Raw genomic sequence first — 121896 nt, 5'->3', positions numbered from 1 at the left:
GAGTTGGACATGTTAAAACAGTTTAGCATGTATGCATTATTACTCTTGTAGGGCAGAGGTGAGGGATTAATTAGGAAGTGACATGAGAAAACTTTCTGAGGGTAAGTGTTCTGTATCTTCATGAAGGTTTGGGTTACATGGGTGTATACATTTCTCAAAATACATTAAATGGTATGCTTAGGGTTTGTCTATTTCATCATATTTAAATTTTACCTTAAATATGTAAACAAATATTAAACTTCAGTTAATGATAAGCATGCTGAAGAGTTTAAGGGCTGACAGATACTGATGTTTGTAACTTAGATTGCATCAGAAATGATGGATGGATAAATACTTGATAGATATGAATAATTATATAGAACTATTTTTCTTATCATGATGTTTTCTAAACCAATATAGTATAATGTTGAGTCTCAGTATATGGGTGTGCACTGTACAATTATTTCAACTTTTCATATATTTGAAAATGTCACAATAAAATGTTGGGTGAAATTAAAAGAACTTTGAACACATATTAAACCTTTGAATGGCTATGATTTACCAATATGGGAGGTAGTAAAACAGTGTTAAAAGGCTGGGGTCCTGAATCAGAACTTTGAGTTTGAATCCTATTAGTTGAAGCTTTTATTAGTTTTGAGAACTTGGGCAAATTGTAATGAGCTTTCCTCTATTCTAAAATGTGAATAATATCTTCATCATAGAGTTTTATGAAGATTAAGTGGGTTGAATTATATAAAATACTTATCAAGATGCTTGGCATATAATAAACTTTTAATAAGTTACTTTAAAGTGTCAAAGGAACTTACAAAAACATTGCAATTAAAACCATAATTTTATTGTCCTATAAGAGTCAATTCTGATAAATAAAATACCTTCTAGCAAATATTGGATATATTTTTCAATACCTTCAAAGATAGAAACTATGAAAGTTAAATATTTTAAAATATTTAAGCATTTTCTTTTACTTCCATAAAAGATAGGGCCCTAGAAAGAAAAAGATTTTTTTTTTCCTTGTAGATTTCTTAATTTCAGTGTCATTCAGCACATTTGTTGCATGCTATTGCTGAGATCCTGAGCTAGGAGATAAGGAAGCAAAATTGAGACAGGGTTCCTACCCACAAGGAGTTTATAGTCTACTATTTAATGCTTCACTGTTCTTTAGAGACTAAATGCCAGACCAACAGGATGAAATGTGCCTTTAGATGCTTACTTTACATTAATTTTAAATAGTATAATTTAAAATTTTAATAATTATTAAATCTAGAATCTATATATGGGATAAATAAATGTCTAGGACAGCACTGTCCAATAGAACTTTCTGTGATGATGAAACTGTTCTGTATATGTGTTGTTCAATATAGTAACCACAGGTCATGTATGAGTGTTGAGCACTTGAAATGTTCCTAGTGCAATTGAGAAGACACATTTTTAATTTAGCTTCATTTAGCTGCCTGTGTCTGGTAGGTACCAGATTGGACAGTGCATCTCCAGAGTCTATATTTCTCAAACTGTCTGAGGAGAAGGACTAGTTATTTCAAATTTCAAATCTCTTATGAACCAATATTTTTGTAAAAATGCAATAAAAATTACTGCAAGGATGAAATGAGAAAAAAATTACAGTCATGCAAAACGCCATCTCATTTTTGAAGTAGTAGATACAGCAGACATAAAATTAATCTGTCAAAATTGCTGTAAAAGTTTCTAAACACTCTGTATTGTTATCATGTGCCAGTGACAAATAGTTTTTAGACCGGCTGTGGTCATGGATCACATTTTGAGCTAGATAGAGTCTTTTTTTGCCTGATGTGCCTAACACATAATTTCCTGAAACCAACTCTTTGTTAATATTACTGGTAGAGATAAATTTTTTACATAAGTATAATTCAGTAATGTGTTTACTGATATCACAGTTAACACTCCTTACAGCAGGCCTTGTCCAGGACAGCAGAATATTGACATTGTAATGTGGTCAACTTCAAGGTAGACCGGGAGGGCTTATTTGATCCAGTGAAGCCATTTTTGCAGTTGGAGATATAAGCTGAGAAATCCTTCTTCCTATAAAGTTCAGCTCGATATTTATAGCAGCCAAATTTGCTCAGCAACAGAAAGAAATCCCTTCGGAATGCCTTCGTGAAAATTGCATACAGAAACGGATTGGCGCATGAATTGACAGGATAAAAGAGAACCAGTAGAACCTTTGAGTTGGTTACTGTAATGAGGGGCACTTTGAAGGCAGCTGAGATGGCAAAGAAAGAGATTGGTGCCATGCAGGTGAAATCGGTGAAGATGAGGACCGCCATCTTCTTAGCAATCTTTGTATCTCTGTTGGTAGCCATCAGCTCTGGATTTTGGACTGCGAAATAAATTTTAATGTAGCAAGCACAAATGATGATGAAGGCCAGCACATTGAGAATCAGGATGGTTAAGATGTAGACCTGTGAGAGAGTGGTTTCCACATCCATGGGGAGGCAAATGCTGACCTTCATGTAATTGCTGACACCCACAAGAGGCAGCATGGCAATGAGAGAAGAAAAGAGCCATCCTCCGAGCATGACTGGAATGGCATGTTTCAGTCGCAGCTTTTGGTCCAGTTGAATAGCATAGGTGATGGTGTGCCATCTTTCTATTGTGATGACTGTGAGGGTGTAGACAGAGAGTTCACTTGCAAACACAGTGAAAAAGCCAGCCGCGCTGCACCCACTCCCTGTCTGCCAGTCTATGGCGTGGTTATGGTACTGGCCTTTGGTTTGGGCATCGACTGAGGCAATGAGGAGCAGGTAGAGCCCCATGCACAAGTCTGCAAAGGAGAGGTTGCACATGAGGAAGCGGGGCACTGTGAGTTTATAGCGACTAGTCAGGAGGACAAAGAGGACCGTCACATTCCCCACGATGGCCAGGATATTAATCAGCCAAATCAGGACTCTAAGGAAGTCATAGCCCATAATGTCTTCACAGGGATTGAAAGCATCTGGTTCAGGAGCACACTGGAGTGTCTTGGGTAAGCAGAAACCATAGTCATAATCCCAGCCACTCAGTTCACTCTCAGCAAAGACGGTGGAATAACTGTAAGAAGAATATTGTGACTCAGTGTAAACTTAAGAGGTTTTCTATGATTCTGGGTATTGAAAAAAATTTAGAAATTGACCCTGGTGGTTTTTTGTTTTCTTTTTTTAAGGAGAGCACACTAAAGGAAACAAAGTCAAAACAGCCTTAATCTTATATTTGTTTGTTATCTGAGAACTCTGAATTGGTGTAGGAGTTCCTTAAGAAGGGAATGAACAGTCATTTAGATTTTTTTTTAATATGCAGATTTTACACTGTGATGGAAGGATTTAATGAAGCTGTTTACAGAGCATTCTTTTCTTTGGAAAACAAATTTAGAGACATAATCTGTGCTTGCTCAATCTAAAAAAACTTTCTTGACATTTTCTTAGCTATTTATCTCCTTTAGTTGCTAACCAAACTGCTATCAAGCTGTTTGTCTGCAGTAGAACACAAATGGGATTGAAAGGCTCACACTGTTGAAGATTATCAGCTTTAGGAGGACATGCTGAAGTCCTTAGCTAATCAAGTAGCCCAGTTGAGAAATGGAACCAACGTTAGGTTACTTAGTAGAAATTTAGGAACAAAGGAAGAATAGAGTCATGAACAATAGAAAGAGATAGTTGAAAATAGATAATTCTTAGGATATGAGTCAAATTCAGAGTGGACTGACTGGAGAGGGACTGTGTCCCTAGTGAAGGAATAGTCCCACTCTGACACTCCCTTTCTCCCAACCCCACTGCTACTGCTTGAGTTCAGATTTTCATTTTTCTAATGGGACAGTGACCTTAGTTTCCTTCTTGGCATCCTTTCCCCAATTTTAGCCCTCTCCTAGTCCATCTGTATATTCCTACTGGAATGGCCTGTCTTACGCACAATATATTAATTCAAACATTACTTAGTTTCTCATTGGCTATGGGATAAACTCCAGATTCCTTGTGAGGACCTCTAAGTCTCTCCTTGATCTGCATTCTGTCTCCTTTTCTAACCTCATCTCTAGGAAGCTGTGTGTGCACATGCACATGCATACCCTGTCGTGTCTGACACTTTGCCACCCCATAGACTGCAGCCCACCAGGCTCCTCTGTCCATGGGATTTTCCAGGCAAGAATACTGGAGTGGGTTGCCATTTCCTCTTCCAGGGGATTTTCTTAAACCAGGGGTCAAACCTGCATCTCTTCTGCCTTCTGCATTGGCAGACCTGTTCTTTACCTGTAGCTTACCTGGGAAGCCCTGAAGAAGCAGTAGAGTTCAGAACACAGGCTCTGGAGCAAGACTGCCCAGGTTCCAGCCTTTACACAGCTTTTACCAGCTGTGTAAGCTGGTTCCAGCTTTTACCAGCTGGGAGAGTTATTTAACATCTGTGTTCTTCAGTTCTTCATTTGCCAAATAAGGACAGTAATCACACCCCCCTCACTGGATTGTGCTAAAGGATTAAATGCGTTAAAACATGTAAAAATTTTAGGATAATGCCTGATACCTAGTAAGTACTCAGTGACTGTTAAAGATCCTTATAATTATCTCTTGCAAATCCTTTGTGCAACCCTTTGGTCACATGAAATGACTTGTGGCTCTCAGAACAGGTTTTACTGTTTTTTCCCTTTGTCTTTGAATGTGTTGTTTTTTCTTCCCCCTTCTCCCTCATTTCTCTGGAGAATTCCTCCTCATCTTTAAAGATAATTATCTCTATGAAGCCTTTCTTGATTCTACACCTCTAAGGAGTTTATCACCCCTCCTCTCAGCTGCATTTACCATTGTCATTCTCAAAGTAACATGGCCATTATGTGATGATACATGTCTTATTTGATAGTATATGAAGCTATTCTTTAATAACCATGAAGGCAGGGGACTACATCTTGTTTATGTCACACAGTTTTGTCCCAGAGTATTCATTCAATACATGTGGTGGAATGAATAAACCAGGGTGACGCTGGCTTGGGAAGGAATTGTGAGGCTGCAGGGACAGTGGATGATACAGTATGATGCATGTGTGTTCTGTGCTCAGTCACATCTGACTCTCTGTGGCCCCATGGACTGTAGCCCAGCAGGCTCCTCTGTCCATGGGATTTTCCAGGCAAGGATACTAGAGTGGGTTTCCATTTCCTTCTCCAGGGGAGCTTCCCAACCCAGGGACTGAACCCTCCTGCCTTAGCAGGCAGATTCTTTACCACCTGGGAAGCCCCATGATGCATGTAGGTTTAACAAATTTTCTCTTTGCCCACAGTCAGCTAGTATAATCTTGAAAGGTGGAGAAATGGGCATGATTTTTCTGTCGGGGCCATTACAAATATATATTTCACCCCAGAGTTTCTCACACGTTAAAAGAGCATTTTTCTCAACTCTCAAAACTTAACTTCTCATTTTCTGTAGAAGGGAGTGTGTACCTAATACAGTTACTGGATAAAATGATATATTTGAGCAACACAATTACCTAAGGGAAAGAACATAGATTTCCAAAAAAGGGAAAAGAAATCTATGACCTGGGACACCAAAAAAGGTGCTAGAATGTCACAGAAACCAAACTGAAACTGGAAAAGTACTACTGCCACTCACAGGAGACTGCATAGGAAACTCACTTGTTTTATTATTAAATATACCTAGCATATTTGTCTGTCCTCATCCCATGCCATCAGTATAATTACCTAATTTTTAAATCTTTAAAGAGGCAATGGTGGTTATCAGAACGATGAAGGACCTGGGGAAAACCCTTCATTTTATTGGTAAGGAGACCGAGATTAAAGGAGGTGAGTGCCATGCCCCAGGTCCCTCAGCACTGGGCACCAGTGGTGATGCGAGGTCTTCATATGCATAGTCCAGGGGATTTTCTCCTATTTCACTATCTCTCAGGGTTTTCAAGGTGTGGACCTTGGACCACTTCCATCAGAATCACTGGTGTGTTCATTACAATTCAGATTCTTGGCTTCACTTCTGACCCTGAATCAAACTCTCCAGGGACAGAGCCCAGGAATCTGCATTTTAAGCAAGTTCTCCGGATGATTCCTACAAAATAACAACCTTTATTACATCACATGAGAATTTTCCAACTATTGTTGCCTTAGTTTTCTTTCTACATTCCCCTTATCAAAATAGCTCCAGCTGCTACTAGTAGCACTAATTTAAAGACATTAAAAATTCTGCCATGGTTTCTAAATAAACTTACATCACTAAAAGATCAAATAGGTTTCCTTTCCCACTCCCCTGGTCCTTCGCTCTTTCTTGTTTTGCCCTCCTGGGCATACGTCTAGGTTTTTCTCCCTGGTGATTTGTCTTTGGACTGAATACCTATCCGTTTACTACTTAGGTTTGTGCCCCGGGATGGCTCCTGAGGGCGTCAACATGCTTATTGACAAAACCCTGCATGGAGCTGTCTTTAGTACTGAGGGCTGTGCAGAGAGTGTGAATGGAGTTGGATGGGCTTAGCAATATTGAGTCAGAGGAAGGAGAAACAGTAGCACCACTGCTCCAGCAACAATCAACAGACAGGAAAAAAGACATGGATTTTAGGACAGTGGGGCCAACCATAGCAGTAAGGACACCATAATATCTTAGGGAGAGCAGATAAGGCTAGGCTCTAGCAGATAAGGCTAGGCTCTAGCAGATAAGGCTGACTCTAGAATTTCTGACCTCCAGGGGCTCAGGGATAGCAATCTGGTGGGAAGGGAAGGAAGGGGACTTATCACAAGAAATGTTTTCACAGGGAGCACACTGTTTTTACTTAGATTATGTGTTAATTTTAGGTAGTTCTGGGGGACTTGTATTAAAGTCTGAAGATTAGAGGACTTGTATTAAAACAGTGTTAAAATAGCAGACTCAAGATTGGATGCTTACTTTGGAAGGCGTGGAGTGGTAGGGGCTGATGGTTATTGAGACTGAGCTAAAGTCTCCCCTCCCCCCAAAACACCCCTTGATGGTACCACTGACTATACCCAAAAGTGGTTTCCTACTGATGAAAAAAAACCATATGATTGCAAAAGTGTCATGTGGAAGGTGATAATGGAGAGAATGTTGAGAGAGAAGAGTGGGAAGGGTGAGGAAAGGGAATGCTGGAGGATAGATGGTGTCAGACCTAAATGAAAGGAGAAAGTAAAGAAGAATACAGACTATAATATAAGGTACCCTAGATACTGTTACAGTCTTTAAAAACTCCCTTTACTCTCATGCTTCTGAAAGTCAAATGATGTTTCTATTGTCCCCTACAGTTGAGGAAAAAAGTCTCAGAAAAGATAAGTATTGTCAAGGGAAAACTAATGTTACAGGAACATTAGTGCCAAGAATTCATATCCAAGTCTGAGGAGCTCCAGAGCCCAGGGTCCTTCCATCATACCACCCTGTGCCTCCATATATCTTGCAGATTGATAGGGAAAAAAGAGAAAAGAAAAAAGATATAGAAGAGAGAATGGAGAGTGGCAGGGTGCCTTAGAAGAGCATCTGGACGATTGGCTTGTCAAGGTTTCCTGATTAGCGAAGCTTGCGTCAGTGTTCTGGTGTGCGGATCTTGATTTCTTCTCTTTGGATAGCAATGGAGTGCCCAGTAATGAGTTTTGAGATGGGTCTATGTGTTAGGTGTGACCTTGGGCAGTCTGTATGTTGACGTTCAGGGCAATGTTCCTGCGTTGCTGGAGAATTTGCGTGGTATGTCGTGCTCTAGAACTTATTGGCTCTTGGGTGGTGGTTGGTTTCGTTGCAGGTATGGAGGCTTTTGTAGGGTCACTTATTACTTAAAGATTCATGTAGTCAGGAGTTTTCTGGTGTTCTCAGGTTTTGGGCTTAAGTCTCCTGCTTCTGGATTTCAGTTTTATTCTTCCAACATATGGAGGCTAAATAACACGCTTCTGAATAACCAACAAATCATAGAAGAAATCAAAAAAGAAATCAAAGTATGTATAGAAATAAATGAAAATGAAAACACAACAACCCAAAACCTATGGGACACTGTAAAAGCAGTGCTAAGGGGAAGGTTCATAGCATTACAGGCACACATCAAGAAACAAGAAAAAAGCCAAATAAATAACCTAACTCTACACCTAAAACAATTAGAGAAGGAAGAAATGAAGAACCCCAGGGTTAGCAGAAGGAAAGAAATCTTAAAAATTAGGGCAGAAATAAATGCAAAAGAAACTAAAGAGACCATAGCAAAAATCAACAAAGCTAAAAGCTGGTTTTTTGAAAAAATAAACAAAATTGACAAACCATTAGCAAGACTCATTAAGAAACAAAGAGAGAAGAACCAAATTAACAAAATAAGAAATGAAAAGGGTGAGATCACAACAGACAACACTGAAATACAAAGGATCATAAGAGACTACTACCAGCAGCTCTATGCCAATAAAATGGACAACTTGGATGAAATGGACAAATTCTTAGAAAAGTATAACTTTCCAAAACTGAACCAGGAAGAAATAGAAGATCTTAACAGAGCCATCACAAGCAAGGAAATCGAAACTGTAATCAGAAATCTTCCAGCAAACAAAAGCCCAGGACCAGATGGCTTCACAGCTGAATTCTACCAAAAATTTAGAGAAGAGCTAACACCTATCTTACTCAAACTCTTCCAGAAAATTGCAGAAGAAGGTAAACTTCCAAACTCATTCTATGAGGCCACCATCACCCTAATTCCAAAACCAGACAAAGATGCCACAAAAAAAGAAAACTACAGGCCAATATCACTGATGAACATAGATGCAAAAATCCTTAACAAAATTCTAGCAAACAGAATCCAACAACATATTAAAAAAATCATACACCATGACCAAGTGGGCTTTATCCCAGGAATGCAAGGATTCTTTAATATCCGCAAATCGATCAACGTAATACACCACATTAACAAATTGAAAGATAAAAAACATATGATTATCTCAATAGATGCAGAGAAAGCCTTTGACAAAATTCAACACTCATTTATGATTAAAACTCTCCAGAAAGCAGGAATAGAAGGAACATACCTCAACATAATAAAAGCTATATATGACAAACCCACAGCAAGCATCACCCTCAATGGTGAAAAATTGAAAGCATTTCCTCTGAAATCAGGAACAAGACAAGGATGCCCACTCTCACCACTACTATTCAACATAGTGTTGGAAGTTTTGGCCACAGCAATCAGAGCAGAAAAAGACATAAAAGGAATCCAGATAGGAAAAGAAGAAGTGAAACTCTCGCTGTTTGCAGATGACATGATCCTCTACATAGAAAACCCTAAAGACTCTACCAGAAAATTACTAGAGCTAATTAATGAATATAGTAAAGTTGCAGGATATAAAATTAACACACAGAAATCCCTGGCATTCCTATACACTAACAATGAAAAAACAGAAAGAGAAATTAAGGAAACAATACCATTCACCATTGCAACAAAAAGAATAAAATACTTAGGAGTATATCTACCTAAAGAAACAAAAGACCTATACATAGAAAACTATAAAACACTGATGAAAGAAATCAAAGAGGACACAAACAGTTGGAGAAACATACCGTGTTCATGGATTGGAAGAATCAATATTGTCAAAATGGCTATTCTACCCAAAGCAATCTATAGATTCAATGCAATCCCTATCAAGCTACCAACGGTATTTTTCACAGAATTAGAACAAATAATTTCACAATTTGTATGGAAATACAAAAAACCTCGAATAGCCAAAGTAATCTTGAGAAAGAAGAATGGAACTGGAGGAATCAACCTGCCTGACTTCAGACTCTACTACAAAGCCACAGTCATCAAGACAGTATGGTACTGGCACAAAGACAGAAATATAGATCAATGGAACAGAATAGAAAGCCCAGAGATAAATCCACGAACCTATGGACAGCTTATCTTTGACAAAGGAGGCAAGGATATACAATGGAAAAAAGACAATCTCTTTAACAAGTGGTGCTGGGAAAACTGGTTAACCACTTGTAAAAGAATGAAACTAGAACACTTCCTAACACCATACACAAAAATAAACTCAAAATGGATTAAAGATCTAAATGTAAGACCAGAAACTATAAAACTCCTAGAGGAGAACATAGGCAAAACACTCTCCGACATAAATCACAGCAAGATCTTCTATGACCCACCTCCCAGAATATTGGAAATAAAAGCAAAAATAAACAAATGGGACTTAATGAAAATTAAAAGCTTTTGCACAACAAAGGAAACTATAAGTAAGGTGAAAAGACAGCCCTCAGATTGGGAGAAAATAATAACAAATGAGGAAACAGACAAAGGATTAATCTCAAAAATATACAAGCAACTCCTGAAGCTCAATTCCAGAAAAATAAACGACCCAATCAAAAAATGGGCCAAAGAACTAAACAGACATTTCTCCAAAGAAGACATACAGATGGCTAACAAACACATGAAAAGATGCTCAACATCACTCATCATCAGAGAAATGCAAATCAAAACCACAATGAGGTACCATTACACGCCAGTCAGGATGGCTGCTATCCAAAAGTCTACAAGCAATAAATGCTGGAGAGGGTGTGGAGAAAAGGGAACCCTCTTACACTGTTGGTGGGAATGCAAACTAGTACAGCCACTATGGAAAACAGTGTGGAGATTTCTTAAAAAACTGGAAATAGAACTGCCATATGACCCAGCAATACCACTTCTGGGCATACACACTGAGGAATCCAGATCTGAAAGAGACACGTGCACCCCAATGTTCATCGCAGCACTGTTTATAATAGCCAGGACATGGAAGCAACCTAGATGCCCATCAGCAGATGAATGGATAAGGAAGCTGTGGTACATATACACCATGGAATATTACTCAGCCGTTAAAAAGAATTCATTTGAATCAGTTCTAATGAGATGGATGAAACTGGAGCCCATTATACAGAGTGAAGTAAGTCAGAAAGATAAAGAACATTACAGTATACTAACACATATATACGGAATTTAGATAGATGGTGGCGATAACCCTATATGCAAAACAGAAAAAGAGACACAGAAATACAGAACAGACTTTTGAACTCTGGGGGAGAACGTGAGGGTGGGATGTTTTGAAAGAACAGCATGTATATTATCTATGGTGAAACGGACCACCAGCCCAGGTGGGATACATGAGTCAGGTGCTCGGGCCTGGTGCACTGGGAGGACCCTGAGGAGTCGGGTGGGGAGGGAGGTGGGAGGGGGGATCGGGATGGGGAATACATGTAACTATATGGCTGATTCATGTCAATGTATGACAAAACCCACTGAAATGTTGTAAAGTGATTGGCCTCCAACTAATAAAATAATATTAAAAAAAAAAAAAAAAAAAAAAAAAAAAAAAAAAAAGACGACGTGGAGACAAACAGGGAGGAGGTACCCATCTACAAAGCCAAAGAGAAAGGATTGAGACAAATCATTTCCTGTTAGCTCTCATAAGGAACCAACCCTGTCAACACCTTGATTTCAGACCTCTAGCCTGTATAATTGTAAGAAAATAAATTTCTGTTGCTTAAGAAAAAAAAAAAAAAAAAAAAAAAAAAAAGAAGAGCATCTGGTTTGGTTTTGTAGCCTGAGGAACATGGAGGAGGGGATGGGAGTGGAAGGGAAGTAATAACACTTGTAAATCACAGTAAATGTGGCATCAGAACACTTTTGAGGCATGCAGCTTTACAGTTGAGCCAAAGTGTCATGCCTTTGGGTTAAATTTCCCCCCAAAGAACCAGCATATTAAGTTATAATTTACGGCCTTTTCTATTTTAATGTGCCTTGACTTACTCAGCCTCATTCTAGTATCAGTGGGCTTCCCTGGTGGCTCAGATGGTAAAGCGTCTGCCTGCAATGCCGGAGACCTGGGTTCAATCCCTGGGTTGGGAAGATGCCCTGGAGAAGGTAAGGGCAACCCACTCCGGTACTCTTGCCTGGAAAATTCCACGGATGGAGGAGCCTGGTAGGCTACAGTCCATGAGGTTGCAAAGAGTCAGACATGACTGAACAACTTCACTGGTTCCTTTACAATTGAAGGTATATGAAATGCCAAGGGAGTAGAAAAATGTTTTGTTTTTTTAAATCAGGGGCTTCCCTGATTGCTCAGTGGTTAAGACTCTGCCTGCCAATGCAGGGGACACAGGTGTGATCGCTTTCTGGGAAGGTCCCACATGCTACGGAGGAACTAAGCCCCTGTGCCACAACTATTGGGCCTGTGTTCCAGAGCCTGGGGGCCGCGACTGCTGAGCCCGTGTGCCATACCTGCTGAAGCTGGTGCCTCTGCGAGCCCGTGCCCTGCAACGAGAGAGGCCACCACAACGGGAAACCTGCCCACCACGAGAAGGGCAGGCCCCGGCATCACAGCTAGAGAAAGCCCGAGTAGCAACGAAGACCCAGGACAGCCCCAAATGAATAAATCTTTAAAAATATCAGTCAGTAGAATAGAAACGGAGCGCCCATTCAATATGTGTCAGTGATGGTGTGAACTTTAAATAATTTTAAGCTCTAGAGCATAATGATCAAGGTGGCCTAAATCTCTCTGAAGGGAAGTGGCTGCTTCTAGAAGCTGTCTACAATCAGTTAATCTTTGTGGAATGCTGACCACATGGCTAGTGAAAAATCCTTACAAATGAGGCTATCATTAAACAAGCCCTTAGTGACATCAGAATATCTGCAAATAAAATTTTAATTTTGGAAGAGAATTTAATATGACTGTAAAATGAATATGTAGGTATGTTTTTACAAGTATTTTTTTTAACCAGTTGAAAGAGATAAGTGATCACCTGGAGTGCCTTGTAAAAAAAAAAAAAAACCACACACACCCCATTTTAAAGCTATTAAAACATGCTTTGCAAACATGGCCCCAACCAAGACTTTTACCAAAAGAAAATTGTTGGCACTGATAACCATAAGGTGCCCACAGAATAAGACATGGCTTCCCGAGTTTCCTTACATGCAAATACTTACAGTGTTTCATTATTTGGTCTCCTTGCTGTGCTTTCACATTGTTTGGAAAAGTTTTTAAAAATGGAAAATGAAAAATTCTGCCTGAAAGAGGTGAAAAAAAAAAAAAAAACTGTTGAGCTTTTGGTCTTTAAACCTGATCATGTCTATTTACGCTTTGTTCATCCAAATTCTTTCCCTATTACACCAGCATCGTGTTCTGCACCATTGTCCTAACTGAAACACTTCCAGGGGAGAGAGTGAAGGCTTCTGAGTTGTCATTAGAGTGCTTCCAGCTTAGATAAAATGCTTCTGAATGCTAAGTGTTTTGTGTGGGCTCTAGAGATGAAAAAACTTAAATTTGTCACATTGAATCATGGATTTTTCAGTGCTCATTAAAAGATAACTTTGTGGTATATTAAGGTTTGCTACTCACCACTCTCCTCCCCACATCGGCCTTGATGAACAAATAACCATTCAGAGTTCATGGCTTTGAATTATAACTGGGAATCTCTCTTGTAAAGATTTGAAGATTTTTGGACCTGACTTTAAAATGATGTGAATTTTCAGCCTTTTTGGCTTTATGTGCAGAAATGTGGTCGCTCCCTATTCCTCCATCTTTCCCTCTGAGAAATTTAGCCTGTGGAAAGGGGTAAATGTCAAGAAATTAAAAGAAGGCTATACTTATACTCCTAAGATGAAACCACGGGGAGGCACAAGGGAAAACTGGATCAAGAAACAGAGAAAAGAAGAGCAGGCTGTGAGAACTCCAGGCTTTCCTGAGGAGAAAAGAGAAATGAGGTAATTCAAGATGGGCATTTCTATTTATTATTCTTCTCCAACATTAACAGGGCTTCTCAGATGGCGCTTGGGAAGACCCCCTAGAGGAGAGCACGCGAACCCACTCCAGTACTCCTGCCTGGAAAATCCCATGGACAGAGGAGCCTACAATTGTAGCCTACAGGTGGGCTACAATCCACAGATGGACAGGACTGAAATGACTTAGCACGTTAGCAACATTAACAAGACAATCCCCTGTAGGAATGACTTTGTGTAAAAGCAGGATGGTGGAGAATATGTAAGGACTATTGGACCTACTGGACTCACTTTCAGAAATTACTCAGCTTATTATTTCGCTTGTGAGAGAAAGGGGGAGTGAGAAAGAGAGATTGTGTGTGTGTTTGATGCTGACTCTGCATCTGTTACTTAGAGATACTCCACATGAACCAATCTACAATTAACAGGAAATGTGGTTGTTCTTGGCCTTCAGTTCTGTCTACTCTCTCTCTTTTGGAATTTTAATCAGAGACACCAAGGAGAGTTTGGGGGCCATCTGCCTAGGCAGCTGTGTGGGTTATCCAGGCTCCGCAGCTGCAGGGCAGAGGGCTGACCCAGAGTTTGCACAAACATCCACTGGCCCAGCTTCACGCTCTCCATCCTCACTAGCATCCAAGGTTTCTGACTTTAGAGATAGAGAAAGAGTCAGCTGAAACTTGTCATCCTAATCAAGACAACTGCTGTTGACTGCATTACCCTTTCACTTAGTTCTGGCCCACAGTTGTGTAATGCCCACCCCACCCTACCCCCCCTTATTTTTCTTTAACCCAGAGGTAGTAGTCTCTCCTTTCATCTGCTGGAATAAAACACCCCTGAACTAAAGCTTTAACATGTCAGTAACTTCAGAAGGGATGCAGCCTCCTTTCGCACAACAGTGGAAGTGTCCAGAATCAGCTTTATCCTAAACCAGCATCTGTATTGTGTGTTGTCCTAGTTCTCTCACCAGCTTTGCTCACTCACAGCCCATCCTCCACCTTGCTGCCAGAGTGCTACTTTACAGAAGCAAATCCGAGTGATTCTGTTTTGAATTCTCCAGTGGCCCCGCATCCTCTAAGCGACATCCTTACACTCAGAGCCCGTCATAGCTCACCTCTCCCTGGTCTCTGCTCACGCATCCTCCTCTCTGTGACCAGAAGTTGTCTTGTTCTGGTTTTTCTGAATGACTTTCATTCCATGGTCTCTTGCCTTTGTGCCTTCACAAAAGCTATTCCATCTTCTTGGCATGCTTTCCCTCACACCTATCTAGCTAATTGCTACCTGTTCTTCAGAGCTCAGCAGAAGTCACTTCCTGGGGAAGTCTTCCATAAGCCCTGTTGCCATTTGGAAATTCTCCCTATGTTCTCCCAGAGCACTGTGTTCTGTTCTCAGCTCTATCATAACATTTGCTGTACTGCTCCTAAGTATTAGCTGTCTTGTGTGTTGTCCCCAAGTAGCTGCTCATGACTCTGATGGTTGGGACGAGCTCTTACTCATCTTTGTAGCTTCAGACTTTTGCACAGTGTTTTTCTGGAACACAGTGAATACTCAGTGTGAATACTCAGTTAATGTTCAGTGTGAATACTCAGTGTGAATGTTCAGTGTGAATACTCAGTTAATGTTCTTTGAAGCTCAGTTAGTGGCACACAGCTTTCTGAGCACAGTGAATGGCCTGTCTTCTTGGTTACCCCAAAAACTTCAGGTAGATCCATACCTCCCTACCTATGTGAGGTGTGAAAGGGGTGTACAATGATAACATGTGCTAGTTGATTAACCGTAAATAGGTTGATTCCAAAAACAGTTGCATCCTGGTGTCACTCTCTTAATCCCTCATCTAATTAATTGTATGGGAATCTTCTTAGGCTGTGTAATATTCTTTTAGGGCGATGTTTTTCCAGCTGTGAGTTGTGACCCATTATTGGGTCATGAAAGCAATAAGGTGAATCAAGACTAGCATTGAAAGCAAACAAACATGAAATAAAATAGACAAGAGAATATCAGTGTATGCTGGATAACCAACATAACCAACAAGGACCTACTGTATAGCACATGGAACTCTGCTCAATGTTATGTAGCCTCCTGGATGGGAGGGGTTTTGGGGGAGAATGGATACAGGTATATGTATGGCTGAGTCCCTTCACCTGAAACTATCACAACACTGTGTCAATCAGCTATACCCCAATATAGAACAAAACGTTAAAAAAATAAAATTATGCAAAAGAAAGAAAAAAAGAGAATATCAGTGTTTCACATGTAAAACAGTTAAGTAGTGCTCTGTTTTATTTCAGTTACATGCGTTGTGTTTACTGGGTTGCAATGTGAAAAAAGCACTTCTTTGTATGCATTACAGTGGGGGAAAAATCTGGAAGAGAGTGCTTTAAGGAAAGAATAAAATCCTTCACACCCTGCCATTCCATTCTGGACTGAAGTGAAGTGAATTAATTGAATCAGTAAGACCACCCCCTCACCTCAACCCTGCACTGGTCACAAACCCACAAACCAGCCAGGAGTTTCTGCCTTTTCCATTCCCATACTAAGCTAATCCTTAGGGAGCTAGGATTCTGTTCTATATTAGAAGACAGTCTTCTGCCGGGAGAGAAATAGCTTTTTAAAAAAAGCAGTGAAAACCTTCTGTAGTGTTCTGTGTCTTTTTTTTTTTTTAAACTAAAGATTAAGACATTAGGTAAAATTGACCTTATTGGGCCTACTTCCCCTACTTCTTTAGAAATGATGCTCTTTGATAAGGATTAGAGCTAGTTGATCTTTGAGATACCAGTTTTGTACTTCATTTTGCAACTGCAATTATAGCCTGATTTAAGGCTCTAATTGAATTAGCTCAGAATAAGTGATAAGGGTCTTTTAGCTGCAGGGTGAATCGACTCTTTGGAGTCAGTTTTCAGGAGGACACGGGACAGTTCATTTTCTTCTTGTCTATCTGAGAGTGACCCCATGACTATGGTGCTGGTTTAGAAGGCAGGCAGTTGCTGACCAATTGACTATTTTCAAATCTGAGTTTCTGCCACAGCTTGGCAGGCTCTACCTTTTGTTTTTTCACTTACTCTTTTGTTGGCAAATTCCTAAAAGCACAGCAGTGGCTGGGGTAAGTCAATGTGGCGTCCAGGAGGTTGGTAAATTTTTCTCTTGATGGCAGTTTTTTCAGAGAATAGGATGATGTGGCAATTAGCGTCTGAATGGACTCTAGCCCATAGCTAGGCAGGGCCTGCAGTTTAGTGGAAGAAATATCCCTGAAAAGTCAAAAAAGAGAAAGGCTTACTTATTTATTTAATATATTTGATTCATAGAATGAAACTTTGTCTCAACAATAGCATCATTCTAGGTTCTGAGGCATTTTTTATCTATCTTGCTTTCTCCCTGATTCTCCGTTTCAGTTACTCTCATTAAGATATGAATTAAAAAAAGCTACGTTGTGTTTTTCCTTATATTCACCCCATTATCCATTCATTAGAATTCCCTCTCTCTCCTGCCTTCTTTCTCCCTCCCTCTCCCTCCCTCCACTTAGCCGAAGTAAAATAACCACTTGCTTTATGATAGAGCAGGCACAGGCAGTGGCACCAGCTTTTGTGCTCTACCCCAGGGGGAAGTACTTAGGCCTTCAGATGCCTCTCTCTTTGCTGATCAAGCTCCACAGAGTAGGTTTTCATGAAGCACAGGCTGCTTATGCTATTAAGAGCCACTATGTGGCATTAGCCATCATCGACCTTCTCTAAAGGCAAACTGGATTCATCAGTCCAAAGCAAGTGAATACTCAGTCATGCAAGCAGAATTGTGTAGAAATCTCAGGATTTTTCAAACAAGGTCCTGAACCCCTTAGTTTTTCTAAACTTGAGGCAATGTGCAAGAAAACTCGAAACAAATTAAATGTGAGAAGGAAGAATCAGTGGGCATTTAAAAATTCTTCCCGTCTTCCTGTGAAGATTTCCAGGCAGCACAACCCCGGGCTTCAGCACCCTGACCCAATACTCAGTGCCCAGCACATGGGACAGGATCAGTGGGTGACTGATGGGCAGACGAACTTGACACCATGGCGTGATGAGGCTTGGTCCTTGGTGGAGCAATCAAGGCGGCAGGATTTGCCTCGGGGATGGCAGACTCTTACTGCTTTTCTGCCCTTATTGGTTTAGGTAACCAGTGTTCTCATTCTGTTTTACAGAGTTATTCTCTTAGATGTATTAGGGATTGAGTACCTGATTCTTTACAGGACTGGTGAATTTTTTTGTTTTTATTATTTTGGAGTGGAAGTAATATGTTTTAAGTTAGGATTCTATAAATGGCAAGGTCTTATTACAAAGGAGTAAATCTCTGATGATAGATTTTTAGTTTCACTGAGTGACTCGTGGGGGAAATATTTTGGGGGTATGGATGGGAGGAACGCTTATAGATATCACTTAAACCCTGAGGGTATAATGCAGATAGTGATTTGGGTAGTAAGAGACCTAGGCCTGGTCCCACTGTTCTGAAAAAGTCAATGTAAATGCCTGCAGGGCTCACATTCACTTCTAAGCAGGCAGGCTGAGCAGTTTTTCAAGGGAAAACTGTCACGCTGAGTGTCTTACAACCATATTCATTCATTCTTGTACCTGACCAAAGGCAACTTTCCTTAGCCATTCATTGCCCAAGTAGGTGGCTGGTTTGCTGTAAGAACTCTGCCTGTATGGTGTGCTAGACCGGAGTACTTTGAATACAAGACATGTAGACAGGGACCCCTATGGTAGGATGGCAGAAGCTGAAAGACAGCAGAGAAAGCAATGAGCAGGAGCCATGAGGAAGCAGAAATCATGAGGTTGAGTGGAGAATAGAGAAGAAGTAGGACTGATGATGCCAGAAGTTAGGGAGTGGAGAAAGTCAGGAATTTTGGTGGCGGGAGTTAGGATGTCAAGAGACTCAGGTTAATAGGAAATAAGTAGAGTCAGATTGGTGATAGGAGTTGATAGTGGTGGGAGCTAGGAGCCAAAGGAAGTCAGGAGTTGATAGGAGAGGAGAGTTGGGGAGGAGTCGGGAGTTGAGAGTGGCAGGGGCTAAGAAGTAGAGTTTGGGGCTTATAATGGGGGAATATAGAAAAGTAGACAAGATCATGAGTAGATACTGGCAGGAGCTGGGGTATAAAGAGTAACTGGGTCAGTTCATTCCTTCCTCTCATCAAAGCCTTAGAGCCTCCTCACCTCACTCAAAGCGTAGCCATAGGGTCCCTGACCTGGCTCTCGCCACCTCTCTGTCCTGCTCTGGGCCCTTCCCCTTGGCTCACTCAGCCACACTATTCCCTTCTTTGTCCTTCCAACATGTGCACATCCTGCTCAGTTCCCTCCGACTGGAATGCTCTTCCTGCTGATACCCACACAGCTTTGCTCCCTCCTTTCTTTCAGGTATTTGCTTAAATACCACTTTTTCAGGACAGTCTTCCCTGACCATTCTCCTGAAAATACTGACTGCCCCTCCTGAGAACTCTGTTCGCCCAGCCAGCTAAGTTTCTCCACTCCACAACCATCTGGTGTAGTACATATTTTCGTTACTCATTTAATCCTTGTCCGTCGTCCCCACTCTATGAAGGCAGAGACATTTGTCTTTTCTTACTCACTTGCCATTTCCCTGATGCCTAATTCAGTGCCTGGCATATGGAGTTCCAGTTATTGGAAAAATCAATGAATGAATGAATAACCAGATGAACTGTGCTATACTGCTCACTGTCTTTCTGGTACTTTTCTCATTTTTAATAATTATATTTACTTTAAGTTGATTGATGATTGCTTTATAACATTGGCTTGATTTCTGTCATACATCAGGGGAAGGCAATGGCACCCCACCCCAGTACTCTCGCCTGGACAATTCCATGGACGGAGGAGCCTGGTGGGCTGCAGTCCATGGGGTCGCTACGAGTCGAACATGACTGAGCGACTTCACTTTTCCTTTTCCTTTCATGCATTGGAGAAGGAAATGGCAACCCACTCCAGTATTCTTTCCTGGAGAATCCCAGCGACGGGGGAGCCTGGTGGGCTGCCGTCTATGGGGTGGCACAGAGTCGGACACGACTGAAGCGACTTAGCAGCAGCAGCATACATCAACATGAATTAACCATAGGTATACCTATGTCCCTTCCCTCTTGAAGCTCCCACCCCCCTTCCGCCCTTTCCTACTCCTCTAGTTTAATACAGAACCCAGTTTGAGTTCCCTGAGGCATACAGCAAATTTCCATTGGCTCTCTATTTTACCTGTGTTATGTATATGCTTCCATGCTACTCTCTCCATTCATCATAATACTTTTCTCACTTTAAAGTCATGTGCCTGTTTATCACTTTGCCTGTTTATCATTCCCCTCCATAGTGTAATTTCTTTATAGGGTGGCGACCAGAGCCCACCACTGTCTGCAGCGTGGTGCCTGGTAAACAGGATGTGTTCAAGCCGTGCTCGAAGGCCTTGGTGATGGGGTGCCAGAGTAGGAAGTAGTGGGCTGGTACCTCTGCGGAGAGGTGAGGCAGCCTCCTCTGTTAGAGCTGCAACGTGTCAGGAGGCCCGTTGCATTTCTCCCTGAAGCCTGGCTGCAGCTGCAGTTGTTTTCTATAGGATGTTTCTGGCTTCCCAAGGCATTGTCAGGAGACTACTGGTTCAATCTCCTGTTCCTCTAATGTTCCTGTGTGTCCTTATGCTCAATGCCCATTAAATGAGGGAACTTGGCTCTGCTCCTTGCATCCTCAGACAGCCTGACACAACGGCAGCTCACTCAACACTAATTCTCATGGGGGGATACCAGGGAACACCGATCCCCTCTGCCGGCACATGAAGAGGCCCGCCACATTTGATGCTGTTTGAACTGTGTCTCACCCAAATTCATAGGTTGAAGTCCTAACGTGCAGTACCTCAGAATGTGACCTTAATTGAAACGGTATTTCCAGAGGTAATCAGATTACAGTGAGATCAGGAGGATGGGGCCTAATCCAATATGACTGGTATCTTTGTACAAAGGGGGAAATTTGGAGACAGAGAGACACATAGAACACCCTGTGGAGACTGGAGTTCTGCTGCCACAACCAGAAGGAGCTGCCAGGAGCAGGAGGGGACAGGCACAAGTCCTTCCCTCGAAGCCCGCAGAGGGAGCAGGCCTGCTGACAGCCTCGTTTCAGACTCTAGGCTCCAGAACTGCAGGGCGGTGCAGTGCTCTTGTTTCAGTCCCTAGTGGGTGGTGCTTTGTTATGGTAGTCCTTCCCCATGCAGAGACTCCCCCACAAACCCAGCTGGAGATGATGCGACTGGACACCCTGAGCCGGCCTGTTGGGGTGCACCGGGCAGGGAGGGGAGGCAGCACCACTGTACTCACAAGATGCTAGGCCCCGTGGCCCCCCGGAAGGCGTCGTTGTGCATCTTCTCCAGGTGTGCATTTTCCTTTAGCTCCCTGTGGGGAAGGACAGGACCCTTAGTGGAGTTTCCAGCTCATATATAACCAGTCAAATCTGTGCACACGCACGTTTGGAGCAGCCTGTGTATGTGGTGCTCAGGGGTTGAGGCCACAAGGAGGGGCTGTAGATAAAATGCAAAAACGGCATTCTTGTCTTTGGCATAACTGTGAAATCTTGGGTGTTTGGCTCTGCCCTTTCCCTGCGGTTTCCCCCTCTCTCAGCGGAACCCTCTGTCCTACCACTGCAAGCACTCGCTCCTGCCCTGGAGCTGTGCACATTTCCTCCAGGCAGCTGGGCAGGGCAGAGATGCTGCTCCAGTGTTCAAGGCTGAAGGGTGCAGGTGCGGCGTGCTCTGTACCAGGCTCTCAGCCATCATGACCTTGGAGAGCTCAGTGTTAGTTTATACTGAAGTTTGCAAATCTTAAAAGAAAAGCAGCATCCATTCAAAGCTACCCGCTTTCATCATGTTAATTGGACTTTTTCTTTCAGCTGTGCATTTTTACTTGGGCTTCCCAGGTGGTGCTAGTGGTAAAGAACCTGGTTGCCAATGCAGGAGCCAGAAGCCACTGGGGTTCAATCCCTGGGTCGGGAAGATCCCCTGGATGAGGGCATGGCAACCCACTGCAGTATTCTTGCCTGGAGAATCCCATGGACAGAGGAGCCTGGAGGGCTGCAGTCCATGGGGTCACACAGAGTCAGACATGACTGAAGTGACTGAGCATGCATGCATGTGCATTTTTCGGTGGGTGACTGAGCATGCATGCATGTGCATTTTTCGGTGGGTGACAAAGGGGAAGAAGAATAGCCTGTATAGAAAATTGCCTCCTACACTAGTCTGGGCTACCTGTCTGATCATCAGTAGGTATGTGTGTTGTAGGCAAAGAAGGGTCAAAGGCCACTGCTCTTAAGGAGCCCAAAAGCTGCAATGGGAGTAGCCACCTGAGGGCTTCTGTTCCTTTTAGGGCTCCCTGGTAGCTCAGATGGTAAAGAATCTGCCTGTAATGCAGGAGAACCGAGTTCGATCCCTGGGTCAAGGAAGATCCCCTGGAGAATAGCTACCCACTCCAGTATTCTTGCCTGCAGAATTCCACAGCTTAGAGTAAACTTTGCAGGACTAGCTTGGCCTGGTCCCACTGAGCATCCCATCTGGGCCCTGACAGTGGTGTCTCCAAGCACAGGCCCCTCTGGATGGACAAGGGAGCTGGGAAAGGAGTCCCTGGGCTCAGACTTGCCGGCTTACTTTTGGTCACTTTCTTCCTATAAGAGAAGGGTTTCAAAGAACTTTCTGGAAAACCCTGGACAATGGGCAGAGTGTACATTCATTTTTGGCATGATGATTGTGAACACGGGACATGATTCTTCTAGTAGCACTGTTTCAGTGGTGAAAGAAATATACCAACACCCACTGCCCCTCCCTTGCAGGATCCTTTGTAATCAGGCAGCTCATCTCATAGCTTTACATCTTCTTTATCATCTTTCTGCAAGACTCCACATCACCCTTGCCATTTAAAAACTGCAAAAGCCCCTGCATTTCACCCATTGGTGGCTGTTTTCCATATGCTTCTACTAAGCATTTTCCTTGGGAAGCCTCAGCCCTTTCATCACAATGCACCCGTCTATCTCACATCGTCCCATCCCCTGGGTATATTTCCACTTTCAAAGCGATGAGGTTGTCAGAGTCAATTGCTATTTAAAATCTAAATCAAAAGAAAATTTCCTTCCCAAACCTCCCTGGCTCTTCTTCCTGATGTGGTTTGTTTTAATTATGTTCGGTTGTGGCCATAAATCATTGAAACCAGGCTCTGTGAGCAGATAATCCTCATGTCAGCCAGGTCAAATTAATTGTTCAAATTTTATGACAGCTTTTCGCATGTTTTATTAAAACTCGGATCTTTCTGTATAATGATAACTCTGCATTATGTAACTCAGCCAAAAAGAAATCAAATTTATCTACCACGTTTTCCTGGAGGTCCTTTTGGGAAATCTCCTGAGTGGCATGGCCATCTAGGTATGAGAGACACAGGCAGGCAGGATGACCTTTGGAGGTACAGTGGGAGAACCCCCAAATTCCAGCCAAGGCTTCCCTAATGGGGGTGCTCAGGGAACAGTAGGGAGGGACCCCGGGACCCCTGGAGGTATCTGAGGGTAACCTTCTGAGGTTGCTCCCCTGCACCATATCTGCCTTAGTAAGCAGCATATTTGAGGACTTTGTAGCGCTCTGGTGTCATCGTTCTGGACAGCTTTGGACAGGCCTGTACACGAGGAAGGTGTCAGAAATGGGGCTGGATTGTATAGTTGAAAAATTTTGCCCAGTTCTTTTGAAAACTACTCCCTCTGCCCTGCTCAAACCCTTCAGTGAGTCTCCTTCCCCTCAGAAGAGAATTCGGACTCCTTCCCATGGCCCCTCAGTCCTGATGCCTTGCTCCTGATACATCTGCATGATTATCTCATCCAGTGTCTCTCTTGCTGATGGCCCTCCAGTCACAGCAGCCTCCTCCCAATCCTTGGAGCTTATCAACTTCTTTTCTTGCTCAACTCAGGCCCTTTGCACATGCTGCTCCCTCTTTCTGTAATGTGCTTCCTCTCATGATTGCCAGGGCTGACCCCTTGTCATCCTTAAGACTCAGCCTCAATATTATATCCTTGGTGAGGACTGTCCCTGAGCACCTAACCTAGAGTCAGTCTCCTCGCTGTGATTTCTCGAATCTCAGTAATGAGTTATTTCCTTCACGGTATTTATCACTGCCTGCAATGAGTTCATTTATTTTTTACCTTTTGGTCCATCTCTTCTGCTAGAAACTTCATTGAGGGCAGGGACTCTTTCCACTGTACTGCTGCAGACCCAGCCCTTAACACCGTGCCTCATATATTGGCGATGCTCAATAGATGTGATGTGTTGAATGAATAAATGAATGAAAAATGTTTGTGTTCTTGGCAAACTGATTTGTGATCTTGGTTTCCTCTTTCTTGAAACTATGAGGTATGGAGCATTCATACTAATGAAACTTTGGGACTTTTTAAGTCCACACCCATTTCAGTGCCTCTCAAGGGGTTGGCCAGGACCTCCCTCCTTATGCCCTGCTTTCCCTCACCTCCCAAAGCTGTACCCTGCTGGTTACCTTCTCACCTCTGACTTTGCTCTGGCTTCTTTTCCTCATCTGTTGTTTTCCCTTAATTTTATATTCAGTCCTCTTATTTTTCCTCCTTGTACAGGTGACCTGGGTCACAAAGGACTTCATGTATCCTCAGGTACTTCTGACTTCTGTGTCTGCCCTGGACTGCCCCTTCCAACCCTCTGCCCTTCCTGCTAACCCATCCACCAACCTTCCCTGAGCAGCCCTCTCATACTTTCTACCCCAGGACTTTCAAAGGCTTGTTTTCTACAGCAGAGAGTCCAAATTCTTTATCCCAGCATCGAAGGTCCTTCCTGCTTTGTCCTTGATCCACATCTAGGACTTTTAAAATCCTACTATTTTCTGGGCTATGAGCACATCCTAAGCACCTTCCTCTGGGCTGTTCTTGTCCTCTGAACATAGTGCATTTTCCCTCCATCTCTGCTTGTCCAAGTTAAGCCCAGCTCAAGGTCTGTGTCTCTCATGAGACTGTCTCTAATTCCCTTCTCTTCTGCCCCTGAAAGCTCAGAGGACTTTACCTCTCTCCGGCCAGGTGCCACACTTTGCCTTCTGTTTTAGTAACTCCTTTGTGTACAGTTTACATACCATTTAGGAGTGTTTCTTCCTAGGCTGTAAACTCCTGCAGGGCAAACACCAGGCCTTAGTCATCTTCATTTCATCTCAAAATATAGCAGGTTCCTTCAAACACAGCTGATGCCTGGCAGACACTTGTCAATACCAGTATGAGGCATCTGGGAGTGCTGTGCCCAGAGAGGATAGGCCTCTGATTTTAATTCAGCAGAAACAGATTCAACTGGCCAGAGTGAAACCTGCATTGAATTCAAGTCCACAAGAAAATGAGGAAAAATCTACTCCATGATAGGAAGGACAACTTTTTAAAAAGCTGCCATTTCTTGAGCACTTAGAATGTGCCAGACCTGTGTTAAGTGCATGAAAACAATCATATTTAGTATCATTCATTCATAATTAATTAACTATGTAATGTGACAAATAATAAGAGAGCACCTACTGTATGCTAGGCACTGTGCTAAGTACTGAGGATACAACACAGAGTTTTTCATTTTGGTGGCGTATCCTCCATATCAACCTATTAGCAGCTCTATTTTATGGATGAAAACACTATGGTTTAGAGTGGTTAAGTAACTTGCTCAAGATCGAGGTGATAAATGATGGAATTGGAGTTTCAGTCCCAGTTAGTGACTTTTAGATCTGTTTTCTTAGCCACCAAGCTACATAACATGGTATCAATATAATAGGGTCTTTAGTTAATATTTATCATTAAAGTATATAATGTACTATATATAAACTTTTGCTACTCAACTTCAGACTGGCAGCATTAGCAGCTCCAGGGAGCTTGTTAAAATTTCAGATTTTCAGGCCCCACCCTAGACCTACTGAATTAAAATGTCTGGGAGTGGGGCCTGGGATCTGTGTGTTAACAATCTCCATGCTATTCTTATGTTTGTTAAAGTTGGAGAAGCACTGGTGAAGACCATAGTTTATACACGAAAAGTGAAAGTGTTAGTCATTGAGTCGGGTCTGACTCTCTGTGACCCCCTGGACTGTAGCCCGCCAGGCTGCTCTGTCCATGGGATTCTCCAGGCAAGAACACTGGAGTGGATGCCATTCCCTTCTGCAGGGGATCTTCCCGACCCAGGGATTGAACCTGGGTCTCCCATATTGCAGGCAGATTCTTTACCGTCTCAGCCACCAGGGGAACCCAAACTTATACATGACTTATTAATGATAAAAGCCTTTTCATCTATTTGCTTTCCTCAACTTTGGCTTTAGTTGTGCCTTTCACGTGTTGTTAGGTTTTATTCTCGACAACTGTAGGGTGATGGTCATCTTCCTTGGTACCTGTTATGGTTCAAGCAGCGCATCCCTGCCCCCGCCGCCCTGCAAGCTTTGTGAATGAGCCACTTTTTAAAGGAAAGGGGTCACAGAAAGAAAGAGAGGCTGAGGATAATGAAGGAAGCAACGGGGATGCTCCTCTAGAGTTGAAGGCTGTTCACACTGGGGACCAGGGTAGGGTGTGGGGAAAATGCAGGGCTCCCTCACCTTGTGGGAAATGAGCTCCTTACCCACCCCCGCCCTAGCCCCCGCAGTAGGGAGATGGGATTCTGTGTGGGCCTGTTGAGGCTGATTAGGCTGGTAAATGGCCTTATCCAACATCTTTGCAGTGGGGCCAGGAGGAAGAATTTCTTCACTGAAATCGTGCTGCCTCTAACACATCATCAACCCAAGTGAGGGGACTAGAGAGGGGGGCTGTGAGACGGAGGAGCCTAAAGCAGGGTGTTGAATATTTCAGCAAACTGTCAACTTCAATGTATCCAGGCTGCATCTGTTTTTGATATCAGGGTGCTCTGGGGTTTCCAGTCAGCCAGTTGCCTAGTAACATGCATGCTACACTGAGGACCAGGCACTTGAAAGTTTATTTTTGTCCTGAGTTAGTTGCTGAAGATTGAATGTGATCTGGTAGCCAGAGTAATATTTCATTTTTATTCATAAGCTGGGGAAACACGCACATACTTACAGGGAAATCAGTGTTGTCCCATTGAATGCATGACTTTGTATTTCTTCAAATCCATTTCCATATAGTTTTCTGAAGAGGGAGGAGAGAGATTTTAGAAACGAAAGAAACACAGTTTGGAATCACACATTCTTCTTTCTGTGACATTTATTACTAAGATAATTACTGGCATTTACAATATCTAGCTCAGTTTTTCTAACATTTTAGATCCTCAGGGCCTACTGAGATAAGACTATTTCCTTGCTCTAGTTTACTTCCACCTCCACCACCAGGACCACTACTAATTTGTTAAATGTTTGTTAAGTGCCAGATATTGATCATTATGCTGATCAATATCTGGCACTTAATAAACACTTAATAAAATATATGCAAAAAATTCTGCATATATTTTATGATTTAATCCTCATTGTTATTCCCATTATTCTGATCAGAAACCTAAGCCTTCATGTTGCTGTGTAACTTGCTTAAGGTCAGAGAAAACAGTGGCAGAACTGAAACTGGAGCCTTGAGCCATCTAACACTTAAGTCTTATCTCTGGTTGTCCAGGCCAGTGTGGGTTTTCCGGATCACTAAAAGCTGAGGGCAGAATGCTCCAGTACTGAGTTACTGCTTCTTTTCCTTAGATGAGTCTGTGGTGTTAGTGTTAGCCATATTTTGTTCCACAACCAAGATTTCAGTGTCTGTGAATAGTTATTTAAGACCCCTTGGATAGTGAAATCAATTTAGTTGGGTGCAATCAGCATTTAACAAAATGAAATAGAACAAACCGGAAAATGTTAGAGTATGTTGCATGTAATCAGGGTAGTACTGTTTATGACGTTTTGTGCCACCATTGTTTATATAATGTACATGAAAGTACACGTATACATACATATATATTAGTCTGCCCAGAGCAAGACTTAAGACTCCTTGGAACACAGATGCTGGGAAATGTTAGAGCCAGAAAAGAACTTGGAGAGGAGCAAGGCGCATCCTTTCACTTTACAAAGAAGGAACAGGGCTCAGAGAAGAACGTGGCTTGTCTAAAGTCCACAGTTGGTGGAAATGAGACCAGAACACACTTTGACTGGGGCTACTTCTGGCACATCAGTTTTGCTGGTTGATGTGCCTTTTCTTCCCTGAAATATCCACATGGCCCCTCTTCCTCCTCCTGTAGAACTATGTTCAATGTTATGTTCTTGGTGTGGCCCTTCCTGACTGCCCTATTTACCACCCTTCCCTTCCCCAGCATTCCAGCATTCTCCCTCTCCCTTCTCTGATTTACTTTATCAGCATCTGACCCATGATTATATTGTTGTCTACCTCTCTCAGCAGAATGTAACCTTTATGAGAACAAGAATTCAGATTATTCTGTTCATTGCAGGATTACCTGTATGTAGAACAGTGCCTGGCATCTGGGAGGTTTACAGTGAATATATGTTCCATGAATTGAATGGACAAATGGTAATATATTAGATGAATTTCTTAGTGTAAACCATAGCCAAGCAAGTTTGAAAGCCACAGTCTCAAATGGAAATGTTTGTCTATGTTCTCCATAAACAGTGACTTAAGACTCAAGTAAGAAAGGGCTGTGGTGTGACATAAAATTAAACTTCTGCATCTGGCAAGATGCTCACTTTGCTTTTCAGTGTTGCTGGCAGCTGCATGGGCTGTGTCAGGGACAGGCTGGAAGGAGTGGCATGGCAAACAGTCTCCACCTACTCCTCAGGTGGCTGCTGTCTGCAAGGTTTCTCTAGCCTTTGTTAAATAAAACTAGCACAGGATTCATTTCATTGTATCTGTCTGTGTGTGATATGTATGTATATAGTGTGTGTGGGGGGGGGGGGTGGTGAGGAGGGTCCCTTCCTTTCCATCAACACAGCTGAGACCAACCAGCCTACAGGTAAATATAGGTGGGACTCAGTGTTGAAGCGTGGTGTTTAAAGACTGCAATTCAGAAAATATAGAGGTTACAAAATAATGAATTCAGAGATTGCAGGGGATCGTATTTAATTCATTTTGTAACCCCCCCCGCCCCGATCTCTCATAATGCTATTATCTAGCAGGAGCTCAGTCAACAGGCTGGCGGCAGAAGTAGCCTTGCCCTTCCACGGGAGAAAGAGCCTTGTCTGGCTCCCCCTGCTCGCATAGGCGTTCTCCTGTGTTTACAGTTTCACACACGAGCTCTTAACTGTATCCGGTAATGGATTACTGGATGCCATTTTTCAATAGTCTTCCTTCACCATTTATGTTGTAGAATCTGAGGGGATTGATATTTGGATTATGTCTATTGTCTTCTGCAATTACACACAACCTTCTTACCTCCTCCACACAATCCCACTAGAACTCTCTTTTTATTTTACACTTAGAATATTGTTCTTCGTCAGCTGCTTGTCATCTTAGGGACTGAATGCTTTTATAATAATCTCTTTTAGATGAAGAAATCGTACCTGTCTCTTCTCGGAACTTTTGAAATTGGATCTTTTAGAGTCTAGTCTACTGTTTGTCAAATCAGTCTCCGCCATCCACTGAATTGGCATCATCTGGAGTTGCTGGCCAGAAATGCAGACTCAGACCTACTGACGAGGTGCCCAGCAGACCTAGAGTCAGAACCTGGCTGTGGTAGCCAGTAACATGCACATTTTTTGGAAATGCATATTATTTTGTCATGAGTTACTTTCCTTTTTAACAAGTAATTATTTTTTGGTTGCACTGGGTCTTCATTGCTGCGCACAGGCTTCCTCTAGTTGTAGCAAGTGGGAGCTACTCTCTAGCTGTGGTGCCTGGGCTTCTCATCGCAGTGGCTTCTCTTGTGGAGCACATGCGTGTGGGCTTCAGTAGTTTTGGCTCCTGGGCTCTAGAGCACAGGTTCAATAGTTGTGGTGCACAGAATTAGTTGCTTCGCGGCATGTGGGATCTTCCCAGGTCAGGGATCAAACCCGTGTCTCCAGCATTGGCAGGCGAATTCTTAACCACTGTGCCACCAGAGAAGTCTGCAAAGGCACTTTCATAGCAAGCTCTCCCAGTGAGCTTTGGGCATGCCACTTTGTGACCTCTTGCCCTAGGGTATATGTAATAGGATGCCACAGCTCTCATTGTTTTCATGGTGCAAATCAGATGGTCTGTTGGACAGCACTGAGTCCAGAGTCTGGTCCCCTTAGTGCATTCTCTGCCTTCTTGGTGGTGGAGCTCCATGTGTAGGAAAGGTAGTCCCTACTCTGCTTCTTGCAAAGCAAAGCTGCCAGTGCTTGTCTGAATGCCCAGTCCTCACCACTGTTATGTGATACCCTGATCCTACTTTTGATACATCTTAGGATCTCCCAGTTGACTTGTTTTTTTTTTTTTTTTTTTTTTTTTTGTGGGGCCTACAGTGCCATTGCTGTGAGCTCAGCCTTGTAGGTAAGTCTGCAAGCTCTGAACCCAAGCCTTACCTGGGCTCGAATCCTAGCTCTACTACTTATGAACTGAGTTGCTTTAGGCAAGTTACTTAACCTCTCTGCGTCTCAATTTCCTGATCTGAAAACAGGGATGATAATAATAGTCTTGACCTCAAAAGACTGTTGTGTAGATTAAAACAGTATACATACGTTAAGTGCTTGAACTAGGTTCCGGAACAAAGTAAATGCTTAGTGTGTTGCGCCTATGATTATTATTATTATCGTATTTAACAGTGGCTTCCAGATCTCTGGCAGAACAGAGGGAAAGATGTCCTTTCCCATGTTCTGAACAGCCTGTCCTGAAATGCAGTGACCTGTTAAATTGAACTGTCATTCTCCTCTGCTGAGGTGGGGGCTTTCTTCTCCTGGATAGAGCAGGTCAGCCCAGTGGCGTGGACTGCTACAAATGTACTCACTCCCTGGGGGCCCTCTGGTCTATGTTGTCATCATTGCATTTTTGTATTTGAACATTTTTCCTGTCTTAAAAAAAATTTTTTTTTTTTAATATTCTGGGTTCTGCTTCTTCCAACCTTCCAAAGAATCTGGCTCACTATTTCCTTTTCAGCTGCTGCTCTTCGCCTCTGTTCTTAACATTTGCAGACAATAGAATGTGCTGCCTTGTTTTGATTAAATGAGTGGAGAAATTACAGATGTGAGTGGGAAACCTCATGCTGTCAGCCTGCAGAATGCTTTAAATGCCCTTTAAAACATCTGGAGAGTCACTTCAGATTGCTTTTCTCCAAAACATCATGGTGTCAGAATTAAATGAGGAGGGCTTCCTTTGCCTTGAGGATGCTGTCACAGGCATAGAAATGAATTTTTCTCTCTCATCTCTTACAATAACTGCACCTTACTTTAAAGCATTGTCTAGGTTCTCTATTCAAATGTCAGAAATTGTGACTCAGAGAAGTGGCACCTTTTTATTCAAAATAAGATTCGGGTTTTAGAACTTCATCACAGATGACACTCTAATTCTGAATGCTGCCTTATAGCAAACCCCAACTATTCCTGGGGCTTTAAAAGTATTTCTGGGGTTATAGTAGCAGTCGCAGACATTTTGCCATAGTTCCCACTCAGATCATGTAGCCAACTTGGTTTTGAATGATTTCAAAGAAGAAAACTTAGTTTAGGTTTATAGATCCTCAGGGTCTCAAAGAGTGTCCCCACTGAATGGAGAAGTATCACATGCGTTAGGATATGGGCTCCTCCCATGTCTTTACTGAGGACACAAGATATGGAAGATCCATGTCCTTGCATGCTTAGTCACTCAGTCGTGTCTGACTCTTTGCAATCCCATAGCCTATAGCCTGCCAGGCTCCTCTGTCCATGGAATTTCCCAGGCAAGAATACTGGAGTGGGTTGCTATTTCTTCCTCCATCCATGTCCTTGAAAGGATCATAATCTCAATGAGTGAAAACATGACGTAATGAAAGACTAATACAAGCCAGGAGACATTCCCTGTGAGCATGTGTGGTGCGCAGAGGTGAGAAGTCTTGGACAAGTCCTCTGGGGTTAGAGAAGTCAGAGAGGCTGCACAGTGGACTCAGACCTTGTGGAATCAGTAGCACACTCTTCTAGAAAATCTGCCCTGTGGTAGTATATCTGTAAGCAAATTTTTATCAGATGATCATGCAAACACCATCCTAAAGAAGAGGGATCCTAAAATCACCACTTTCTTCTTACAATACTTTGCTGAAGTCCTTTTATATCTGAATACTTCTTCATGCATGAGGACACTTCTTCAGTGGGTGCCCTGGCAGTGGTTGTGTGGATAACTGTCTCTGCTCACTGCTAGATGCTGCCACTACCCTAGTTTTGGATGTCATCAGAACTCCCCCATATCTCTGGGGCTCACATTCTCCATAGCAAGGAATTCCTCTCTCTGATTTGAGCACACCTGTTGCTTTTCAGCAGTACTGAGTTTTTATGTTTCCCTCCACCACGGCCAAGTTCGTGTCAGCTTACCATATGCAACAATAAAAAGGTGACATGCATTCAAAATAATAATGATAGCAATGGAGAATAATACATTGAATAGCATTTTGAAAAACCCATGTTTCATAGTGATACTTAAAAAGAGAGAGAGAAAGAGAGGAGAATGAAGAAAAAAAGAAACCTTTTTTATACAGAACAGTGCTGCCTGATAAATGTAGAGGAGTGATACATTTAAAATTACCACTTGATAGCTCTCTATAATAACTGAATAATGAATGAATGCTGAAACCATTGGGTGAAAGATTGTTGGCCAATGGATAGTCACAGGAATTCAGAGTATCCCATGATGGTTTACTGAATTATGACAAAGGGAGAAACATGCCCTTACAATGAAGAGGTCTGGCAGTACCTCCATAACCAAATGGCCAAGGAGTGGCATAGCATGACATGATGTACCTCCTGGTCTGGGGCAGAGGGAGACATTTCACATCTAATTGGGACAGTATAGTTGGATGAGCCCAGACAGCTGGCCTAAGCCCTCAAAGGAATCAGTGTTTTGCAGAGCAGGGGAAGACAGGAGGGCAGTTCTCAGGGAGTGAGGTTGGGAGGACGAAGGGACATAACAAAAATGCTATGGATAATGTTTGAATCCCGAGTTTTAAAAAAATCTGTCAAAGACATTTTCATTTGAACATAGACTGTAAGTTGGACGATGTCATTAAATCCATGTTGATTTTCTTAGGTGTAATGGTGTTGTAGTTCCAGAGAATGTTTCTATTTAGGGAGATACATGCTGACGTATTTGGGTAGGAAGTATCATGTCTATAAACTTCTTTTGGATGATTAGCAAAAGGCAAATGTGTTGTATATATTTACATATATAGAGACGGAGTGGATGTGGCAAGATGATAGCAGTAGGTGAAACTAGGTAAGATGTATAAGGGTGTTCATAGTGCTGTTCTTTCCACTTGTCAGTGGAAAGACAAATGAAAAGTGATTCTATTTGTCAGTTAAAATTTTCAAAATAAAAAAAAGTATTTAAAAAGAGATGATGAGACACGTTTTCATGATGGTCTGAAACAGTCCGCTTGCTAAATATGAGCTTTTAAGTGGTGATACAATGTGGTTGATACAATGTGACTGAATTGAATTTGCACAAGGAGGTATTAATAGTTCCATTGGAAAGTTTGTTGCAGGTCTGTGACTTGGTTAAATCTGGGTGGACTTAAAGCCAGGACTAATGCCCAGGCTTTCTTCTTCAGTACCCAACAGTCTCCCCGCTCATCATCCTGCGGTTCATCACGGGTGCAGCCAGGAATCTTGTCCTCCTTTGCTGGGCCACCCTTCTCTGAAGGGTCTTAGAGAATTGATTGCCATGACCTTTCCTTCTCTGTGAGGAGTTCAGACGTGAATCAAGGTTGACTCCTTTTTTGAGCCTGGTATGACAAGCCATTTAGAATATTGTAAAGGTGGCACAGCCAAATCCTGCTCATTCAGGGTGGGGGGCATTTCAAGGTAGCCTCTTGAGGAGAATTAATGAAAAGCCAAATGGCTTTAAAGGGACATAAGAGCATAATGCATAGTTTTAGCATTAGCCCCACTGAGCTTCTCCAGCATCAAGTGAAGTGTTTTGTTTTCATTAAAAGAGCTCACAGTTGGTAAAGATCTGGGCGGGGGGAGGGTAGGAAAGCTTCCATAAAAAGCGAAATCTCAACTACTACTAATAATGAGAAGAGAAGGCTTGCCTTCATTATTTTCTAATTAGAGAGTTGAACTTTATAGCTGAGGAAATAAGGTTTTCCTCTTTGAATGTAATACCCTTTTCCAGCGGGGTGCTCCACATGATCCTTCATGTACAGAAAGGCCCATTCAGCTGAGAATAAGTGCCAAGCAAATGACTAATCACTCCCTTCCAGATGAAGGGCCAGGAGTGAGGAGGGACATGGAGGCACAGTGCCCTCACGGGCTCCCTGGGAGAGAGGGAGCTGCAGTCCTCATTAACTGCAGAAGTGGGGCAATTATGCCCCGCTGGTAGGCACTATTCTTCTTAAAATCATAACTAAAATAAGTTAATGGCCCCTAATAAAAACACTGTGCTGCTCTTGTGTACAAGATGCTGAAATGTGACGGGTGAGAAGAAATCGTTGGCTTCCCCTTGGGTTTGGTGGGGCGGCCCCATCGCCTGAACTCATAGACCCCTGTGGTTATCTCAACATTGGTTTTCTTACTGGTCTTCTTCCACATCTGCTCTTCCTTCCATTCTCGTTGCACTCCTCTCCCATGGCTGTGCTTGTTGTCTGGGAGGAGTACTTACTGTTTTCCTGATTACTTTTAGATTGAGGTCAGAATCAAAGGAAGTCTTGGGTATTTGTGATCTTTGAATAAAAGCTCTTCTACTGAGTGGTTTCCTCTTATTACTTTTTTCCCCCAGGGTTATTTCTAAGCTGTTAGCCCCTGAACCCTGCATTCAAAACCCTCTGCAATCCAGTGTTTCCTCCACCCCCGCCATTTATCTAAACGTATTTTCTGTCTCTTAAGCAGGATGTTTACTGCCAATGAATATGCCTCATCCCGTTTTCCTCCTTCCCACCGCCATGCTTTTGCTCATGTTCACTTGGAATGTTCGCCCCCTTTTTCTCAGTATATGGTACCACATAATGGTTAAGACCATGACCCTGGAGCCAAGACTGTCTGAGACTAAAGCTTGACCTGGGGTGAATTACTTAACTTCTCAGTGTCTTGGTTTCCTCATCTAAACATGGGGTGGACAGTCCCTACCTCATAGGGTTGCAAGATTTAAATGAGTTTTTTAAAAAGTAGCTTAAAACTATGTAGGCCCTTAATAAGTGCTATATAAATATTAGCCACCTTTATCATATTTACTCACACAAGTGTCACTGATTCTGCAAGATCTCACTCAGGTCCGCAGCCTGACTTCTACAGCCCAAGAGAACCTCTCCAAGACTTCTCATTTCTGTGTACCGCACACTCGCAGTGGATGTCTACTGGCTTGTATTATTCTTTCATGTTTTCTCCCATTGAGATTGTGAGCTTCCCAGAGACATGGATCTTATGTGTCTTTTGTGTCCTCAGCAAAGACATAGAAAGACCCCAAATCCTAAGGTGTGCAGTACCTCCCCACTCAGTGCTCTGTAAATGCCGTGTTTCTGACAGGGGACATGATGAATGAGTAGTTCCTGATCCATAGGTGATGGTGAGTCAGAAAGGCTTTATAAACAGCTAGAAGAGCTACAGTACCTGAGGGAAGTGGAGGAGTAAAAAGACTGTAGAGAAGTTTTTCTAGGATGTAGTCTCCTTTCTGATGTGTAAGAGATGCAAGGTAAGAATTTGAGTTATTTTGAAAATATTTTTGGTTGCTGCTCTGTATTCTTTTGATTGCAACACTCATGAGTCCAGGCTGCATTGGTCACAGCTTTGTAACGTGATAACTGTTATGTGTTGAATTATACTTACACACAGTAAAATTACTAATTAAATGCAGTGCACCACTGATACCAATTTCTAGAATCCATTGTATAAAAGACAATCCTCTGAGATGGTCTCTTCTCTTGTTTCACAACTAACTCCTCATTTCTGGGTCATCAATACATGCTCTCTCTTTCTTTAAGGACATTTAAGGTCATTGATTGTCTTATCATGATCCTGCCATGGAATGTAACCAAAGCAGAATGAGTTCGAGGATGTAGACATGGGAGCAGAATTGAACATGGGCCACTGGGCTTTGGAGATAAATGAGACATGGTGCCCAGGATTCTGCCTCTGAATGGTGGAGCAAAGGAAGGTGGCCCATGTGAAGAGGGCATGAATCTAACGGGAGGGAAGTCAGGCAGGTATACAGTGAAGAGAATAAGTTGAGTTATCTTAGCATGATGCCCCTCAAACTTTAATGTGATGTGATTTACTTCAAATCTTATTAAAATGCAGATTCTGAGTCAGTAGGTCTGGGATTAGCCTGAGGATCCGAGTTTCTTACCAGCTCTCAGAGGACGCTATAGATGCTTGTCCATGGACCATACGTTTAGTAGCGAGGCCTTAGGAAAGACCATGGAAGGGATAACCTGACGAGTGACTGCCAGATGAGAAGACATTATTTTCAAGTGTAAAAGGATGTAAGGAATGGGCATAGTTGGTGTTCCTTCAGAAACGAAGTAAGCAGGTTCCAAGGAGAAGGTGAAAAATGACTGAGAGAGAGAGAGAGAAAGAAAGAGAGAGAGAGAAAGAGCAGGGTCCTTTGATCAGCTACTCCACCTACTTGAAGAATATCCTTCCAACCTCTTCTCAGTTGAAACTTGAAATTTCTGTGCTCTCTTTTTACCAGGGCAGTCACCTCCCTCCAGGCTGTCTCTTTTTAGCTTCAAAGCAGTCCATCGATGTAGTGAACAATTTCATCAGTTGGAAATTCGGTCACTGTAAGTCCTCAGGGCCCATTTGATTAATTTTGAACTTAATGGGTTGGTTGGTTGTCATATATGAACACATGACCTATCTGCCATCCCACAAGACTCCTCTCACCCTTGGCATTTTAGGTCAGAAAGAATGTCAGCAGCGAGTTAGGAACATGATGAAAGACAAGAAAGAGCCCACCTCAAGCTAGAAGTGGGAATTAAAAAAAAAAAAGAAGAAGTGGAAATAGTAGGAGCTGCATGGCAGAGCTTGAATCTGCACATTTACTTACAGCGTTATGGATTCGTTATTCATCCCTTGAAAAGCATTTCCTGGTACAGTGGTTATGTGTAAGTTATCACAAATTTCCCTTGAGGAATGAAATGAGAAATATTTACTTTCTAAATTTCAGCTGCAAATAGGAAACTGTTATGCATAGCAATCAGCCTGGTACTTACAGAATGAAATTAAATTCAGAGGAGAAGATCTTCGTAACATCTGGAAGCTTGCGGATGCCTGTGTTACAGATGCTTCTGTGATATGGGGCAGGATGGGAATGTGGGCAGAGTGAGTATAGGGGATTGTTACTAAGGAATAAAGATAAAAACAGTAGAAAGGCACTGTGCAGATAACAGTTTTCACATTAGATTTAAAAAATGTGGAGTTTGGCTTTATCAGTAACACTTCTGGCTGTTGAAGATCAGAGTTTAAAAGCCCCTAACACTATGTGGGGAAGTTGCTCCTTTTAGAGATCTAGGGGATGGGACCAAACTCTCCTGTCTTTTTCATTTACATTTGTATTTCCAGACTTTTTCCTATTGCATCAGTTACATTTCCTTTTGCTAATTAGTGTCTTCTGTGTTCTTAATGGTTCTAGAAAGCATCTCTCTACTTTAGAATAGGTTTTAACTCAAACACTTCAGGAAGATTAATCTCCATGTGAGAAATCATATCCTCATTATTAAAAATCTCCCTTTATTTAGCTACCTTACAATTCAGGGAGTTCTTCCCTGTATCTCACTGGTCATGGAACATTCTTTTGGTTTTGGAGCTACTCAAGGCTCTTCCTATTTCCTCCCACCTTTTACTTAGCCTTCAAAGAGGAGTGAGACTTCAGTGATAGGTTAAATTGAAGGATATTTTATTACACAAGAATGGGACTCCTTGAGAGGAGCCGAGCATCTGGATCTTCCCAGCCGAGTTTTAAATTCACCAGTCATGGACTGTGAACAGCTGAACTGAACTGCCTGGCACTCTGGTGATGAGGAATGGAATCCAGGTTTCTGTTCTGGCTCTCTCTGGTTCTCCTCCTTACCTGTTACCCCAGATCACATGGAATCCTTGTCCTCTCTGTGGCTGGTGAAGGCAGTGTGGGCTTGGACTGCAGTGTGTAGTGGGGTTGGGGGAATATCATACTTTAGGGGTGAAGATGTTATTTAATAAAAGCAGTGATTCTTAGGTAACAAGGGGCTGCAGTGGTCAAATTTGGTTCTGGGATTTTCTTATGTTTTTCCAACATATTTGATACTGCAGATACTTATGCGTCCTATGAATCCCTTGGAGGTCTGGAAAAGCAGCACACTTGGGTTAGGAATTGTCATCCAGCATTAGGGCTACGCTCGTGGCCCAGGGCAGGGCTGCTAGAGGGGGTGGACTTTGCATCCTCTGGGGATTTTATGAAATTTATTTCATCAGGAAGAAGAAAGAATGGACATCTGTATCAGAGGGCTAAATGTTCATTTTTTCCTCTGTGAATAAATGATTACTTGATATGTGAGAAGATCCAGGGTGACTAATTTATAGATTTGTATCACGTTACAGGTATTCTTGTTTTGCTGGCAAGGTGATGAATCTGCTAGGCTACAGTGGTACTCAACTTATAATGCAAACTAGTGGACTTAATAAGGTTTAAGGGGAAATAGAAAATAATGATTTGGTTTATATGGCACAAGGCCTACCTCAAGGCAGTACTTTAAAATTGACTGAGTGAATGAATGGACACATGAGAGAAATGAGGTCAGGAATTTTTAACCATGGATGGGGGTCAAATCAGAACTGCCCCTCCCACTTTCACCAATGCCCTGTCTATATCACCACCTCACCTTAGAGATTCCGACTTAGCCTTTTTAAAGTGTCCTGACTTCCCTGCCCTATGCCCACCATCACTTTGAAAATCATTGCAAGGGGATGATATCCTTCTTGGATGTTTGAGGCAAAGAAAACGTTGGGAGCCACTAACATGTATTTGAAAGTACCCAGCATAGTGGTTAATAGGAAATGCTGATTAGCTTTTAATCAGAAAGCTGAAGACAGACATGCAAATAATGCTAAGTATGTGGTTTAAAAATTCTTCCCAACCTTTTAATTAAGTTTTCATCAGATGCCCATATCCCCTGCTCCTATTGCTTAAAAAGGAAAATTCCTCACAGGTATTTTAACTGAGGGAGATTTGTAAATGCTCCGGCCTCAATGTACACCAGGTTTTTAGTGTTCTGGATCAGTCTGTAAAGAGAAATGGAAAAACAGGCAGCAGTTTAATAGACGTGCTTCATTTGGACTGCACAAGGCCATGGTCACCAGAGGATGCTGGCTGAAAGTGGCATCAACAAAATCAAGTGACTTTCTTGTGCTTGAGGGGTGCTCCTGAGACCCTCAGGATAGAAACTGGATGATGAGAGCCAGTTGGCTACTGCCAGGAAGTTCTGCTTTCAACCTCTTGCTGAGATAAGAATAAGCATCATAGCTGGGAGTCTGTTCCATTCTCCCTGCTCTCCTTCCTGCCCCCGAGTAACAACCAACATCCAGGGCTCCTGGCCAGCTAGGTCCTGGCTAACCATGGAGCCAGCACATTGGGGGTGATGGGCGATTTCACTCCCAAGAGAAATGAACGAATTGGCTGCTTGCTCTTGGAGACAAACTGGTCATCTTTGTAGTGGCTGGCAGTCACACTGACTGGTTATTCAGATGGGCACTCAGCCTTTGGAATAGCCTGGGGCTGACGCTAGGGGCTTGCATTTGGGGATTTTTACATCCATTCTATAGACAATTGGTTGTGTGATGATGCCAGGCCTTCTAATGCCCCTGAGCTAGTGCTCCCTTCTGTAAAATTAGAAGAATTCTCTGCCTCACAGGTTGGTAGGGAGTGAGTAACATAATAGCTAGAGATAATACACAAGGCATGGCTTGGCAAAATGTACAAGTACAGCCACAGCACTGCAGTGGCATTATTGCCTTTCTTCCTAGTTCCCCAGTGACATTGAAAAGCAGCTACATTTACTGAATTCTGTCTACTATGGATTCAATAAAAGGTCGGTAAATGCCTCTGGCTTTTTAAACCCAGGCAACAGCCACTGAAGGAAATGATAATTACTCTTGTTCTGTAGAGAAAATCTAGTGTGTTGGTTAGGTGGATGGACTCCGGTATCAGCTTGGTTTAACAGGCTGCTTTTACTAATTGTATGACCTTGGATGCATCACTTAAAGCTTGGTTTCCTCATAGAGTGGGTTTTGAACAGAAAATATGTGTGTCTGGTTCACAGTAAGGCCTTCCAGTGTTGACAACAGTGGATGAAATCAGGAAGTTGAATGATTGGTCTCTAATCACAGAAGTGAGAAGTAGCAGAACTTGGAGGTGAACGCAGTTTTTCCAACTCCAAGTCTAGTGTGTATTCCACCTTACTATAGTTTCCCACCATCATGCCAATTTCTATCCTTTACGTCTCTTTGATTCTTTAGAGGTGAGTGACTTTTTGTTGTAATTAACTTTACAACAACTAAATCAAGCAGTCTTGGGCCATATAAGACATTAGGTGGGTAGGATGGAAAAAAACTTGTATTTCTTAAGACTGTTTTGGAATCTGACCACTCATCCATCCATTCATTGAACAAACATTTATTGAATTACCTCCATGTACCAGACATTGTTCTAGGTGCTGGAGATCCAGCTATAAACAAGGCAAAGAGAGCTGTGGGGAGCTGACATTCTAGTCTCAGGGCCTTCTTTCCCTTAGAGCGCTTTATTTTTCTTTCTGTATCAATAAATTGATACTTTATCTATCTATAAATTGATACTTTATATAAAGATATCTTTATCTATTAAATAAAACTGCTTTACATCATGAGCAGTTTTATTTATCTCAAGCTGCTGTGGTTCAACATTGCTTGGGAAGTCTGTCAAAACTGCAGATTTTCAGATTTCCAGGTCCGGGTAGGACTGGTAATGGTAATGATGTAATGGAAATGACCTTCCCCTACCCCACTCCCACCATGAAACTCTACTTCACAGCGAAGTCCAGACCATACTTTTTGCACTTAAATACCTATTATTTTGGATTTCCCTCTGTTTGGTGAATTAGTTTTACTTCCCTGGTTACACTGTCATCTCTTGGGGGACGTGTAAATTTTACCTCCTCTGTATTCCAGGATCATTTGACCCTTAGTTGGACATGTGTACCCACATACTTATTAATTCGTTATTCTCTTTAGGTGATTGATAATTGGACCATTCATAGGGAGGCCTTGTGTACAGTGGAAAATGCGCAAGCTCTGAAGACATGGGCTGGGGTTGAATTCCAGCCCTGGCATTGTTGAAGGTGCCATTTTTGTCAAGTTACCGACCCTTCTGAGCCTCCAATCCTTCCTGTGAACAAAAGGATAATTATCCCACTTTGCAGGGCAGCTGCGAGAATTAAATGAACAACCTAGAGGAAATAAAGGCCAAGCACAAGTGCTCAAAATATGTTTGTTGCTAATATCATTTCTGCTTCCTTAACTTTGGAAACTTCTCTGCTGATGCAGCTTGTAGAAGTTCAGATTTGGGCCAAACTAGGCAGCAGTAAGAAGCCTGGTTTAGGAGTCACGGGACCTGATTTCTGGTCTTATTAACTCTGGCGCTAACTTGCTCTGTGACATCTGAAAACTGAATCAAGCTAGTCTTCTCCCATTCTCCCTTTTTTTGTAAATTGGAAGAAAATGATACTTTGGAAAGGATTATTATTAAGAACCAATTCAAAAACATCACAACAACAAATCCAACATACACATGTCAAACACTTTTACATGGTAGGTTTCCAAGAACCATTTACTAAATAAATGAATATGCCCAAATAGTCCCCAGTGAACTAATTCATGATCTCTAAGCTCCTTTCTAAATATTCCACCACCTCAAAGACTCCATACCCTCCCTGCCATGAGGTAAGAGCTACTTGGCAGGACTCCACAATGTCAATTTTAATTTCCAACTTTGTGTTGTGATGTTTCAGAGTTTATACAGCTCCCAGGGAGAAGCAGTTGTCACCATAGCAACCTGCAGGACACTGCAGTGACAGAAATTAGTGCCTGCCCAGACCTAGTAATTGCTGTAGTCTTTTCCTCTTGGATTCCTAGCTATGGATGCTTGAATACAAATACTGAGTGGGCTCCAGCCAGCGAGGGTAATAGTGTACAGCAATAAACTACCTGTTAGCTGATGCTTACATTTCAGACAAATTGAGGAGGTTGTCAAAGGCATTAGCTTCTATCTTTTCCAGGGAATCACTCTGAGAGATTTCACTAGGGGAGAGAGAGAAACAAAAAAGAAGAAGGAAAAGAAGCATGAAATAAATGACTGTTTCTGCATGATAATAAGCTGTGTGCATGACCCAACAATGGGGGGGGGGTGTCCTTTTAAAAAAGAACAGGGATGCCTTAAGTTGTCCTCACATCATAACGTGCTCACAACCTCCCTCTGGGAGCACGAATGGGTACCTGCAACCCAGATGCAGTTGAAATGCAAGTTTCAGTATTTCCTGTTGATGTGACAGTTTTTGCTTACTTATCTATGGGCTCAGAGTTACAGATTGTTGGAAGTAGACTTGCTCTTTGGGGAAATCCAGTCAGATTCCCTTGTTTTATAGCTTTGGGCATTAAAACTCTGAGAGGAGAGGCAAATAGTGCTTATAAGAAGATTCGGAATCAGGATCAAGATGTCTGGGTTTCCAACTCCATCACTCTAGTGAGGTTTTAATTTGGGTTAGGATTCCTGGCTTCTTAACTCTTTTGCAGACTCTTTAACCTCTGAGCCACCAGGGAAGCCCTTCTTAACTCTTTACTGCTACTGCTGCTGCTAAGTCACTTCAGTCGTGTCTGACTCCATGCGACCCCGTCCCTGGGATTCTCCAGGCAAGAACACTGGAGTGGGTTGCCATTTCCTTCTCCAATGCATGAAAGTGAGGAGTGAAAGTGAAGTCGCTCAGTCGTGTCCGACTCCTCGCAACCCCATGGACTATAGCCCACCAGGCTCCTCCGTCCATGGGATTTCCCAGGCAAGAGTACCGGAGTGGGGTGCCATTGCCTGAACACTTCACCCCTCTCCCAAATCCTGTTCTGAGGAGCTGCAGAGTGGTCAGCTCCCTGCATGAAGTGTCCTTATTGGGTTGTGACTGTCTATTTGTATTTGACCATTTTCCTCATTTTGTTAGCAAACTAAGGACAGACACTATATCCTAGTCACTCCTGAATCCCTAGTGGCTTCATATAGCCTGGCATTTAGGGTATCAATGAATGAATAGATAAGTGAATGAATTGATTTTTTTTTAAAGAGACACAAAGTAAAGGAACCAACTTTGCCATATATCACCCCCAAGCATCTGGGCAATGTCAATGTTACCCTAAAATCCCCTTATAAGCTACCATTTGCTTCCAGCTGAGAAAAAAGTCTCAAATTCTAAGAAGATTCACTGAAGGTTTCAGACTTGATGAGCTCTTTAGCCCACAGGAAGGCTGAGCCTAAGGCAGTTAAGGTCTTTTATGAACAACACAGTAGTGGATAGTTCCTAGGCTGATTCATCTTATTCCTACCTAATGGTTTTGCTTATTTAACTGTGGCTGCTTTTCTCAGTAGGAGGTCTTAATGCATTCAAAGTTTTCAAAACTCAACATTTAAAAATCTTGAGAGCAGAAGAGTAAAGGTTAGCCTCAAGCAAACTGACATTTCTGTAACCTGCAGTGAATTTCTTATAATATGCATTAATTCTTAACAAATTATTTTTAATGTTCCTATTGCTTGCTAATACCCTAAAGAGCAGTCAGAGTTTCCCCACAGAACTAGGACTGATGATGTAGCATCTTCAGAGATGCAGAACTGTTTTCAAAGCCCTGAAAATTTGTAAGATGCTCTTTGGAAGCATCTAAATGGCCTCTGAGGTCCTGTGACTCAGATTGACATTAAGGAGGATGCTGGAATCCATACTGTCTTTTCATATATGTGCTTTTGTGTCCTAGAAGCTGACCTAGGAACATAGGATTGAAGTTACATCAGATACAAATAGGAGATCACATTGCATTATCAGGCTGCTTTACACTTTTGATAAATGCCTTTTATCAATATAGATACAAATACTATGTTTGTCATACACTTATTATTTAGATACAAAGATAATCTTCTGATGCACAATAAACTTTCAACACATTTTCTTCTATGCAGGTGTTATCTAAAAATGCGACATGAGGGAACAGTCGCTCTAGCAGAGGGAGTTTTTTATGATTGAAATCTATCTTCTTTTCTACTGGAGTAGTTTATCATCACTTATCAAAATGCATTCAGTTTGTTGAGACTAGGTTAATTATCTGAATTTTAATGACTCTTGAAAATCATCCCTTTTCTTCAAAGGTCCTTGGGTATTATTTGTACTTTAAAGATAAAAATACTAGGGTTTCCTAAATACAGTTTCTCTCCTAGAAAAATTACCACTTTTCAACTATGTGTTCTCTGAGAAAAAAAATTTATTTCAATTATAAATGTCTTTTGATATGCAGTATCTTACTTACATTTTTATGACCTCATTAAGTCCTCTGAAAGCCTGAGATGGGATTACTTTGATAGGGAGATAGGTGAGTGATCTAGAAAAGAAAAAAGGAAAGCCAAGAGTTTAAGATTTAAGATTCAGCGCCTTTTAAGTTCATGAATGAAATGTGTGTGTATGTGTGTGACTGCAGAGTTCCCAATTGTTAGATTCAGGTTGAAAATTCTACCTTCTATCAATAAAGAAATGTGCCATGACTAATTCTTGGTCTTTATCAAAAAGTGTGTAATTTCGTTGTTAGGATAGTGAACCTTGGGATCAGATGTACCCAGGATCAAATCTCCAGTCTTCTACTACCTGGCTACAGGACCCTAGGCCTATTATTTAGATCCTCTATTGCAGGTCCTTTGTCTATCAAATGGAAATAATAATTTCTATTTCACAGGGTTGTTGTGAAGATTAATCAAGATAACCTGGATAAAGAATTGGGCTTGGTACCAAGTAAACAGTTAACACGTAGTTTTAGAGTGGACATATAAGCTTGTTGGGAGGATAGAAAAGAAGCTGTCTTGGGTAGAGTGGAGAAATGGGTGGTGAAAATACAATTGAAAACCAGGCAGGTAGGAGAAGGGAAGATTCACTAACAACATGCTCCTATTTTGCTCTATACCATCTTCCCCAAGTAGCCTATTTTAATATTATCTCAACCAGACCACTTTGCTCCTATGGTTAATCAAATGCCATTTTGATTTAATGCCATTAATCTCACACCATCTGAGGGAAACATCTAGAGAGACACCTTCAGGCTCTTACTTATATCCAGAAGAACAATCTGAGTGTTCCTGAATTGAGATCAAAGTTACGCGTTACAAAAAGTTGAGAAAAGAGTGGCCACTCAGCAAGAGAAAAATCAGAGTAGGACAACCCACGAGTGATAAAGGGACCCGGGTTAAGATACCGCAGGAGAAAGCGTCTGCAAGGCAGAGATGAAGGTTAGCCTGCATTTATCAAGCATCTACACTGATTCAAGGATTTGGCCCAGGGACTGGAGAGAGGAGGGGAGTGGACCAGGACATTTCAGGAGGGAAGTGGATATTGAGAATATGGAGAAGAGGAGTGGGAGATTCTGCCTTGCTTTTCTGTCCCTGCAGCAGAGACCGGCTTACCTGCTGGGAGAGAGCACCTCCTCCATGACGAGCAGATGAGAATCAGTGAGCTGTCTTAGAGTTCCAGAAAGGACTTGCTACTGGCACTTGTAACGTGCTGTGTAAACCATGCACACCCACCTATAACCTTATTTTATTCACTTAACAATGGTGTGAGGTGGGTATTTCCCTTCAATAGCAGAGGAAACTTGATCACAAGAAAGTAAGTAACCTGGACCAGGTAACATGACCAAGCTGACAGAGTCCAAACATTCTTTTCACTGTGCAATACTGGCTCCTAACCCACTCACTCTCTCTTCTTTTTTTCCCACCTTTATTGAGGGATAATTGACAAATATAATTGTATATATTTAAAGGGTACAACATTGATAATTAGATATATACAAATTAGATATATACATGCATTGTGGAATGATTACCAATATCAAGATGATGAACACATCCTGTCACCTCAACACATCCTGTCACACCTCAGTTAACATGTATGTGTGAGTGTGTGTATGTGGTAAGAGTATTCAGCTCAGTTCAGTTCAGTTCAGTCGCTCAGTCGTGTCCGACTCTTTGCGACCCCATGAATCGCAGCACGCCAGGCTTCCCTGTCCATCACCAGCTCCCAAAGTTTACTCAAACTCATGCCCATCGAGTCAGTGATGCCATCCAGCCATCTCATCCTCTCTTGTCCCCTTGTCCTCCTGCCCCCAATCCCTCCCAGCATCAGGGTCTTTTCCAATGAGTCAACTCTTCGCTCAGCAACTTTCAAATACACAATAGTCACCTATTCTTTTATTAATTTATTTATTTTAATTAGAGGCTAATTACTTTACAATATTGAAGTGGTTTTTGCCATACATTGACATGAGTCAGTCATGGGTGTATATGTATGTTCCCCATCCTGTACCCCCTCCCACCTCCCTCCCCATCCCATCCCTCAGGGTCATCCCAGTACACCAGCCGTGGGCACCCTGTCTCATGCATTGAACCTGAACTGGTGATCTGTTTCACATATGATAATATACATGTTTCAATGCTATTTTCTCAAATCATCCCACCCTCGCCTTCTCCCTCAGAGTCCAAAAGACTGTTCTATACATCTGTGTCTCTTTTGAATAGCCACCTATTCTTAACTATAGACACCTTGCTGTACATTAGGTCCTCAGAACCTATTCTTATAACTGAACGTTTGTACCCTTTGACTTGTATCTCTTCATTTCCCCAGTCACTGGTGATCACCATTTCTATTCTGTTTCTATCAAATTGTTTTCTTCACCCTAGATTTCAGAGAGAAATGATACCATGGAGCATTTGTCTTTCTCTAGCTTATTTCACTTAGCATAATGCTTTCCAGTTTCACCCATGTTGCTGCAAATGGCAAATTTCCTTCTTGTTATGTCTGAAAAATATTCTGTTGTATATATATATATGTGTGTGTGTGTGTATATATATATATATATATATATGTATATATATATATATATGCATACACACCATATTTTCTCTGTCCATTCATCTGTCAAATGACTTTAGGTTGTTTCTATATCTTGGCTATTATGAATAATGCTGCCATGAATATGGGGTGCAGATGTCTCCGAGAAGTAGTGATTTCATTTCTTTCGGATGTGTGCCAGGTCACTCACTCTTTCTGAATGAGCACAGTGAAAGGACAGGCCCTGGAACCTCTCTTCTCTTGAGAAGAAGCATGTTATGCTCTTGCTATTCCTCCTGCAAAGCAGCTTACCAGTAATTCCTCTCTAGGAGCTAATGCAAAGAAATTTCATTTTGCAGAAAAATACTTTCACTCAACAATTTCTTAGAGGTGTTACAACCTAGAACAAGTAATCCAAACTTGGTCCTCTGATTTTATTCCTGAAGACAGTCCCACCAAGCATATTCTTCAGTACCCAAACTTATTTAACAGGACATCTGAGAAGAACAGGGACAGGACAGGGAGAAATCTTCTTATGATGGCATGTTTGCTTCCTATATTTCTTCTGGAATCACGTCTGCTTGGCTTGCTGATTAAAAACACAGTTTTATTGCTCTCTGCACTGCCAAGTCAATAAATTTCCAGAAGAGAAAGCTGTATTCTACTGTACCCCATGCGACATCAATAAAACTGACAGCCAAATTCTGATTCCAGAATCTTTATTGCTGGGGATAATGCAGTGCAGAACATATTTTGGAGAGTGTTTACATAAAAGCTTCAACTGAACCCTTCAGAACTGTTTATTCATGCAAATGCAGCCCAGAAGCTGAAGCCTCTTAGCAGGCAGCCTCCTCCTCCAAAAGGGAGCACGTGTGGCTCCCAGGAGAGCAGTTGGGCTCAGAGCTGACCAGGGAGGACACCTGAGTGTTTGATTGATGGAGGGATGAGGGAAGAGGAGCAAGGGTTGGACAGAAGTGAGAGAAGCTGTAGATCATCACTGGCTGCTCCCGGTGACTGTGCAACAGCCCTGGTGCAAGATGAAATTTTGTAGAGTTGATGCTGCCGCAGAGCAGGGAAGGCTAGTGATGAGAGTGAAAACAGAGTGCCTACCATAAAAGAGACACCAGATGAACAGCAGGCAGCTTTATGGGTGTGGCTGCCCCAGAAAAGAGACCTGGGGGTCAGAGAATGGAGACAGCGATGGGGTGAGACAGGTGCACCAAGCTTTTCACAACAGAAGTGTTGTCATGAAGTGACATGGAGAAGGTGGGTCTATGAACCCCAAACAGTGTTCCCCACTGATGCATTTTTATTTTAGTGATATCATGTATTCCTTTCTGATTCATCTTCCAAGGGCAGCAGTTCTGAAGCATTCACATGTCTGTCTCCTGTATTTAAGTGTTTGTTCATATGGTCCATGATTTGTTAATAACCATCTCAATGTCTCCCTTTGGATGTGATCCTTTTCCTGATTGATGCTTCTGTGATTCTACCCCTGAAGCCAGAAGCTCTTAGCAATGTGAACAATTGTCCCAATAACCCTGCAGTTCTACTCCTGTATACATCCCAGGGAAGTTCTCACACTGATACTTAAGGAAACCTGCACAAAGATTTTCTTCATAGCATCAAGGGTGTGGAAGGCAACCTGAGTGTCTAGTACTGAGTGAGGGAATGGTGAAATGTACACACCCACCTAATGGGTCGGCAGGTAGGAGCGAGAGTGTAAAGGTAGACAGAGCAGCATGTGTGGATCTTAGAATCATGGTGTTAAGAGAAATACCTAAGGAATTAATGATATATATGCATAGTACTACTTGCAGAATTAAAATACACGCACACCAGACATTAGAGAACATATGAACATACATCGGGATGGTTGCCCGTGGTGCGCCTTAGTACCTGGAGCTGTGTTCCCCCAGCACTAGTACTTATTTTGGCCTTGATCCTGTACCCTGCCTGGTCTCCCCAAAGTCCATCCAGAAGGAGTGCCTCTGACCTTCCATCCTGCCAGTCACCAGATCTTCAGCCCTGTATTTCTGCCTCTCAGAAGACACTGCTGACCTAGATAGATTCCTAGGTGCTATCTGGTTCAGTTCAGTTCAGCCACTCAGTCGGGTCTGACTCTGCAACCCCACGACTGCAGGACTCCAGGCTTCCCTGTCCATCACCAACTCCCAGAGCTTGCTCAAACCCATGTCCATCGAGTTGGTGATGCCATCCAACCATCTCATCCTCTGCTGTCTGGTTAGGATCAATGTAATACCTCTCACTGCTGGGTTCTCACTTGCAGACTGGGTCCCATGGCATAGATGCTGACCCTGTGCTGGGGCCACCCAGTGAAGTTGGGTTAATTCCTCTAGTGGATGCTGTGGTAGGCTGCCAAGCTGCCACAGTCTCCTTTTAGGAGGTACTCTTTGGGAAGCGATAAAGAATCCACCTGCAATGCAGGAGATGTGGAGACATGGATTCTATCCCTGGGTCAGGAAGACCCCCTGGAGAAGGAAATGGTGATCCACTCCAGTATTCTTGCCTGGAAAATCTCATAGACAGAGGAGCCTGGTGGGCTACAGTCCATGGGGTTGCAAAAGAGTTGGACATGACTGACTGACTGAGCATAGCACCCATTCCCCCAGCTATTGGGAGAGTGGGCAACTCAAGTTCTCAGCTGAGTTGCCCTCCTGGAATTCCTGTCAGCCTTAGATTGCCACTTCACTCAATAGTAGGTCTTCTTTCCTGGGTATCCTGCATCCAGTGACTGGTCATGCCCATGCTTAGTTGTACCTGACTCTTTGCAACCCCATGGACTATATAGCCTGGCAGCCTTCTCTGTCCATGGGATTTTTCATGCAAGAACACTGGAGTGGGTGCCATTTCCTCCTCCAGGGGATCTTCCCGACCCAGGGATCAAACCTGCATCTCCTGCATTTGCCGCAGAATCTTTACCTGCTGAGCCATCGGGGAGGCCTGGATGCACAGACTAAAGGTCCAGCCCTTTTGTCTTGCCTAACGTGGAACTGCTCACAAGAGCCATCCTGCTTTCAGGCTTCCTTTACATCAACTCTTTCACCTGGGCCCCGACTCACTGCCCTTCCTAGCCAGCCCCAACTGTCAAGGCACCAGCTCACCTTCTGTCAGAGCCCAACAACATACACAAATAGCATTCAGATGAACCTAATCCCCTTGAAGAAGATAATGTCACATTATCAGGTCCTCCTTAATTGTTCCTAATGTCTCTTTGAGGACTCAAGGGTGGGGCTTGGGCCCCTCTCTTTTTTTTTTTTTTTTTCTTCTAAGTTTAATAATACAAATGACCTTGGAAGAAGCCAGTTTGTCCAGCTCACTGGTTTGTTAATGAACCTTCAACATAATGTTAGCAGGAGAGTTTCAGAATCAGGAGTTTCTTTGTCCCCCTTTAAAGAAGTCCAAGATTTAGAAATCCTTGTGTATCAAAACCTGTCCATTGGGAGACATTTGCATTATTAAAGAGCTCTTTGTTCTACAGGAGGATCTGATGAAAGGTTCCTTTAAATAGCCAACTCCCTAGGTGAATGAAAAATATGGTTTAACTGACACACTCTCCTTTTAAAGATAGGTATTGCCTCAAACCAATTACAACTGTAGGTTCCCCCACCTCACCCTGTGTTTTAAGAGCTTGGAGTGCACAGATGCTTTCCAGGGTAGGACCACCTGCTGAAGCCCACAGGCTGAGCAGGACCAGAGGAAGACAAGAGCCAGGGAAGAAATCCCATGCTAATCTGGAGTCCTCAAAGCCTGGATGGGGTCTTGCTCACCTCGCTGGAGCTTTCACCTCTTCTGCTCAGAATGGCAGAAATGAAATGTTTTTATTCACTTCCCTCTAATCGTTTAGAAAAGCCATCTGTATTACCGATTTAAGAAAGCTACAAACATCCAGCCATCTTTCATAGCTACACACCCTGAATTTTAAAACACTGCCCACTCCAGTGTTCTTGCCTGGAGAATCCCAGGGATGGGGAAGCCTGGTGGGCTGCCATCTATGGGGTCGCACAGAGTCAGACATGACTGAAGTGACTTAGCAGCAGCAGTAGCAGCAAAATCAGAGGAAGAGAAAAAGACATAAACCAGGGATGGTCAAAGATATTTTTGCAAATGAACTCAGAAATGGGAGCATTAAACACTGACTTGTTCAACTTTAAAAGAATGTTAATGTTTTTGCATTTATTACATAAGACCTTGTTCTACATTGAACAGGGACTTGAGAATTCCTGTGTTCTTTTCAAAGTCAGTCATTATAATAAACTTGCTTTCATCTTGGAATGAAGTAAAAATGACTTTTCCCTTCACAAATGATTTTAAACCTTTATGCTTTCAAATGCATTGATCTGTTTGGTAACTTCATTATTGAGTATGTCTTCCTTTATTGGCCTCTTGTCTTTAGCATTTACCTGGAGGAAACTGACATGTCAATGTTAACTGAAATATGAAGTCAGTATAGATGGACATCCAATATGTTAAAGTTTTACATCAGAAAATTTTAGAATACACTATTAGGCACTTCTGGCAGTAATATCAGAATAAAAAGCATTGCTTGCAAGTGGTTTGGTCCAACCCCTCACTTTAGATGAAGAATCTTAAGTGAGGACAAGTGAAATGACTTCCCTGAAACCGCAAGGCAGTTCAGCAGCAGATCTGGACTAGAACACAGGTTACTTTGTTCCTGGTCCAGTGCTCTGTCCTACATTAGTCAAATCACAACAGTCCCGTTCCTTAGGGGTGTGTTGATACACCCCACGACACAGTCCTCTGGTTCTTCTGCAAAAACCTTGCTTCTGTGAGAGCCACCAGCTTCTTGAGGGTGTATGCTCACAGTCTTTAACTTCAAAGTGTTAGTCACTCAGTCATGTCCAGCTCTTGGCGACCCCATGGTCTGTAGCCCAATTCCTCTGTCCACGGAATTCTCCAGGCAAGAATCCTGGAGTGGATGGCCAGTCTCTTCTCCAGGGGGTTGTCCCAACCCAGGGATTGAACCCAGGTCTCCTGCACTGCACGCAGATTCTTTACCATCTGAGCCACCAGGGAAGTCCCCTAACTTCAAAGGTGTAGCTCAGATTCCTGTTCTCCCATGAAGCTTTTAGAGCCTACCAGGGTGCTTTTTCTTCCTCTCCCCTGTCTTCCTTAGCACTAATGACTACATTAAAAATAGTTTCTCTTTTTCTGCACTGTTTTTTTTTTTTGAGAATTCATCAGGTGTTTTGTATGAGTGTTTCCTCTGTTCACTATTGAATTCCCAGTGTCGGTTAGATTCTGCCTTCAGACCAGGAAGGCAGAATCCAGCCTTCACAGCCCCTTTATTCTTTTCCCACTGTCATTCTCCTTGGCCATTCTTCACCTTGACTGCTCCATAGTCTACATATTGGTTTTTCTTCACTCTATCCTGAGTTTCCTCTGCCTGGTATGTCATTTCCTGATAACTCCCACCACGTCACTCTAAGACTCAGATTCTTCTGTCCCTCCTGTTGACCTGTCTACTTTTCTACAAATGTCTCAGCCTTGCATTCAAGGCCCCTGAAACAAAGGCTTAAACTTCATTTGCCAGTCTTATCACCCACACTTCCCCTCATATAACCAATACACTAAACTTGCAGTGTCCAAAAATGCAGCCACCAGCCACATATGGGTATTGAGCACTTGAAACATGTCCAGGCCAAACAGAGATACACTGTAAGTTTCAAATACACACCAGACGTCAAAGACTTGGCAAAACAAAATGAAGTATCTCATTAATGATTTTTATGTTGGTTGATGTTGAGGTGTATGTGGCTGAACCACACTGACTCTCTTTTTCTCAGCTCTCTCTTAGGCCCACAGTCTTACCCCTCTCCTTTCTGCATGGCTGACCTTTAGAGCACTCACAAGGAATGCACCCAAACTAGATGAGTTTCCTGTCACCTTTTACCCTTGTCTCCATCCAAAATGAAAACTGGAAGAATGCCTCCTGCTGATGCAGATGATTAATGGTCAAGAAACCCCCAAGGGGAAGGAAAAACCCCTGGTTCCCATCTGGTGTGAACCTGTTTCTCCATGGCAGTCAGGTTCTATTTTTAGCTCTAGTCCCTGTAAAGCCCCCCTTTCCACACCCTGCAGTATGGAGTACAACTGCGAATGCTGTCCACTTAATCCCACCTGTATATAAGTTACCCTCAATAAGCTTCATAGTTGCACTTCATGAAGGTGCCTGTTTTGTTTTTCAATCTGAAGTTTAGAAGACATTATTTAATATAATAATTTTGCCTTCCAACAAAAATTCAATACTGAATATTCAACATTTCAATATTCAATTGAATATTCAAAATTCAATTTCACCTTCCAACAAAAATGATTTTGTACATTTGGATTAAATAAAATATTTTACCAACCTAGACAGCATATTAAAAAGCAGAAACATTACTTTGTCAACAAAGGTCCATCTAGTCAAGGCTATGGTTTTTCCAGTAGTCATGTATGGATGTGAGAGTTGGACTATAAAGAAAGCTGAGCGCTGAAGAATTGATGCTTTTGAACTGTGGTGTTGGAGAAGACTCTTAAGAGTCCCTTGGACTGCAAGGAGATCCAACTAGTCCATCCTAAAGGAAATCAGCCCTAGGTGTTCATTGGAAGAACTGATGTTGAAGCTGAAACTCCAACACTTTGGCCTCCTGATGTGAAGAGCTGACTCATCTGAAAAGACCCAGATGCTGGGAAAGATTGAAGGCAGGAGGAGAAGGGGAGAACAGAGGATGAGATGGTTGTATGGCATCACCGACTCAATGGACATGGGTTTGGGTGGACTCCAGGAGTTGGTGATGGACAGGGAAGCCTGGCGTGCTGTGGTTCATGGGGTCGCAAAGAGTCAGACACGATTGAGCGACTGAACTGAACTGAAACTTTATTTCACCTTTTTAAACCTCTTAAAATGTGGCTATTAAAAGTTAAAATGACACTTGTGACTAACATATTTCTACTGGACAGTGCCTCCCTAGACAAATCAGACTGTCGTGTTACTTGTATTTGCCTCACATTGTCCTGCCTTCATTCACACTGTTTCTGCCACCTGGCACATCCACCCTTCTCTGCTGGTCAGATTCTACCCTTGGTTAAGGTCTAGCTCAGGTGCTGTGTACTTTATGGAATGTGTCTTCATCACCATTTGCATGTGCTTTCTCTCTGGAAGGCAGCATGGTGGGAAAGTGACAGTACAGATCCAGGAACCAGACTGCGTGGGTGCATTTTACGTGTATAAAGTGTGATGATGCTAACTACTGCACAGGTTTTTGAGATTCAGTAAGAAAATGTTTATGTAATATTAATACAGCATCTCTCACAAGATTAGAGCTCAATGGTGCTGCTGCTGCTAAGTCGCTTCAGCCGTGTCCGACTCCGTGTGATCCCATAAATGGCAGCCCACCAGGCTCCCCCGTCCCTGGGATTCTCCAGGCAAGAACACTGGAGTGGGTTGCCATTTCCTTCTCCAGTGCAGGAAAGTGAAAGTGAAGTCGCTCAGTCGTGTCTGTCTCGTAGGGACCCCATGAACTGCAGCCTACCAGGCTCCTCCATCCATGGGATTTTCCAGGCAAGAACACTGGAGTGGGTTGCCATTGCCTTCTACGTTAGAGCTCAATAAGTACTTTTAATTCCCAGCTGCTTGCTGTGAATGGTTCAAGCTACCCCAGCCATGCCTCACGACAACTCTGCCTCCTTGGTGGGGCTGGGGTAGGGTGGACTCAGGACTTTGGAATGGATTCTTCTATTTGTCCAACACTTATGTCGACAAAGTGCCTGTGACTTGTCTCCAATCTTTACTCTGCTGACTATACATAGGACAACTGAGAGGGTGGACATTCCCACTTGGCACCTTTCCGTTGAGCTCACGTATTCCTTGTAGACTGTGTCTGATAGGCTTTTAAAGAAATGATAAGGAAATGATAAAGAACAACCTTCCATTAAATATTTCAACTCTAGGGAGCCACTCTGCAGAGTTCTCATTTGCTCATTGATTCTAAAAAGTATGATCAGTTGCAACTCTCCCACTGGAAAGTACAATTTGAGTGACTCTTCTTTAAGACAGCCTTTGCAAAGCACCCAAGAAGCTTGAGGAGTTTATGAATTACAATGTGAACCAAGAGGTTCAAGAAGATTCCCTGGGTAATGGATTTTCCAAGTCATTTGAGCAACAACGAAATTAAAAATGTAAAACCTTAGAGGAAAAATGGCCAACACATCCAAGCCCTTACTCAAGACCCATCTAAAGTTTTCTAAAGACACAAAGCAAAATAACCCAATCTCTACCCCCAAACTCGAATTCTTCTAGCAATAATATAACATGACAAGAATAACTCTGGTAAATAAAACTACATGTTGAATCTTCCCCAGGGAAGGTGTGCATTTTCTATAATGATTTCTCAAAAATATTTCTTAGAAGCAGAGAACATTACATTGTCAGGGCAGTCACATTGCAGCCATGCTTCAGGAGCCTCCTTCATTACAAGCTTCTGTGTCCAGACACATTTTTATTTTTTTGGTGAGCCTGTGAAAGCTGGTTGCAACTGATATACTACATGCTTTTATTTTTTTTTTATTAAAAAAAATTTTTTTTTGTTAGTTGGAGGCTAATTACTTCACGACATTTCAGTGTACTACATGCTTTTAATTAATTTGATGGAATGGGTTTGAATTGCCTGAAATTACTGGCATGTGTACCTTCCCTTTTCACTAGCTCCTCGGATCCGGTAGACACCAGTTTGTGTGGTTGCCTGGTTCAAAAAGGCCCCTTGTCTGGAAGCATCTCAGCGCTGCTTGCAACAGCGTGGAGGCATCTCATTGTCTGTGCTCCAGTATCAGCAGTGGGATGGGGCACCATCAGATTCTCTCTCTGGGAATTTGAAACTTTTGATAGGTCTTTGGAGCTGATTCATTACAAAGGTGGAATCTAGAGAAAAGTTCCCTGACCTCTTGCTGCTAAAATGCCAAATTCTCTCTGGATCTTGCTCATATCCTTCTAGCTCCTTATTCTTCTGTTAAGTTAATCTCTCATGATTAAATCTGTCAGAGTTGATTTCTGGTGCATGCAAATAAGAAAAGCCTTCATCAGAACCGCACCCATTGTTTCCAGGGGGAAGTCATCCACTCTCCATTGATGATCCACAACACAGACAGGGCACATGCCTGGTGGTCCATGAGAGAGCAGAAGGCTTTGAACAGTGGTTCCCTGGTGGCCTCATCAAGCTGGTTTCAAAGGCCAAGATGAAGCCTGGGGGATAACCATGTTATCCCACTGCCCCTGCAGAGAGTGAGGCTTAAAGAACTACAGCTCAACAATCCCTTCACCAAGGTGTCTTTGTTACTCTGGCTACAAGGGACAGAATCTTCCTCTGAAATCTCACTAGACCGTGTGTGTAACCTTTATCTGGCTTTTATCACCTTCTGCATTTCTGTCAGTTATCTGAGAATGAGTCCTCTCGCTCCTATGGCTGGAAGACTACAAGCTCTTGAGGGGCAGGGGCTGGTCTGTGGATCCTGTGCATCGCCCCAGACATGTCAGGACCTAGTTCCTGAGTGGTCAGCAAGCCTGACCTGAAGGCTTTCTGTGTGTCCAGCCTCAGGCTTAGGGAAGGGGAAAGGACCCAGAATAGGCTTGGATGCCCTAGCTGGGCAGATAGGACTGGCCCAGTTAAATGATAGAAAACAGAGTATAATCACGTATTACGTGACATGTGTGAGAGGCAGCTCAGCCGGTGCTGAAAAGACCAGCATATATGAGTTCCAGGCAATAATGAGCTCTGGTATTTCAGGATTCTAACTTATTTACCTTCCAGGCTGAGAAGACCCCGTGGGTCATTTTCTCTAATTAACACCTCACGGGAGCAAAACTATTCCATCAGGCTTCCCCCTTGGATGATAGATATTTACTGTTCAACTTCAAGCTGTAGGCTTTTCAGGTCTTCTCTGCACCATCAGTTTATTACAATAATCCTTTGTAGTTATGGAAAACCCTCATTTCCGAGTACTTTTGGCCCTGCTGTCTCGGTTATCTTCACCACAGTCAACCCCACTCAGGGGTAAGAATCATGACACCCCTTTTACAGACAGCACAGAGGTTTTCTTGCTGTCCTGAGCCCACACTGCAAATTAGGGAAAGGGGGACCTGGTGCTAGGACTCATGTCTGCCTGGTCTACGTCCTGTTGATCAGTTCAGATAATTTGGGGAATGTGCTGGGCCTTATCCTGTTGTACCAGGGTGTCTTCACCCCCGTGGGCTGAGAAAGGCTCTCTACTGCTGCTCCCGAGGTAGCATTATGAACCCAGGAGTCACCTCATTTTATCAGCGTCAAGGACAAACTTAACAGCAGCAAGGGATAAAGTTTTCCTTCTGAAAGTTGAGTTTCACTTGTAGATTGGACTTTTCATACTCTGGCTCAGGTGGCATTCAAGACTCGTGGTTCAGGGCCACCAGAGAACAGCTGTGAGTGGCGTGCCAGCATGGAGGCGGGCGGCATCTCCTAGTGAGGCAGAAGCTGAGAGTAAATGAGGACCATGTGGGGAAGCAGCTAGAAGCTTCCCACTAAGTCAGGGAGCCCACCTGCCTGGTGGGTGGGATTATTTTAATTTCCTTCTTTAAAAAAAAAAAAAGAACTGGTGTAAAACTTGTTAAAATCTGCATTAAATGTGATTTTTTTGCACACTAAGAGGAGCTGCCAGAACGGAAGACATATGCTCCCATGGAGCCAGCCCTCTTGGGTCTGGTTGGAAAGCAGCAGGGCCTCTCTCCACCACCATGACCCACTGGCTTTAAAATTCCATGTGTGAGACCAAAGTCACACATGGCCAAGATGCTGACTGGTGCAGCCAGCCTGGGAGATTTTATTTTGGAAAGAAAGCTTTTGTGTCTCATTTTTTAAGACATGAAAAGAAGCCAAATTGAGGAGATTAGAAAGAAGGTAGAGGTGGGTAAAGGAGCAGAACTGGAGCCCTGAATTAATCTAGCACATTGCTTTTGAAATAAGAAAAAGGATAATGTAGAGAAAATCCAAGGAATTATTGCTCTGCAAGGGGAAGGCTGGATCCAATGCCAAAGGGATCTGTGTGTGGAGCTTTTTGGCTCCACACTTCCACTGAGATTCTGGGAGCTCTGCTGCTTGCATTTTAGTGTCCTTCTAGGGGCCACTTTCCCCAAAAGGATGATTTCTAAACTAATAAAATCTGGCCCTTGCAAAGCTTCCCCCAGGGAGTCTGTTTATAGGCACAGCCAGATTTAAGAATTGTCTTGAAGATAATAACTGGGAGAGCTGAGTCAGAACTGAAGTTCAAGATCAACCTCTATCTTGGGTCTTTCTTTCTTTCTGTTTTTGTGGGAGTAAGGTAGGAAGGTGGAGCATGAGCTTTCAGAATTCTGAGATTTTTTTTGAGGGGGGGTCTGGTTCAGCTGCAGGGAAGCTGAAGGTAGGGCCAAGCTGTCTTACTTGAAAGAGTTTAGTAGGCTTCCCTCTGTCCTCTGGAGTCCTACCTGGTGCCCTGACCCGGGAACCAATAGGTCTCAATTCACGTGGCCCTGGTGGTGGTTTTGTTTTCATGGGTCCTGGGCTGGGGATTGACTTTTCTCTAGTGAATGAGTTAAAACAAATTGACAACAAAAATTAGAACAATCCATGGGACTGTTGGGATATGCTATCAATAATATAGGTAAGCTTCCAGTCTTGCTTCTCAGGGTGGCCCTTTTAAAGGACAGATTGGGGCAGCCTGCAAAATCTGGGGCCTGGATGTTGATATAATAGAAAGAACCCCCTCTGAAACCCATAGCACCTCACCTTCCCATTTTCTAGGATGGAGATTTTTTTTTCATTTTTTTAAATTGGAGGATAATTGCTTTACAGTGTTGTGTTGATTTCTGTCATATAACAATGTGATTCAGCCAGAAGTATACACATGTCTCCTCCCTCTTGAACCTTCCTGCCACCCCCCACCCCATCCCAACCTTCTAGGTTGTCACAGAGCACTGGGTTGAGCTCCCTACGTTATATAGGAACTTCCCACTAGCTGTCTGTTTTACACATGGTGATGTCTATGCTTCAGTGCTGCTCTCTCCATTCATCTCACTCTCTCCTTTTCCTGCTGTGTCCACAGTCTGTTCTCTATGTCTGCGTCTTTATTCTTGCCTTGTAAATAGTTACATCAGTACCATATTTCTAGATTTCATATATATGCATTGATACATGATGTTTGTTTTTCTCTTTCTGACTTACTTCACTCCTTATAATAGGCTCTAGATTCATCCACCTCACTAGGACTTATTCAAATTTGTTCCTTTTTATGGCTGAGTAATATTCCATTGTATATGTGTACCATAACTCTTTATCCATTCAGCCGTAGGTGGATATCTATGTTGTTTCCATGTCCTAGCTATTGTAAATAGTGCTGCAATAAAGTACATGTGTCTTTTAAAATTATTGTTTTATTAGGGTATATGCCTGTAGGGTATATGCCTAGTAGTGGGATTGCTAGATCATATGGTAGTTTTATTCCTAGTTTTTTTTTTTTTTTTTTTTTAATAAGTCTCTAGGATGGAGATTTTAAAGTAACAGTTAGGTGTGGTACAAGCTTTCCTTTTGCACTGGTTCATTTTTCCTGTTCAGCTCAATTTGATCATCACATAGTTCAACAGACACTTTAATCATACTACCTGTGAACTTTTGGAAATTCTGAGGTGAATAAGACCCCTTCAGGTGCTTCTCACTTTAGCACAATGATTCAAAACCATGGTGGAGTAAGGTGGGGACTCCCACTCCCCACCCCAACACACACTCTCACCAGGGGCATTTGACTAATATCTAGAGAAATTTTTGTTTGTCATCATATGAGAGGGTAGAGCTCCTGGCATATAGCAGGTGGAGGACAGGGGTGTGGCCAGACACCCTACAGTGTACCAAATAGCTGCCCACAACAAATGATTATCTGGCCCCAGAGAACAGCTGTGCTGAGGTTGAGGAAGCCTGATGTTGCAGACGAGGTACATGTGGAATAAACAGTTTATATGGGGGTATGCAAAAGCAGATGTAAGTACAAGGTATCAAAGCAAGTGTGTGTATATGGGAGAGAGGGGCCATGGGGAAAACTTGTTGGGAAGTGACTTCAAATCATGATTTTTATTTACTGCCTTTGTAATCAACTATCCAAGGATGACTTTGAAAGTTTATTAGTCAAGAACTACATATTAGGAATTTTTTTTTTCTTTTTGCACAACTATGAGTAATTTAATCAAACATTCCTGATAACTTTATATTTCCCCTTACAAAAAAATTTCCCCAAAGAACCCGGGAGAGGTATAAAAAGGGAAGAATACATTCAACTTTATTCTTGGCTTCTCAGCAAGGAAATCTCTAGTCCAGTCTCAGCTGTGCTTTTCTTTCACCTGGATTCTCCTTTCCTTCTCTCCTTCAAGGCTTAGCCTCATAACTCTTAGTCCATGACGCCTTCCCTTGGAGATTTCAGTGCATAGGGAGTGGTCTGTTCCCCGAACTCCCCGGAGCCTGGTTGCCTCTCTCTCCTTACCTACACTTGTTTCTGCCTAGACTGTGGGGTCCTCAAGGACAGGGACCCTCCATTGGTATAGCCCTCTACAGCACAGAACATGCTCTGGATCCCGATTTACACTCAAGGTAGGAGAAGGAGAAAGACATTCAGGAAAGATGTTCAGAAAATTAACATCTTCCTGTGACACTGGACTGACAGATACAGCACGTTTTCTCCTTCTAAAGTCTCTGGATTGTGTCTTATAATAAAGTCTAAAAGTTTAATCTCTGTTTAGTAGGCACAACATGCAAAAAATAAACTGTCATTATTATTATTAGCATTTTCTTACTAACAGATTTTTCAGAAGCTGTTTCCATATCAAGCAGATCAACCTTTCTGTTGTCATAGAGACAAAGATCTTTATATAACCATAGGCAAGGTGAGATTTTTTTTTTTTCTCTTTCTCTCCTTCTACTTGTCTGGAACTAATAAGAAAAGGAAAAGGAAATTTTTAAAATTAATTATTTTAGATTTTTTCCTGCAGTTAAAATGTGTGAACACATGGGAGGCTTTTTTTTTTTTTTTTTGTATTACATTTTAGATTTTAAATACTTAATTTTTTAATAAAATATTGTTGGGCTAGAAAGATCTGAACAGCAGAATGATGCCATTTTCAAAATTTGAAGGCAGTGGGCTTATTAATGATAAGCAATTATTATCTATGTTCCTTTTTTTTAAAAACCAAATAGTGGACTTCAGATGGAAGTCTTATAAGGCAGGACTACCAAGACCTGAAATGATTAAAACATAAACTAGCATATACTGATGGACCAGTGATGAATTCTAAGGTGCTCTGTGGTACTCACTGTCCAACCTGCAGAATTGAGAGAGCCATCCTTCACTCCACAAAATCAAACCCTGTGGATGACTTAGTGCAAAACTACATCCTTCTCATCCTTTATCTCATAATTTCAACTCTCTTCTTTTTATGAACTCCCAATAACTTGTTATTTGTGTCATTTTCTGTCTCATAATTACTGTTTACCACTTCATTCATCATTAAGAAAAGAGGATTTCAGCATGAACCCATTCACTTTTTCTTTCCTTTGCCTCAGTGTTAAATTACACCTTTATCCATCTGTCTTCTTCCCTCAGGACTCAGAAGTATCCCTCTATTTTAAGAATTACCCCTTCCCCTTTGATCTGATGCCAGTGCCTTCCTCCCACTCACACTGACATCTTATACCATCATTCCTTGCATCTTCAATCTGTCCTTCTCCATAGATTCCTTCCTCTACTCCTTTTTGAAGACAAGACCAGAAAAATAAGAAATAACTTTTCTTAATCATGTTTGTTTTTCCATATGTCTCAGACTTTGAGGTTTTAATCTGATAACAACTGCCTTTTTTTTTTTTCTTCAATAAATAGGTATTGTTTATGTGTATGTGTGCTGGAGTGGATGTTCGAGGAGAGGGAGAAGAGAAGTTTATGGCACATAGACGTTCTAACCATTCTTCTTGCTTTCCAGATCATATCCTCCATGGAGAGCAACTGGGACTTCCCATGTGGCGGTAGCTGTAGAACCTGCCTGCCAATGCAGGAGATGCAAAAGATATGGTGTTCAATCCCTGGGTTGGAAAGATCCCTTGGAGTAGGAAATGGGCAACCCACTCCAGTATTCTTGCCTGGAAAATTGCATGGACAGTGGATTCTGGTGGACTGCAGCCCATGAGGTTGCAAAAGTTGGACATGACTAGCGACTGAGCACTGGCGAGCAATACCTCATTGCTCAAACTTTAGCATCTATCAGAATCTCTCAGGGAGGTTGTTCAAATGCAGACTGCTGGACTATACCCTTGGAGTTTCCGATGCAGTAGATTGGGGCTGGGGCCTGAGAGCATGCATTTCTAACATTTTCCAGGTGATGTTTATGCTCCTGGTCTGAGGAACATTGTCTTAAAGAAGCTATACTCCTATTAATTCTTATGCAACTCTCTTATCATATGCATGTTTAAATCACCCTTATCATGCTGAGAAACTTATCCCCTTTTGGCCTCTATAGGCTCCACCTCCATTGGGTTCTCCCTTGAAGGATAAAGTCATCTCTCAATTCTCTGATCCTTGGGAAGCCTGGCCTTGTGAGGGTCAGAGTGTATGCTGAACTAAGGGGTTTTAAAGTCTAGGAGAAGCTGCTGCTGGCATGTGTGACAAAATAGTGCATGTGAAGGGAGGAAGGTCAAGGATTCTGTAGCATTCCCCAGGGATGCTAAGGGCTTCAGAGCCTGGGCAGTTGGCTCCTTCTGGGGAATGCGACTAGGACTAGCCAGCCCCAGCATGCTAACAGTGCTTATACTGTGCCTGCTTCCCACCTTCATCCCCAAACCCAGTCAACCTTGTAAATCTTTCTGAGGGGTTCGAGGCTTCTCTAAACTGTACTTTGGGGGCAGTGAGAGAATCTGTTGAGTTTTAGTCTTTTCACTTCAGCCTACGCCAGGGGAGAGGTACTCCCTTCCTGAGACCAGCGTGGGAGTGGCGGCAGGAACTGTTGAGAGAGCCCAGTGAGAAGCTGAATCTGAAAGGGGCTGGGACTTGACTCTCTTTCCTGTCTCCATCAGGAGGTGCTCCCTGCGTGTGTGCTCAGTCACTTCAGCCGGGTCTGAGTCTTTACCACCCTGTGGTCTGTAGTCCACCAGGCTCCTCTGTCCGTGAGATTTTCCAGGCAAGAATACTGGAGAGGGTTGCCACGCCCCACTCCAGGGAATCTTCCTGAACCAGGGATCAAACCCATGACTCCCGTGTCTCCTGCGTTGCAGGTGGATTCTTTACCACTGAGCCATTAAGGAAACCCACAGGAGGTTCTCTGCTGCTGCTGCTGCTAAGTCGCTTCAGTCGTGTCCGACTCTGTGCGACCCCATAGACGGCAGCCCACCAGGCTCCCCCGTCCCTGGGATTCTCCAGGCAAGAACACTGGAGTGGGTTGCCATTTCCTTCTCCAATGCATGAAAGTGAAAAGTGAAAGTGAAGTCGCTCAGTCGTGTCCGACTCTTTGCGACCCCATGGACTGCAGCCCACCAGGCTCCTCCGTCCATGGGATTTTCCAGGGAAGAGTACCGGAGTGGGGTGCCATTGCCTTCTCCCAGGAGGTTCTCTACTCAATGCCAATTTGGCAAAAGTGAGAACTTTTTTTTTTTTTTAAGGAAGGGGTAATTTTCTTACAAAAACGAGAACATATTAATAGCAAGTTAAGTCCTATCTTTGCAACTCAGTAGCTGTGGGACCTTGGGGAGGTTTTTCTACCTCTTCGGATCCCAGTTTCTTATAACCTGCATGATAAGTAATTCGTGAGTAAGAAAGGCACAGTGTGGGTGGCACAGTCACCCATGAAGGCAAGCTGGGAGGCTTGTCCGGGAAGGACAAGGGCTGGAAGGACTTGGAAGGCAGTTTCCATGGATTTATTTATTGATTGAAACAAATTCTATCAGCATGGTCCTTACCTTCAGGGAATTGAGCTGACAAGATAATTAATGGAAACCAATTAATATAAACTCCTCAACCTTTACACTGTGTCTCTCAACCACAAATATTCTCCAAAGGCCACTAACTCTTCCAGAGGAGAAGCTCAGCTCCTCAAGAGCCTGGAGGGGCTGAGTTTCGAAGTGGGCTCCTCACAGACTTCTGGGAGCCCATGGAAATGGGGTGGGGGGATCGCCTTCCTCCCCCAGCATGGAATTCCATCACAGCTATTGGTTAGAACAGAACCAAGACCTCCACCAACCTGGTGCCTTTGGTATACATTTATAGTCCTCTTCTTTCTCTTTCCTTTTCTCTTTTAACACCTCTACCAAGATGTAATTTATATACAATACAATTCACCCATTTTAACTGTATAATGCAATGTTTTTTAGTTTGTTCAGGGAGTTGTGCGACCATGACCACCATCGAATTTTAGATAATTTTCATCACCTCAAAAAGCAATAGCCATTTGCAGTCACTGGGCCTTCACTCCAACCGGATGGCTGCTAATCTCCTTCCTGTTTATCTGGACATGTCATCTAAATAGAACCATGTACCTTGTGCTACCTTTTTCCCAAATCGAAAAAGTCTGCTGACACTCTGATACACTTGTGCCAAAGGCCCTCCTCTCGTCTTTACCCCATCAGTCTTTACCCCAGCTTCCTCTGCCTGTCTGCCCATGTGTCCAGCTCCCTAAGGGGTGGTGGTGTGCCAGAGCTGGGACTCAGGGCCTCTCACTGATTAGGCAGCCAGATTGAAATGCAAGCATATCTGGTCAGACACCCAGGCTGAAACCCAAGTCCATCCGAGGCTGGGGCGGAGCAGTGGCTGGTATGCTCCAGCCACTGGAATTGTAGGTGGCCCTGGTGGGCCAGCAGACCCCACTGAGTGACCATCAGGTCTGAGCACCCCATTTCTAGAGGACCACGGGGCACCAGAACTCACAGGAACCTTCGCCAGCCTGGCTGGCCCAAGGCTCGAAGACCACGCAAGACTTCTCGTGTCTGACGCCCCGTCCCCTTTCCGCAGCTGCTGGGAGACGCCTTCCCATGTGGCCTGTGGGCAGTTCCACGCCCCTGGCCATGGTCCCATCCAGGGCGAAAGACTGGGTCCGGGGCCGCCAGGGGCTGGAAGGTGCACGGGGCCCAGGCGCGGGAGAGCGTGGCAAAGACAGCTCCCAAGCTTGCGCTTCTCATCACCCTGAGAAGTGGTGGAGCTCGACAGGCACCGCGTCCTTCTCCAAGCATCCAGGTAAAGGGGTCAAAGAGCAGGGAGGCCAGGCGGCCGGAGGGTGCCTGGGCGGGGGCGCCGCGTACTCACAGTCGGCTGAGGCCGGCCCGCGGGCCGGGGCAGCGCAGGGCGCCGTCGGGCGGGCAGCTGCAGGGCTCCGGGCAGGGCGCCGGGCGCAGCGCCCAGAGCAGCGGCGCCGGCGGCAGCAGCAGCAGCGCCAGCAGCAGCCGCGGCGCGAGGGACGGCCGTCCCATGGCCGGAGCCGGAGCGCGGGCTCCTGCCGCAGGGCCGCCGCCCCAGCAGCCACAAGTGCGGCCCGCGCCCCTCTCCCCGCCCCCTGGCCTGCCCTCCCTCCTCCCACGCCGGCCGGCCCGCCCGGCCCCCCGCCCCCGACGGCGCCCCCGCGGCTGAGCCTCGCACTCCTTCCACTCGGGACTGTGGTCCATCACCTCCTTTCCGCTCTGTTCCCTGGCCCATCCTGTCCATCTGCAAGGGGCCCTAGGTACAGGAGGCAGCATGTGGAGGTGGTGAATGCTTTGGATAAGGGAAGAGGACGGAGTTCTGAACTCTCCCGGCTCTGCTGTAACTATATGTGAGGTCCAGGGAGAACCTCTCATTTCCTTTCATCTGTGACAGGAGCAGACTGATGGTCCATACCAGCTCTGTCCACTTCAGAAGCGGGGAGAGTGCCGAGCTCAGACGCTCCTGCTCCTGTCTTTCATTCTCAGCCCCCAAATCCTGTCCCCTTTTCTCGCACCAACTCCCTCATCCTACAGTTAATCTCTGTCCTCCCAACATCCCCAGTAATCTCTCTGTGTTTCTCTCAGTAGGAACCACTTTCCTCCTTATAGGCATTTGAGTGTGTTCTCTATCTTCACTATAGATCGTGAAGTCCAGTTGGGGTTTATTTTATATTTCTGGTTTCTACATGGTAATTCCTCAGTAAAGATTTGCTGAAAGAATGAAACTGCTATAATAATGAGCAGCAGCTGCCCCAGTGGGAGGCCCAGGATAGGCTAGACCCTGTGACAGGCTCTCTTCCTCATATCATGTCTAAGTTTCACCATAAGCAGGAAGGGTGTTTGCAAGGAGCAAAATGATGTCCTGAGAGGTGACGTGACTTCCTTGACGTCACACATCTCTTAAGTGGTGGAAATGTGTTTGAACTCATGTCTATCACCCACTTTATCTTGCCAATAAAGAAAATTAAGTATATGATCTGCATACCAAGGACTTGGAAAGGAGATGTTTTTTGGTTAACTGCCATGATGCAAAATTTTCCCTATTTAATTTCATCATTAGAACCCTTGACCTTTCCTCTTTCCTAGGACTCTGTTTGGACCCTGAAAAGAGGTAGACTTTGAGAGCTGGGAAGATGTCTAAGACTACAGGCAGAAAGTAAAAGAATGGAATTCTTTCTGACTTGAAGCTAACATTCAAGGTCAGACGGGTTAAGTCACTAATCTGCATCTCTTGAGAGTCTCTTGCCTGAGGAAGGTAGGTTTGTTTTTTTTTTTTTAATTAAAAAAAATCGTTTGGCTTTGGCCACATTGTGCTGGATGGCATGAAAAAACAAAGTTTCTGTCTATAATACTGGGTCTCTCTCTTTTGCTGCTTACCTGATCTCCTCACCCTTTCATACTACTGTATATGCTATTCATTTACCCGAAATGATTTTCTCTTCCTTTTCCATATTCTATCAGCTAAACTTCTGGCTGTCCTTCGAAATTCAGCCCAAAGTCATTTCTACCATAACACCTTCTTGAACCCAACCTAGCTGAGTAGTTGTACCCATAGCACTTGATTTTATAGCCCATAATATGACACTCTGTAAGATGCCCTGGAGAAGGGAAATGGCAACCCACTCCAATATGCTTGCCTGGGAAATCCCATGGACAGAGAACCTGGTGAGCTATCGGGTCACAAAAGAGTCAGACATGACTTAGTGACTAAAGAACAACAACAACAACACTTATTGCTTTAGTTTCGCTTCCCCCTGACTATTCATCTTAGTATTGTTAGGACATGTCATAGTTTCTAGCTCCTAGTAGGTGCTGCTCAGTATATATCTGTTGAATAACAGAATGAATAAATGAAACCCAAGCACAAATCTATAGTGGATGTTTAGTAGATAATCTGAGATGAGCTTAACAGACTTGCTTGATTAATTCTCAACCATTATGAATCTATCTGGTAAGTACCAAGGATGCTCATGTCTGGGGCATCCCAGGAGGCACTAGTGGTAAAGAACCTGCCTGCCAGTGCAGGAGACGTAAGAGATGTGGGTTTGATCCCTGGGTTGGGAAGATCCCTTGAAGGAGGCCATGGCAACCCACTCCAGTGTTCTTGCCTGGGAAATCTCATGGACAGAGGAACCTGAGGGGCTACAGTCTACAGAGTCATACAGAGTCAAAATGACTGAAACGACTTAACAAGCATGCATGAGCTGATGACTACTTTGAGATCACATTTCCTCTCTTCTAGTTTGCCAGATTTTGGTAAGGGAGTTGGGGTAGCACTGGATTTTTCAAAGGTTTCCACCATGTAGCCTGAATTAAGGAGAGAAGATATGAATAATTCAAGGTGGCCAAGTAGCATTTATTTCAAGTCTTATGTTTTATGTGGCTTTTTCTTTTTTTTACTTCAAAGCACATCTGTTATGTAAAATGAATGGCTGTTCCCACCCACTCCTGAAGAGTCATTTGATTCTTGGATATCCTCGGGACTTCTTACATTCCAGTAGGAGAAGTCTTGGGCAGGCAGGATATCCTGACTGTCATCACTAGTGTGACTTGGTCTTTGGTTTCCTCATCTGTAGGAGAAGGGGTTGGAGTTCACAGTCCTGAAGTCTCTTCTAGCTTTGAAGTGCAAAGACTCTGTGGTTAGCACTTATGTATTGGTGGTGGAAAGAGTTGGATTGAGTACATTGACTTCTTATTGCTTGTCTTGGATTGAAAATACAATCCTGTTTGTGAAAAGGTGCAATTGTTTATTTGGAAGAAAACTCACAACTATAATGAGTTTTCATAGAATGTTTCTATCTCGGATTAATTTCAGTTGAATCTTAATGATCACACTAGTTCTTGCAGTGTACCTATTATAACAAAATCTTGTGGAATTGTTTGCTGTAATCATGAAAGTTTGTTACAATGGAATTTACTTATCCTGCTCATTAATATGTGACCTATTTAGAGTGAATATTTTTAAATCTGAAGGACTTCTGTGTCATATAACTCTGCTCATAGTTACTTTTGTCACAAAACTTCAAAAGAACATGACCCACAAGGATTGCTAATTATATTTTGCTGACAAACTAAAGTTCATGAAATTCATAAGAATTTTAATTCTACTTTAGAGATATAAAAATATCTGATACTACAGATTTCTGATACTACAGCTCAGAAATCCTAGTAAAGCTCTCCAGAATTCTAGAACAGAGCTTCTCATAATGTGGGGTTGCAGAAGTATTATTTGGGAAGTTTTAAAAACAAAGGTCCTTGGTACACTATCTAAAAAGATTCTGAATCGATTGGCATAGACTGGGCCCCGGAGTCTGTGTTTTAACAAGCACCTTATGTAATTTTGATGCATGGAGTCCCCACAGCACAATTCATGAAATTCCAAAATGGAAATTCTAGAATTGCTTGGGAAGACAAAGTTCAAGAATCTTTACTAAGAACTCTGAGTGAAGCCTAAGAATTGTGATGCACTGTTAAAGAAGTCTGGTATATATAATAACATACATGCAAATAGTATTGTCTGTGTGTGAGTGCATGTGTGCAAAACTGCTCAATTGGTTGTAATGCTGAAGATTTTTTCCTTTTAAGTAGCAATTGGTTTAAGTGTTTTCTTTTTTGGTGGAAGCGAGCAATTTTAGAAGATCATGGATCCTGTTTATCTCCATGTCTTACTAGATTAACTCAACAGCACTCAATGTCATACTAAGATACTGGAGTTGGAAGAAGTCAGCAAAGTTAAAAAAAAACAAAACACAAAACCACAGGACACCTCAGGTAGAATAGGCAAGATTTTGTGAATTTTGAACACATACCCATTAGTACCATAACTTGTACTTCCTCTTAAAAGCAGTGTTGTTAACCTTTCCCTCAGAAGAAAGGTGAATGTAAGGGCAGAGGAAGGAAAAAAAATGTGTAAGAAAAGAAAAAGTATAGAATGATGTCTGTGAGTTGTCCACCCTTGCTACTTGAGACGAAAAACAAAGAAAATTTTAGGAGGTGATCCCTGAAAGTTATACTCTGAAACTTTGTGCAACCTCTTTGTTGCTTGCGTAGAAATTTCATCACGGCCTAGGTGGTGTGAAAACAGAGATGTGGTCAGCTGTGTGCCGCCTCCAGGGTGGCCCTGGGGTTCCTGTAGGCCTTGAGACGAACTCAAAACTACAGACTGATGAGCACCTGGGCCCTGGTCCTAGTGATGGATCTGGAAACAGAGGGTGAAGGCTGATCTGGGACATGAGAATCCTTCTTCAAGACTAACAGACAGAGAGAGAGAGAGAGTGAGAGAAGGGGCCTTGCTTTTATGATTATGTTGCTGGAAGACTGAATAAATTGAGAACTGCTATTTTTCTTGTCTCCTGGCAAAAGCCTGTCTTTTCTGGCCGTGACTCAAGCTACAGAGAGAAAAACAGAGATGAGAGACAGATGGGGCAAGCAGACCTGAGGCTAGCACCTCCCTTGGACTTGCCAATGTAATAAGCCAACACATCCCCTCTTTTGCTTAAAAGCTAATTGAAATAGCATCTCCCTCATTTGCAATCAAAATTCCTAATCTCCACTGTCAGCCTTGCCATGACCTTTATTTGAACTGCATACTTCCACCACCCCTTCTCAGCTGGGAAAGAAATAGGACTTTTCTCTTTTTATATCTGTCATAGGACTTATCACAAACACCAGTGAATTTTCCCCCTTTACAATGGCAGATCTTATCACAGTGCTTCTGGGAATAAATGAGTGGAGTAAGTGAGTAAGTGAACAAATGATTGAATGATGAATGAGTGAACAAGTAGTGACATAGAAACACATTATTATTTCTAGAGAAGCTGCATTTGGCTAAAGAATTCACAAAGCATTCTTTGCATTTTAGGCAATGCCTCCTAGCAAACTGTGACCTTGGTTTAGAAATTAAATTTCAAGCTTTAATATTAGCTAGAGTCTATATAAGGAAGGAGAGAACACTTTCTGAGATGATGAAATAAATCCACGAGGAAACAGGATTTGATTTTTTAAAAGCAGATGTAGAAGTAATCAAATTGTGTACTATAGGATACTGGTTGCCTGCAATGCTTCTTGGAAATATTTAGGGGAAATATGTCAGAGTTCAAGAAATTTGGTAAAAATTGGATTAAAAAAGTTAGATATGGTTCTTTACTAGACAGTTTCTCAGAACTTTTAACATGCATTCTAAATCTCCAAGAGGGTCATAGTATATGGCCCTGAGACTGTGGAACATGTTTTGAGAATGTAGATTTGGGAAAACAGGTTGAGAAAACTGATTTATTCACAAATGTTCAGGCACCTGACTTTTATGGCAAAGAATCCCTTCACTGAACTAGAAGCCAGAGCTGACATTAGGATGGATATAGCCCACGAACGTGTGGCTTTGGTGGCGAAAAGCAAGGTGTCTGGATCCCTCTTCTCCCTTTGATGTGGATGCTCAAGGTCTAGAAATCCCACTGATATCAATGTATTATTTTAGGTTAGGCATCACCTTCCCCAGGCCTCTTTTAAAAATGAAAATACAGCACAGGGTGAGAGCACATTGATTTGATTGTATCTTCACCTGAATTATTAATTTTCAAGACTACTCTTTTATGGAGAGTGTAGGAGGTAGATGCACTTCGCTAGCAGAAAGAGAAGAGTTCGCAGAAAACTTCTTCCCATCAGAGCTGTGTCAGGAACCCGGACTGTTTTCTGCCTTCAGATGCAGAGATCAAGGCCTGGAGGATGAAGAAAACCTCTGTTTTGCTCCCAGCTGCTTTGCGTGGAGGAGGTGGCCCTCTTCTCTCACCCCTCTGCTCACATCCTGTCCTGGGCGGGCATGGTGATGGGCTGGCAGGCCCACTGAGAGAGCACTTCCTAGGGCGCGGCTCTCTTAGAGATGCACAGAGAGCCACCCCATCTGCCTGCCTGCTGCTGCTCTCTGTCACATTGAGTTATGCTTTCTGAATGTGATGTGGCATGCAGACAAACAGAAAGGCCAGTCATTACCCCAGGGTCTACCAGGCCTTTATCCAAAGAGGGATCGCCTTCAAAGCATAGTTTGGAAATGGCCGTCAGTTTTGATCTCTGCGCATGGGGCCCAAGACTGGAAGAGTGGTGGTTCTGTTTTCATCAAAAGGGAAGACAGTGGGAGCCGATCTGCGGAGGGTGCCTGTGAGAGAAGAGCCAGGCTGCAGACCAGCAGTGCTATTAGGGTGTGCGAAGTCTGAGGGCACAGCAGGCTGGAGAGACCCAGGAGGCCACTGAACCTCACTGGTGCAGAGCAAGGAAAACACTGAAATGGGAGAGAGAAATTTGGCTGTCCTACCTCAGTGGTTGTCAGTCTCAGAATCACTTCTGAGAAGTTGCTTAAGAGGCGGATTCAGGGAGCTTCTGTGCATTTGGGCATCAGGCTAGGAAATGTGCGCTTTGAGGGTGTCTCAAGTGCCTTTTTCGGAGAAGGGACCTTGTTCTACTCTCTGAGAAACATTGCTCCAGAGTGATTAATGAAACCCTGGGAGAGACTGCTGGAAGAGAAAAGCCGTGGGCTCAGGATAGCATGGTGGGATCCCTACCAGGAGGGAGGAGGAATCAAAGGCGCTCTCGGAGCCAGCTCTGCAGCAGAGAACAGATGATCCATGCAGGCGCAGAGAACAGGCGATCCATACAGGGACTGAGACAAATTATAGACAAACATAAAGGGAGAGGCTTTCTACCTTGAATTTAAAGATATGAAAATTAAAGAAAATCCTGTGCATGACTTTACTTCTGCTAAACTAGTCAAGAGAAGGGGCAGTTAAAGGAAACACCAAATGGTGGAGAAATAACTGTAAAACAGATACACTCCTGCATTTAAAATGGCTTAAGGCTTTTGGAAAGCACCAGGGTAATTCTCATCTCAGTTCAGTTCAGTTCAGTCGCTCAGTCGTGTCCGACTCTTTGCAACCCCATGAACTACAGCACACCAGGCCTCCCTGTCCATCACCAACTCCTGTCCACCCAAACCCATGTCCATTGAGTCGGTGATGCCATCCAACCATCTCATTCTCTGTCGTCCCCTTCTCCTCCTGCCCTCAATCTTTCCCAGCATCAGGGTCTTTTCAAATGAGTCAGTTCTTCACATCAGGTGGCCAAAGTATTGGAGTTTCAGCTTCAATCTCAGTCTTTCCAATGAACATTCAGGACTGGTTGGATCTCCTTGCAGTCCAAGGGACTCTCAAGAGTCTTCTCCAACACCACAGTTCAAAAGCTGCAATTCTTCGGTGCTCAGCTTTCTTTATAGTCCCCTCTCACATCCATACATGACCACTGGAAAAATCATAGCCTTGACTAGATGGACTTTAGTTGACAAAGTGATGTCTCTGCTTTTTAATATGCTATCTAGGTTGGTCATACCTTTCCTTTCAAGGAGTAAGCATCTTTTAATTTCATGGCTGCAGTCACCATCTGCACTGATTTTGTAGCCCAAAAAAATAAAGTCAGCCACTGTTTCCACTGTTTCCCCATCTATTTGTCATGAAGTGATGGGACCAGATGCCATGATCTTAGTTTTCTGAATGCTGAGCTTCAAGTCAACTTTTTCACTCTCCTCTTTCACTTTCATCAAGAGGCTCTTTAGTTCTCCACTTTCTGCCATAAGGGTGGTGTCATCTGCATATCGATCTAGGCATATGTGTATGTTCCTCAATCCAGTGATCCTAGAATTGAGGATTTTCCAAGGAAATAATTGAATAGACTAAAAGTGCTATGAGAATGAAGATGTTCAATATGGTCGATTCTACATGACACATTTGAAATAACCTGAATATTCAGCAATATTACAGTGATTTAAAGAAAGGATGATTCATTTAAGCAATGTTAGTGTGCAGTCACAAAATAATTTGAGAGACATAGGAAAGTTGAATGTGTTAAAAAGTCAGATTACAAAGTCATATTTGAATTGTAAATCTAGTAATGTATACCTGTTCCTTTGAGGAGAAAAGCAATAGTTATTTTCAGTCCCAATCAGACACCTGTAAGTCCACTCAATACATCATGTACTGTATAACTGATAATCCATAAAGCAAAGCACAGATACCGCCTGGTGTTATATGGTTCTCACATGGCCAGGATAGCTCTGTAAACACCCTACCCCTCCCCTCCCGCTAGCTTCATCATTGGTTTGGTGTCCAACTCTTCCTGCCAACTCTTGCGTCTTTTTTTTAAAATGTATTTATTTTTTATTGAAGGATAATTGCTTTACAGAGTTTTGCTGTTTTCTATCAAACCTCAACATGAATCAGCCACAGGTATACATATATCCCCTCCCCTTTGAACCTCCCTCCCATCTCCCTCCCCATCCCACCCCTCTAGGTTGATACAGAGCCCCTGTTTGAGTTTCCTGAGCCACACAGCAAATTCCCGTTGGCTAACTATTTTACATATGGTAATGTAAGTTTCCATGTTACTCTTTCAATACATCTCACCCTCTCCTCCCCTCTCCCCATGTCCACAAGTCTATTTTCTATGTCTCTTTCTCCATTGCTGCCCTGTGAATAAATTCTTCAGTACCATTTTTCTAGATTCTGTATATATGCATTAGAATATGATATTTATCTTTCTCTTTCTGACTCACTTCACTCTGTATAATAGGTTCTAGGTTCATCCACCTCATTAGAACTGACTCAAATGCGTTCCTTTTATGGCTGAGCAATATTCCATTGTGTATATGTACCGCAACTTCTTTATCCATTCATCTGTCAATGGACATCTAGGTTGCTTCCATACTCTAGCTATTGTAAATAGTACTGCAATGAACAATGGGGGTACATGTGTCTCTTTCAATTTTGGTTTCCTCAGGGTATATGCCTAGGAGTGGGATTGCTGGGTCATATGGTGGTTTTATTCCTAATTTTTTAAGGAATCTCCAACTCTTGCCTCTTTATCAAGCTTAGACTGCCACCTCCGAGCCTCCTCACTTTATATTAGCATCTAGCTCTGCTCCTGACTTTCATCTTCCCCCAGGCCCTGCTGTGACTGGCTGGCCCAGTGTCAGACCATCTCAGGTATTAACCCCCACTTTGGTGGTCCTTTAATGCATTTAAATTTTTACTTTAAAAGAGTACATCAAAGTAATGTGCCTGCTAAAATTATCCAAATGGCTTTAAACAACTAATATTAAAATATATAATACTTCCTCATATTCCTCCCCCATCCACAGCCTTTGCATTTGCCTCCTTTCCAAATAACTGCTGTGTGTTTTATATTTTCTGTGTGCTCTAATCATCTATTGTTGTGTAACAAATTACCACAAACTGAGCAGCCTGAAACAACACGTATTTATTATTGCACACTTGCTGCAGACCAGGAGTTTGGGCCTGGCTTAGCTTGTGGAGGGTGGGCAGGATCTGGGAGAGGAGATGGTGGCCTGATCTCTCTGGATTCAGATTTTTACGGGATGAAGCCGTTTTTCATTGCACCCCACATTGCACCCCCCTCCTTGCCTTCTGCAATAAGTTGCATCTCCAAGTCCCAATTGTTTCTGGATCTGCTGGTGCAATTGGCTCAATGCCTATCAACTTTCTGTTCCACTGTGCTTATGGGTCACATGGTTTACATCAGCTCCTGCTCCTCCATCAGCTTGTTATCTTCCAAATATTTGCTGAAATCTTTCACTTGCAGTTATGCAATAGTCTGGGTCTCCCAAGAGGCAGATTTCAAGGTGATATTAAGTGTGCAAGGGTTTTATTAGAGAACTGCCTTTTTGAGAGAATATGGGTAGGGAGTCAGAAAAGGCCAGGAGAGCTTGAGACTGAGATGAGAAGGAAAGAGAGGAGGGAATAAGGCTGGTTGGAGCACCCCAGACCATGGTGCAAGGCAAGGGTGTTCAGCAAGGCAGGCAGGAGTCCTTGAGCCAAAGTTGGCTTTCGGAAGAGTCTGGCGTCTGCTGGGAGTGGTCTTGCCTTAGTTCCTTACGATACTCAGTCATCAGTAGGGAGCAGCCCCGGGGAAGCGTGACATCGGCCCAAACTCAACTATGGGTTGTGGGTGAGTTTCAGAGCCCAGCAGCAGGGACCCTTAGTCAATTACACTCCCATAGATGGAAGCCTGGGCAGTCTCATGGCTGCCACAAAATATTTTTTTTCTTATTCTCTTTATCCTTTGGATGATTCCTTTTTGGGGGGAGTAGGGCAACTGTGTTTTAAAAAAAATTCTTATTATATTTTAGTGGCATCTAGAAAAGGAAAGGAAATGGGTCTGTGTAGTTCTATATTCATTTTTTCAATCATTTGAACTAATTTTCCCTAAAACTTAATATATTTCTATTTGAAAAAAAAGTTTAAAAGAAGGAGGTCAAGGTGATCAGAAGTGTCATATTCAGAAGGCTGGAGAAGGATGGAGACTGAGAAAAGGCCATGTGATGTGCTGACTAGGAAGTCGATGGTGGGTGAGCTCATTGCTGGTTCCACAGCTGTGGGGGTGAAAGTCAGCTTGAACAAGACTGAGGAGTGAGTGGGTGTAGACAAGTTTGTGAAGAAGTCTGGTGGTAAGGGAAGGAGAGGAAGAGAGGGTTAACCTGGGGGTGCGCTAGGTGGAGGGAAAGGAGCTCCTAACAGGTTCATTAGTAGATATAAAGGGCCAGGATGGAGGGAGAGATAGAGGGCACAGATAAGAAAAGACATTATGAACAGGATCTAAGAGGAAACAGGGGTCAGGGGATAGGATCAAGAGTGGATGTGCAGGGCTTATTCGGAAAGCAGAGAGGTGGGAGCAAAGCAGGAAGGGCGGTGCAGACAGAAAGAAATGTTTCACTGGTCTATCAGTTAGGATTGCTTCTAGCTACAAGAGGCAGAAACTTGACTACTGTGGTTTTGGAAGTAGGGATTTGTGTGATAGGCAGTTCAGAACAAACATGACAGACAGCAGTAAGAGGCTGCCAAGGGCTCAAGATCCTTTCATCTTTCTGCTTCATCTGGCTCCCTGAATGAATGAATGAGCAAAATATCAGGAGATAAGTATCACATTCCTATTAAGACTTTTCTCATTTAATGTTTAACCCATAAACTGAATCGTAGTAAACATCTTTTCAGGAGTAAATACTCCTCATATGGATTCTTAAAAAAAAGAAGACTTTTATCTTTCAGTGAACAACAGTGTGAATGACCAAACTATGGTGATGTGTTTAAATAATCTGGTATGCTAACAAACTGAATATCACATTACTTTTAAAAAATATATGAATGAGGTAGGGACATGAAAAAAATCTAGATTCCATGATGTTAAGTAAATAAAATCTTAATATTGAGTACATTGATAGCAACTATGAAAAATTATATCTGTACAATATTAAAGCAAGGAGGGATCATTATATCTTGATAGTAGTTTAGATTTTATGGTAAAAGAAGGCTGGGGTTTTCCTTTTTTCTTCTCCTTTCCTCAGTTTTATTGACATATACCATTGTGTGAGTTTAAGGTGTACAGCTAAATGATTTGACTTCCGTTCATAATGAAATGATTGCCACAATAGGTTTAGTTAGCATCCATCATCTCATATAGATACAATGCATAGAAAAAGCATAGAAAAGAGAAAAGCATAGAAAAGAGTGTTTCTTATGATGAACACTCTTAAGATTTACTCTCTTAATTACTTTCCTGCGTATTATCGGGCATCAGGTTGTACATTACATCCCCAGTGCTTATTTATCTTAGAACTGGAAGTTTGTACCTTTTGACCACTTTTCTGCAAGCTGCCTTCCACTACCCAGCTGCCTTCCACCTGCCCTTCCGGCAACCATAAATCTGATCTCTTTTTCTGAATTTGATGTTTTTTTTTGTTGTTGTTTATTTCCACATATGGATGAGATCATACAGTATGTCTTTCTCTGTATGACTTATTTCACTTAGTATAATGCCCTCAAGTTTCATCCATGTTGTGGAAATGGCAGGATTTCCTTGTTTTCCTATGGCTGAATAATTTTCTATTTTGTACATGCATAATAAATATAAATATAGAAATGTGATATATATGTAAATATATATATATTTTTTATATTTATGGGCTATATATATGGGCTTATATGGGCTTCCTTGGTAGGTCGGTTGGTTAAGTGTCCACCTGCAATGCAGGAGACCCAGTTTCAGTCCCTGGTTTAGGAAGATCCCCTGGAGAAGAAAATGGCAACACACTCCAATATTTTTGCCTGGAAAATCCCATGGAGTGAGGAGCCTGGCAGGTTACAGTCCATGGAGTCGCAAGAGTTGAACATGACTTAGTGACTAAACCACCATCATATGTATATACATATCACATTTTCTTTATCCATTCATCCATTGATGGACACTTAGGTTGCTTTCATGTCTTGGCTACTGTAAATAATATTGCTATGAACATGGGGGCCTGGATATCATTTTTAAGTTAGTGTTTTCATTTCATTGGGTTATACTCCCAGAAGTACAATTGCTGGATCATACATGTGCTTAGTCACTCAGTCATGTCCAACTCTTTCTGACCATATGGGCTGTAGCCTGTCAAGCATTTCTGTCCATGGGGATTCTCCAGGCAAGAATACTGCAGTGGGTTACCAAACCTTCCTCCAGGGGATCTTCCCAATCCAGGATCAAACCCAGGTCTTCCACATTGCAGGCGGATTCTTTACCATCTGAGCCAGCAGGGAAGCCTATGAATACTGGAGTGGATAGCCTATCCCTTCTCCGTGGGATCTTCCCCACCCAGGAATTGAACTGGGGTCTCCTGCATTGCAGGCAGATTCTTTACCATCTGAGCCACCAAGGAAGCCCACATCACATGGTAAGTCTATTTTTAAATTTTTGAGATGCCTCTCTATTGTTCTCCACAGTGGCTATACCAGTTTACATCCTATCAACCATGCACAAGATTTCTCTTTTCTCTACATGCTTGCCAGCATTTGCTTTCTTGGCTTTTTGATGATGGCAGTTCTAATAATCGTGAAGTGATACCTCAGTATGGATTTAATTTGCATTTCCTTAGTGACGTGATGTTAGATATCTTTTTATATACCAGTTGGCCATTTGTATATCTTTGGAAGCATATCTATTTAAGTTGTTTGCGCATTTTTAATTGTGTTGTGTTTTTGCTACTGAGTTCTTGCTGTGTGAGTTCTTTATATATTTTGAATATTAACCCCTTTTCAGATATATGGTTTACAGATTTTTTTTTCCCATTTTGTAAGTTGTCTTTTCGCTTTATTGATTGTTTCTTTTGCCATGTGGATTTTTCCTTTTGAGGATTCTCTTCATATTTCACTATAAAGTTGTTAACTTATAATTAAAAAGTTAAGGAGCTCATGTGGAACATTCTTTAAAGCTCACCTAGAAGAAAGTCACTCTAAAAATGTAAACATAGTCATCAAAATATTGTCACATCATAAATGTACATTGAATTCTGGCAACTAGCTAGGTTGCCATTAGAAAGCTGGTGTGACTGAGTCTCTGTGGATCTTCTCACAATGGCCAGCCTGCAGTGAGGTTCCTCGGGGCTGGTGAGGAGTGGACCTCATGGTGTCACCTATGTGATATCTGAAGGCCTCTTTCCCAAGTATTTCTCAGTCTCCCACACAGGTCTGCAATTCTTTTTGGGAGGTGGGGAGGAGGGAGGAATGCTTTCCTTTGTGGCAGAAGAGCCTTTGAAACCTTCACACTACATATAAATGTTTGTGCTTTTCTAAAGGAAACGTTTCAATATCTGTGAAGGGAAAAGCATGCAAAAGGAGAGACTGGATTCTCTGAAATCTAACCCATTCCTAAATGTGCTGAGGTTGAAGCTAGACCCCAGTGTAAATGACCTTTGGCCTCTCACTTTTAAGTTCTCTCCCCTCCTCTAACTGCTTCAAATTAATCCCCCTGCCTTCTATCAGCAACTTGAAATCATTCCAGTGAAGGAAGTATCTCTATTTTTGAACACCAGGAGAGCATGTTCTTCAGTATCGCTCAATCACACATTCTTTGTCTGGCAAGACTCACCCCAGAAATGATTCCATAAACTAAACTTCCTAATCTGAATTTCTTACCTGCAAGTTACAGCCTGTTTCTTGTTGGATGCCATCAGGGGTTGAGAACCCTTAATCATAGCCTCATAGACCTTTAGAATTCTTATCTGGAGGCTCTAATTAGGCGTGAGGTTATCTAACTTTTCTTTGCTAAGGCTGTGCTCAGAAACTAAGTGCTAAGGAACTCAGAAGCTGACGGATACTCTTTCTAGGTCTTAGTTTCTGCCTCTGAAAAGCAAGAAGAACAATATTCACTGCTTCCTTCCTTGCATGGTCTTTGTAAGGACCCAGTAAGACGAGTAATAGTACTCTGGGAAATATAAACAAATTCAGGATATTATTTAAATTCTTCTTACTTTCCCCTTGAATCTTTCTTTGCTATTGTTTAAGACTTTTCTTCTCCTACAGCAGCTGACTTTGGCACTTTATGACATTTCTTTCAGGAGCCTTACAGCCCTCCAGCCAGCCTTCTGCTCATGCTAGCAGCTTGAAGCTCTGTTCAATCCACAGCACTGATTATTAGGGCCGAATGGATTTCCTGGTCCACAGAGACTCAAGGCTCAGGTTAGTCCCTTCCTTTACTTCTTCTGTAACCTGCTAAATCCCTCTAGACATATGGCTGTCACCTCTAGGTGATTCTCTTCCCTTCCACCCCCTACGATGAGGGGACATTTGGCATCTGATGTCATTTTTGTCATTATTGTTGGTGGGCTGGTTAATGGTTCTCATCACCAATTCCAACTTCTATGCTGTTTTTTAGCCATTGTCTGACACTGGCTGAGTGTCCTACCATTCAACTTGTCTCTGACACTATCTCCCAAGAAGTGGTATCAGATTCCAAAGGTTAAGGACTCAGTCCTACAAGACTCCCCTCTACTTCAGATGCCAATTTCAGGCCCAGGTTGTTACCTGTGCTTCTGACCAACTGACTCTAAATCAGAGGTTCCCTCAACCCCTTTTTTAGGTTTGATTAATTTGCTAGAGTGACTCACAGAACTCAGGAAACCTGTATACTCTCTGGGATTATCAATTTATTATAAAGGATATTAAAGGATACAAATCAACAGTCAGATGAAGAGATACATAGGATGAACAAAGGATCTTGTGTCCTTGTGCAGTTTATGGCAGCCCACTCCAGTATTCTTGCCGGGATAATCCTATGGACAAAAGAACATGACGGGCGACAGTCCGTGGGGTTGTAAAGAGTAAGACATGATTGAGTGACTGAACGTGCACAGAAGGCGGTGGTTGGAAGTATTCAAGTTTCCTAACCTGGGAGCTGTCCAAACCCTCCCTTTAGGCTTTTATGGAGCCTTCATCGCATAGGCGTTGGTGAAATCATTGGTCTTTAGCGACTGATTCAACCTCCAGCTTCTCGTCTTTCCCCAGAGGTGAAGGTGAGGACTGAAAGTTTCAACCCTCCAATCCTGTGGTTGGGTCCCCTGGTAACCAGCCCCCATCCTTAGGTTACCTGGGTGCTTGGCAGAAGTCACTTTATTAAGCTAACAAGAGATACTCTGGCCACTCTCATTGCTTACAAAATTCTCAGGATTTTAGGAGATATGTGACAAGAAGAGTGGATGAAGATCAAATGTTTATTTCTTATGATAAATCATAATATCACATGGTGCTACTGGTATGTAGTAGACAGAGGCCAGGGATGCTGCTGAACACCCTACAATGCATGGGACAGACCCTCCTATAAAGACCTAGCTGGCCCCAAATGTCATTAATGTTGAAACTGAGAAACTGGGCTACTGATTAAGCTCCATGAATGACATGGAGCTTTTATTTTAAACAGCCTTAGCAAGATATAATTGATACACAGTAACATGTACATATTTAAAGTGTGTAATTTGGTGAGTTTTGACATCAGCACATGGGAAGTTATCACAACAGAATGAACATACCCTTCCGTTTGTAATTCAGTCTTCCTCTTGCCACCTATCCCTCTAGCTCCATCCTCAATCAACCACTAATCTACTTTCCACTACTGCAGATTGGTTTGCCAATGCTAGAAATTTGTATAAATGGAATCATACAACTTATGCTCTTCTTTTTTGTTTTGGTCTGATTTCTGTCATTCAGCATTGATTATTTTGAGATTTGTCCATGTTGTTGCTGAACTCCTTATTCCTGAAAAAGAAGAGATAAACTCATGGTTGAGAACAAAGGGGTATGACCTCTAGGCTCTCAGGTCACCCTTAGATACTTCTCTGACGGTTTTACTTCCTAAATGGGATACCTCACTTAGCTGTTCTATACTTTATTGTTTTATTTATTTTTTTTTTTTTTGTTTTACTTTCACAGCACTTTCCTCATCATGATCCTCAATATGTGACCAGTGAACTATTAACCCTCCAGTCTCTGGTCTAGTCTCTGCTTCTTTTAATTCATGGAACCCTGTTTTTCCTTTTTCCCCTCAAGAAGATCTTCAAGAGCTAAGTTATAGGATACCAATTTGAGAAATGTTGCCCTGACGTTGCTTTTTTAAAAAAAAAAAAAAAAGAAAGAAAAAGTTCTACATGTCAGGCTTCACGCCTGTGCAGCGCACACACAGAGGAATAAATCTTGAGACACCATTTCCACGCGGCAGTGGTTACCTGGCTTTGCCCGCTTTCCCTCAGAATCTTCCCTGAAGTCATATCCAGTCATGACACCAATATTTAATGATTACAGGATGACTTCTTTAAGAAGGAACTTTGTGAAGTTCGTAAAGAAATTAGTTGATGATGATTGAACTCACATGTACTTTTGAGAACTATGTGTATTTTATCACACAGTTAGCTTAAGCATACTTCTATACAACAATGACACATGCTTTTGGAGTAAGATTCTTGAATAAATCTTAAGTAGCTTCTTTTAAGACAGCTAATGCAATCTTTATCCCTAAGAAAATGTTCCTCTTTTTGGTGTGATTTGTGGTTTTCTTCTGCAAGCGTTTTCAGATACCCCTGTCCTATAGGATGTGGCCTGGTCTTTTCTTACACAGTTGCTCTGGGCTTGATCATGTTCTTACATTAATGCTGGTTTTCTTTTTCATAAGCTCATGGTTTTTACATCTGCAGATGTTCCAAGATTATATGAGTTGTGTCAGACATGTGAGCATGTTTTTCTGTCCTCCACACACAGTGCTAATCCCCTGGAAGCTTGTTACTTGGGAAGACTCTTTTCTGTCTGTGAGATGCACTAGTCATTCTGTCTGCCCAGGGTCCCTTCATTTGGTTGCAGCACTCTGCCTTCCTTTTACGGGAACTCTCTGTCCCCTCTTCAATGTGTTTGGTTAACCTATTGATCTCAGTACTCCTTGGCCCTCAACTCTCTTGTCCAAGGAGTGGCAAGTGCATGACCTGGGTTAGGCCCATCTGACTCTCTCCTGGGAGTTCAGTTGGCAGTGGAAAGGCTCACAGAAGTGGCTGGAGCTGAGTCATTCTTCTTTTATCTGTGAGATCCTGACTGAAATTCTTGGAACTGCTCTTTTCCTGTCCTTCTTGAGGACTGCTTGTTCAGATCTTCCTTCAGTCCTCAGACATTAGCCAATAAATTATTATTATTATTTTGTCTATGTTTTTTCAGAGTCTGTTTCAATTGCTTACAAGCAAAGAACCTAATCGTAGATGAAGTCTCTCTTCTTTCCACTCATGGTCTTTTCTGCTCTTTGCTGCACTGTTTAGGCTGACTTCGTAATTGTGGTCTGAGTAAGATTCTTCCATGACCACCTTGGTGACTGCATTGAAGAGACTCTAACGGTTGCCATTAGGAACAACAAGAGGAGTGGGAAAGTGAGTTCCCTCAGACTTTAATAAGCACCAGGACTGGTAGGCGGCAGGGAGAAAGCCTGGCAAGGCTTGGGCTCAGCACTGTGAGGGCTTTTGACCCAAAGTAGCGGCAAGATTTTGGGAGGGGTGAATGATGAATCTAGGGAGGCTAACCTTAGGGCCTCTTTGTTCACAGTGGTAAAAAAAAATTGCTTTTCTTCAGGCTGGGCATGGAAGCAGAGAGATACCAGACTTAAGGACTTTACTGTAGGGCACAATGAGGATGTCAGCAGTGACCATGATGGACAGGGTAACTGAGTCCTTTCCCCTGCTTTTCTGAGCACCGTGGAAGCCTACTGGATTCTGGGGAGGCCTGAGGATGAGTGAGACTCCAGCAATACCTGAGGTTGAAATTTTTGCAAATTTAGGAGAATGTGAATTCAAAAAAGAAATTAATTTGATTTAATGAAAATGAAGATATCATTTTTTTGTATGTCTCAGTTTGTAGATTGAGATTCATAATGACTCTAATCCTTAAAAATTTCTTATCCATAGATTTATGAGTATAGTCCGTGCCAAGTCTCCCCTAAACATTAGCAAGCCTCTGTGGGTAAAGCAAAGACATATAGGGCTTTGCCTCAGTTGGAGAGAGAAGACTTAAATAGTTGGGGGTAAGTTATATATCCTTAAAGAGATAGTTATTGGCTTCTGACAGTTTAGGGTCTACCACTTACCTATCCCTAAGTCAGGAAGATCCTCTGGAGAAGAGAATGGCAACCCACTCCAGTATTCTTGCCTGGAAAACCCCACGGACAGAGGAGCTTGGCGGGCTACAGTCCATGGGGTTGCGAAGAGTCAGACATAACTGAGCAACTAAAACACATACTTGTGCTTAACTGGTGAATGAGTGGCTTGATCAATAAGCACTATGAATTCACTGGCTGTAACATTAAAGGAAAGTCAGAGGAAACAACAACAACAAAAATAATGCTCTTTGTTCTAGTAAGGGTGAATTTGCAGGATTGCTTGTTCTAGGAAAAAGAATGATTTGTTTCTGCAGCTCACCATTTCCCAGGGAACCCATGCTTTGCCAGCCTGTGGTCTCAAGGGTGCCTCCTCTGGAGATGGGTGTCAGGCTGACTAGAACAGCCTTCAGAAATCAAGCAGGCTGCTAATGCGCTTAAGGATGTTTCTGCTGTCCTTTTCCCCTGTCTTCCCAAATACATTGCGCTTGTCCCGGTCAATGTCAGAGGAGCTTATGTTCCTTTTAAGCAGTAAGAGCCAGCAGGCAGGGGATTGCTTGGGGATTAGGGAAACTCAAAGTGGCTTTGTATGTCAGGGAGATGAGTCTTTTCTTCCCTGCCTGTATCCAGCACAAGGTTGTTTGAAAGCCTTGCTTAAAAAAACTTCAAGTTGAGACTTGCCTGGTGGTCCAGTGGTTAAGAATCCACCTTGCGATGCAGGGGACACAGGTTTGATCCATGGTTGGGGAACTAGGATCCCACATGCCGCCTACACACCACGTGGTGCAATTAAATAGATAAATATTGAAACCAAATAAATAAATATTTTTTAAAAAATATTAAAAAAAAAAAAAAAATCACAAGTTGTGGCCAACCTGAAGCTCTGGACACTGATGTAGGCAAGATGAAGAGATCAGATGAAGTTCTGTAGAGATCCAGGCCATGAGGTTGAGTGAATGGGGAAGGAATTTGAGAGCCAAACCTAAACAAATAGCTGGGTTTGTTCGGGCTATTCTTAGATGAGACAGGACTCCCTTTTGGAGCTTGTTTTTTTTAATCTATAAGATGAGTATAAGATATAGGTAAAGCTATAATCAAAACCAACCACAAACATATAAATATTCTACATCAACACATTCAGGAATATCATTCACTTTGCAAAAAGGATTGTCGCCTTTATAAGAATTCACAGTAAAATTAATTTGCAGGGCAGTTGCTTTTCATTTACAAGTGGAATTTGGTTTGCAAAATGTGACTACATTCTTAGCTTCTAATGAAAATACCAGTTGCATAAAGGGAGTTCTAAATGTCTTATTTTGTTCCTTCTTCAACCTTCCCCTGATATTCTCTTCTCCCCATAAAAATCATGAAGATGTTTATAGGCTTAACATATGTTTAAGATCTGAGCTGAAAGATCCAAATTGATGGTAGACTCATCAGCAAAGATAAACTGAGATTCATTCTCCAGTAGTTTCTGGATTGGCAGTGGCAGACCTGGGTTCTGGTCCAGGCTGTGCCTCTAAGCTGGGTTCCTTTCAACAAGTCTTAGAATTGTAGTACCTTTGTGTTGAAATGGAATTAAGGGTCAGTTAGTCTAACCTTCTTTGGACAAAGGTGTTTCTCTACAATATTCCTGCCTGGTGAGTATCTGATCTCTCTGTTTTTAGACCTCAGTGTGTCCATCCTTATGATTAGGAGAGTTGATCTTCAGTTTGAATCAGGGTCCAGAGTGAGAATGGGAGAGATGAGAAAGCAGAGGCCAGGACTCTGAAGTCTAAATGTACCAACATTACAGTCTAGCAGAGGTCAAGCCCTATATATAGAGTATAAACAAGAATCCTTGGGGAATAAACTCCATATATTCCTTCCTCTTTTACAGGTCTGGTCAGTAGTGAGGGAAAGTTCCGAGACCTTGAAGCACTTGGAGTTTGATCTGGAACTGTGCGCAGGTACCTCAGGGATTTCAAGGAAGGTGAAATCAGCATGTCAATTGAGCTCTCTTCACATGTGAGCTGAGTACTAGTTCAAGGTTGAGCAGCCTTCTTCCTTACTTCAGGCTTTCTCTTCTTCCTTTCCCTCCCTTCGATCTTCCAACTACCTTTTTTTTTTTCTTTAATATGCAAATTTCAAGGATGCGCAGTTGGACCTTGCTGAAATCAGCCGAGTGTTTACAGGATTTATCCTTGGAAGTGCCTGGGGTCATTGTCATGGCAATTTTGATAGTCCTGACAGGGTGCAGATGTGTCTGTCCAGGGCAATCCAAGAGTGCCTCCTACTCTCTCTCTAGCCTCAGTCACTGCTTGGGGCAAATGGGGCTTGCTTACCCTTTTTTGGGTCATATATTGCAAAAAAAAAAAAAAAAAGGAGTTCTCAAAATTTCAATTATAAAACCCCTGTACCAAAAAATTCCATCAAAAACTTCATATGGAGCAAGACTCTGCAAACCTTGGATGAATCACTAAAGGGATAGGACAAATAGGCTGTTCTGCATAGCTACACTGGTTCTTCATTGTCTGTTAACAGGTTATTCACCCTCTCCAGTCCCACCTCCCATTGCTGTATTCAGATCTGGAATATGAACTCCTTAAGACTAGTTCATCTTGATGTCTCCAATACCCAGCACTGTGCCTAGGCACTTAATAGAAATTTAATAATGTTTGCTGGATGAATGAAGAGGTGAGCATAAGATGGCAGAGGGATGTAGAAGGTGACCCTGGTAGGTAGATATTGGATGAAGGTAGGAATGAGTAGTATGAAGAGACAGGGGCTTTCAGTCCAGTTGCCAGGACAAAATATAGAAGGGAGTGAAGCTGGTAGGGTATATTGGGGATGCCACACCATGAATGGCAAGCCCTTAGCCAAGGCTCTTGAGCATGGAATGGAAACCATGAAGATCAATGCCAAGAAAAGTAAGCCTGGTGTCAAAATATGGGAGACGTAGAGTTGGAAAGAGTTTGGAGGCAAGGAGACAAGCAAGGAATGAATGTGAGTCTGTTTGAAGAAGTACAGAGTGGAGAAAGCAGTGCTGGGGGAGAAAGCTGTCCTGGGGGAGCCTGAGAGAATACAGGTCCGTTCACTGTGCCAGGAGCACAGCCAGGAGAGAGAATCAAATGTCTAAAGAGTTAGGCACCAGCTTAAACATGAATGTTCACAGCATCATTATTCAAAATAGCTAGAAAGTGGAAACAACTCAAATCTCCATCACCTGATGGGTGGATGAACAGAATGTGGTGTATCTATATAATGGAATATCATTTGGCAATAAACAAGAATGACATAGAAGAACATGCTATAGCCTGAACCTTGAAAACATTGCATTAAGTGATAGAACCAGTCAAGATATGAAAAGGTCTTTTTATCTTGAATTACTCTATTTATATAAAATGTTTAGAATAGGCAAATCCATAGAGATAGGAAGTATGTTAGTATTTGCCAGGGCCTGAGGAAGGGAGCAGTGGGGAGTGATTGCCAATTTATACAGGGTTTCTTTCTGAGGTGATGAAAATGTTTTAAAAGTACTAACAAATAGTGGTGATGGTTATATGTGAATATACTAGAGCCCATCAAATTATACACTTTAAAAGGCTGAATTGTATGGTAGTGAATTATGTCTCAGTAGAGCTGCTATTAAAAATAAAAGAGTCAATCACTTGATCTAAGGGTTTAAGGGCTCTGGAGGAGAGGATGCAGAGAATAAGAGTTATCCAATAAACCCTTAAAGCAGGTCGTTCATGTTAGTAGCTAGAGTGTATGGACGAACCAATTCACAAGTCTGCAAGTGGCCATCTCCTTTTTTCTTCCCTTCTATTCCAAATGTGGGCTGGTTCAGATGCAGCTTGGGTGGGGTCCACCTGTGTGGAGTGCTCAAGTCCCCCCAGCTCCTGCTAGCTGTACCCAAGTGAGGGAGCACCAGGGTTCTCCTGGACTCTTGCTCCACGTGGCTCAGAGATCTTTATAAAGCATCTCTTTCAGGTTTCACCTGCTCTTATTATAACCGCTCTTTCTCTAGGACTCAGTTTCTGTTGGAGGACCATTTTAAATGATAGACACTGTTTTGTTTTCGAGATGGCCCCTCCCTTAGGGAGATCCTTAAGTCCAGTTGTGAACCATGATACCGTTAGAATGAGAGGCTTCCTTGGAAGCTACTAGTGCTCTGCCCGTAAATCAGCTTTCCAGAGAAAAGATTAAGTCACAAAGGCCCAGCATAGAGCCTCTGTCAGTCAGACTCCAAAGCAGGTGCTTTTAATCACTGGACTATCCTGCTCCTAAAACACAAGAGTTCACAAGACCCCCAGCTGTAAAGGGCTCCAGGAAGAAAATGGCCCAAGCTAGGAGGCATCTTAGACTAAGATAACCAAGAAAATGGATACATTCTAAAACCTCCACTGTGGCTGATTTCAAACTGCCAGTGTGATGTCAGTGAACATATGGTAGGGAAGAGAGGAGCAAGAGTGGCTCTTGAGAGATGGAATGAGCCTGCTCCAGCACCAGGCCAGTACACTCTGGTGGTGCTTTCAGCAGCTTTTCAGACACATTTAGATGGGTTTATCCTAGGATATTCAGAACACATGAAAGGTTTGCACTTTCCCCCCATGTCCATTTGTTTGATACTTGTGCAGGCACACTAGACAGGGATGAATTATTAATGAGGAAATGATATACAGGTTTGTTGTGGACAAATTCCACAGCAAACTATTGATAGAGGTGAGATTAGTTTCCAGATTCTGATGGATCCAAGTTGGTTTGCTACCCTGTCAATTTCAGAAAGCCTGTGATTGTATAGGATGAATCTATATAAATTTATATGGGGTTTAAATATAAACTGGTGGACTCCTTTTTGCATATTCTTTCTAGTTCCTAGTCTTCAATCTGGTGGAGAAACCTAAACTTTAGCATGCCATCATCAATCACTTTTTTTAGGTTTCCATCCTCACTTTTACATTTTTCTTAAATTAAAAACATTAAAAAACCATTATCACAATCTAATTTTAGAACATTTTCAATGACCTCCAGAAGAAGAAACTGTATACTTTAATAGTTAATACTTGTTCTCACTCCCTCTTCACACTGTCCGGGTCCATATCTAGGCATTGATTTACATTTTGTTTCTGTGCATTTGCTTATTCTGTACATTGCTGATAAATGAAATCATATGTAGTTTGGAATCATACATGGTCATAATATGTGGTTTTAGTGTGTCTGGCTTCTTTCATTTAGCATAATGTTTTCACGTTTCCTCCATGTCATAGCATCTATCAGCACTTTATTCTTTTTTTATTGCCAAATGACATTAGGTTGTATGGATATACCACATTTTATTTATCTGTTTATGATATGATGGACATTTGAGTTGTTTCCATTTTTTGAGTCTAATGAATAATCCTGCTATGAACATTTGTGTACAAGTTTTTGTATGGATGTAAGTCTTTGTTTCTCTTGCATATATACCTAGTAGTGGGTTTACTGGGTTATGTGGTTATGCTTTAACCTTTTAAGAAATTGCCAAACTCCTTTCCATCATGGTTGCACCATTGTACAGTTCTACCACTAGTGTGTAAGGGCTCCAGTTTCTCCACATCTTCATCAACATTTGTTATTGTCTCTCTGATTATAGGCATCCTAGTGCATGGTGAGTGGTCTCTCATTGTGGTTTTGGTTTATATTTACTATTGATTGTTGAAGCTGAGCTCCTTTTTATGTAATTATTGGTTGTCTATCTTCTTTGGAGAAGTAGCTATTCAATTTCTTTGCCAATTTAAAAATTGAATAATTTTTCTTTTTATTGGTAAGTTGTAAGTGTTCAGGATAGATCAAACATATGTTGTCATACATATTTCTTGCAAATATTTTCTCCTGTTTTCTGGGATATCTTTTCACTTTCTTGATGGTATCATTTGATGCACAAAAGTTTTTAACTTTGATGAACTCCAATTTATTCATGTATATTTGTTGCTTTTGTTTTTGGTGTCTTATTTAGGATATTTAAGTATAACCCAAAGTCATGATGATTTATTCCTATATTTTCTCTTGAGAATTTTGCACTTTTAGCTTCTACATATAAGTTTATGATCCATTTTGTGTTCATCTTTATTCATAGTGTAAAGTAAGGGTCCAACTTTTGTGTTGTCTCAGCCCTGTGTCTTAGAAGACTGTTCTTTCTCTACTGAATTGTCTTGGCCTGCTTGTCGGAAATCATTTGACCATAAATGTGATAGTTTATCTTTGGATTCTCAATTCTATTTCATTTATCAATGTATCTGTTCTTATGCCAATATTACCCTGTTTTGATTGCTTTGTAATAAGTTTTGTGATTATTTTATCATAAAAAGATGTAGGACTTATGTCCAATACTTTTCCTGCATCTATTGAGATGATCTTGTGGTTTTTAAATACTTTATTTTATTAATATGAGTGTTAAACCAACACTGAAGCTCCCTTTTGCTTTTAATTAAGACCATGAATAAGTTGGAAAAGCCTGGCTGCTATCTTCTGTTGCTTTTTGTGATTTTGGTTTTGAACTAGGCTCAGCCTAAAGGTGACTGTGTGTAATTATCTTGTTAAGCCTAGCTCTGGGATTCAGTCGCAGGAGAGACTGGGATCTGACACCTGGGTATCCTTTGGGGATGTTATGGAATGAATGTTTGTGTCCCCTCCCTTATATGTTGAAATTCTAACCCCATGTATTGGGAAGGTGACCATGTCTTGAAGGTGGAGCTCTCATACTGGGTTTAGTGTCATTATAAAAGAAACTCCAGAGAGCTCTCCTGCCTTTTTTTCTTCATCTGAAGACATAAACAGAAGTCAGACATTTACAAACCAGAAAGTGGGCCCTCACCAAACACTGAATCTGCAGAGCCTTGATCTTGAACTTCCTAGCTTTTAGAATTAGGCTATCCAGTCAATAGTATTTTTTGTTATAGCAGCCCAAAGGGATTAAGACAGGGAGCAGTGAGATGGATAGCTGTCTTATCCAAGGGATCAGAAGTGGAACTAACAGGGGTAAATCCGGTGCATGGTCAAGGTGTGAGAACTAGAAAGTCATAAATGGCCTGAGGTTCATGACTGGACGTGAGTGGGATTCACAGGCAGTTGCACAGAGCTGCATTTGGGCAAGGACCAGAGTGGAAAGGAGAACAGAAAGGGAGTGGGGGACACTCAACGAAGTAAGAAGATAGAATCTGAGGCAGTGTGGTTTTACAGCTTCCATACCGTCTCACCTGGGACTGCTCATCTGTCTAGGCTTTCAACCCATTGTGGTCTCAACGTCTCATCTAGAATAACACTGGACTTCTTTCAACACCCTCTCCCAACCACTGGCCCTTCTGCACGGTTCTCATCATGACTGTAGGTAGATTTAGAATGACATCCACTTTCTTGTATTAATTTAGTCCAAGGTGGCTCTTGACCTGGGATTATTTCCTTTCTGAAGGTCTTATGCCAGGGATCTTGTGACCTAATGTGAATGTTCATGAATGAGTACGGCAGTCCAGTGATTAAGAGCACCATTTGGGAATCAGAGAGACAAACTCTGTCATTTGCTGTTTTTAAAAAAAATTTGTTTATTTTAATTGGAGGCTAATTATTTTACAATATTGTGGTGGTTTTTGCCATATTCACATGAATCACCATGGGTGTTGTCATTTGCTATTTACTTAATCTTTCTAAGTCTCTGTTTCCTTATCTGCCAAATGGAAATACTGAGTGCCTTCCTAGGTGGCGCTAGTGGTAAAGAATCCACTTGCCAATGCAGGAGACTTGGAGAGACACGAGTTCGATCCCTGGGTTGGGAAGGTCCCCTGGAAGAGGGCATGCAACCCACTCTAGTATTCTTGCCTGGAGAATCCCATGGACAGAGGACCCTGGCAGGCTACAGTCTATAGGATTGCACAGAGTCGAATGTGACTGAAGCAACTTGGCACGCACGCACCTAAGTTTGACCTGAGGTGTTTATAGAGTTTGTAAACAGTGTCTGACCCTCGAGTGACAAACAGCAGATGTTGCTATAATCAATGATAATTTTGATGGCACAGATGTGCTGGCCCCTTCACTTTCTCCTGATAATTCTCTGACATAGGATCTGGTACATTTTGGAGGGTATAGTAAGTGGCTTTTGAACCTGGAAATAAAAATGGAAAAAGAAGAAAAGAAGAGAAAAATTTATTGACAAGTGTGTGTGTGTATATGCAAACTCTTGCATTTGCATTTGATTTAGTTTCTCCACTGAAAAAATTGCTAATGAATAAGATTAAATGGCTGTGCTTAATCCTATAACTTAAGAGGGAAAAGAAATCATTAGCAAGTTGATTATTATTATTAATACTCAAGATAATCATGTTCATTTATAGAGGCTGATTAAAAGTGAATGCCAAATGAATATATTGGATTTAAATTAATAAAGCTTGGAGCCCAAAATATTTAAGACAGTAATCTCTGTTACCACAATAAGATTAAAGTGATTAAATTAGTGGCAATATTTGCACAGGAACATGTGTATATTTTTTCTTTATCTCTCTAAATAAAAATGGAGAGTGGAAATTTCTAGGTCTGTTCCTTTAATAAAACCTTTTAATTTTTCTTGTTCAGTTATTAGTAATTTCATTCAACAACTTTGTTGCTTCGCTGACAATCACAGTTCTAACAAGGCATGATAGAAATGCCTCACTGAAAACATTTTTGAGTCAGCTTACCATCAGTCATTCTTTATTGACTTACACTTTTACATAATATTAAACACTCAGCACCAGCTTACACATTAGATGGCAGATCCTGGCAGGATACTGCGACTCTTGACAGGAGAATATTACCTAATTTTTGGTCATGCTGCCCTTCAGTCACTTGCTAAGACATCAAACCACTTAGTGCTGGCATATCTTGCTTTAGGAAACATGTGTTTTCCAGAAAATGAAATGTTTGCAGGTTAAATTCTATTTTAAATGTAAGGTAGCTCTCCCCATGAATTATCTAGTGTATGCTCCATCACAATAAACTGTGGAAAATTCTGAAAGAGATGGGCATACCAGACCACCTGACCTGCCTCTTGAGAAACCTGTATGCAGGTCAGGAAGCAACAGTTAGAACTGGACATGGAACAACAGACTGGTTCCAAATAGGAAAAGGAGTACCTCAAGGCTGTATATTGTCACCCTGCTTATTTAACTCATATGCAGAGTACATCATGAGAAACACTGGGCTGGAGGAAGCCCAAGCTGGAATCAAGATTGCTGGGAGAAATATCAATAACCTCAGATACGCAGATGACACCACCCTTATGGCAGAAAGTGAAGAAGAACTTAAGAGCCTCTTGATGAAAGTAAAAGAGGAGAGTGAAAAAGTTGGCTTAAAGCTCAGCATTCAGAAAACTAAGATCATGGCATCCAGTACCATCATTTCAAGGCAAATAGATGGGGAAACAGTGGAACCAGTGGCTGACTTTATTTTTCTGGGCTCCAGAATCTCTGCAGGTGGTGATTGCAGCCATGAAATTAAAAGATGCTTACTCCTTGGAAGGAAAGTTATGACCAATTTAGACAGCATATTAAAAAGCAGAGACATTACTTTGCCAACGAAGGTCCATTTAGTCAAGGCTATGGTTTTTCCAGTGGTCATGTATGGATGTGAGAGTTGGACCATAAAGAAAGCTGAGCACTGAAGAATTGATGCTTTTGAACTGTGGTGTTGGAGAAGACTCTTGAGAGTCCCTTGGACTGCAAGGAGATCCAGTCAATCCATTCTATGGGAGATCAGTCCTGGGTGTTCATTGGAGGGACTGAGATTGAAGCTGAAACTCCAATACTTTGGCCACCTGATGCAAAGAGCTGACTCATTTGAAAAGGCCCTGATGCTGGGAAAGATTGAGGGCAGGAGGAAAAGGGGATGACAGAGGATGAGATGGTTGGATGGCATCATCGACTCAATGAACATAGGTTTGGGTGGACTCTGGGCGCTGGTGATGGGCAGGGAGGCCTGGCATGCTTCTGTTCATGGGGTTGCAAAGAGTCGGACACGACTGAGTGACTGAACTGAACTGAACTGAACTGATGCTCTATAAAGAGCTGTCAGGTGTTCTCTTCTCCTTATGCCTTCAATTGTTCCCTTTGTCTTACTTCTTTTCTGGCTGGGAGGGTGCTCACATGACTCCAGTATCCAAAAATCCCTCCCTGCAGCCCCTATCAAACACCAATCAACTCTGTTTCTGAGTTCAATTTTTCTTCAATCCCATGTCCATATAGGTGAGATCATATAGTGTTTGTTTTTCTCTGTCTGACTGACTTCACTTAGCAAGATCCATTCATGTTTTCCCAATAGCAGGATTTCCTCCTTTCTATAGTTGAACAATATTTCATGTATGTGAATATATATATTTTCACATTTTCTTTTTCCATTCCTCTGTTGATGGAAACTTAGGTTGTTTCCATGTCTTGGCTATTGTAAATGATGCTGCAGTGAACATGGGGGTGCAGATATCTCTTTGAGATAGTGATTTCATCTCCTTTGGATATATACTCAGAAGTGGAATTGCTGGATCAAATGTAGTTCTATTAATTAATTGAGGAACCTCCATGCTGTTTTCCACAATGACTGTATCAATTTACATTTCTGTCAACAGAGCACAAGGGTTCCTTTTTTTTCCCCAAATCCTGCCAGCATTTATCTCTTGTCTTTTTGATAATAGCCATTTTAACAGGTGTGAAATGATATCTCACTGTGCTTTTGGTTTGTGTTTTCCTAGTGATTAGTGATGTTGAGCCCCTTTTCATGTACCTGTTGTACGTGTTCTTTTTTTGCCTTTTGTTGTATGTCTTCTTGGGGAAAATATCTACTCAGTTCTTCCACCCTTATTTTATTTTATTTTTGCTGTGAGTTATGTGAGTTCTTTGCATATTTTGGATATTAACCCCATATCAAATATGTGATTTGCAGATAGTTTCTCCCATTCACTAGGTTAGCTTTGCATCTGTTAATTATTCCTTTGCTATGCAGAAACTTTTAATTTGATGTCATCCTACTTATTTATTTTTGTTTTTGTTGCTTGTGCTTCTGGTATTATATCTAAATATGGCCAAGGCCAGTATCAAGGAGTCTTTCCCCTGTGTTATCTTCTTGGAGTTTTATGGTTTCAGGTCTTACATTCATTTTTTATTTATTTGGAATAATTTTTGTGAGTGGTGAAGCAGGGGTCCAGGCCATGATCCTTCTCTGTTTCTTTGCTATATACCGTTACTCAAGCATCTAATAACCTCTTACTGTTTTCATTTCTAGGCAAGTCATGTAAACACTGTCAGCCTCATCTCAGATGTATAATGAGCATTGTATTAATGATCTCCTGTGTAACTGTGAAGGTTAAATATATTAGTCCTACATAAATATATGTATAACATGTCTATCACAGTTCTAAACATATAGTATACACTCAATAATTGTTCCTTATTTTTTTTTTCACTCTTCTTTTTTTTTTTTTTTATTGGTTGGAGGCTAATTACTTCACAACATTTCAGTGGGTTTTGTCATACATTGATATGAATCAGCCATAGAGTTACACGTATTCCCCATCCCGATCCCCCCTCCCACCTCCCTCTCCACCCGACTCCTCTGGGTCTTCCCAGTGCACCAGGCCTGAGCACTTGACTCATGCATCCCACCTGGGCTGGTGATCTCTTTCACCATAGATAATATACATGCTGTTCTTTCGAAACATCCCACCCTCCCCTTCTCCCACAGAGTTCAAAAGTCTGTTCTGTACATCTGTGTCTCTTTTTCTGTTTTGCATATAGGGTTATCGTTACCATCTTTCTAAATTCCATATATATGTGTTAGTATGCTGTAATGTTCTTTATCTTTCTGGCTTACTTCACTATGTATAATGGGCTCCAGTTTCATCCATTTCATTAGAACTGATTCAAATGAATTCTTTTTAATGGCTGAGTAATATTCCATGGTGTATATGTACCACAGCTTCCTTATCCATTCGTCTGCTGATGGACATCTAGGTTGCTTCCATGTCCTGGCTATTATAAACAGTACTGTGATGAACATTGGGGTGCACGTGTCTCTTTCAGATCTGGTTTCCTCGGTGTGTATGCCCAGAAGTGGGATTGCTGGGTCATATGGCAGTTCTATTTCCAGTTTTTTAAGAAATCTCCACACTGTTTTCCATAGTGGCTGTACTACAAAGCCACAATCATCAAGACAGTATGGTACTGGCACAAAGACAGAAATATAGATCAATGGAACAGAATAGAAAGCCCAGAGATAAATTCACGAACCTATGGACACCTTATCTTTGACAAAGGAGGCAAGGATATACAATGGAAAAAAGACAACCTCTTTAACAAGTGGTGCTGGGAAAACTGGTCAACCACTTGTAGAAGAATGAAACTAGAACACTTTCTAACACCATACACAAAAATAAACTCAAAATGGATTAAAGATCTAAATGTAAGACCAGAAACTATAAAACTCCTAGAGGAGAACATAGGCAAAATACTCTCCGACATAAATCACAGCAAGATCTTCTATGACCCGCCTCCCAGAATATTGGAAATAAAAGCAAAAATAAACAAATGGGACCTAATTAAATTTAAAAGCTTTTGCACAACAAAAGAAACTATAAGTAAGGTGTAAAGACAGCCCTCAGATTGGGAGAAAATAATAGCAAATGAGGAAACAGACAAAGGATTAATCTCAAAAATATACAAGCAACTCCTGAAGGTCAATTCCAGAAAAATAAATGATCTAATCAAAAAATGGGCCAAAGAACTAAACAGACATTTCTCCAAAGAAGACATACAGATGGCTAACAAACACATGAAAAAATGCTCAACATCACTCATTATCAGAGAAATGCAAATCAAAACCACAATGAGGTACCATTACACACCAGTCAGGATGGCTGCTATCCAAAAGTCTACAAGCAATAAATGCTGGAGAGGGTGTGGAGAAAAGGGAACCCTTTTACACTCTTGGTGGGGATGCATATTGTTCCTTATTTTTTCCCATTTTTTCTCCTTTCATAAACTCACTTTCAAAACATGGCATTAAAAAGACTGTTTAATGAGTTACCATTTTTTGTGGCATTTGCATGTCATTCTAGATACCATAATCATTCATTCCTTTATTCCATATCAATGGATATTTTTTGAGGGGAGGCACTGTATGTAATCCAGAAACTATATTAATTTTAACAGTTAAAAATTAAGCAAAAATTAATTAAGTTTAAAATTAGGGGTCTGATATTCCTGAAATTTTACCTGGATTTGAACCTAAATACACAGACATGGTAAGATACTTGAGTTATCCTAGTGGTATGTTACAGCTTACTTTATCAGGGTACCCTTCCTAGCTGAAAATATCATTGAAATGCCTAACAACAGTCATCAGAGTTACAAACCTTATCATCTCTGAAGGCAAGGACAAAGAAGAGACACAGTAAAGGCAGCTCACCAAACACATCTTCCCAAATGTTGCTGTTTTGTCTTGAGAAGTCTCTGTTTTCATAGCAAACCTGTATGGCAGGTGTTATTCTTTAAGGATCCTAGACCTTGTGATAAAATGATGTCGAATATTCTGTAGCGAGAGGCACTGTGATGATTCAGAGATTTCCTTGGGGCTTCTTTAGCTGTCACAGAGATAGGACCATATGCAGAACTAGGGGAATTCTGGAGACAAGACTCTGAAGGGCTAGGTTGGTGCTATAGGGAAGGGGATGGATGGTTAGAGCAGGGACACAGTCCTTCTGTGTTTCTTAGCACTTATTAATCCAAAGATCTAAAGTAGTCTCTCAACTTCACTTGCCTGTGAAGAGACAACTGGCATAATTTGTTCCTACATCACAGGTGAGGAACCGAGAAGCACAGAGAGATTCAAGGAATCTCTTGATTCCTGGCTCCAGCTTTCCTGTTCCTCGATATCCTCAGGACCTTGGTATCATCCACTGCAGCAATCACACCACTTTCAAAACAAAACAAAACAAAACATTCCCCAATTATACAGGATTCCCCTCTCAGCCCTGGTGTAAGAGAGGACAGTGCACTGATCCCAATTTACAGATGAAGAAACAGAAGCTTGAAAGCTTAAATGACTAGCCCAAGCTCACCTGATTAATCATGGCAAAATGGGGACCGTCCATTCCCTTGACCTCTCTGCCCTTCAAAACATAGGGAAGCAGGGGTTCTAGGAAGCCTCCTCAGTGTACGCTGAAGCTGTACTCCCAGGACCACAGACAGAGCAGGTGAAGAAGAAAGGAGGCACTACGTATCCATCCAGTTCTGTGTCCTCTTTATCTATGGATTCTCTTTTTGGCAACTTCACCACTTTTCAGAGTCAGCACTTAGTGATGGTTGTAAAAACACAAACAATTTAGCACACAACACTCTGAACTGTAAACTCTGGTAAATAGGATCAGGGGAAGATTTAAGTAGAAGGGACAGTGGCTATAAAGACTTAACAGGAATTCATTAGGCTCCAAAGATAAAGCAGATAAAAGATCCATAACCACATGCAGGAAGTGAAAGGCGAGTTCTAAATCATTAAGATGCAATGAGGTCCTGCCACAACTCATTAATCAAATCATCCTCCCGGGCCCTGGGCTCAAGTGGCCAAAGGACCCCGGAGCAGGAAGGCTCGTGTGCCAGGCGTTTTAGATGGGAGCAGGGACTTAATGGCAGGCGTGGCTGTGTCACAGATTTAATGGATCTGCCCAATACTACCACTTCCCCTTTGATCGTTTCTTTCTGTCTCCATATACTGTTATTTGCTTCTTGCTCTCTCACCTTTGTTCCTCTCATTTCTCCTGCTTTCTCCCTTCCCTTCCTTTAAAAAAAGAATCCCTATTCCCTGTTTTCTTTTTTCTCCACCCACCTCTGCCTGTACCAGCTGTCCCCCACCTTCTTTCCCTTTTTGAAAATTTTCCGTCCTTCTCAGACTCTCTCGTGGACTTGCCTTCCTCCTCTTCCTCATCTCCTACTGCCCTGAATCCCCTCCCTGGGAGATTCAGTAGTTTCCTCTGTCTGCTGTTTGCAGACTTGGGGTGGGGACAGATTCACAAGTCTCCGTCTTTCTCGTTTGCTTTTCCTTCAGCACTTTTGTGTGGGAGGTCTGGGGGCTGGGGGAGGGGTGCAGAGTATAACATAACTAGTGAATTTGGTCCTAAATGTTTGCTTTTATCATCAAATCAGATGTCCTCAGATTTCTCTGTCAAAACCAAACAAAAGTAGGCTCTCGGATTTTTTTTTTTTTTTTTTTTAGAAATATAAAGGGACACAACTGAAAAGAATATTAACTGTTAGGAAATGCGAGGCGTGTATTTCTCACCTCACGCTAATTAGCACAGATTTTTTCTGAAGAGAATTCTGGTAGGCTTTCCATCCTCCTATTCTCTGACCTCCCCTCAGAAGAGATATAACAGATTATCAAGAATTGAGCAGTATTTTACTGCAGTTTTTATACAATTTTTTTTTTGCAGTAATTTCTTGTAAGTGGAAACACAGAACTAAAGAACTTTGGAGCAACACCGTCTCACTTTCAATCAATCAAAAAGAGGGAAGAGTAGGTGGTGTTAAGTGACAGGGGAAACTGTTCAGAGAACAAAGTGTGTGTGTGTGTGTGTGTGTGTGTGTGTGTGTGTGTGTGTGTGTGTGTGTGTGTGTGTAACTGTGTCTGTTTCTGCAGCATCTTGAAAATCCATCCCAGTCTCATGAGTTCTCTAAAATTGCTGGTGAGCTTGTGGGATGATGAATACCTGTGCTCCCTTCCTAATAAGGCTCTGGATGCACCCTTCACACATTCAGTCACAGTAAAAAAAAAAAAAAAACACAATTTTCTGTACTATAGGGGGCTATGATTTGAGCTCTGTAATGATTAGTGATTTCATCCAGTTGTACTTGACCCCCTGCTCATGTTTATATATTAAATGTTAAAAAGAAGAGGGAGAAAACTTGAGAGGGCTGGTTGATTGAAATTCCAAGAGCCTTCCTGTAGATAAAATTTATTGAGTAAAGGTAGGGTGCTAGGCAGGGTGGAAGAGAGAGAGAGAAAGAAAATAATTATAACAGGAAGGTTCCCCAGAGTCTTTCTGGTTGTCAATAATGGCTGTTTGGTGTGTTGCTTCCATATTTCATGGCTTCTCACCTCCTGCTCAGGACGTGTGCCCTCTTCTTGCTTCTCCCCCCCACTTACTCTCCCCACCTGCTGTTTTTTCTCCTTCTTCCATTCTCTCCTTGCTGTCTTTACTTTTCCTCCAGAAAGAAGCTGTAAAATGCCTTCCAGAGAGGCAGACTGTGTAATGTTGGCTGTTTGTCATGGAAACATACAGGCGCCAAGACCTTGAGTCCTGCCAGAGTGATCTAGGATCAGATCCTGCCTGGGTCAGAGGCCAAGGCTGCCCTTGAGATTTCTGGATAAGGAAAGCCAGATGATGCATGTTCATATGAGGTATAGGCCAGTGTCCACATTTCTTCTGTTTCACACTGTCCATAATCACAGTTGCTCTTCACAATATAGGTAAATGCGGCTGTGGGTAGAAGACGTTGAAAGGATAAAGAATAATTGCAGTATTTTTTAAAAATAATCTTATTTCTTTATTTCTGACCGTGCTGGCTCCTCACTGCTCTGCGGGCTTTTCCCCAGTCGTGGTGAGCAGGGCTGCTCTTTGCTGTGGTGCGTCGGCTGCAGCGGTTTCAGCTCCCAGGCTCTAGAGCACAGACAGACTCCGCAGTTACGGCCACAGGCTCAGCTGCTCCGCTGCCTGGGGGATCCTCCCAGACCAGGGAGTGAACCTGCCTGTCCTGCCTTGGCGGGAGCATTCTTTACCACTGAGCCACCAGGGAAGTATTTTTCTGATGATTCCTTATCTATAAAATGATATGGTTCATGTCTCTGAGGACAGTCTGAAGAATTTTTTGCCTATTCTCTCATATCAGACCTGGTGCAAGGAATTACGATTTTAGTAGAATAAAAAAGATTAGCTTTTGAGACCCCGAAGTTGCCTTTATTTCCCCCAAATCAATGACATTGCATCTATAAGGCACATCAAGTTGTTTGAGATTATTTCATTTTGATTCACTATTTTAACTTGGCTAACAGTGGTGTCATCCCTGTCTCAGACCAGGGTTCCAGAATGCCCAGTTTTCCCTCTCTCTTCAATGAAAACACAAGTATGGGGACTTCCTCTCCTGTGTTCTGTGCAGTGATGAGGGTCTCACCTCTTTTGGAGGTTTTTGTACTTTTCTAGACAGGAGCAGAAGTAATGGGTGAAGTAAATGGTGACAAGTAAGCAAAATTCACTGGATTCTGATCTCTGTTAATGCAGGGAAGATCATCTTTCTTTCAGTTTTTCTCAGAGACACTCCTCTTTCCTTTTCTTGCTGTACACTATCCCCAAGACAATTCTCCTGTTGTTCATTTACAATTAGATTCCAATGACCCCGGAAGCCCAGAGCCCAAATCATTCAAAACTGGTTCTCTTTCTGTGATGGCAAGAGAATTTGCTGTTCATGCCGTCTTAGAAGATGAAGGAAGTGTTTATATTCTACCCTTTAGAAAAATAGCAACAAAAAATGCAGTCAAGTTTGCAATGAAAACAGCTTACCAAGATTTTGACCATATAGTCTACTTTTTATCTTTAAAGAGTTTTGTGTGTGATTTTTTATTTTTTTAAATTTTTGCATTTATTTTTATTAGTTGGAGGCTAATTACTTTACAATATTGTAGTGGTTTTTGCCATACATTGACATGAATCAGCCATGGATTTCCTGTGTGTGATTTTTTAAATTGAATTTGTTGTGATATTGCTTCTGTTTTATGTTTTGGGTTTTTGGCTGTGAGGCATTTGGGATCTTAGCTCCCCAACCAGGGATCAAACCCAAACCCCTGCATTGGAAGGTGAAGTCTTAACCACTGGATGACCAGGGGAGTCCCAATCTAGTCTACTTAAAAGTACTCTTTCCTCCAACTTGTTCAGTAATTGGTGATTGCATAAATTGTGAATTAATTGGTGAACGCTCTTGTCAGTTGACATATTTTATTCAGTAGGAACTTTTGAGTCATATAGGATGATTTTGTTAGGCTCCCAGGAGTGGAAGGGAGTCACTGATTCCTGTCTGTGATATCTCCACAAGGGCTGATTCAAACTATCTTTAACATCTTCACTGCCTGGCTGAGAGACCCCCTTCTTTAGCGCACATGGCTCTCTACCAGTTAGTTATCCTCCTCTCTCTCAGCTTTGTCAAACCCCAAGTCTACATAGATTGTTTTCATTCAACTTCTAAATATGTTCAAGTCTTCCCTGCTGCTTAGTTGCTCAGTCACGTCCAACTCTGTGCGACCCCGTGGACTGTAGCCCGCCAGGCTCCTCTGTCCATGGGATCCTCTAGGCAAGAATACTGGAGTGGTTGCCATGCCCTCTTTCAGGGGATCTTTTCAACCCAGGGATCGAACCCGGGTCTCCTGCATTGCAGGCAGATTCTTTATCACTGAGCCACCAGGGAAGCCCCAAGTCTTCCCTAACCTTAAAAAAAGCAAAGAAAATAAATAGGCTTTCCTGGTAGCTCAAACGGTAAAGAATCCACCTGCAATGTGGGAGACCTGGGTTTGATCTCTGGATTGAGAAGATCCCCTGGAAGAGGGCATGGAAACCCACTTCAGTATTCTTGCCTGGAGAATCCCATGGACAGAGGAACCTGGTGGGCTACAGTCCATGTGGTCACAAAGAGTCGGACATGTCTGAGCAACTAAGCACGAGGAAATCAACCAGACATTGTCTTCCTTTATCAACCATTCAAAATCTTTCCTTCCCTTTGTAGCCAAATGTTTCCCTATAGTATTTATTTATTGTGGTAAAATATACTTAACACAAAATTACCATTTTAGCATCTAAACTTTTTAATTGGAAGAAAATTGCTTAACAATATCTTGTTAGTTTCTACTGTACAACAATGTGAATCAGTATACATATATCCCCTCCCTCCTGAGCTTCCCTCCAACCCATTTTAGTCATTTTTAAGTGCACAGTTAGTGGGTTTTCCAGGTGGTGCTAGTGGTAAAGAATCTGCCTGCCAATGTAGGAGATGCAAGAGATGTGAGTTCGATCCCTTCGTTGGGAAGATCCCCAGGAGAAGGAAAAGGCAACCCACTCCAGTATTCTTACCTGGAAAATCCCATGGACAGAGGAGCCTGGCAGGCTACAGTCCCTGAAGTTGCAAAAGAGTCGGACATGCCTGAGCACACACACACAGTGGGATTCAGTACATTTTCATTGTCATGAAACTGCTACCACCATCCATCTTTACAAGCTTTCGACTTCCCAAGCTGAAAGTCTGTACTCATTAACCAATGACTCACTATCCTCCCCCCAACCTCCCCCAGTTCCTGGAAACCATTTTTCTACTTTTTGTCTCTAGGTCCCTGCTAAGTAGAGTCATGTAATATTTTTCCTTTTATATCTAGCTATTTTACTTAGTATAATGTCTTCAAAGTTCGCCAATGTTGTAGCATGTGTCAGAATTTCATTCCTTTTCAAGGTTGAATAATAGTCCATTGTATGTATATATCACATTTTGTTTACCCACTCATCTGTTGATGGATATTTGAGTTGTTTCCAGCTTTGGCTATTGTGAATATTGCTGCTCTGAGTGTTGGTGTATCTGTTATCTTCTCTGCTCTCAATTCTTTTGGTATACATCAAGATGAGAAATTGTTGATGTAGCCAAACTTTTTACCTTTGTTTGCTTTTTAAAGTATTGATTTATTTGACTGCACTAGGTCTTGGTTGTGGGATGCAAGATATTTAGTTGCAGTGTGCAAACTCTTAGTTGCGGCGATCTAGTTCCCTGACCAGGGATCTAAGCTGGACTCCCTACATTGGTAGTACAGTCTTACCCGCTGGACCACCAGGGAAGTCCCTTGTTTATTTTTTCAAGTAGTCATATATCTACAGTTTTAAAAGTCAAACACGATAGCTTATAACAAGGACAGCAGTTACCTGTCCTGTAAAAGATCTCTTTTTTAAAAACAACCACTTTAAACTCCTCTGCTGTTTGTTCTGTTTGCCATATTCCTAAATTATGTACTGATTTGCTGATTTTTCCATGTTAGACATTATACTGATTTCCCTCTACAGAAGACAAAGACTTCATGCGTATATGCCATTGTAGAAAAGTGATTGAAAAAATGGCCACATCACATTCTCTCATCTTGTATGCATACCTCTTTGCAGTGTGCCTTTGTAGCTCTTCCTATCAAGAGGAAGAGTCTATTTCCTGACCCTCTGAATCTGGGCTGGCCATGGGACCTGCCTTGACCAATAGTTGTACCGGCAGTGATGCTGTGGGGTTTCAGACCTAGGCCTGTAAGAAGTTTACACCTTTGTTCTCACTCTCTGAGAACACTGCCCTGAGGCTCTTAGGTACACAAGCCTGATCTGACCTACCAGAGGGAGACAGGCCACAAGAAACGCAGGCAGGTGTTTTAGCTGAGGCGCCTAGACCTACCATCAGAAGAGAGCCGGTACCAGTCCCCAGACATGATAGTCTTTTAGCTGAGTCCCCAGATGTCTGCAGTCATGTGAGTGAGGAACTGCCAATGTGAGCTCAGTCCAAATTGCTAATCTACAAACTCATAAGCAAATACAATTGCAGTTATTTTAACTCACTAAATGTTGGAGTGGTTTGCTACACAGAAATAGCGCACGCGCGTGCTCAGTTGCTCAGTTGTGTCCAACCCTTCGTGACCCCATGGACTGTAGTTGGCCAGTCTCCTCTGTCTATGGGATTCTCCAGGCAAGAATACTGGAGTGGTTACCCTTTCCTTCTCCAGAGGATTTTCCCGACCCTGGGACCAAACCCACGTCTCCTGTGGTCCCTGCACTGGCAGGTGAATTTCTTTATCACTGAGTCACTTGGGAAGCCCACACAGAAATAGATATCTGATATAATCATCCATCAGTCATACATATTTCATTTCCCTGTATCTTTCTAGTATAACTTTACCATAATTTGATACTATCCACATTCATTGTTTTCACAGTTAATAGTTATGTTACAGTGTTCACTTTTTGAGCCAAGAAGTATGTTGTGAATGCCTGTCCTTTCTTGTTCAACTTTTGGTTTGCCTATAGTTCTTTTCCTCTTAACATTTTTTAAACTCAGGTTTCATTCATCTTTTGCTAAGTTTTCCTACATCCTCCAGTAGTTTTATAAAGTGACTCTCAATCCAATTTCCCACACCATAAACCTGTCAGAAGATCTGTCAGTTTTATTTTCTTCTGGAAGCCTCTGTCTCAGCGGCTTTTCCTCTTCTGCTTCAGTCTGGACCAGCTGCCCTCTAATATGGCTGCTCAGCTGCTGTCATGGGACTTTCCCATCATACTAGAGATTCTCTTTACCTCTCTCACTCTTAGACTTCAGTTATATGGCTCCCACTTCTTCCTCTTTCTTGTTTTGTTGCAACTCTTTTGTTTTTCAGGAACTTACCCTCTAGAAGTTTTTTGAGAAAGCATGCTTAGGAGGTATATTTTTAAGACCTTGCAGGTAAGGTAACCTCTATCTTTATTTCTGATTCAGAGTTTGGTTGAGTAAAGAACTATAAGTTCAGCATTATTTTAAATAACTATTTTGAAGACATACCTCACTATCTTCTCATTTACAATATTGCTGTTGGGAGGTCTGATGCTATTCTTATCCCCAAGTCTTCATGTCATTTGTTCTTTCTTCTTAGAATCTTTTCTTTATCCTTTGGATTCTGAAGCCTCTTAATTATGTTCTTGATGCGAATCTTTTTCATCATTATTTTAGGCCTTTGTGCTTTTCAATCTGGAAACTCATTTCCTTCTATAATGCATATTATATATTCTTGTATTTTTTTCTTGGATTATTTCCTCCTCTGTATTTTCTCTGTTTACTCTATTTGGAACTCCTTGCTCGGGATATTGGTCCTCTTAGATCTCTTAGTTTTCATTTATTTATCTTTTTTATTTACTTTCTATGAGTTTTGCTCTGGACTGAATGTTTATGTCTCTCCCAAATTCGTATGTTGAAATCTTATCCCCCATTATGATGGTATTTAGAGGTGGGGATTTGGGGAGATAATTGAGGTTAAATTAGGTCATGGCCCTCATGCTGGGATTAAAGCCTTTTTAAATAGAGGAGGAGACTCTTTCTATTTACATGGGTGCACCAGGGAAAGGCCATGTTAGGACCTAATAAGAAGACAGCCATCTATACACCAATAAGTGGACCTGCATCAGACATTGAATCTGATGGAACCTAGATCTTGAAAATCCAGAACTAGAAATCCAGAATGAGAAAGAAATATTTGCTGTTTAAACCACTTAGTCTATTATAGCAACCCAAACTAAGACAAGATATTCTTAAGTTTCTTTTCCAGCCTTTTTTCTTGATTTGAACTCTAGCTGCCTGCTTGACATCTACATGTTTTTTATCGAGCTCCTCTGGTAGCTCAGATGGTAGAGAATCTGCCTGCAGTGTTGGAGTCCTGAGTTTGATCCCTGGGTTGGGAATATCCCCTGGAGAAGGGAGTGGCTACCCACTTCCATACTCTTGCCTGGAGAACTCCATGGACAGAGGAGCCTAGTGGGCTACAGTCCATGGGGTCACAAAGAGTCAGACATGGCTATTTTTTATATCTGCTCTCAAATTGAGCCAGTTCAGGACTGAATTCATCTTCAGCAAAACTGTGTGTTTTCCGTCTATCCTCTGTCTTGGGGAATGGTGGTACCAAATTAAAGGAAATGCAGTTCTCATTGACACTTTTCTTCCTCAGCCCCCAATCCAAGCCCTATTTATTCTACCTCCTTAATGAATATTAAATGCATCCAGTACTCTTTATCCCCATTACTTTCTGCCTTAGCTTTGGCTGTTGCCATATATTTCCTGCACTAGGGCAATGCCCTTTCCACTTATATCTCTGATTTCTGGGTGATTGCAATCTAAGGCTTTCCAATCTGCAACCAAACCTTAAGATTAAACTCAACTATTTCTGCCCCACCCTCCACTCCCCAGGTTTTCACCCTATGTTTTTCTTATCTCTAGCATACAACTTTTCACCCTGGGTATTATAGTTGCCTATCCCCTTGCTTGGCTTCCACTCTAGACCTTGAATGACGTAAGGGCAGGGTGGTTTTTATGGACTTCCCAGGTGGTTCAGTGGTAAAGAATTCACCTGCCAATGTGGGAGATGTGAGTTCGATCCCTGGTCCAGGAAGATCCCCTGGAGAAGGAAATGGCAACCCACTCCAGTATTCTTGCCTCAGAAATCACTAGCCCAAGGATGCTAGAGGGCTACAGTCCCTGGGGTCGCAAAAGAATTGGGCATAACTTAGTGACTAAACAACAATAGTAAGTAAGTGTAAGTGTTAGTCGCTCAGTCGTGCCTGACTCTTTGCAACCCCATTGACTGCAGTCCACCAGGCTGCTCTGTCCATGAGATTTTCCAGGCAAGAATACTGGAGTGGGTTGCCATTTCCTTCTCCAGGAGATCTTCCCAACCCAGGGATCAAACCCAGGTCTCCTGCACTGCTGGCAGATACTTTACCAACTGAGCTACAATGGAAGCCCAAACAACAACAATAGCTTTTATTTATTTATTTTTTTTAGTATATGTGCTGCCGAAGCGAGCACTATTTATTTTTTTTATGAGCAACAGGTTCATAATAAATATTTATTACAAAATTCTCTTCTTACTGAGGTAGAATATTTGAGGTAGAATATTTTAAAATATTTTAAATATTAGAATATTTTAAAATATTTTCCCTCCTAATAAGCTAGAATTTATCACCCTAGAATTTGTCCTTATTCATTGTAATTATAGTCTATAATCATAAGTCCCAGATTTTCTAGAACATGATATCTGATTTCAAATATTTACTACCTTTATAAAGCATTGCAAGGTCCTAGAAATTTTCAACTTTTCATGTTCAAGCTCATGCCCTAAATTGTTTCTCACACTTGAAAGTGACACAAATATTCTTTGTCATGGAATGTATTCTGATTTTTGCTTTGAAAAGTTCGGGAACTACACAGTCTAATGACTCTTCTTGGTGCAACAATTGTGTCCATCTTTTCTCTAGACTAGTACTTTTCAGGCTGAGTCTCATGGATGTTTTTTATGCTCATCCTTGGATCTCTGTACCTCTGTTTAAAGTGTGTGGTAACACTGGCACATGCTACCTGTGTTCAGTTCAGTTCAGTCACTCAGTTGTGTCTGACTGCGACCCCATGAACCACAGCACGCCAGGCCTCCCTGTCCATCACCAACTCCCGGAGTTCACCCAAACCCATGTCCATTGAGTCGGTGAAGCCATCCAACCATCTCATCCTCTGTCGTCCCCTTCTCCTCCTGCCCTCAGTCTTTCCCAGCATCAGGGTCTTTTCAAATGAGTCAGCTCTTTGCATCAGGTGGCCAAAGTATTGGAGTTTCAGCTTCAACATCAGTCCTTCCTATGAACACCCAGGACTGATCTTTAGGACGGACTGGTTGGATCTCCGGCAGTCCAAGGGACTCTCAAGAGTCTTCTCCAACACCACAGTTCAAAAGCATCAACTCTTTGGCACTCAGCTTTCTTTATAGTTCAACTCTCACATCCATACATGACCACTGGAAAAACCATAGTCTTGACTAGGCAGACCTTTGTTGACAAAGTAATGTCTCTGGTTTTTAATGCGTAGACTGGGTCAGATATTCCCCTCCCTGTCTCTGGACACTGATTTGCTATTGGCACAGCCCCAGTTTGCTTTTGCTCTCTCTGGGGGTAGTCACATTGTATGTGTGACTCCTAGTTTTTGCCTTTAGTTATTAAGTTATACCTTCTACATGTTATACTTAAAAGTTACATTTTTCTGTAGAAAAAATATATGGTTATGTTGGGATCACCATACAGTTTTGTGTTTTACTCTGAATTCCAGTCATGCTCCCCGTGTATTCTCTGGTCATCTCAGACTTGTGACAGCATCAAAACAATGCTGGTTTGAGTTGTTGGCCTGTACCAAGTATGACCAGAACTTTGAAGGATATTTGTTTAGTTAGAATTCTCCTTGTAAGTGGTTTTTCCTGTGATGCCATTTGCCTTGTGAATACCTGTTTATGTGTTGAAATTTCACCCAGTATTGTTTTTCACAGCAGGAACTTGGAATCAAAAAAGTATCTTCTGAGCTAACACATAATTAAGGAATATAGTTTCTCTAAGAAGTAATTTTCTTTCATGATAGAATGACAGGATATAATCTTATTCAAATATGTATTCAAATATTTGCTTATTCTTTTTGTGCCACATGTGCACTTGCAGATCTATTTTTAATAAGACAACTAGTTAGACATCCTTTTTCTCTATTTCTAGTCTGAATATTAAAAAAAATAGACTTTTATGTCCTCAAGGGCAGAGATAATATTTTATACTCCTCTAACAGTCTATACCCATAAAAACTTACCCCAATAATCAAACAGTTCCCTTTTTCCCATGTCTACGCCCTCCCTTGTCCTAGCCATCTTTCTAGAATGTCTCCCCGCAACATACCCTCATGGGCTAAGATTTCTATCATTTTTCATAGCTTAACTTAAATTTCATATTCTTTCAGAAAACTTTCTCCAGATTCAATTGAGCACCAATGTCTCTGTACCTTGAATATAGGGTTTATATATGTTAGTTTGTTTTTCTTTTAACTGGGTTGGAAACTCCCTGAAGGTGGGGACCATATTTTCTCTTCCTGTGATTTCCCTGTTCATCTTCATGGGCTTCCCTGGTAGCTCAGCTGGTAAAGAATCCGCCTGCAATGCAGGAGACTCTGGTTCAATTCCTGGGTCGGGAAGATCCGCTGGAGAAGGGATAGGCTCCCCACTCCAGTATTCTTGGGCTTCCCTGGTGGCTCAGCTGGTAAAGAATCTGCCCGCAATATGGGAGACCTGGGTTCAATCCCTGGGTTGGGAAGATCCCCTGGAGAAGGGAAAGGCTACCCACTCCAGTATTCTGGCCTAGAAAATTCCATGGACTGTATAGTCCATGGGGCTGCAAAGAGTTGAACACAACTGAGCGACTTTCACTTTTCACTTACAGGGACATCATATACATCTAGTTGAACTAAAATTTTGCAAAATCTAAGGAAAGGAATGGTGTCTAGAAAAGCTGGGATCATTATTTTTCTTTAAAAAATACTCCAATGAGAAAGAATAGGCTTTTTGAAATTGCTGGAACAATGATTTCAGTGCTGCTGCTGTTCCTCACAAAAGCACTGTAAGTCTAATTTGAGTGTTTGTCATGACAGGAATTTTCATATCCTTCTCGGGGATCATCAGACAGGGGAAGGACCGTGGAGGAGAGGCGGTGGTGGACGGCCCCACGCAGGGCAAGGAGGGAACCTGCAGTTTCCAGGACCTGGTAGAGCACAGTGGGCATCTCTCTTTAGTGTCAACTCAAGGACACATTATTTCATTTTTTTATATTTTAGTACTGTTTTGTTTTGTTTTGTTTTTTCTTTTTGCCAGATAAAAAGGGAAGAATCCTTGACTATTTTAGGAGAGATTTATCAGGTTTTAGTTGAGATCAACTGTTTGTTTTCAAGGTAATGGCACATGCTTCTACCACTCTCATCCTTCTCAGCTAATCTGGGAGGTCAGTGCTGAAGGATTAGGTTTGCCTCTCTTGAAAAAAAAAAGCTCTCGGTACAGTCAGCTGAAGCAGGTCATTTCCCCGCCCAAAGCACTGCTTAAGCAATGGGACCATTCAGGTTTTTTCAGTGGATGTTTGACATTTATCAAAATCCTAAACTGTGCTATGCAGTTGAACTTCCTGTCTGCTATCAGTGAATTGTGCATTTTTAACAATTGCCAGATATATTTTGGTAATTATGTAGTGAAGAATTAAATTTCCCCAGAGAGAAGTCTCATGTTTATCCCTGCTCCTAACTCTTGAAATCTCCAAAATGATGAGAGTCCTTGCTCTTTGTGGGGGCCCCTTAGAGCACACCTGGTCGTGGTTTATGTTAATGCAGTGACTCAGGTGGGCCCCCAAGTAGTTTGTGCTAACAGGATAACTCAGGATGGCTTTTGGCCCACCAACAGACCAAGCATGTGATTAGATGGTTGGGATGGCGAATTTCTCTGATTGGCAATACTCTGGGTAAACTGCCACGATCAATGCTGGGAGGGTAACGCATCTAAGGATGGTAGAAACATTGTGTTTAGAACCTTCGCAGACCTCACACAATGCCTCTCTTCCTTTAGCTGGTTCTGATTTGATCCTTCTGCTATACTAAAACTGTAAGCCTAGCACCTTCCTGAGTTCTGTGAGTCATTCTAGCAGATTATCAAACCTGAGAATTGCTATGGAAATCCTTGAAGTTTTAGTCAGCTGGTATGAAGTGAGCTTGGCCCTGGGGACTTCAAACTTGTGACTGGTATCTGAAGTGAGAGCAGTCTTGTGAGGACTGTGTTCTCAGAATGTGCACTTTGCCTCACTCATTGTCGTAGTCTGCTGAGAAATAGAAAATGAAAGGCTAACAGAAGAAGAAAAAAGAAAACAAAATTATTTATGTCAAACAGTGACAGGTGACTGAAAAAAAGTGTTTTCTCTCTCTCTTTTTTTTTTTTTTTTCATTTATTTTTATTAAAAATCCTCTTTCTCCTAAGACAAAGTTGGAGGAAAACAGGAAGGTATTTTTGTTCTGTGTTTCCTCTGTTGGATCTCGGAATTTTTGAAAGAATGCCCTTATTTTTCTAGGAAGAGAAGTAGCCTACACTCTTCAGGTGTTTTGGGTCAGAGATGTGGGAGTTCTGGGTGGGTGAAGGTGGGGGTGGTAGTGAGATAATTCTCCCTTGGAGTTACTTGGGCTTCTCTTTTATGCAAATGGAGATGCCCTGGGCACCACGGGCTCCAGGACTAGCCTGTACTCCTAGTACTGACGGTGTTAGTGTATCTAGTACACTAACAAAGACCCGTCATGACACCCGTCCAGTCCCAGGAGGGCCTTCATCCTTTCTGGTCTGCACAGAATAACCATAATGGTACCTGCTGTCATAACCCCAGTAGTCATGTCACAGTAAAGGGAGGCATTTTTCTATTTCTTTCTCTCCTCTGGCTTCCTTGAGCTTTACATTCAAGATGCCTTCACTCCTGCTGTTCAAAATCTTTCTTCCTATTCCTCCACTCACATACGAACCTAAACACTTTTTTCAATAAGCTGCCTATTGGAAAAGAACTGATAAGCTAAATTGTCAGAAGGTGCTCCTGACTAAAAACAGCTCAATGGGTAATTCAACTTCAGAGTAACAGTGCTTTCAACCCAAATGAGCCAGGCTCGAAAGGTGGCCTTCAGTCACTGTTGCAGAACACTGGGAAGATATTTTGGGCCAAAAAAGATCTCCCTGGTTCCACTGAAATCATACATAGAAGTAACAGGTTATTTCAGTCATGCCTGCATGATGCCCGTCTCATGGCTGGCTGCTTGGGCTGTAATAGAGTGAGGAGAGAGTTAGGGAAAGTCAGTTCCTACTACGAAGCATCATGTTCCTCCATTATTGAGCTTCTTTATAGGGGACTGCATGTGGTGAGGGGGAGGGAGCAGGAGGTGATGCTTTCCTACAGTTTGCTAGGAGGTATTCAGAGCCTTAGAGTATGCATGACAATCCTTCTTAGGGCATAAATATTTAGGGGAAAATTGTAGTATAATTATTTATTGAAATATTAATTTATATTTTGTTTTGGAGGCAGTTGCAGGATTAGAAACAGTGAGAACTATTTGTGTATTTTTATGAATTTAGAGAAGGTCACTGTGTTTCCTTTTTGTGGTATTAATAGTATCTTGAAGATAATCTATTGAGTTGGATAATCTATTGGTCATTTGGAATGAACTTTTTGGCCAACCCAATATTTTTTTTTTTCCTTCAAAACCTTAAACTCTGAAATTATGTTAAAGTTATGGGTGTGTGTGTGTATGGGGGGCTGGAGGACTGTGGAGAAGAGGGTTGAAGTGGTAAGAGAGGGGAGAATCCCATGGGGTATGAGGGGGCCCAACTGGGAGCTTACAGAACTGCAGAAGGGCTCCAACTTTGGCAAAAATCCCAGTAGGGGCCAGGCTGAGGCTTAGCAGAGCAAGTGTGGAGCTTCCCAATGTCCTAACTCCTCGGGCCATGCACAGTTGGGCAATGGATCGATTAGTGGTGACCAGTACAAGCCAGCAACCAGAGGCTTTCCCAAATATTCTGTCATAAACACCCAGGACTTTGATAAGACCCTAGAGGAGTAGATGTGGGTAGAGATTTATAGGACTGAATAAGGTAATTTCTTACCAATCTGGCAGGGGAAAGAGGAGAAGGAGGCCTGCATTAGATTTAACTTTATAGGAAAAGTTTTGGTAATTGTTGAAAAATTGTATATTATTATCTATCGTTATGTAGCAAATTACTGCAAATTTTAGGATCTTAGGACAATAAACCCAATGCTCAGCTGGGTGCTTCTGGCTCAGGGTGTCTCAGGAGGCTACAGTTGAGGTGTCAGCTCTGGTAGAAGTCGTCTCAGGGCCTGAGAGGGGAGGAGCTGGTCCTCAGTAGGCTCGTGTGGCTGTAGGCAGGCCTCCCATCTCCGGTGGCTGTTGGCTGGCGATGCTGCTTTCTTGCTCTGTGGTCCCTTCCACAGGGCTGCGTTCACAGGAGGGCAGCTGATTCCCTCAGAGCAAAGAGGGAGAGAAATAGAGAGAGAGAGAGACAGAGAGAGAGGGAGGGAGGAAAGGAGACTGGGAAAAGGAGAAGACAAGATAAGATGGGGGAGAGAGAGAAATAGATCCCAGACAGAAACACAGTGTTTTCAAAGTCCAATCTCTGAAGTGACATTCCATGGCTTTCCCCAATTTTATTAATTAGAAGTGAGTCCACAGACTCATCTTTTCAGCCTTTTATATGGTTCATTAAGTTTTCACGGCAAGTATACTTGGGTGGTTTGCCAATCCCTCCTCCCGTGGATCACGTTTTGTCAGAACTCTCTCCTATGACCTATCTGTCTTGGGTGGCCCTGCACGGCATGGCTCATAGCTTCATTGAGTTATGCCAGCCCCTTCACCATGACAAGGCAGTGAGCCATGAAGGGATGATTGCTGGATGGCATCACCAATGCAATGAACACAAACTTGGGCAAACTCTGGGAGATGGTAAGGGACAGGGAGACCTGGTGTGCTGCAGTCCATGGGGTGGCAAAGAGTCAGACACGACTGGGTGACTGAACAATAACAACCACTGCAGACTTAGAGAACAAGCTTATGGTTACCAGCAGGAAAGGTGAGGGGAAGGGATAGTTAGGGAATTTGAAATCAACTTGTACACACTGCTATATTTAAAATGGATACCAGCCAGGGCCTACTGTATAAGACAGGGAACTCTGCTTAATGTTATATGGCAGGCTGGATGGGAGCGGGGTTTGGGAGAGGATGGGTACATGTGTATGTGTGGCTGAGTTGCTCTGCTGTGCATTTGCAACTATCACATCATTAATAGGCTATGTGTGTGTGTGTATTTAGTCAGTTAGTCCTGGCCAACTCTTTGTGACCCCACGGACTGTGTAGCCCACCAGTCGCTTCTGTCAGTGGAATTCTCCAGGCAAGGATTCGTGAGAAGGTTGCCATTCCCTTCTCTAGGAGGTCTTCCCGACCCAGTGATTGAACCCAGCTCTCCCACACTGCAGATGGATTCCTTACTGCTGAGACACCAGTGGCACAGAAGTGACATGGGTAAGTTGGAGTGACACTAGGAGATAGAGTAGAAGATGGACTGAATTTAAGCTAAGGTGCACAACAAGTGCTCTTTATACCAAAAACGTAGGTGGACGTAGGGGTGGACAGGGCACAGTGTTGGAAAGACCTCTCTAGTGTTGGGGGAAAACATTGAAGAGAAGGGGAGACCTGGCTGTGTCTGAAATTGTCGGGGTGGGGGTGGACAAACAATGCAGGCAGGGGCTCTGAAGGAGGAAGAGGAGTGCTGTGTTTGGAATCTGACTAGACTGGAGAGCAGGTGTCTGTGGAGTGTGGGACCTGGCTTTTTTATCATTGTCTTGTTCCTCATCTTCAGTGTGTTTTGGGGTGTCTCTTGCCTGCATAGCCCTGCAGTGGGTGGCAATGGAGAAGTGAAGAGCCAGTGACCTCGAGGAACACAGGCCTCCTTCCAGGTTTCCTGCGGCACCCATTCAGCCTTCCTTACTCACCTTTGAACAAAGGTAAGTTGGTTAAATTAGAGAAAAGGAAGTCCTTTTCTCTTCCTAGAAAGGATCATCTCTGGGGCAACAGGTTAATTGTCTGGTTGAAAACCAAACAGTTTTTTCTTCAGAGAAATGATGTTGAATCAAAGATCTCAAAGAAATAACCAGCTGTTTTATTTATTTATTTATTTTTAGTTAGATAAAATTTTATTTTTTTAATTTATTTATTTTAATTGGAGGCTAATTACTTTGCAGTATTGTGGTGGTTTTTTGCCATACACTGACATGTATCAGCCATGGGTGTACATGTGTTCCCCATCCTGAACCCCCTCCCACCTCCCTCCCCACCGCATCCCTCAGGGTCATCCCAGTGCACCAGCCCCGAGCACCCTGTCTCACGCATCGAACCTGGATTGGTGACCAGCTGTTTTAAATTAATTGAATGTAATTCTCTATGTGTTGTAAGGAGTTCCAAGGAGCACAGTTATTTTTAGGGTGCCAAGGAATCAGGAATTTGTTTGAAGCTTCACATTGAAGGTAGATCTGGGGTTCTCTGAGGTGATGGGCACAGAGACCAAAATAAAGGCTTTCTGAACTTGGAATTTGTGTGATTTTTAAGAGTAGGAAAGCTGTCTTCATTCATTTTATTCCCAGGCTGGCTTGTCAGAGCTTAGATATCACAGTTTGGGGATTTAGTGAGTTGTCATTTTCAAGCTAACTTTTGAATTAATCTTTGCTTTTACAGGTATGATGTGGGCTTGTCCTTCCTTCCTGATCCAGAGTCAGTAGTGTGAGATCTGAGTCTTAATTGTCTAACCTTCCTGGAACCAGTACTGGGCTCTGAAATGGGTGCCCAGCGCTGGACCACCAAGGCAGCGACTGGGTGAGGCTGAGGTTAGCAAAGCCAGTTTGGTCTTATCGACTTCAGACGTTGTGATCTTGTGTCTCTGTTTGCCCCAACAAACTTTTTAGGTATATACTTCATTCTTTTCTTACCTCATGGTAAAAAATTGGTTGTTAGATAACTGTAAAAGAAGATGAAAATATATATTAATATTTATTTATCTACTTATTTACTTATTCACTTACTTAAAACAATTATTCTTATATTAACGTGAACTTTTAGGTGGACACCAGTCTCTGGGCCAAGACTCCTCTTTGAGAACATATTGCTGATTAGAATTCTGTGTTTCTTTCTTGTATAAACCAGTCCCCCCAGTGTATCAGCTCTGATTTCTAATTTTAGGTTTTAAAAAAATGGAGTGAAAGTTATATTCAAAGTATAGTATACGCTTACAAAGTAGATTCTTAAAATTTTACTATTCCTCCCACCTCCAATCTTTTGCAGTTGTCTCATTCACATCTAACTCTAACAATTTGTATTAGCAAGTTATGATTGAGATTTTTAAAAAACATCCTGCTTTGGTTTTTATAGAAAGAACTCTTCTTTTTCATACTCATATTTTATCAGTATATATAGTATTTCATTGAATTAGATACTTAAAATTAACACATAAATGTTACATTTAAAAGTTATATGTTAAGATACTTAAATGATGGGTGAACACAGCAAATGCGAAAATACTTTTGGAAACCATTTACTCTTGGAAAGTATAAAACTCAGTTGGTGGGAAGAAATAGTGTATTACTTATTATTTACTAGCTTTGAGCTCAGAGTGTTGTATATTTTAAAGGGAATAGAAGGTTAGCAAAAAACTTTCCGTAAAGGGCCGCATGGTAAATTTTTGGGCTTTGCAGATCACATAATTTCTGTATCTGTGAACTCAGCTCTGCCATTGTAGCATAGAAGCATCTATAGACAATGTGTAAATGAATTGGTATAGCAATGTTTTAATAAAACTTCATTTATAAAAACAAGCAGTGGATGGGATTTGGCCTGAAGGCCATAGTTTGCCCACTCCTTGTCTAGAATATCAATACATGAGTAATTTAAGAGAGTTTCTCTCATTATGATTCAATCCACCAGATGTTTATTGAGTGCCAGCTATGTACTCAGTCTTTCATATATAGTCAAGATAAGAATGTGACTTATTTTTTAACAACTTTTTATTTTACATTGGAGTATAGCCAATTAACAATGTTGTGATAATTTCAGATGGATAGTGCGGGGACTCACCATAAGTGTACATGTATCCATTCTCCTCCAGTCTCCCCTTCCATCCAGGCTGCCACATAACATTGAGCAGAGTTCCCTATGCTATGCAATATACTTGTTGGTTATCCATTTAAAATATATTAATAGCAGTGTGTACATGTTGATCTCAAGCTCCCTGATTGTCCCTTCTCCCCATCCTTCCCCCTAGCAACCATAAGTTCTTTCTCTGAGTCTGTATAAGTCTGTTTCTATTTTGTAAATCCATTTATTTGTATCATTTCATTTTAGATTCTGCATATAAGGGATATTGTATGATTTTTCTCCTCCTTTGCTTTCACTCAATATGCCAATTTCTAGGTCCATCTGTGATTCTGTAAATGGCATTATTTCATTCTTTTTAATGGTGGTGTAGTATTCCATTGTGTATATGTAAGGAATGTATATATATAAGGAATTTTTCCAAGCTGTAATATAATCCATACCTTGGTGCTTACTCATCTGTGAGCTAGAGTATTTTCCATGCCTTTCTTCACCTGGCAAATTTCTGCCTCTCTTTCAAAGCACATCTCAAAAATCACCTCTGTAGGAGACCGTCTCCGGGGGTCATATGGCCTTGCTTCAGGTTGATGAGGGATCACAGTGCGCCCCCCTATCACAGAGCTTAGCATGCCATATTGTACATCGCTTTCTTTCCTTCTAAGCTGTGAGCTTTTGAAGGCCAAGGCTCAGTCATGTCCATGGTCCTTTAGTACACAGCAGGTGTTTTCCATAAATATTTGTTGAATGAATGACAAAATCAGTCTGGCAAAGCATGAAATTGACTATTCAAGTAGTCTTCACTATCATTTATGTGTATGTACTTTGACCTTGTAACTTTTTCTCTCTTTGTATTTATTGCTAAGAAGGTGAATGGAGGGGGCAGATGTTCTTAACAACATTTCTCATAGAAACTTAATTTTATTTATTATTTATATAAATTAAAAAAATAAAAGCAATATGTGTTTGAAGAGTTTAAGGTCAAATTGTACTAGAAGATTTTGGAGACTCTGTTATGTGTTTCTACACAGCCATTCTCAACCCCTTTCTCCTTTGCTTACTTGCATCACGGAAGATGAAAACCCAGACCTTCCTTTTACTGACCTCTTTCAGCTGAGGGTGCCCATGTGACCCAGTTCTGGCCAATGAGATATAAGAAGAACTCCACCAGGGCTCTTCCAGGAGAGAGTTCGCCTTTTTAATTGTGGTGGAAACTAGGAGTCGTTTGCTGTCTGTTCTTCTCTTTTTAGACCCTTCCCCCCCCCACCCCCTTTTGCTGTGCATGTGGCTACCAGGAATAAATACTGCATTCTCTAGCCTCCCCGGTAGCTACTGGTGACTTCGTGTCTAAATTCTGGCCAACAGTCTAAAGCAGAAGTGTTCTGTGGCTACTTTCAGGAAATCTCCCTAAAAGAAAGCTCTCCTGTGCTGCCCTTTTATTGATAACTTCCTCCTTCCCACTGGCTGAAATGTTGACATAATGATGGAAGTAACGTCTAGAATCATGAGATGGCCTTGGGGATAGGGGCTGTGTCTAGGGGAGCAACGAGAGAGAAAGAGTCTTATTCTTTGAGGAGATAATGAGCAGAGCCCTCACAGCAGCCCTGGACTACCTACCTCTGGACTCTTCCATGAAGCAGTTTTCTGCTGGATCTAGTCACTCTTTCTCTGTGCCTCTGTTGTCACCACCAAGTTAATCCTGTTACACGAGGGCGGCTTTCTTCCTTCATCATTGACTGCTCAGCTCTCCATGTCCTGTCTGAAAACATGATGCTCAGAGCTCTGGCAGCCATTTTGTGACCCTGAGTTTACAAAGGTGAAAAGTAGCACATTGAGGATGATAAAACCCTGGGGCCATCTACTTCTGCATATATTTTTAAATAAACAACAAATATCCTGTGTGATAAGCCACTATTAGGTTAGTTTCCTGCTACTGGTAGCTAAAAGCATCTTCATTAATTTGGTTAAACGAAAGCAATAGTCCTTTGCCTCTTGCCTGCTCATCCTTATTCTGCCTTTTACAGGGATCCACTTTCACCACTCAGCTCTTTTCCTCTGCCATTCTACTAAATACCTAAAATAAAATTTTGACGATTTTGTTCTCTTAAATCACTTCCTTTACACACTTCCCTAATGTCTCTTCTTTTATCTCAATTTAGCTATCTGCCAAAAACATCTTGAGCTCCTGCATTATCAATTTAGCTATCTGACTATTTTTGTTCAGCATGACTGTCAATATCACTCACAGCTGAGTCACAGTGTTCCAAAAGTTTATTTCTTTTGCAACTTCTTTTCTTGGCATTGTTAATTGACTTGCCTTTTCACTTGCTTCATTTTCTTTGTGTCTGTCAATAGTTCATTCCCATATATTCCACTGGAGCTGTAAAACTCTTTTCGTTCCATTTAAACACATTAAGTAATAATTCCTTTCTCTAGAAGTCATCTCCCTGGGAGCCTTGCATTCAACTCCTCCATGTGGGTGCATTGTTATTTCTGATCGCTGCACAGTTTGCTGTCTCCAGTGCCATCCTGGCATTCTCTTGGCCTCCTTCCTGTGCTGGAGTCTCTGCTCCTGGACGCTTGTTGTTTGGCTACAACACAGCTTCCTGAAGCTTTCCAAGAAAGAATACTTTAAAAAAAACACAAAAAGATCCTGTGTGTCTGAAATTATCTTTACTTGACCTTCTCACTTGATTTGTAGTTTGGCTGGCATAGGATTCTTGCCTGGAGATTACTTTTCCTCAGAATTTTGTAGTCATTGCTTTATCATTTCATTTCTTCTGTTTCTGAGAAATTGGATATGATTGGTCTTACTTAGCTTTTGTTTTGCTTTTTGTTTCCCTTCCTGGGTACTTTTAGGATCGTCCCTAATTATCATTGTTCTGAAATTTCACGAGGATAGTTTGTGTCTTTTTTTGTTTATTGTGTGGAATATTTGCTAATTTAATTTGGAAAAAATTTAAATATAGGTATTTTTTGTTCCAGGAAGTTCTTCCATTATGTTGTTGACCGTTTTCTCTCTACTGAAATTCTTATGCTTCATTTCTGGAACTTGCAGTCTGATGTTGTATCTTCTGGATTGGTCCTTTATTTTCACATTTCTCTCCTATTTTCCATTTCTTTCTCTTTTTGCTTTAATGTAATGTGTTTTTTCAACTTTGTTTTCTAGTCAACTGAATTTTCAATATTCTTTCTTTACATTCTATGGCATTTTGGTTTTTCTTATTCATGGATGCCTTATTTGGATCCTTTTATTAGCTTTGATTATTTTCTTTGAAAGTGAAGTGAAAGTGTTAGTTACTCAGTTGTATCTGACTTTTTGCAACCCCATGGACTGTAGTCTGTCAGGCTTCTCCATCCAAGGGATTTTCCATGCAAGAATACTGGGTTGCCAGTTCCTTCTCCAATACTGGAGTGGGTTGCCATGCCCTCCTCCAGGGGATCTTCCCAACCCAGGGATCAAACCCAGGTCTCCCTGATTGCAGGTGGATTCTTTACCATTTTAGCCACCAAGGAAGCCAATTATATTCTTTATTAGTTAGCTATTAAGTACAGGGTAAAAAAATAATCATATATAAATACAATGTGAAACACATAATCCTAACACACATACATGCATTAATACACACACAAACATGAAGGAAATAAAGGATAAATCTTTCTTTTGATTCCACTGTTCCAGTGCTCTCCCAGGCTTTTTCTAGATACTATATGAATACTTGTATCTTCAAAATAAGGCTTTTGGAGTGTTTAAATTTTTCTTTTGCTCCTTCTTTTGAATTCTTTTTCTTTTGTTCCAATATCTCTACTTTTTGTTTGAGATTTATCTCAAATGGCTTTCCATTTTATTTAAGATGGGAGTGCTAAAAAGATGATTGAAAGACTCACAGGAGAGAATGGGGATTGTCCCAAGTAATGGCTAATCACATGGGGACTTACCTGTTTCATTGGAGGACCCCCAAACCCCACCATCTGTAGTCCTTTGTTCTTGGGTTGGTCAGGTTCTGTAGAGCAGTTCTCTGTATTTTCTGCCTGGAGATATAAGCTTGGCAGCCAGAGTTCCAGGAATGGGGAGTAGGGTGACATCTTACCATTGAAGATGCTGGTTTCTACTTGTGTGTGTGCATGCTGAGATGCTTCAGTCGTGTCTGACTCTGACACTATGGACGGTAGCCCACCAGACTCCTCTGGCCATGGAATTCTCCAGGTAAAAATACTGGAGTGGGTTGCTGTGCCCTCCTCCAGGGGATCTTCCTGACCCAGGGGTCAAAGCTGCGTCTCCCGCGTTGGCAGGTGGGTTCTTTACCACTAGCACCACCTGAAAAACCAGGTTTCTACTTAATCTCCCCTTCTTTGTAGGGTTTCGTGCGTGGTGTTGTTATTTTTGCTTTTTCTCATTTAACAGATTTGCTGAAGTATAATGGACATAACTTTTTGCATTTAGTGCAATGAGTCACCTCATGCTATCTTGGGCAAGCCTTTCCTTTCTTCTGCCCTCTTCAGAGGATCCTAATGATTCCAAGTCAGGTTTTCTGGGGTCTGCAGCACAGACTGCATGCCTTTTAGTTTAGGTCTCAGCTTCTCTGGTCTGTTAAGTCACTTACCACTACATTCTAGCATCCACGGTTTAAGCATTGCCCTTGTTTTAATTGGACTTGAGGAGAAGTGGAGTAAAA

The 121896-nt window shown here is 42.1% G+C and overlaps 1 protein-coding gene across 1 annotated transcript; it reads right to left on the bottom strand.

Annotated features, from left to right (window-relative positions):
- Nucleotides 1-1524: 1524 nt before the first annotated feature.
- Nucleotides 1525-65414, bottom strand: LHCGR (luteinizing hormone/choriogonadotropin receptor). Its single transcript, XM_065929309.1, has 11 exons — nt 65251-65414; nt 44333-44404; nt 42002-42076; nt 38954-39028; nt 36985-37059; nt 36819-36896; nt 26775-26843; nt 21026-21100; nt 16758-16943; nt 12910-12990; nt 1525-3063 (listed from the first exon to the last, which is right to left on the bottom strand). Exons 1-11 carry the CDS (start codon nt 65412-65414, stop codon nt 1911-1913), a joined length of 2103 nt encoding a protein of 700 aa, XP_065785381.1. The 3' UTR covers nt 1525-1910.
- Between the last annotated feature and the right edge of the window lie 56482 nt (nt 65415-121896).

Source organism: Muntiacus reevesi, chromosome 3, assembly GCF_963930625.1.
Source record: "Muntiacus reevesi chromosome 3, mMunRee1.1, whole genome shotgun sequence".
In the NCBI taxonomy this organism is placed as follows: Eukaryota; Metazoa; Chordata; class Mammalia; order Artiodactyla; family Cervidae; genus Muntiacus; species Muntiacus reevesi.
The sequence above is the reverse complement of the archived record's forward strand: the minus strand, read 5'-3'. Positions and strand labels throughout refer to the sequence as shown.

Bases quoted from the DNA above. Each gene is read 5' to 3' on its own strand.
- LHCGR (XM_065929309.1), bottom strand. From the start codon at position 65,414: ATGGGACGGCCGTCCCTCGCGCCGCGGCTGCTGCTGGCGCTGCTGCTG. The intron at 16,944-21,025 runs GTGAGTACAGTG...TTGACTTTTCAG, and splicing joins GCCACGGGGCCTAGCATCTT to GGATATTTCTTCCACTAAAC. The intron at 12,991-16,757 runs GTAAGTGAAAAA...CACCTCTTTCAG, and splicing joins AGGAATTTGCCAACAAAAGA to GCAGAATTTTTCATTTTCCA.